This window comes from Lolium perenne, chromosome 6 (genome assembly GCF_019359855.2).
Source record: "Lolium perenne isolate Kyuss_39 chromosome 6, Kyuss_2.0, whole genome shotgun sequence".
Taxonomy (NCBI): Eukaryota; Viridiplantae; Streptophyta; class Magnoliopsida; order Poales; family Poaceae; genus Lolium; species Lolium perenne.
The window spans coordinates 246649793-246793971 of NC_067249.2; the positions used below are offsets into that span (position 1 = coordinate 246649793).

Below are 144179 nucleotides of genomic sequence, written 5' to 3' on the forward strand. Positions count from 1 at the left end.
TCCGCCATGTTATTTGTAGCTTCGAAGTGGATCTGCAGAACATACTGCAGTTCTTCTCCGGTAGGGGACTTCAGGGTGACTCCGGCTCCTGAGCCTTGATGCTGTTTGGATCCATCGAAGTGCATGACCCATGTTTCTGGTTCCGGCTCCAGACTTGCATCCGGAGCTTCTGTCCAATCTGCGACGAAATCTGCCAAGACTTGGGATTTAACCGCGGTCCTGGGCTTGTAAGCGATGTCGAAGGCGGATAATTCGATGCCCCATTTAGCCGTACGTCCTGTTGCGTCAGCGTTGTTGAGAATTGTTGACAGCGGAGCCTTGCTCACAACTGTTACTGGGTGCTCTTGGAAGTAATGTCTCAGCTTCCGGCTGCCTAGGAACACTCCATAAGCTAGCTTCTGAAAGTGAGGGTATCTTTGCTTTGACTCCGTCGATCTTCGCTAATGTAATAGACAGGCCTTTGGACGTCATATTCATGACCTTCTTCCTTTCGCTCCACCACGATGACGAGGCTGATGACTTTGTTGGTAGCCGCCAGATAAAGGAGCATTGGCTCTGACTCTGCTGGGGCTGCCAAGATAGGTGGGGAGGTGAGAATTTCCTTCAACCCCCGTAGAGATGCGTCGGCTGCGTCGTCCCAGACGAATTTGTCTGTTTTTTCAGCAGCTTGTACAAAGGTAGCGCCTTCTCGCCAAGACGGCTAACAAACCGACTGATTGCTGCGACGCAACCAGTTAGTCGTTGCACATCTTTGAGACAAGTTGGCCGTTTGATGCACAGGATTGCCTTGATTTTTTCCGGGTTAACCTCAATGCCTCTGTGAGAGACTATGAAGCCAAGGAGTTTTCCAGCTGGTACGCCAAAAACGCACTTCAGCGGATTCAACATCATCTTGTACCTGCGGAGGTTGTCGAAGGTTTCTGTGAGGTCGCTGATCAAGTCGGATCCTTTCCGGGTCATGACCGTGATGTCGTCGACGTAAGCGTGCACGTTCCGGCCAATTTGGTCCTTCAGGCACCGCTGCATCGTACGTTGGTAGGTGGCACCTGCATTTTTCAAACCAAAAGGCATGGTAACATAGCAGTAAGTGCCAAACGGGGTAATGAATGAGGTCGCCTTTTGGTCGGATTCCTTCATCCGGATCTGATGATACCCGGAATACGCATCAAGAAAACACAGAAGTTCCGCCCCCGCCGTCGAATCAATGACTTGGTCAATGCGCGGCAAGGGGAACGGATCCTTCGGGCAATGTTTGTTCAAGCCAGAGTAATCGATGCACATTCTTAGTATTTTAGTGTCCTTTTTGGGTACAAGGACGGGATTCGCGACCCAATCGGTGTGGATAACTTCTATTACAAAACCTGCCTCTAGTAACTTAGCTAGTTCCATTCCTATGGCGCGGTGCTTCTTGTCTCCAAAGCGTCGCATAGCTTGCTTCACTGGTTTAGCCCCCGGATTTATGTTGAGGTAGTGCTCGGCGAGTTCCCTAGGTACTCCGGACATGTCAGAAGGTTGCCATGCGAAGATATCCATGTTAGCGCGGAGGAACTCGACGAGCGCGCTTTCCTATTTGGGGTCCATGTTGGCTCCGACTGAAACCTGCTTGGAAGAGTCGCCTGGGATGAGGTCGTGCTTCTTGGTTTCTATCGCGGCCTTGAAGGAGGTTTTCTGCTCGGAGATCTGCTTCTTGGTGGTCTGCATCTCAGTCAGATCCACCGCGGCTCTGTAGCCTTTCAGCTCTTCTCCTGATATCACAGACTCCGCGAAGGCGGCTTCGCCTAACTCGCAGTCATGAGCCTTTTGTAGTCTCCGGTTACGGTAATCATACCTTTAGGACCCGGAATCTTGAGCTTGTTGTAGATGTAGCACGCTCTTGCGTGGAACTTGTGGTAGGTGGGCCTGCCAAAGATGACATGGTAGGAGCTCTTGAAGGGCACAACTTCAAACGTGATCTTCTCTTCGCGGAAATTGTGAACATCGCCAAAAGCCACGGGAAGTGTGATGCTGGCCAGGGAATTCGCCTTCTTACCCGGAACCACGCCATGAAACTCAGTGTTGCTGTGTTTGAGCTGTTCCTTGGTGAGGTTCATCCGCTCTAGAGTCTCCAGGTACATGATGTTCAAGCTGGCTCCACCATCCATGAGGCACTTGGAGAAATCATACCCGTCTATGCGGGGACTTACAACCAAGGCGTAGCATTCTTTTGGCACAATGGCAGGGTGATCCGCCCTATCAAACGTGCACGGGATTTCCGACCACCTGACGTACTGCGGCACAGCCGGAACTGTGGCGTTCAGGATCCGGGTAGCTGACTTGGTAGCGCGGACTGTTGGGGTTCCGAGGAAAGTGTGGTAAGCCCCCACGCTCTTTTTGTCGAATGAGTTGGATTTACCTGCGGATCCTGCCTTGGGATCCGGCGAGTTATCATCCTCATCCATCGCCTCGGAACTATCTTCCTCTTTGTCCTTGTTCTTGCCCTTGCCTCCCTTGCCACGTGGGCGGTGCTTCCGGGCTCGCTTGTATCCTGCCTCCGGGTCGTTCTTCAGATCATTGACCCACTTGCAGTTGCGGTTGGTGTGAGTTGACTTCCCTGTAACCGGGTCCAGGTGGGCCAGGCAGGGCATGTCTCTGTACTCCTCGTAGGTTTGCGGGGCGCGGGATCCGCCAGCTGTGACCTCAGTGGCATGCTACTGACCCCTGCCGGCTCTGCCTCCACGACCACGTCCTCTTCCACCTCCTGAACCTCCGCGTTGAAACGCCATGGCTACCATCTCGGATCCGCCACTCTTCTGGTCATCAGGGTTCTTGCGCTTATGGCTGCTGCTGTTGCCGTTATCACGGTTCTTCTTCTGTTGATGTAGGGGGATTGCTGTAGCTGCGAGATCACCGCCTGTGTCATCATCGGCGGCAGTATGATCACTGGCAATGGAGATCATCTCATCCAAAGTCAGCTTGCTTGAGTTAGCCAAACGAGTGAGCGTATGCCGCAGCAATCCTCCCCTCTGCAGTCCACCAATGAAAGCGTACATGGCGGTGGTGTGGTCGACGTTTTCGCACTCGTTTCTGCATGCCAACCATCGTGTGAGGTAGTTTTTTGAGGTTTCTCCCTTCTTTTGGATGCAGGCTTGCAGGTCGCTTGCCGTGGCAGGTCTTTTGTAGGTGCCTCTGAAGTGTTTCTCGAAAGCGTTCTTCAGGTTGAACCAGCAAAAGATGGAGTTCTTCTCGAGGTCACCGAGCCAAATCCGGGCTGGGCCTACAAGGTACAACTGGAGCATGCGGCAGGCGATGTTAGGGGTTCCTCCGGCAAAGGTTACTGCATTATAGTAATCCTCAATCCAGGTATCCGGCCTTTCGGTGCCATCATAATGCTTCAGGTTTCCGGGTAGCTTGAGGTTCATCCTTGGCTTTGGTTCCTCTCGAATCATCCTGTCAAAGCACTTCAGACCAATGTAGTCGGTTCTGTATTCGTTAAGGTGATCCCGCGCGTCGCGCGGGCCGTGGCGAGGAGATTGTGAGCGAGAGCGAGATCTCCGGCCGTCGCCTCCGCCTCCACCTCCGCCGCCACCGCTAGGTGGTGGTGAGGAAGACCTGCGAGGTGGTCGGACCGATTTCTTGCTTCCGCCTTCTGATTCTCCTCGGCCTTCCCGGTGCTGGCTCCGGCTCCTGTGGCTGCCTTCGCCATGGCGCTGGCTGCCCTGGTCATTCCGGCGAGGCTCCGGGTCGCGGCTCCGGCGAGGCTCTGGGTCGCGCTCCTCATTCCGACTCCTCCTGGGCTCGGTCTCACGAACATTGTTCTGGTTCCGGCGTGGTTCCGACGAGCGATCCCTGTTTCTGTTTCTTGGCAGCACGTTGTCGCGGATAACAATTCCACCATGCCCTGGGGGCCTGGTGTTTCCGGCTGGACTACGGCGGCGAGGGGGTCGCGGGTAACCATTAGGCGGAGGAGAGGGGTTGCGGTACTTGTCCCGTCCAGAGTACATTGCATCCTTTCCCTTTCTTGGATCTGACGGTGGCGTCTTTGATGGTACGGGGATCGGATTTGGGTGTTCCCTGGCTTTCCTTCTGCGCTCCGAGGATCCGGTGTGTGATTCATCATCGGGTCGCCGATCAGCGCGGGCGTCCTTCTGCGCGGTAGATACACAGTTATCCGGATTGGATTCCAACCTGCGCGAAGTATCCGCCTTGCTTTGCTGCTGCATTGCTGAAGCGACGAGTGTGCGAAGATAGTTGATATCAACCTCTTCGTCCTTCTTCTTCAATAGTTCCGCAGCTTTTAGCATGTTGTCCTTTGGGGTTTCGAGCGGCCGCTGCTCTGCGGGCGTGGCGAAGTTGATTCTGCGAGGCGGAATTGCTTCTCTAACAATTCGATCAGCCTCCGCCTGCGCATAGGTCATCTTTACTTCCCACTCTTTTGCCATGCTCTTGACCTGTTCGAGTGTGGCAGTAATTTCGCGGTCCTGTCTGTCGAAGTGGTCCGCCAAACCTGCAGCTTCTGCCCTTTCTTCCCTTAACGCGGCTTCGGTATCGGCGAGCTTCTTGGCTGTGGCCAGCATTTCCTTTCTAGTGGTCTCTAGAGCCTCCAGATCTGCGGCGTCGCCCGGGGTTATAGGTTTGTTAAGAACTGCCCGCGCGACCATCTCTTCTGCTGTCAGGAGCTCCTCCGGGGAAGAATCTCTGCGGGGTTGCTCCTGAGACATGGGAGATCCTTGGTGGGATGGCTGAGGGTCAGATTGGTTGGTTGCCTCTTCAGATCCAGTTTGTCCCTGCGCTGCTACCGTTGAGAGAACCTGCCTAGGCTGGGCGGAGTCGACTTCAGGCTGATCACCGAAACCGTACTCCCCTAGCTTGCGGTAAAACTCGCCAGTGTCCATGGAGGGGGTATCTCCGGAAATTGGGCTCAGATTGCCCAAAATCGACTCTTCAACCGGAGTTCCGCTTTCTCCGACAGGCTCAGTCTGATCCGGATCCGCGTCGTTTTCCGGTGCCTCTACCTGCTCAGGACCAGCTCCGTCTTCTTGAGGGGCGGTTCCGGCGGTGTGGGCCAAGAAGTGTACGAAGTGGCACCTCTGCTTTTCTAACACCTGGGAGACCCAAGTGGATCTGCATTGGTCTTCCACCGTTGTTTCCTGCTCAGGGGCGGATTGGGTGGGCTTTGAAATTTCCAGATCCGAGGCGGAATCTTCCTTGGGAAGCTCCTGCATCTCAGATCGGATCTTCGCGACAGCGTCCAGCTCTGCGGCGGTCGCGTCTGTGTTACTTACCAGTGGGTTTCCGTCGGAATCGACGGTTTCCCCGATGAAGATGTGTATGCCGCCAATTGGGACGATGGAGAGCTTGACGGGGTTTGCCCTAGCCGGAATCCAACACTCATCCGGAGGGACGATCGGCAGATTTCCGGCGTAGAGGACGCGCCCCACAGCGATGGTGTCGTCGTAGCTTCCCATGGCGGAACCCTCCCGGTTCCGGCCTCCAGACGCCACAGGCCCCACGGTGGGCGCCAACTGTCGTTGCTTAATCGACGGTACCCCGGAGGAGGGATCCTCACGAGGGGGAGAAGAAGTAGGGGCCATAGGGCGGAGTGCACACGGGACGGTGGTACGCGATTTACCCAGCTTCGGAACACCTGCACGATGACAGGGCCTACCGCTGCTTGTCTGGAATTATCTGGGCGCTTTCGCGTTGTTACAATGAGTTGTTGTTCTGAACGTGCCTCTAAGGCTCCCAGGATCCGGCTTATAAAGGCGCACGGATCTAGGGTTTACATGGAGAGTCCTACTCGGACACAGGTTCCCTAACTACGGTACAATGTCTTGTCGTGTACGTCAAGGATCCGCCCTTCCATCTATGTCGTACCGGATCCGGGTCCCTTAATGGGCCTCCGTGGATCCGGGTTCCTCCACGAGGTCGGTCGGATCTGGCTCCCTGCTCCTGGGCCGGACAGCTTCCGTCAGGATCAACAGCAACTGGGCCGCCCGATGGGCCACATGCCACATCAACATCTGTGGGCCACCCGGGCTTGCCGGGTCTAGGCACTGTCGATGGTACACCCATGAAGTATACCCACAACAGTTGGTCATATAAATATATGACATATGTGGAGGCTATGCCCCACGCAATCATAAATCAAAACTTGGTATGAGAGCCTTCCTACTCCCCGCCGTCTCCACCTCTCCAAACCCTAACCCATCACCGCACCGCCGCCAGGTCCTCCTCCTCGACCGCGGCAATTTCATGTGCCATGCCCTCACCCTTACCCTCGCCAACTTCTCCGACACCTCTCTCTCCATGGATATCTCAATGGAACTACAACGCCGCCGGCCAAAACCATCACCAAGGGACCGGTGAGGCCACATGTGTGATGGCCAATCCAGAATGTGTGTGGTGGTGCACGTTGTTAGGGTTCGTGCCTGGAAAAAAATCGCCCTACACCGCTACACGTACCGCCAAGATCTATCTATGGAGATGCAATCTACAAAGAGAGAATCTAGGAGACTCGCAAGAGAATGCGGAAGGCCCCATGAAGACTCTGAACGCAGCAATCCCACACCTAGGCCTATCCCTCATAAGCGCGAGGACCTAATATCCTCCTTGCTCCGAGAATCGAACGGATGATTCCTCCGGCAGTATCGGAATTGTATGTGCAACAAAGCAAACCACGACGTGCTCAAATTTCAAATTTAGTAGGCTTAGAGGTACATCCTCCATTTCGGGGGGGGGGGGGGGGGGGGAGGAAAAAACGTTACCCCTTTTGGAAGAAAAAATATAGAGATTTAGTACGGTTTCACCAAATCACTCGAATTCAATTACATCCCCGGTACCAGGCCTTTTCACCACAGGGCGTAGGATCATAGGAACCCTGGCTACAATACCAACTTACTTAAGAAAATCACTCAAAACAACCCTAAGCAAGAGGTTTATGAAGGCAAATGGAAATCTCCAACTACTTCCACCACATTACCGTGGTCACTTTTGGCAAGAAATTCCAGTGCAGCACTGTAACCATTGGCGATACGGTATTCCGACCTAACATGCGCTGGTATAGATCTAACCGTTCTCGTCCTTGGATGAATCCTCAATGCTTTGAGGACCATAGCATTATGGAGAATATGAAGTGCCAGCTCTAGTTGATCTTTCTCACCGATAAATCCAGTTATATTTACCAAACTGAGATGTGAGTGAGGGCATGAAGGAAGACTCCTCAATTCGCCATCTTCATGAGAATACCGCTTGTGTAAACAGTACATTACCATCTAGCATGAATACCACTGTGTTAGTTTCTCAACCAGGAAGGACCAAACAAACATGTAACACATCATATGCAAGATTTTAACAACAGTAGATATATACCTAAGCTACAAACATGACAAGTTATTTGTACTCTGCAGCATCCATACACCTACTGGTGCTCATGTATATTGTTTTGGGTTTTTGTCAAGTGGTGATTGATGTCTAGCTATTAACGAATGGATGTGTACATTTAGTTCTCTACAACTACTACATGCTGGCGATGTTCACTACTGATGCATGCAATGCCTTTTGTGAAATTGCGAAACATTGAGTGCTCATGTTCATTTTGATTTTTTGTTTGGTCTGCATCTTGCCTTTTGAATGAATCTGTGTGTTTTAGTTCCACAACAGATCTGTACAGACAGAATTTTAGTTCAGTTTTTTATTGTATCTGTAGAACATTGACGAAGTTTCTTTCGCACACTTGGCTTCTCAAATTTTTATTTTTCACCAAATGTAATATTCCCTCTGTAAAATTTACATTGCTTGCTTCTCTCTTAGAGAATGTACTACACTATACTAAAATTATCACATTACTAGTTAAACTGAATATGCTAAGTACATGCAAATACTGCCAATTAACTCACATCTACATATAAGCGAAGAAATGAAAAGGAAAAAACTTACATGCAACTCTAGCTTTTCCATGGACGGAGCAGCCTCTAGGAGATAACCAAGGTCGAGGATATCAATTGTGTGTCGTGGCAGGTCAAAAATAGTCAAGTATAATATCAAATGACGCAGAGAACAAAAACTGCGAAGCCTGCTCACCACATCAGCCCTCTGAATACAGCAAAAATGGAACCCAGCTGAAACAAATATGAACAGAACCAAGGACAATCGAAATAGCATGGGAAATGCAAACCTCAAATTGACTGCAATGTAACGTGAGTGACTCGAGATGAGGGATTGTTGTGGGAAGTTCACTGGAGATGAATTCTAAAGCAGAATGGCGAGTCGATAAATCAATCCAGAGATTTCTTAGCTTGAAAGGTGCAGCAAGTTCCAGTGGTACCAATGAGCCCATATAGTGCAGTGCTGGCACGCCACAATCTATTGTTATGTCTCGAAGTAACGGGCAACTCAGAATAAGCAAGAACTTAAGGCGGTTCAGATAATTCGGAATCCTTAAAGTAGATATCATCTTACAGCAGGCAATACGTAAGCACTCTAGATGATTGCCTTCAGACAGCAAACGCTGAAGATCTTCATTGGTAATATTAACATCTTGCAGGCAAAGCTTAGTGAGGTTCTGAAATCCCCGGAAATCAGCAGCAGGCGGGCTTAAGGAAAGAAATTTGTCCGCAACTACGGCATCATCGCTCGACCACTTTCAAACCTGCTCAAGAAAAAAGGATTCAATTGGGATGATAAAGCCACAGTGGCATTTGAGGAACTGAAGAAAGCTATGGCCTCGACCCTGTTCTCCAACTCCCAGATTTCACGAAGCAATTTGTCGTGGAGACAGATGCGTGCGAGTCTGGCATCGGCGCTGTCCTGATGCAGGAGCAACATCCACTGGCATTCCTAAGTAAGCCGTTAAGCGTGGCCCATCTACAGCTATCCATATATGAAAAGGAGTTCCTGGCGCTCATTATGGCTGTCGAGCGATGGCGCCCCTATCTGCAACGCGGCGAGTTTATTGTGAAGACAGATCACCAGAGTCTTACTTTCCTTGATGATCAAACTCTGCAGTCACCATTGCAGCGGAAGGCCATGGCGCGTCTTATGGGCCTACAATTCAAGATTGTTTATCGCCAAGGGGCAGAGAATCTTGCTGCGGACGCTCTCTCTCGAATTGGGCATTTGATGACTATTCAGGCGCGCTCGGAGGTACAGCCGACATGGATGCAAGAAGTGATCAACACCTATATTACTGATCCTGATGCTCAGGCAAGATTGACCCAGTTGGCAATCTCTAGTCAAGATACACATGGTTACGAACTAACGCAAGGACTCATCAGGTTCAATGGGCGCATCTGGCTGGGCAAGAATTCTGCATTACAAACAAAAATCATTTCTGCCCTACATTCCAGTGCAGTAGGGGGCCATTCAGGTGCGCAAGCTACCTATCAACGCATCAAGAGACTATTTGCGTGGCACGGTCTAAAGGCAGCTGTTACTGAATTTGTTCAGCAGTGTGATGTGTGTCAGCATGCCAAGCATCTCAACACACATCCTGGGGGGTTGCTGCAGCCTTTACCAGTTCCTGAAGGCGCGTGGTGCGATATTACGATGGATTTCATAGAAGGCCTTCCTCTGTCCGAAGGGTACAATGTCATTCTGGTAGTTGTTGATCGCTTTACCAAGTATGCACATTTTGTGCCTCTACGCCATCCTTACTCTGCACCAATGGTGGCCCGGGTCTTTGTTGATACAATTGTGAAGCTCCATGGTATGCCCCACTCCATTACTTCTGACCGAGATTGCATATTTACTAGCAAGTTCTGGAAGCTTTTGTTTGAGGCATTGGGTACAAAGTTGAACTATACCACCGCATACCATCCTCAAACCGATGGACAAAGTGAGAGAGTAAATCAATGTCTAGAAATGTTTCTGAGATGCATGGCTCAAGAGAATCCCAAGCAGTGGCGTCGCTGGCTGCCGCTGGCGGAGTTTTGGTACAACTCCACCTATCATACAGCCTTGGAATGCTCTCCATTTAAAGCTCTGTATGGACATGATCCCAATTTGGGCGCGTTACCTGCTTTGGAGGAGCAATCTCCGGTAGCGGGAGTCATTGCTGACCGTGCTTCTCAGCTGGAACTGCTTAAGCAACACCTGCTCACTGCTCAGAACAGGATGAAAATGTTTGCTGATCGGAAGCGAACTGAACGATCGTTCCAGGTGGGTGAGCAAGTTCTCTTGAAACTCCAACCCTATGCCCAGACTACTGTCGTAAACAGGCCGTATCCGAAGCTGGCATACAAGTATTTTGGCCCCTACAAGGTGTTGGAGAGAGTAGGACAGTTGGCATACAAACTAGAGCTGCCAGAAAACAGTAAGATACACGATGTTTTTCATGTTTCACAGGTCAAGGAGTATCGCGCGGATTACACACCGGTGTTCAAGGACCTACCGCACCCTCCTCCTCTTGATACAATGGCTACTGAACCAGAGAAGATTTTGGAGAGGCGCATGGTAAAGAAGGGCAACACAGCGATTCTTCAAGTCTTGGTGAAGTGGCGTAATATCCCTGAAGACTCTGCTACCTGGGAAGATTGGGAGCCGTTGAAGACGAAGTTCCCTAACATTGTGGCTTGGGGACAAGCCAATTCTCCTGGAGGGGGACCTGTCATGCCTGTAGGTACACCATAGATCCATTTGTGTCACCAACGCTGTGAAGAGGTGTGTTGGGTCAGGGAACGTGTGAGTCGTGGGGTGGGCCTTGTGCCAGTTGTATCGGTGCTGCATGTTATAAGCAGCTGAGTTGTATTGAGAGATTAAGACTGAAGAAAGAGAACGAAGCAAAACTCCCCCTTCTCTCTGCTTGGCTCTGTTTTCTTCTTTCTTCCTTCACACGTCTGTGTGTGGAGATCCAATCCTCACGCTGATCATCTTATCAGCAAAGGGGGCTATTACACATAGTGGGACGCTATGGTTCAACATCAGCAAGACAAAAACAAATAGTAATAGACACTGGGGAGTTGTTGCTTCAGTTTACCTTGGGTAGACTGCTGATCCGAAGCCCGGATTTCTTCGTTCTCTTGGCAGATGGTCTATGCGGGCTTCCGGGGGACGATTTCCTCTTCATATTCGATACCGGACTACCATCACCTATCTCCATTGTTAGAGCTTCCTAAGTAGTCAGCGAATTGTTCAAAAGAACCCTCTCGTTTTCCCCTTTGGGGTTAGTTCTGGGCCTGCACAGTGCACCTATGAGGTTGCCTGCAGAAAGGGGTTGGACTGAACGTAGATGAAAATCCGGGAGGTCAGGATAATGGCCCCTAATCCTCAAGTGAAGTTGGCAAGGAAAATAAGAGAGATTCGGTGGCAAAGAGTTGAAAAGATCCGATTTCGACCCAATCGGCGCAACCAGGACTACAAGTCTCACTTTCGGATCTGGGCACTGCTGGGAGGGAGCCTAGGGGGTGGGGATGCGCCGCGGTGCTCCGGAGACGGCGAGAGCTCAGCCGTGCAGGTGCAGCCGCCGGGGCGCGAAGGTGAAGGCCACAGTCGACAGCGCCCCGGCGTTTGGTTGGTGACTTGAGAGGGATGGGATGGATCATCCAGGTTTTTAGGGGATGGGATGGTCCATATTGGGTGATCCCATATTCTGTTTGGTTTGAACATCTGAGTGGGATGGGATGAACTGTGTTTATGTTACGATACTAATAACAATTGATTAACAGCCATCTAATTGCAATTAGCAAAAAAACAGGGAACATCATGTTCACGAGCCTCCATCCCAACGAGCCGCCGCCCAGCCGTGCCCAACCGTACTCGCCCAGGTCGCCCGCACGTCCAGGGTTGAGATCGCCGCGCGCGCCCAGGGTCGAGGCCGCCGCGCGTGCCTAGGGCCATGGCCCCTGTGCCCGCACACGCCACCGCGCGCCCCTACGGCCGAGGCCGCCGCGCGTGCCTAGGGCCGTGGCCCCTGCGCCCGCACAGGCCGCCGCACTCGAACACAACTGAGGTCGCCGGCTCGCCGCTAGTGCCCAGGGTCGGGGCTGTCGCACCCGCCAAGGCCGTCGCGCGCCCAGGGGCGAGGTCGACGCGAGCGCGCCCAACGCTGCTCTCGCCGCCGGCGACATCTCTAATGCTTTCTCTGTCCACCAGGCAAGACGGAGGTGGGCAAGATGCGATGCACAATTAGAGACGAGGGAGAGGGATTAGGCCACGATCCACGTTTTTAGGAAAGGGTGGATCGGGAGGTTGGGTCGATTTTGAGGGATTGGTTGATTCAGGATTTTCAACGAATATTCCTTTCTCGGGATGGTCCCATCCACCTCAATTTGTAACCAAACATATGAGGAAAGAGGACCATCCCATCCCATCCACGTTTTGGTCCAGAACCAAACACACGCAAAATCCAAAACGAAATCGAAACCTTTGCAAACCAATACGGAACGCAAAATCACGACGTGGTAGCATAGAACTATGACATTTATGCTTAAATTCCGAAAAACTAGCACTTTTCAGATCGTTTGCACAAATCTGTTACTCTGCAGCAGATTTTTTGCAATGTACACTAAAACTTGAATTAATCCAATTGACACTAAGGGCTCACGTGTAAAAGCCAATTTTGCTGATGTGGACTAGGTCCCACTTGCAAGTCCAATGAAAAAAAGATATTCTAAAAAAGTAAAAATATCCGCACACACACACAAAAATAACTTGAAGTTGCTACCCATCCTAGCATGGCTCTCCTCCCCATTGCCATGGCCGCCTCCATGCCGGTGGCCGACCAGCCCTCTTCCACGCCGAACAGCGTCGCCGTGGAGAATGCTGTTCAGCATGTTATCCCGTAAACCATTTTGTGCTCTCTTTGCTTCGGGATTTCGAAATGAACGCCTCTGTCACTACACTTTAGTAACTAGTCATCATCAGAGAAAAAAGAAAGAAGACATAACTCATCTTGAAAGGGAAAAGAAAGTATCATCCTGCATTTCATCACTAGAGAGAAAAAAGAGAGGGAAAAGAAAGGACATACTCATCTTGAAAGGGAAAAGTTATCATCCAGCATTTCAGGCTGGCTGCCTAAGGGCCTATTTATCCCTTCCGGATCTACACATCCTGGAAAGTGCGTAGGTCTTCATGGATTGGCCAAGTTATTCGGGAAACAGGTTAAGAAGTTACAAGAAAGCCAAATAATTCCAGTTGAGGTCGGTGGCCTCTTCACAGATGAAACAGCCTAAGAATATTGAATATGTCGAAGAGTGTTTGATAATCAGGTCAGATGCTGACACAAATAGAGAATACTTTAGTGATTATTAAAATTATAACCTGATTCAATTCAATCACATAACTAAAAAATAACTGCATACATCCCCATCATACAAAGAAAGCACCCCAAACTTGTTTGGAGCAAATGTATCAGACAAAATGTTTCCAGCAACAAAACCTGAGGTGTGTCAAGCTGGAACACTCAGGGAAAAAGGTGCACCGACCTGGCTTTCTTGCCTCAATCAAAGTAAAGGTCCCATGAAATTCAAGTCTAGAGGAAATATGTAGATGAATTCAGGGCCCTTGACCATTATCACCTCAGTTGATCAAACGCCTTAAGAATGCTAGTCTTGCAGTTCTCGATCTCGTCATATTCAGGGGAATTCGGAGTAGAAGTGACGATGGCATAGGCACCTGCCTTGTCCAAAAACTCCGCAGCTTTATCTGTATATCACAAGAAAGATTTTCAGACTTCAGGGCATCATGAGTCTATCAACGAAACCAAAAACTCAAAATGCGTAAATGCCCAAACACACCAAACAAGATTCGCAGCTTGGACCAGGGTTAAAAAGAGTTCTGCTGCAATCCGTAAACCGACGTACAAAATTTCTTGAACTACCGCTGCGGTTGACAACAGTTACAATGAGGGAACCTGAACTAGCGATCTATTTCCAGTTTAGTTCGTGTTGGACCCAACCTGTATGAACACCCTTAGGTTGGATACAAGCCATGATGTAGCTAGCAGGTAACACGCAAGAGTGTGAGATTAATTCACGGTCTACTGTTACCAATTATGGGTCTAATAAGAGAAACACCCCCCCCCCCCCCCCCCCTATTGCATGCCCTGACTGTCACATAATCAGTTAGCAGAAACCACAGTTGAAAAGTTAAACAGATGCATGTCAATGTTCTTGGAAGCTTGATACATACATGTTTACTCCCTTATTGGGCAATCTTAGTTTGTCACTACAGGAATCCCCTTAGTACCAAAAAACATAGAACGCAACATGATATCAATCGCGGTTTCGTGGGAATAGACAAGGTGAAAAATGCAGCTCACAATAATTGAGAACTACTACTTCACATACCAGAATGATAAAGGGAACTAAAATCAAGTAGACACAACAATAAATGGAAAACTTCAGTATTTTAACTCACCTGACTTCGAAAGTGCCACAAGAGCTTTCAGGGCTTCTTTGCGTGTTTTATCATCTTTAGCACCTTCTAACACTTCAAGAATACCTTGAGCTCCCCCCATCTCTACCACCTTCATTCTCCTTTCATCTGTGCCCACAGGGAATTAGTAAGAACATTCAATAGAAGTAGAAAATGAATATAGTTAACTGACAAAAGAAGATAAACATAAATGAACTGAAGTTAACTGTAATATAATCATGCTATAGGAGTAGAATAGAACTATAGCCAGTGCAACAGTTTTTTTAATGTTTATAGACAGGGTTGACATTCAGATTAATTCTGTAGCTATTGGCCATCAGCTTAAAACCTTTAAGGTTGTGGGATAGGACCTATATCCAAACACCTAAATCCTTCACCAGATGATACCAGTGAGCAATAGCACACGTCATAGGCAAGTAGCAGTCTTTAAGAATAAAGTATTTTAATTAAGTGACAACCATTACTGAAAGAGCAAGGGTAACGTGTGGATGATAACAACAAACAACAACAACAACAAGGCCTTTATTCCCAAACAAGTTGGGGTAGGCTAGAGGTGAAACCCATAAGATCTCGTAACCAACTCATGGTTCTGGCACATGGATAGCAAGCTTCCACACGGCTCTTTCCATGGCTAGTTTTTTGTGATACTCCAGTCCTTCGGATCTCTCTTTACAGACTCCTCCGATGTCAAGTTTGGTCTACCCCGTCCTCTCTTGACATTATCAGCACGCTTTAGCCGTGCACTATGCACTGGAAAATATGGCCAAACCATCTTAGACGATGTTGGACAAGCTTCTCTGCAATCGGTGCTACCCCAACTCTATCTCGTATATCATCATTCCGGACTCAGTCCTTCCTCGTGTGGCCACACATCCATCTCAGCATGCGCATCTCCGCCACGCCTAACTGTTGAACGTGCCGTCTTTTAATCGCCCAACACTCAGCGCCATACAACATTGCGGTCGAACCGCCGTCCTATAGAACTTGCCTTTTAGCTTTTGTGGCACTCTCTTATCACAAAGAATGCCAGACGCTTGGCGCCACTTCATCCATCCGGCTTTGATCCGATGGTTCACATCTTCATCAATATCCCCATCATTGTGCAGGATTGACCCCAAGTATCGAAAGGTGTCCTTCTGAGGCACCACCTACCCATCCAGGCTAACCTCCTCCTCCTCCTCGTGCCTAGTAGTACTAAAACCGCACATCATGTACTCGGTTTTAGTTCTACTAAGTCTAAAACCTTTCGATTTCAAGGTTTGTCTCCATAGTTCTAACTTCCTATTGACCCCCGTTCAACTATCATCGATTAGGACCACATCATCCGCAAAGAGCATACACCATGGGATATCTCCTTGTATATCCCTTGTGACCTCATCCATCACCAAATCAAATAGATAAGGGCTCAAAGCTGACCCTTGGTGTAGTCCTGTTTTAATCGGGAAGTCATCGGTATCGTCATCTCTTGTTCGAACACTTGTCACAGCATTATCGTACATGTCCTTGATGAGGGTAATGTACTTTGTTGGGACTTTGTGCTTCTCCAAGGCCCACGACATGACGTGTCGCGGTATCTTATCTAGGCCTTCTCCAAGTCAATGAACACCATATGCAGGTCCTTCTTTTGCTCCTTGTATCTCTCCATGAGTTGTCGTACCAAGAAGATGGCTTCCATGGTCGACCTCCCAGGCATGAAACCAAACTGATTTTTGGTCACGCTTGTCATTCGTCTTAAGCGGTGTTCAATGACTCTCTCCCATAGCTTCATTGTATGGCTCATAAGCTTAATTCCACGGTAGTTAGTGCAACTCTGAACATCCCCTTTGTTCTTGAAGATTGGTACTAATATACTGCGTCTCCATTCTTCTGGCATCTTGTTTGTCCGAAAAATGGAGTTGAAGAGCTTAGTTAGCCATACTATCGCTATGTCTCCGAGGCCTCTCCACACCTCAATGGGAATACAATCAGGGCCCATTGCCTTGCCTCCCTTCATCCTTCTCAACGCCTCCTTGACCTTGGACTCCTGGATTCGCCGCACAAAACGCCTACTGGTATCATCAAAGGAGTTATCCAGTTCAATGGTAGAGCTTTCAGTGTCCCCATTGAAGAGCATGTCGAAGTACTCCCGCCATCTATGCTTAATCTCCTTGTACTTCACCAAGAGTTGGTCTACTCCGTTCTTGATGCATTCGACTCGGTCAACATCCCTCGTCTTCCTCTCTCGGATCTTGGCCATCCTATAGATGTCCTTTTCGTCTTCCTTCGTGCCTAACCGCTGGTAGAGGTCCTCATACGCCTGACCCTTTGCTTCACTCACAGCTCGCTTTGCGGCCTTCTTTGCCAACTTGTACTTCTCCATGTTGTCTACACTCCTATCCAGGTACAGGCGTCTGAAACAATCCTTCTTCTCCTTAATAGCCTTCTGGATATCAGTGTTCCACCACCAGGTATCCCTAACTTCTCTTCTACTTCCCCTGGACACTCCAAACTCCTCTGAGGCCACCTTACGAATACAGGTCGCCATCTTCATCCACATATTGTCCACATCACCTCCTTCCTCCCAAGGGCCCTCCTTAATGACCCTCTCCTTGAACGTCTGAGCTACCTCCCCCTTGAGCTTCCACCACTTCGTTCTAGCGACTTTCGCACGCTTATCCCGCTGGACACGAAGTCGAAAGCGGAAGTCAGCCACCACAAGCTTATGCTGATGGACAAAACTCTCTCCAGGTATCACCTTACAATCTAGGAACGCACTCTTGTCTTCTCTCCTTGAGAGGATGAAGTCAATCTGGCTACTGTGGTGGCCACTACTAGAAGTCACTAGATGTGATTCTCTCTTTTTAAAGAGGGTGTTAGCTACGATCATGCCGTACACTAAAGCAAAGCTTAGGACATCTTCCCTTCTTGATTCCTGATGCCATATCCAAATTCAAAACCTATGTTAGATGTACCCACGTGGCCATTAAGGTCTCCTCCTATGAAGAGTTTTTCACCACTGGGTACACCCCTAACCAAGTCCTCTAGGCCTTCCCGGAACTCCCTCTTGGTGTTCTCATTGTGGCCTATTTGCGGGGCATAAGCGCTAATAACATTGAGAACTAAGTCCCCGACTACCAGCTTGACCAGGATAATCCGGTCCCCACATCTCTTGACGTCTACCACTCCAGATTTGAGGCTCTTGTTGATCAAGATGCCTACTCCATTTCTGTTTGGAGCCGTTCCCGTATACCACAGCTTGAAGTCGGTATCCTCTACTTCCTTCGCCTTCTGTCCCTTCCACTTGGTCTGCTGGACGCAAAGGATATCAACACCTCTCCTCACCGCTGTATCAACTAGCTTCTGAAGCTTACCTGGGACCCTACGTTCCAGCTACCTAAGCGAAACCTCCTAGGCTCGGCTAGCTTCCTTACCCTTCGCACTCGTCGAGTCAAATGCGAAGACCCTTGCTCATTTTCCACTACACCCGGGCGCCGATGTAGCGCACCACTAAGGATGCGACGATGTAACGTGTGGATGATAACTTGTTGCAAAATACTATTTCAGAACAGTTCATTATCAATAGTTGTGTTGGTGATGAATATGCCATACTGATAATAACCAGCAAATAAATAACTAAAGCAACTCCTGTAACTAAGCCAAGTAACACCTCAAAATACACAACTGCTGCAGAGTTTGCAAGCTATTGCACTTTCAGAATGCTTCACAATGCTAGGTACGAGAAGAACCAACTCTGTCTTGCAACGAACTAAGCTTCACTCTGCGAAAAACTTCAGAAACCCTACGGGACACCATCGCCTATCTTCTTGGTAGCCCTTCTATTCCCAATTGCAATCCCGCGGTGCCGATGCAGTATAAACCACCCGATCATACTATGGGTATCCAGTTATTACCTCCAAACTTTAACTACAATAATGCTCTATTTGCGAACATTTCGAGCCTTGTTCCTTAAACCTTGGTTCGCTTAGGACATCTTGTCCGGGTAGCCCCAACAATATCTGTCTAGACCATTTCCTCCTAAAATAGTTACTTCAATTAAAAAATATTGTTGCACCCAAAAAATATGTAAATGGAAGAAGCAATATAAGCAGATCTTCAAATTGAACCGAAAGGGGTAACTCAAAATGTTAACTCTTTGCTAATGCTAGTAACAACTTACAAGTACAGACCTAACTCAAAGCAAGCAACAGACCATAATAGCATATTCAGTTATGCTATGGTGCTACCAGCAAATGGTTTCTCTTCTTACTCTTGTATATCTTGGACATACCATAGGGAAATCTATTACAAGTCCAAAGGGAAAAGAGAAAAATGCACCTTCAAGGAGTTCTCAGTTGCGTTCTTTTGGCCGCCTGGGTCCCAAGGCAAGTTTGATGACAAGGCCTGAAGGAAGCTCGAAAAGTTTTTCTAGGGCAATTTGGCGATGCAATCCATCCAGAAAATCGATGCCCTCATGAAGAACATGAGAAGGTGAACAAGAGGTGTAGAAATGGGAAAGAAAAGAGGCATTTAGGTGGTAGATGATTGCTCGTCTTCAGTTCGTATGAGGCCTCATACAAGTGTCATGGTCATCGTCTAGTCTGACAACACTGAGTGATGTAGATGTTCGGTGGAGGGGACATGCTAATGAGATCCACTCGGTCGTCTATGTGCTCCCTTTGAGTGTTGTGGCTAGCGACGCACTTGCAGTAAGCCAATGTGGAATGGCAAGTAAACGTCTGCTCACCTGTTGCTTTATTTTAGGGTAGCAGTCTGTGGCCTTCATGGCTTTTGGTGGTTCCCCTTCAAAATAATACTCACTACTTTTGTAGGGTTTTTGGTCTGGTTTCCCTCATAAATGGGGCCAATTCATGCGTCTTGATAAAGTTTGTAAAAGAAAAGATTTCATGAGAAAAATGTCATGCACGATTGGTCCAGCTGAATTTCAGTGGGCAAACGACTTAACTATATAACAGTTTCCCTCTACATGATGCTTCAAACTAGCATAACAATCTACACCTATAGGCCAAAATGGATTTCCGATTTAAGGACTTGGTATTTTGGCTCATAGGTCTAGATGCACCCATTATTTAAAATGCATTTCAAACGCATTTCAGAATGTTAAAAAAATCGAAAAAAATTCTGTGTACATCTGGACATTCTATGTTTGCATGCAAAGTTTTACTGGAAAAAGATATTTTGTGTGGCATGTGTAAAAAGACTCTTGTGAATAGCTATTTTGGAGCACCGAAAATTGTCATTTTTATACAGTCCACAAAAAAAACTTTTTTCGTGGAACTTTGTGTGCGAACGGATATTTTTCCGAAAAATGTCTGGATTTACGCCCGGATATTTTTTCCAGAATTTTTAGACATATTGAAATATGTTTTTTAACAGTGGGTGCATCTACACCTATGGTCCAAAATGGATTTCCTATTTAAGAAATACTATCATGAATCTAAATCTAGCTCTGTAAGCAAGTAGCAAACAAATGTTGTAGAGCCCAAAAACTGTGTAAGATAAATTGCACAAGTAATCCAAAAAATATGCTTATGTAAAATTGATTACCATCAATTGCAAAACGAGCTAATCGGGACGCTCCCATCCGCTTGAACAAGGGATCTTTGACATGTAAAAGCGTAATGGATTGCTGTAGTAGATTATCCCCTGGAAACTTGTCAGACAAGACGACATTTTCATCAGCCGAACAGCATTGTAAGTTGATAATAAGCCAAGTATTTCGAAACATAGACAGTTGTTAGCAGATCATCAGGTCGCAATCATACCCATGTAAGGAAAGAATTGCCAACCAACAAGGCCAGCAGTTCCTATGAAGAATATCTTGAGCATCCATCCAAATTTCTTTTCAACTTCTTCCTCAAGTGCCCTGTCATCTAGCATAATTTCAATCAAGTCAGATAAGTCTATCAAAGTATCACTGAGGAAGAGTATCCATAGAATAGCAAAATAAAGAAGTTCAGAAGTTTTTGTTAACCAACTAGGAAACTACTTTCAAAGCGAGTTATCACATCATAGCTCCATCATAGTGAAAGCAGTAAGTGGGGACAAAGCATAATCCACGTTAACAGAACTCAATAATCAGGAAGCCATAGTGATCAATTCTACAGGCGCTGCGACTAGTCTGACATGGTGTGTTTTCGACCTACAAGAGTTCTCAAAGAAGCCTCTTGCAGTGTGGTCCATACAACAAGCCTATATTTAGACAAAGCGTTCACCACGAGACAGGGAGAAACAATTAGGGACGCCTCATCACCAAACTTCGATTATACTTTCGAGAAGAGCCGTACATTCTCACAAACATGAAATCCCTACACCAATCAGACAATCACCATCCACAGTGTACAACAGACCATAATTCCTTACGAATTTAGATACTCAAAGTAACTACTCCATTTCATCAACGCATCCCATGAACAACGAAACAACATATATTCGAGGCAGTGAAACGAAGCCGACGGGCAGTGGCCATACCTCTCTCGTTGTAGGTGCAGAACCTACGGCACAGGCGGATCCCTGATCCGCCACTCCAACCAGTCGCCGCAACCTACAGCCCAAAGCACACGAATCAGGAAGCTTAGACTTAGAGCATGGCGTGGAAGGAGCCCAAAACCCATGGGGAACCGGGAGCGTACCCCGGCGCTGCTGCGGAAGCGGAAGATGGGGATTCCTCCTCCGGACCCTGCCTCCGCGGTCACCCAGCGAGCAGCTGCCGCGGCGGACGGCGGCGAGAGGAGGCGGCGGAGTGCCACCTGCGAGAGCCTCTGCATAGTGAATTGGTGCTCTGCAGGCAGCTTGAGCCCAGTGGGCTTAGAATTCTTAGAAGAGTGTAATTTGGGCTTCGCCAGATGGTTCTTTCGAAAGAAAGGCCGCACCGCTGGCACGCGAAGACGAAAATGTGGACGCCGGCCCTTTGTCCTGCCGGCGGCGTTGCAGGAGGCCCAAGCGAGGTCTTGCATGCAATGGATCCATTTCTAACCAGTTCAGTACTCCAGGGATTACATCCAAGAAAAAACTACAAAAAAATATACACCGTATAGTATCAACAATGAAGTATGAGTACGCAAAAGGATGAGTATAACTCAGTGAATATGTGAGTACATTTACGTATAAAGCACTCATACAACTACACATACGAGCGAGTATAAATAAAGCTAGACACACGAGCGAGTACATGTACAGAATTACAACTGCACATACGAGAAAAAACAGGTGCATAAGTACATTTACACACACGAGCGAGTATAGGTACGAGAAAGTACAGTCGTGCACACGAGCAAGTAACAGGTACATAAGTACAGTCGCGCACACGAGCAAGTACAGTCGCATACACAAGCAAATAGAGGTACAGAAGTACAGTTGCGCACACGAGCAAGTACAGGTACAATCACGCACACGAGAAAGTGCAACTACCGAGTAAAGGGAAAAACTGCACTAACTACACTAAAAACAGAAGTACTATCAGTTCAGCGCATGAGTACATTTAGGTGTACGCGCACTACGGGTCTCTCAGTGCCCGCATAGAAGGGCAGTCGATGTCGCAGCGGCAACATTGATGGCCATGGTTGTTCCGCCGCTGGCCAGCCTTCTGTCCGAGTGGAAAGGGCCAGGTCCACACGCGCTCAAAGGGTCCAAATTTAAGCATGGAGCATGTGCGCCCGACCGGTCCTTCTATTAGAGTGGGTACTAGAGGAGGTAAGTGGCTAGTAGTGGCGCACAACTTTGGAAAAGACCACGTGGACATGGCCACTATAGTGGCAAACCATAGTTTGGTTCGCTACTAGTATACGGGTGTAACCGGGCCAACCCTAGCCACACTTAGAAGTGGCGCATCGTGGTATCGGGATGCACCCCGGGTAAGGGCATACTGGTGACCGGCCTTTTTTTGGTGCACCACGGGTAAATCATCCGCATATAGTCCTATTTCTAGTAGTGAGCGCCGACGAAGGGCGTGTTGAGTCATTTGTCGGGCGGATCCTAGATCATTTGGTTTTTGTTCACTTGTGGTTTCTGGTCAGTCTTTCACGTTCTACAATTATTATCATTAACGATGGTTACTGTAAATCGAGATACTACGATGAGGTATAGAACTACTCGGATGAGTTCCGAGTCTCGTATGTCATGTATATATAGCAGGTTACAATGATCAAGCGTATATGCATTGGTTTCTATAACCACGCCTAAGCAACACGTTTACAACTTGTTATCTCTAACATCCTCCCTTAATCACAATTTCGACAAGTTGAGATTATGATTGAAATCTTCAAAAGCTTGGTATGGAAGTGGCTTGGTAAACCCATCTGCAACTTAATCTTTAGAGGAAATAAATCAAACCTCTAGTTGCCTTTTCAACACTCGTTCTCTGACGAAGTGAAAATGAATCTCAATGTGCTTAGCTCTCGCATGGAAGACTGGATTAGCAGATAGGTATGTTGCTCCAAGATTATCACACCATAAGCATGGTCTTTGTGTTAACCGAATTCCCAATTCAGCAAGAAGTGACTACACCCAAATCATTTCAGCTGTTGCATTTGCTAAGGACTTGTACTCTGCTTCAGTGTTGGACCTGGATATTGTATTCTGCTTTTTAGCACTCCAAGAAATCAAGTTCGGTCTAACAAATACAGCAAATCCCCCCGTGGACCGGCGGTCATCAACACTCCCTTCCCAGTCAGCATCTGAAAAAAGCACTAACCAGGGTAGAGGTGGATTTGGAGAATGTAAGTCCAACAGTGAGAGTATGCTTGGCATAGCGTAAAATGCGTTTAGCAGCAGTCCAGTGCACTGTAGTGGGCGCATGAAGATACTGACACACCTTATTAACTGTATATGAGATGTTTGGTCTAGTGAGAGTAAGATACTGCAGTGCTCCAACAATACATATATACTTGGAACTATCATCTAGACCTAGAGGATCACCTTGATGAGCTGAAATTTTCTCAGAGGACGACAATGGAGTAGGCATACCTTGGCAATTGACCATGCCAACACGAGTAAGAAAATCCCGAGCATACTTGGCCTGATTGAGAACAAGGCCATTGGTAACCGGTGTCACTTCAATACCCAAGAAATAGCGAAGATCTCCAAGATCTTTCAATGCAAACTTCTCATGCAAGTATTTGAGCAAAGCATCTATAGGTGCCTGTGAAGAACTAGCAACAATAATGTCGTCCACATGGATAAGCATGAAAATGCTAACATTGAACTTGTGATAAATAAACAAGGACATATCAGACTTGGAAGCCATAAATCCAAGATAAATCAACTTGGCACTCAACCGTGAGTACCAAGCACGAGGAGCCTATTTCAGTCCATATAATGCCTTGCCAAGTTTGCAAATATATCCTGGCTGATGACGATCTTCATACCCATGTGGTTGTCGCATATAGACTTCCTCTTCTAGAACGCCATGAAGAAACACGTTCTTAACATCCAACTGTCGCAAGCTCCACCCACGAGAAACTGCAATAGCCAGAACAAGATGAACTGTGGCAATTTTGACAACTGGACTGAATGTGTCTTCATAATCAATTCCATAGCGATGTTTAAATCCTTTAGCAACCATACGTGTCTTATACCTGTCAATGGAGCCATCAGCATTGCGCTTGACCTTGTAGATCCATCTGCAATCAATCACATTTTTGCCATAGCCTGGAGGTACCAAATGTCATGTCTTATTTTTCATAAGTGCACCGAACTCATCATCCATGGCCCCTTTCCAATTGATGTCTACGGGTGCTTCTATTCTTGTAGACAGTGTTGGGCCTCCAAGAGCAGAGGTTTGTAGAACAGCAGCAAGTTTCCCTTAAGTGGATCACCCAAGGTTTATCGAACTCAGGGAGGAAGAGGTCAAAGATATCCCTCTCATGCAACCCTGCAACCACAAAGCAAGAAGTCTCTTGTGTCCCCAACACACCTAATAGGTGCACTAGTTCGGCGAAGAGATAGTGAAATACAGGTGGTATGAATAAGTATGAGCAGTAGTAACGGCGCTTTAAAAGTGCTTGTGGCGTGTGGTTGATGGTGGTAATATTGCGGACGATACAGATGCGATAGAGAACGGAAACAAGCAGCGATAGCAGTATTTAGGAACAAGGCCTAGGAATCATACTTTCACTAGTGGACACTCTCAACATTGATCACATAACAGAATAAATAGATAGATGCTATACTCTACACCCTCTTGTTGGATGATGAACACCACTAACTGTGTAGGATTACACGAACCCTCAATGCCGGAGTTAACAAGCTCCACAATATTCGATGTTCATGTTTAAATAACCTTAGAGTGCATGACAGATCAACACAACCAAACCAAGTACTAACATAGCATGCACACTGTCACCTTCACGCTACGAAAGGAGGCATAGATCACATCAATACCATCATAGCAATAGTTAACTTCATAATCTACAAGAGATCACAATCATAGCCTACGCCAAGTACTACACGATGCACACACTGTCACCATTACACCGTGCAGGAGGAATAAACTACTTTAATAACATCACTAGAGTAGCACATAGATGAATTGTGATACAAAACACATTGTAATCATAAAGGGATATAAATAAGCACTTCACTATGCTCTTCATAACAGTGAATAAGTATTCTGTGAAATATAGCCTAAGAGACCCACACGGTGCACACACTGTCACCTTTACACACGTGGGACAAGGAGTCTCCGGAGATCACATAAGTAAAATCCACTTGACTAGCATAATGACATCTAGATTACAAGCATCATCATATGAATCTCAATCATGTAAGGCAGCTCATGAGATTATTGTATTGAAGTACATAGGGAGAGAGATTAACCACATAGCTACCGGTACAGCCCTTAGCCTCGATGGAGAACTACTCCCTCCTCATGGGAGACAACAGTGTTGATGAAGATGGCGGTGGTGTCGATGGAGAAGCCTTCCGGGGGCACTTCCCCGTCCCGGCGGTGTGCCGGAACAGAGACTCCTGTCCCCCAGATCTTGGCTTCGCGATGGCGGCGGCTCTGGATGGTTTCTCGTACCGTGGCTTTTCCGTATCGATGTTTTAGGTCAGGGACCTTTATATAGGCGAAGAGGCGGAGTCGGAAGGTCGACGAGGCGGCGACACAATAGGGGGCGCCCCCCCTCTGGCCGCGCCAGGGTGGCGTGTGGGGCCCCCAGGGCTCCCCTCTGGTGACTCTCGGGTGTTCTGGAAGCTTCGTGCAATTCTAAGACTCTGGGCGTTGATTTCGTCCAATTCCGAGAATATTTCCTTACTAGGATTTCTGAAACCAAAAACAGCAGAAAACAGCAACTGGCCCTTCGGCATCTCGTCAATAGGTTAGTTCCGGAAAACGCATAAATATGACATAAAGTATGCATAAAACATGTAGATATCATCAATAATGTGGCATGGAACATAAGAAATTATCGATACGTCGGAGACGTATCAGCATCCCCAAGCTTAGTTTCTGCTCGTCCCGAGCAGGTAAACGATAACAAAGATAATTTCTGGAGTGACATGCCATCATAACCTTGATCATACTATTGTAAGCATATGTAATGAATGCAGCGATCAAAACAATGTAAATGACATGAGTAAACAACTGAATCATAAGGCAAAGACTTTTCATGAATAGTACTTCAAGACAAGCATCAATAAGTCTTGCATAAGAGTTAACTCATAAAGCGATAATTCAAAGTAAAGGCATTGAAGCAACACAAAGGAAGATTAAGTTTCAGCAGTTGCTTTCAACTTGTAACATGTATATCTCATGGATAGTTGTCAGTGCAAAGCAATATAACAAGAGCAATATGCAAGTATGTAGGAATCAATGCATAGTTCACACAAGTGTTTGCTTCTTGAGGTGGAGAGAGATAGGTGAACTGACTCAACATAAAAGTAAAAGAAAGGCCCTTCGCAGAGGGAAGCATTGATTGCTATATTTGTGCTAGAGCTTTGATTTTGAAAACAAGAAACAATTTTGTCAACGGTAGTAATAAAGCATATGTGTTATGTAAATTATATCTTACAAGTTGCAAGCCTCATGCATAGTATACTAATAGTGCCCGCACCTTGTCCTAATTAGCTCGGATTACCTGGATTATCATCGCAATGCATATGTTTTAACCAAGTGTCACAAAGGGGTACCTCTATGCACTTTGTACAAAGGTCTAAGGAGAAAGCTCGCATTGGATTTCTCGCTATTGATTATTCTCAACTTAGACATCCATACCGGGACAACATAGACAACAGATAATGGACTCCTCTTTTATGCATAAGCATTCAACAATTATTAATTTTCTCATATGAGATTGAGGATATTTGTCCAAAACTGAAACTTCCACCATGGATCATGGCTTTAGTTAGCGGCCCAATGTTCTTCTCTAACATTATGCATGCTCTAACCATTCTAGCGGTAAATCTCCCTTACTTCAGACAAGACGGACATGCATAGCAACTCACATGATATTCAACAAAGAGTAGTTGATGTTATCGCACAACAAGCAACTTAATAAGAGATAAAGTGCATAAGTACATATTCAATACCACAATAGTTTTTAGGCTATTTGTCCCATGAGCTATATATTGCAAAGGTAAAGGATAGAAATTTTAAAGGTAGCACTCAAGCAATTTACTTTGGAATGGCGGAGAAATACCATGTAGTAGGTAGGTATGGTGGACACAAATGGCATAGTGGTTGGCTCAAGGATTTTGGATGCATGAGAAGTATTCCCTCTCGATACAAGGCTTAGGCTAGCAAGGCTATTTGAAACAAACACAAGGATGAACCAGTGCAGCAAAACTCACATAAAAGACATATTGTAAACATTATAAGACTCTACATCATCTTCCTTGTTGTTCAAACTCTTTACTAGAAATTATCTAGACCTTAGAGAGACCAATTATGCAAACCAAATTTTATCAAGCTCTATGTATTTCTTCATTAATAGGTGCAAAGTATATGATGCAAGAGCTTAAACATGAGCACAACAATTGCCAAGTATCACATTATCCAAGACATTTTACAAATTACTACATGTAGCATTTCCCGATTCCAACCATATAACAATTAACGAAGCAGTTTCAACCTTCGCCATGAAAATTAAAGGCTAAGAACACATGTGTTCATATGAACCAGCGGAGCGTGTCTCTCTCCCACACAAGCATTTATTCAAACAAAAACAAAAACAAAAGCACACAGACGCTCCAAGTAAAATACATAAGATGTGACCGAATAAAAATATAGTTTCAAGAGAAGGAACCTGATAATTTGTCGATGAAGAAGGGGATGCCTTGGGCATCCCCAAGCTTAGACGCTTGAGTCTTCTTGAAATATGCAGGGGTGAACCACCGGGGCATCCCCAAGCTTAGAGCTTTCACTCTCCTTGATCATATTGTATATCATCCTCCTCTCTTGACCCTTGAAAACTTCATCCACATCAAACTCAAAACAACTCATTCGAGGGTTAGTGCATAATCAAAAATTCACATCTTCAGAGGTGACACAATCATTCTTAACACTTCTGGACATTGGCCAAAGCTTCTGAAAGTTAATGGAACAAAGAAATCCATCCCACATAGCAAAAGAGGCAATGCGAAATAAAAGGCAGAATCTGTCAAAACAGAACAGTCCGTAAAGACGAATTTTAAAGAGGCACCAGACTTGCTCAAATGAAAATGCTAAAATTGAATGAAAGTTGCATACATATCTGAGGATCACTCACGTAAATTGGCATAATTTTCTGAGTTACCTACAGAGAATTAGGCCCAGATTCGTGACAGCAAGAAATCTGTTTCTGCGCAGTAATCCAAATCTAGTATGAACCTTACTATCAAAGACTTTACTTGGCACAACAATGCAACAAAACTAAGATAAGGAGAGGTTGCTACAGTAGTAACAACTTCCAACACAAATATAAAACAAAATTACTGTAGCAAAATAAAAACCATGGGTTATCTCCCAAGAAGTTCTTTCTTTATAGCCATTAAGATGGGCTCAGCAGTTTTAATGATGCACTCGCAAGAAATAGTATTTGAAGCAAAAGAGAGCATCAAGAGACAAATTCAAAACACATTTAAGTCTAACATGCTTCCTATGCAAAGGAATCTTGTAAATAAACAAGTTCAAGAAGCATAATGCAACAAGCATAGAAAGATAAAACAAGTGCAACTTCAAGATTTTCAGCAAAAAGAGAGGTGTTTTAGTAACATGAAAATTTCTACAACCATATTTCCCTCTCTCATAATAATGTCCAGTAGCATCATGAGCAAACTCAACAATATAATTATCACATAAAGCATTCTTATCATGAGTCTCATGCATAAAGTTATTACTCTCCACATAAGCATAATCAATTTTATTAGTTGTAGTGGGAGCAAATTCAACAAAGTAGCTATCATTATTATTCTCATCATCAAATATAGGAGGCATATTGTAGTCATAATCAAATTTATCCTCCATAACAGGCGGCACCAAAAGACTACTATCATTATAATCATCATAAATAGGATGTAAAGTATCATCAAAGTAAATTTTCTCCTCAATGCTTGGGGGACTAAAAAGATCACGCTCATCAAAACCAGCTTCCCCAAGCTTAGAATTTTCCATAGCATTAGCAACAATAGTGTTCAAAGCATTCATACTAATATGTTCCATGGGTTTTTAATTTTCGGATCAAACCATCCATGTATTAACTCAAGAAATAGAAAAAGAAGCTCATTGTTGTCCATTATGCCTTACTAGTGTAAACAAAAACAAAAAGATGCAATTGCAGGATCTAAAGGAAATAGCTTCGAGCACACACACAATGGCGCCAGAAAAGTACTTAGTTACCTGGAACCGGAGTATGAGTGCCTTTTACCTTTCCTCCCCGGCAACGGCGCCAGAAAAGTGCTTGATGTCTACGGGTGCTTCTATTCTTGTAGACAGTGTTGGGCCTCCAAGAGCAGAGGTTTATGACCCAAGGTTTATCGAACTCAGGGAGGAAGAGGTCAAAGATATCCCTCTCATGCAACCCTGCAACCACAAAGCAAGAAGTCTCTTGTGTCCCCAACACACCTAATAGGTGCACTAGTTCGGCGAAGAGATAGTGAAATACATGTGGTATGAATAAGTATGAGCAGTAGTAACGGCACCAGAAAAGTGCTTGCTGGCGTGTGGTTGATGGTGGTAATATTGCGGACAGTACAGATGCAGTAGAACAGTAAACAAGCAGCGATAGCAGTATTTAGGAACAAGGCCTAGGAATCATACTTTCACTAGTGGACACTCTCAACATTGATCACATAACAGAATAAATAGATAGATGCTAGACTCTACACCCTCTTGTTGGATGATGAACACCACTACCTGTGTAGGATACACGAACCCTCAATGCCGGAGTTAACAAGCTCCACAATATTCGATGTTCATGTTTAAATAACCTTAGAGTGCATGACAGATCAACACAACCAAACCAAGTACTAACATAGCATGCACATTGTCACCTTCACGCTACGAAAGGAGGCATAGATCACATCAATACCATCATAGTAATAGTTAACTTCATAATCTACAAGAGATCACAATCATAGCCTACGTCAAGTACTACACGATGCACACACTGTCACCATTACACCGTGCAGGAGGAATAAACTATTTTAATAACATCACTAGGGTAGCACATAGATGAATTGTGATACAAAACACATTGTAATCATAAAGGGATATAAATAAGCACTTCACTATGCTCTTCATAACAGTGAATAAGTATTCTGTGAAATATAGCCTAAGAGACCCACACGGTGCACACACTGTCACCTTTACACACGTGGGACAAGGAGTCTCCGGAGATCACATAAGTAAAATCCACTTGACTAGCATAATGACATCTAGATTACAAGCATCATCATATGAATCTCAATCATGTAAGGCAGCTCATGAGATTATTGTATTGAAGTACATAGGGAGAGAGATTAACCACATAGCTACCGGTACAGCCCTTAGCCTCGATGGAGAACTACTCCCTCCTCATGGGAGACAGCAGCGTTGATGAAGATGGCGGTGGTGTCGATGGAGAAGCCTTTCGGGGGCACTTCCCTGTCCCGGCGGCGTGCCGGAACAGAGACTCCTGTCCCCCAGATCTTGGCTTCGCGATGGCGGCGGCTCTGGATGGTTTCTCGAACCGTGGCTTTTCCGTATCGATGTTTTAGGTCAGGGACCTTTATATAGGCGAAGAGGCGGAGTCGGAAGGTCGACGAGGCGGCGACACAATAGGGGGGCGCCCCCCCCCCTCTGGCCGCGCCAGGGTGGCGTGTGGGGCCCCCAGGGCTCCCCTCTGGTGACTCTCGGGTGTTCTGGAAGCTTCGTGCAATTCTAAGACTCTGGGCGTTGATTTCGTCCAATTCCGAGAATATTTCCTTACTAGGATTTCTGAAACCAAAAACAGCAGAAAACAGCAACTGGCCCTTCGGCATCTCGTCAATAGGTTAGTTCCGGAAAACGCATAAATATGACATAAAGTATGCATAAAACATGTAGATATCATCAATAATGTGGCATGGAACATAAGAAATTATCGATACGTCGGAGACGTATCACCAATCAGGATCAGCAAGGGCAGACTGAAGATTAGTGGGCTCTCCAGAGCTTCACGAGAGAATATAGCGGACCGTACCATCTTTATACTCACGAGGACGAACAATTCCCGTAGAGGCACGTGTAGTGGGTCGCGTTGTAGCAGCAGATGGTGGTACACGGTGGAGAGGCACAGAAGATCCAGCCGGAGATGCTGCGTCAGGGGACACAGAGGCGTGTGCAGGGGAGCTGACCACAGGATCTGCTGTGGCGGATGATGAAGTCGTCGTGGTTGCTTTAGCGGGTGTGGCAGGGGAGACGGGCGCAGAGGATCCGTTGGACGCGGGAGACGAGGCCGTGCGAGTGAAAGGACACGGATGTCGCCTAGAGGGGGGGGGGTGAATAGGCGATTTAAAACTTTTACGAGATGGGCTTAACAAATGCGGAATAAAACTAGCGTTTACTTTGTCAAGCCCAAAGCATATATACTATGGTTCACCTATGTGCACCAACAACTTATTCTAAGCAAGAGTTCACCTATGTGCACCAACAACTTATGCTAAGCAATACAAGCAAGTATGTGATAGCAAGATATATATAACTTCAAGCACGATGGCTATCACAAGGTAAGGTGCATAAGTAAAGAGCTCGGGTATAGAGATAACCGAGGCACGCGGGAGACGATGATTTATCCCGGAGTTCACACTCTTGCGAGTGCTAATCTCCGGTGGAGAGGTGCGGTTGCTTAGTGCTCCCGAACGCCACAAGAGGCTCACCTTGAGGTGTGGTTGCTCGATGCACACCAACGCCACAAAGGCCTCACCCCAAGATGCGGTACTCACACCACACACCGAACGCCACGAAGGCGCCTCACCTAAATCTCCGGTGACCCTCGCCACAAAGGCCTAGGTCACGGTTCCACTAAGGGATTTCCTTCGAGGCGGAAACCGGGCCTTACACAAAGATTGGGGCACACATCCACAACTTAATTGGAGGCTCCCAACAAATCGCCACAAAGGCCTAGAATCCGTCTAGGGTTCCAAGAACCCAAGAGTAACAACTTCCTTGCTTTCACCTCCACGAATCACCGTGGAGAACTCAAACCGATGCACCAAATGCAATGGCAAGAACACCACAAAGATGCTCAAGTCCTTCTCTCTCAAATTCCAACAAAGCTACAAAAGCTATTGGGGAATAAGAGAGGAAGAACAAAGGAATTCACAAAGAACACCAAGATCAAGATCTAGAGAGTTCCACTCACAAAGAGATGGATTTGATTGGTAGAAATGTAGATCTAGATCTCCTCTCTCTTTTCCCTCAAATGGGGGCAAGAATCATGGAGGGATTGAGAGATAGAGCAAGCTTCTCTAGTTCAACAATGGAGGAGAGAGAGAGTGAGAGAAGCACAGCCCAAGGAGGAAGAAGGGGGGTATTTATACCCCCCAAGAAAATCGAGCCGTTTGGGCAAAAACAGGGCCGGATATTCCGGCCCAAGTTGGGGCCGGATTATCCGGGGGCCGGATAATCCGGCCTCAGGGACAAAACCTGGACAAAATCCGGCCAAAAATCCGGCCCCTATCCAGAGCTGCTTTTCTTCCGGTCCTTAGACGATTTCGGGGGGGCCGGATATTTCCGAAATATCCGGCCCGGATAATCCGGCCCGGATATTTCCAAAATATCCGGCCTAAGAAAACTGCAGAAACACCAAAACTAAAACGGGCATAACTTTTGCATCCGGACTCCGATTTCGATGATCTTGGGCTCGTTGAAATCACAACAATGAGCTCTACAACAATATGCATAGAAACATCATAGTCCAGCAAAGGAGGATAGAAACAAATGAAGAAAGGTTTGACCTATCTCAAAAGACATACCGGTAAAACCTCCAATCTTGAAAATGCAACAAGTTGCCCATGCAAAAACCATTCTCAATGAACTAGAGCTTGTCATGAGAATAAGCACAAGCTCTAAAACATCACATGGATAAGATTCAAATAACAACCAAGAAAGATGATGAACCAAACTTGAAAACGCAACAAGTGATCTATGCGAAATCCGTTTTCGATGAACTAGAGCTTGTCATGAGAATAACCACAAGCTCTAAAACATCACATGGATAAGGTCCAAATAACAACCAAGAAAGATGATGCAAGGATGCAAAGGTTTGAGCTCTCTCCGAACGATACGATCGAGTTACTCACTCGAGAGCCCTCTTGATAGTACGGCAACTAAACTATAAACCGGTCTCCAACTACACTATGAGACCGGTGAGAAACAAACCCTATCAAGAGCAAACCTTATACTTGCGCATTCCACTTGAGCTCGATGACGACGATCTTGACCTCAACAAGATGGAACGCCTTTCTTGCTTGTGCTTGCTTGACGAAGTCTTGTGGATTGCTCCCCCATAATCCACCATGGGAGAGCTTCTTCTTCGCGCATCTTCACATAACCATGACCACCATGTGGATTGCTCCCCCATAATCCACCATGGGAGAACTTCTTCTTCGGCGCATCTTCACATATCCATGATCACCATATGGATGGCAAGACTCAAGCAAAGGATCTCTTCGAGATGGCTCATCTTGAACTTGCACTTCATTTCTTCATTCTTCATCATGTTGATGTCTTGAAGTAACTTGAGGGCTCACTTCATCTTCATCTTCAAGACATACTTGACACTTGATATCCTTCATCAATTTCTTCTTATTGCAACCTTGAAGCCAACATATGGTTCAAGCATTGCCTATGGACAACTCCTACAAATATAACTCAATGCAAACATTAGTCCATAGGGATTGTCATTAATTACCAAAACCACACATGGGGGCTCCAAGCACTTTCAATCTCCCCCATTTTGGTAATTGATGACAATCTCTTTGAGAGGGTTTATATAAGGAATTTAAGTAACAAATAAGTTGGATCTATAGAGCAAACTCCCCATAATATATGCATGTGTGAATGATCTTGACTTTCATTGCATATATTGGCATTCAAAGCCTAGTGGAGTTTCCTCTAAAGATTCAACTATGCAAAGCAACAAGATGCAATGCAATGAAGGCACATGCTTAAGCACAAAGCAAAGACATAACCAAATTCCCTTAAACCCTCCAAACTTCTCCCCCATTGGCACCAATTGCCGAAATGGGTGAAAAATTTAGAAGGCTAATATAGTGAGAGTTCCTCCATAGCGTGTGCATTTCTCATAATTTGAGTGGAATCAAATGCACATATCCAATTACGAATATTCGGAAGGAATCACACCATAGATAGGATCAACAATTGCAAAAAGATAACAAAGTCAAGACGCTTCAACAAATGAAGCAAGCAACCAAATGAACCACAAAGAAGATATCAAAAGAAAGATAGATATTATGATAAGATCAAGAAGATTGCTCTAAATAATATGAGGAAGCTCCCCAAGGTTTGTGCACAAAACTATACAATTTGTATTGGAGTATAAAGTGCACAAACATGGAATCATCACTCCCATAATATCATTCAAAAACAAAATATACCAAGTGAATCAAACTCTAATGATCACCACAAGATAGTGCTCTAAATCAAATGAGGAAGCTCCCCAAGGTACATGCATAAATTAAAATGTTGTCTTTGAATACAATATGCATAACATGGAATCCTCACTCCCTCATTACCATTTAAAACACAAACATTTGGAATAGATCATAGATAGAGAAATAAGCTTAACACTTGCAACAAACAAATAGTTGAGCAATAAGTAAGAGGCACCATAATAAAAGGCTCAACCAAGAGGATATGTGAAAGGCATGATAAAGCATATTATAAGACTATTATATGGATGAGCAAAAAGCATCATCATAGTCTTCAATGAATTATATTTCTTAGCATGACCAATCAACATGCAATCAAATAAATAAGATATCAAATGGAGATGTATCATCTCTTATGTGTATAAGTTTCTCTAAGTGGACAATATCACAAAGATATTTATCCACAAAGAAACATGCACACACCAAATAGATACACAAGAAAAATAGCATGATATCCAAGACGAAGTCATGCAATATACCAATAAGATTTTTGCTTAATAGCATGGCCAAAGGCTCAATATTATCTTATTGTACATTCATGAACTTCAACCACAAACAACTAAAATACATCACAAATATCAACAAGGGATAGAAGATAGTTGGGATGCATTTGAGAAAGGCAACAAGTATCACAAACGGGGATACCAAAAGAAGTAACTAAATTTGCACTTTCATCTATATTGCACATGTGAGAGCCTTGAGGAATTGATATGCAACAAAATTGCTAGATAGGCATAGTTGGGATGGATGAATCATGAGCATGATTTAAAATACTTCCCAACACATGCACTCATCTCAAATTACTCACATTCACAATAAAGAGGTTTCATTAAGACTTTTGCAAGAAGCACAACATTTGCAAATCAAGAGATTCATGCCAAGATGCAACCATAAGGTTGGATACAAGAAAAGTATGCATGAGAAGATACTTGTTACCAAGATAGCATTGGTGTGGATGTAGTAGATATGTGTTCGTTGATCATCCTAGCTTGCCTCACGTTACCATTGAGTCACCACTTCTTTCCAAGAGTGAGACAAGCATTCAATGCATATCCATTGTACCTAACACAAAGGTAAGTACAAAATGGTCCCCAAACTAATTGGGTCCGAAGTAGTTAGACACACTACAACATATAGGACAAACTCCACAATTCTATGTGCATATAGATATGAAATTGAATTTCATGCACATCTTAGCCAAATTAGGATTTGATGGAGTTTACCCTATATATTGGATCAAAGAAAGTGACACATGCCATAAGATATACATATATTAAATATGCATGCACAATACTTTCAAGAACCAAAGGAAGATACAATTTGGACAAAACACCAAATAAACCAAGAGACAATGGTTGTCCAAATTATATCAAAGAATCAAATCAACACAAGATTGACTCCAAAGACTTATCTCATTATAAGAAGCTAATTAAACCAAAGCACAAAGGAATGAGATAACCAACTCCCAAGAGAGCAAGGTTCCAACAAATAAACCAAACCCTCGACACTTTTTATGATGGCACAAAGTACCAAAAAGAAAATTTATGACTCCCAAAACCAAATTTTTGATAAAGATCAAGAGATGTTAAGCATTCTAACAAATATAGGAGAGCTCCCCCAAGATTAGTGCATTATCTAGGATTTTGCATATGAATACTAAATGCACAAAACTAGGATCATCACGCTACCTAAATCTACTAAAATGCTAAGAAAGTTTGAATAGACAAATTAGATCCATAAGATGCAAGGAAGACACATGGGAGTCAAAGCACAACACATTCATGGTAATAAATAAGACAATTTAAACACAAGAGCCAATGTAAATATGATCAATAAATTTCTACCCAATAATAGATTGCCAATTGTCCTAGGACAAGAGGTATTAGGAAATATTTCCCGGTGGTAGTTTATAAGTATACATAAGATCATATTTACAACGAACAAAGCATATGGTAAAAGATAAGAGTTAACCATCATGCAAAGATAGTTTCTTGATAGCTTCATTTAGTCATACCAACATGCAAGGCAATTAATAGTATTCATACCAACATGCGAAGCAATTAATAGTATTCATACCAACATGCAAAGCAATTAATAGTATGACTTGAAGCACATGGTTTTCCAAAAATGTATCGAGGGACACGTTGTGAAAAACCATGCCAAGAAAAACTTTCACAAATAAGATCCACAAAGATATTAGCAATGAAGCCATTTAAGCAAATTGGAGCTTGTTTGAGCAAACATGCCACATAGGAGAGAGATAATTTACGGTATCAATTCTATGTGACACAACCTCAAATGTTCACATTTTCTAGGCTTGTAATATGCACAAAGCTTATTACTCCCCCATAATGTGATAAGGAATTTATTTTCACAAGAGGCAAAAAGATCCAAGTAGAGATATTAATGGACATTAGAATTTGAATTTCTCATGAAGATGACATACCACATAGCGACTAGATAATCTTGCAATATCAATTCTAAGTGACATTCCTCATGTACACACATTGTTTAGGATCATGAAATTCCCAAAGGAATATCACTCCCCCAAAATGGGATTGTCCATTAATCGCTCATAAGAGCCATATAAGATACACCAAGATGCAAAGAGGCTCCAACACAAACACAAATACATGGTGTGCAACCCAACATTCATAGACTTGATTTCTCAAGCAAAACTATTAGGAAGCACAACATATACAAACACATGTTAGGAACAAAACTAACACATGCAAAGGGGCGAGTAACTTTCAATATAAATGAGTTGAGAACATGTTACCGCAAGGAGGAACATTGGATATATGATTGTAGCAAGATAATCAAAAGACTTGGCTTGATATAATATAAATGATGAAGATCCCTTAATTCTTCATGATGTAGCCAAGTCTCCAATGCCCTCCAAAAAGCACCTATTGATCAAGTTTTGGATTGTTGGTCCCCAACTAAGTTGGGTCCTAAGAGGTTAGTCACAATAGGCTTGGCAACCCAAATGGTTCTTTTCTTGACACCACTTTGAGCACCAACAAATTTGGCAAACACATTGCCACCCTCATCCTTACGAAGAGAATAAACATCATCAATGGTGATAGAGTTGGATGAGGTACCAATAGTGCAAAAAGAGGAGATGTGGCCCTTCTCACGGCATATGTAGCAAGTTCTTTTCTTCTCCTTCTTCTCACTAGATTTCTCCACAATGGGAGCATTGGCTTGATTCTTCTTGGGAAGTGGAATTTCTTCAACTTGAGGTTGAATATGAGTTTGAGCTTGAGGCCGCTTCCCTTTTTGCTTCTTCTTCAAAGGGCAAGATCTAACATGGTGCCCTTCAATTTTGCACTTGAAGCAAACAATCTTGGCCGGGTCTTTGACTTGTACTTGGCCCTTCTTGTTGTTGTTGTTCTTGGACTTGTTCTTGTTGTTGGATTTGAATCCAAGTCCACTCTTGTCATTGGGGGATTGTTGCACACTTAACATCGTGTCAAGTTTGCATTTCCCTTCATGACTCTTTACCAAGTCGGTCTTCAAAGAAGTGACTTGGGCCTTGAGCTCTTTGATTTCCTCTACATGGTTAGTAACAACACAAGTACTAGAGGAAGTAGAACCTTCATTGTTAGAGCAACAAGGCAAGGAAGATAATTCATCACAAGATTTAGCAATACTATGAGTGGATGAATTACTAGGACTAGCACATGGCAATATAGCATTTTGGGTAGTAGTGCTAGTATCCACATGAGGCTCACAAGGTGTTGCCTTTGATATGATAGTCTCATGAGCTAACTTTAGCCTATCATGGGAGGCTAGAAGATCCTCATGGGAGCTAGAAAGCTTTCCATGATTTTCTTCCAATTTCCCATAATTGCTAGTTAGCAATTCAAGTTGAGCCCTTAGCTCAACATTCTCCTTCAAGATAGATGCTTCACAAGAAGTAGAGTTAGTAGCACAAGCATCATCACAAGACATATTAAGAAGAGAAGGTAACATAGCATGCTCTTTTAAATATGAAGCTTGTAGTTGCTCATATGACTTGGTGAGGATAGAGTGTTCGCTCTCCAAGGCCTTGTGGGCCTTGTCTAGATCATCTAGATCCTTAACAAGTTTATCATGGCCAACACCAACTTTGAACTTTTCATTTTTAAGCAATTTTAATTTAGCTTTAGCATGGTCTCTTTCTTTAGTGAGTTTAGCAAATATTTCATTTTGAGACACCTCAAGGGTTTGAAGTTGCTCCTCAAGAGAGGCTACGGTCTCTTGTTCTTCTTCAAGATCATTCTTTAAAGATGCTACATCATCGGCATACTCTCGTTCAAGAGCACCCTTTTTATCAATGGTGTTCTCATGCATCCAAATAAGTTTTTGGCTCTCAATAGCGGTAGTCAAGATTTCAAAGAAGTGAGAGCTAGCAATTTTATCTTTGTAAAGAACCTTGAATACACTCTCACCTTTATCGCGTAGAGAGACAACCCAATCCTCTTCTTCATATTCATCCTCATTCTTATCACCACGAGACATATTAGGTTCCATGGTAGGAGGTACCGTGGAACCCTTGGCCATAAGGCATATATGAGGACCGTGAAATAAAGATGAGGAGTTACTTGAGGCTCCTTTCAAGATCTTGTCTTGACCAATAGAATCTTTGGTTTCCTCTACATTGTTAGACACACAACAACTAGAGGAAATAGAATCATTTTTATCATGGCCACAAGACAATGCAAGCATATCATCATTAGATTTTTTCAAGCAACTTACACATGATATGCAAGGACTATCAACACAAGCATGTAAATCATTTCTAGTGCTAGATGTGTTTAAGTCCAAAGATGAACCATTGCAATGAGATATAGATGAAGGATCATCAATAGTAAGCTCAATACCAACATTGCAATTTCCATCACCACTCACCATATCATTACCTTGTGTCTTGAAACACTTTGGTGAAGTGGATGAAGATGAGAACTCATCACGGCCGGAAGTGGAAGCAATACAATCATCCTCAATGATATTGGACACATCATATTTATCTCGAAGTTTTGTCCATAATTCATGAGCGCTCCCAAAAGGCATGATTGAAGAAGTAACTACATTGCTCACAACAATGGAAAACACATGAGAAGCAAGAGCATCGAGACAAGAGTTTTTCTTCTCCTCATAAGATAAATTTTGGGGATCCTTAGGAGAAGAAAAACCCATGTCAAGAAATCGCTCCATGTTCGGGGAAATACCCCGCAAAATATTAAGCACATAAATTTTCCATAGATCATAATTTGTGCCATCAAATATAAACAAGTTATTGTGATCTAATCCCCTAACCGACATCTTTACTCTCAAGGCGGTGAAGCCTAAGAATGAGAGACCTTGCTCTGATACCAATTGAAAGGACACGGATGTCGCCTAGAGGGGGGGGGTGAATAGGCGATTTAAAACTTTTACGAGATGGGCTTAACAAATGCGGAATAAAACTAGCGTTTACTTTGTCAAGCCCAAAGCATATATACTATGGTTCACCTATGTGCACCAACAACTTATTCTAAGCAAGAGTTCACCTATGTGCACCAACAACTTATGCTAAGCAATACAAGCAAGTATGTGATAGCAAGATATATATAACTTCAAGCACGATGGCTATCACAAGGTAAGGTGCATAAGTAAAGAGCTCGGGTATAGAGATAACCGAGGCACGCGGGAGACGATGATTTATCCCGGAGTTCACACTCTTGCGAGTGCTAATCTCCGGTGGAGAGGTGCGGTTGCTTAGTGCTCCCGAACGCCACAAGAGGCTCACCTTGAGGTGTGGTTGCTCGATGCACACCAACGCCACAAAGGCCTCACCCCAAGATGCGGTACTCACACCACACACCGAACGCCACGAAGGCGCCTCACCTAAATCTCCGGTGACCCTCGCCACAAAGGCCTAGGTCACGGTTCCACTAAGGGATTTCCTTCGAGGCGGAAACCGGGCCTTACACAAAGATTGGGGCACACATCCACAACTTAATTGGAGGCTCCCAACAAATCGCCACAAAGGCCTAGAATCCGTCTAGGGTTCCAAGAACCCAAGAGTAACAACTTCCTTGCTTTCACCTCCACGAATCACCGTGGAGAACTCAAACCGATGCACCAAATGCAATGGCAAGAACACCACAAAGATGCTCAAGTCCTTCTCTCTCAAATTCCAACAAAGCTACAAAAGCTATTGGGGGAATAAGAGAGGAAGAACAAAGGAATTCACAAAGAACACCAAGATCAAGATCTAGAGAGTTCCACTCACAAAGAGATGGATTTGATTGGTAGAAATGTAGATCTAGATCTCCTCTCTCTTTTCCCTCAAATGGGGGCAAGAATCATGGAGGGATTGAGAGATAGAGCAAGCTTCTCTAGTTCAACAATGGAGGAGAGAGAGAGTGAGAGAAGCACAGCCCAAGGAGGAAGAAGGGGGGTATTTATACCCCCCAAGAAAATCGAGCCGTTTGGGCAAAAACAGGGCCGGATATTCCGGCCCAAGTTGGGGCCGGATTATCCGGGGGCCGGATAATCCGGCCTCAGGGACAAAACCTGGACAAAATCCGGCCAAAAATCCGGCCCCTATCCAGAGCTGCTTTTCTTCCGGTCCTTAGACGATTTCGGGGGGGCCGGATATTTCCGAAATATCCGGCCCGGATAATCCGGCCCGGATATTTCCAAAATATCCGGCCTAAGAAAACTATGAAACACCAAAACTAAAACGGGCATAACTTTTGCATCCGGACTCCGATTTCGATGATCTTGGGCTCGTTGAAATCACAACAATGAGCTCTACAACAATATGCATAGAAACATCATAGTCCAGCAAAGGAGGATAGAAACAAATGAAGAAAGGTTTGACCTATCTCAAAAAGACATACCGGTAAAACCTCCAATCTTGAAAATGCAACAAGTTGCCCATGCAAAAACCATTCTCAATGAACTAGAGCTTGTCATGAGAATAAGCACAAGCTCTAAAACATCACATGGATAAGATTCAAATAACAACCAAGAAAGATGATGAACCAAACTTGAAAACGCAACAAGTGATCTATGCGAAATCCGTTTCGATGAACTAGAGCTTGTCATGAGAATAACCACAAGCTCTAAAACATCACATGGATAAGGTCCAAATAACAACCAAGAAAGATGATGCAAGGATGCAAAGGTTTGAGCTCTCTCCGAACGATACGATCGAGTTACTCACTCGAGAGCCCTCTTGATAGTACGGCAACTAAACTATAAACCGGTCTCCAACTACACTATGAGACCGGTGAGAAACAAACCCTATCAAGAGCAAACCTTATACTTGCGCATTCCACTTGAGCTCGATGACGACGATCTTGACCTCAACAAGATGGAACGCCTTTCTTGCTTGTGCTTGCTTGACGAAGTCTTGTGGATTGCTCCCCCATAATCCACCATGGGAGAGCTTCTTCTTCGGCGCATCTTCACATAACCATGACCACCATGTGGATTGCTCCCCCATAATCCACCATGGGAGAACTTCTTCTTCGGCGCATCTTCACATATCCATGATCACCATATGGATGGCAAGACTCAAGCAAAGGATCTCTTCGAGATGGCTCATCTTGAACTTGCACTTCATTTCTTCATTCTTCATCATGTTGATGTCTTGAAGTAACTTGAGGGCTCACTTCATCTTCATCTTCAAGACATACTTGACACTTGATATCCTTCATCAATTTCTTCTTATTGCAACCTTGAAGCCAACATATGGTTCAAGCATTGCCTATGGACAACTCCTACAAATATAACTCAATGCAAACATTAGTCCATAGGGATTGTCATTAATTACCAAAACCACACATGGGGGCTCCAAGCACTTTCAGCGAGGGCCCCACAGAACCTGGGCGGGCAGAATTGGTGTCGCGTGATCCGACACAACGGGGCGATCCCGAGGTGGATTGTGTCAGCGAATCTGCCTCGTGTCCAGAGCTGTTGGCATTTTCTCCAGAAAATTGAAAAGATCCATATGACCAGCTGGAAGCTCCATTTGAATTGAAATTTTCTCTAGGTGGATCGTTTCGTGGAGCTGCATCCTGCACAAGAGGCACAACAGGTCTAGCAATGGAATTAGTAGCATGAGTATTCTCAGCATGTGAATCATCAATAGTAGCATTTTCCTGCTCAAAATTTTTAAGAGAAGGATCAAGAAGTAGGATCTGTTTGCGGAGAAGAGCACCAGCGTTTGGATGAAGATTTTTGAAGGGAAATACTGTCTCATCAAAGACAACATCCGATAAATATATACTCGTCCACTAGACACCTCAAGACACTTAACCCCTTTGTGGCGAGGACTATAGCCGATAAAAACACATTGTGTGGATCGGAAGGCAAGCTTGCATTTATTATAGGGTCTCAAGTTGGGCCAGCAGGCACAACCAAAGACTCGCAATGAAGAATAATTAGGACGAGTGCCAAGGAGGCGATGAACAGGGGTATCTGATACGTCTCCAACGTATCTATAATTTCTTATGTTCCATGCTACTTTATGATGATACACACATATTTTATACACACTTTATGTCATATTTATGCATTTTCCGGCACTAACCTATTAACAAGATGCCGAAGAGCCAGTTGTTGTTTTCTGCTGTTTTTGGTTTCAGAAATCCTACAAAGGAAATATTCTCGGAATTGGACGAAATCAACGCCCAGGGTCTTATTTTTCCACGAAGCTTCCAGAAGTCCGAAAGGGAAACGAAGTGGGGCGACGAGGCGCCGACACAACAGGGCGGCGCGGCCAGGGCTTGGGCCGCGCGGCCCTGGCGTGTGGGGCCCTCGCGTCGCCCCCTGACCTACCCTTCTGCCTACATATAGCCTTCGTCGAGAAAACCCCAGTACTGAGAGCCGCGATATGGAAAAACTTCCAGAGACGCCGCCGCCGCCAATCCCATCTCGGGGGATTCAGGAGATCGCCTCCGGCACCCTGCCGGAGAGGGGAATCATCTCTCGGAGGACTCTTCATCGCCATGATCGCCTCCGGAGTGATGTGTGAGTAGTTCACCCCTGGACTATGGGTCCATAGCAGTAGCTAGATGGTCGTCTTCTCCTCATGTGCTATTATTGTCGGATCTTGTGAGCTGCCTAACATGATCAAGATCATCTATTTGTAATGCTACATGTTGCGTTTGTTGGGATCCGATGAATATGGAATACTATGTTATGTTGATTATCAATCTATCATCTATGTGTTGTTTATGATCTTGCATGCTCTCCGTTGCTAGTAGAGGCTCTGGCCAAGTCGTTACTTGTAACTCCAAAAGGGAGTATTTATGCTCGATAGTGGGTTCATGCCTCCATTAAATGCAGGACGATGTGTGAAAGTTCTAAGGTTGTGGATGTGCTGTTGCCACTAGGGATAAAACATCAATGCTTTGTCTAAGGATATTTGTGTTGATTACATTACGCACCATAGTTAATGCAATTGTCTGTTGTTTGCAACTTAATACTGGAAGGGGTGCGGATGCTAACTTGAAGGTGGACTTTTTAGGCATAGATGCATGCTGGATAGCGGTCTATGTACTTTGTCGTAATGCCCAATTGAATTTCACACTACTCATCATAATATGTATGTGCATTGTCATGCCATCTTTATTTGTCAATTGCCCAACTGTAATTTGTTCACCCAACATGTTATTTCTTATTGGAGAGACACCACTAGTGAACTGTGGACCCCGGTCCATTTTTTACATCGAATACAATCTACTGCAAACATTGTTCTTACTCTTCTCTGCAAACATCATCATCCACACTATACATCTAATCCTTTGTTACAGCAAGCCGGCGAGATTGACAACCTCACTGTCACCTTGGGGCAAAGTATTTTGGTTGTGTTGTGCAGGTTCCACGTTGGCGCCGGAATCCCTGGTGTTGCGCCGCACTACACTCCGCCACCATCAACCTTCAACGTGCTTCTTGGCTCCTACTGGTTCGATAAACCTTGGTTTCTTACTGAGGGAAAACTTGCTGCTGTACGCATCACACCTTCTTCTTGGGGTTCCCAACGGACGCGTGCTGTACGCGTATCAGTATCATTGTTGATGACTTTGCTAGGAAGCATATTAATGAGATATGTGGCTGTCAGAAAAGCTCATCCCAAAATTTTAAGGGCATACCAACTTGGGAAAGAAGAGCTAGACCAACTTCAACAATGTGACGATGCTTTCGTTCCGCGGCACCATTTTGTTGGTGAGCATGAGAACAAGATACAAGATGTGTAATTCCCTGTGTTTGAAATAAGGAGTTCAATTTTATGTATTCACCCCCCCATCTGATTGAACAGTGACAATTTTTAGGCATCAGACTTGTGTTTAAGAAGATAGATCCAAATAAATTTGCTATAATCATCAATAAAACTTATATGATAATTATGACGACCAACAGAAGTAGGTGCAGGACCCCATACATCAGAAAATACTAACTGTAGAGGGGCTGTAGATACACTGGTGGAAATAGGGTACGAAAGTTGATGACTCTTAGCTTGTTGACAAGGATCACAAATAGACTCACTACTCAAATCACTAACACAAGGAAGTTTATTTTTGCTGATAATTTGCCTAACAATCACTATAGAAGGATAACCTAAACGACTGTGCCACTGGTACTGAGAAGGCTTGGCGGCGATAAAGGCAAACTTGGATGGCGTGGAGGACGCCAAAGATGCAATGAGAGGGCATAAGCCGCCAGCACACCTCCCTCTATGGACGATTCTCCTGGTAGCCTGATCCTTGATCAAAAAGAAGAAGGGGTGAAATTCAATAAAGACATGATTATCGTATGTGAAACGATGGACAGATAGTAAGTTTTTGGAAGCATCGGGAACATGAAGAATATTGCGGAGTTGAAAATCTTGAGTAGGATTACGTACTACTGAATGACCAATGTGAGAGATATTCATAACTTGTCCATTGGCAGTATTGACCGTATCATGGCCTTTGTAGGCATAACGAAGCGTGAGGTTGTTCAATTCGCCCGTAATGTGATGAGTGGCGCCTGAATCCTGGTACCAGTTTGTGTCCACGTCATAGGCAGCATGAACCTCTTTCTCGCCATAATCATGATTTATAGAGTAGCGAGACCAACAATCTTTGGCGTAGTGCCCCTCCTTGTTGCATATCTGGCATGTGACATCAGCCCAAGGAGTGGTCCTGCGACGTCCACGACCACGGCCGCGCCCCCCTCCTGTGTTTCCACGACCCCCACCGCGGACCTGTTGGAAGGAGCGGTCGTCACGCCGATTATCACGGCGGTCATCACGGTGATCATCTCGCCGGTCACCACGGGACCGACTATTGTAATTGTTGTTGGAGTCGTGGCGAGGACGCCACTGTCGAGCTGCAACATTGGCCGAGGACTCGAACTCCGGGGGAGCAGGATCAGCAAGAAGCAGCTGCCTCTGATCATATGTCATCAGTGTGGAGTAGAGCCGGCTGATGGTGATCGGGGTGGTCGCCACGCCGAGTGCTGCAACAAGGGCGTTGCAGTCTTTGCCGAGACCGACCAGAATATAGGAGACAAGCTGTCGATCGGGGAGAGGGTGGCCGGTGGCGATGAGTTCATCTGCAAAACTTTGCATCTTGGCGAGGTAGTCGGCGGTGGACATCTGGAGTTTCTTCGTCGTGGCGAGAGCAACCAGAAGATTGTCAACCTTGGCTTCACTCTGTGCGGAGAACATCTCCTCTACGGCGCGCCAGACGCCATGGGAGCTCTCAATACGGTGAACATGTGGCAAAACCTCCAGGGACAGGGACTGCAGGAGGTAGGAGAGGACCAGTTGGTCGCGCGCGATCCAGTCCGCATAGAGAGGATTCACCTTCATTGTCGTCGGGGTGTTTGTTTCTTTGTTAGCCGGCACGTCCACCACTTCCGGTGGCGGGGCATGATCGGCGCCGGTGATCAAGCCGAGTTGCTGGGCGCCACGGATGGCAGGCAAGACCTGAGATCGCTAGATGGGGTAGTTTTCCCGCGTCAGCTGTGTGCGGGGTGGTTGGCCGAGGGAGATCGGCGGGATCGGAGCGGAAGACACCATGGCCGGCGAGGGCGGGCGGCGGCGGTAGAGCTTGCGATCGACTTCGATTGTTTGGATTATCGCCGGAAGAGGCGGCCTGATACCATGTAAATCGAGATACTACGATCAGGTAGAGAACTACTCGGATGAGTTCCGAGTCTCGCATGTCATGTATATATAGCAGGTTACAATGATCAAGCGTATATGTATCGGTTTCTATAACCACGCCTAAGCCTATACGTGTTCTACACGTTTACAACTTGTTATCTCTAACAGTTACGACAATTTTATATTTATCTACTACAATGAATTATACTATGATAAGTTTTGCCTAGTTTCGGTGATGGGGCCACGGAGGGGCGCGGATGGCGGCGTGCCTTCAGCTCGCATTGTTTGTATTGTTGATTATTATTACTAGATTGGAGGAATTTCGCAAAATATGGTGAGATCGACCTGATTTGGCGTTAATAGTATACCAAATCAGCTGATTGATCCCACGCAATTAATTCCTTGCGCGTCTACTATATACCCTTATTAATTCCATGCTATAAAATGGGAACTTCCAAAAATGAAATACAGATCTTGTTTGATCTTTTTCCATCAATGCACGATCCATTCCTTGAGCTGTCACTGACAGCCATTTTGGCTCTCGTATGGAAAGCTGCCGTCGCTTTGACAGCCATTCGTGCTCGCGTTCTCATACGGGCCGGAAGCCTTTAAAAACTGCCATGTCGATGAAAGAACCCCGATCGGACAGTCGTCACCGGCTTCTTGCTTCTCCAAAATTGGCCATAGATTTCAAGTTGAGGATCATGGCGATTTGGTTTCTCGGCCTGGTTGTTGTTTTATCGTTTGTTGAGGCGGCTCAAGGATCCAGTTCCGGTTCCCGCCGCCACAACAATCTCTCGGTGAGCTCTTTCAGCCCTAGCTACCAACTCTAATCCTATTCTTTGCAAAATTTTGTTTCAAGCTCCTTGTCTCCATAGATCCTCTGCTTGTGTACTCATGTAAGGAGACATGTTGTAGGCTTGTAGCTGTTCGATTATTTTGGCACGCATGACCTAACTGCAAACATTGCAATTTTGCAGGAAGGCAACGGACTGACTCACCGTAGCTACAATTTCTTTGTAAGTCTCTTTATGGATTTTATTTTTCATCAGCTGGAGACTCGAGAGATTTTATTTTCCTTGTTCAATTTTACTTAATGATGAATGAACTTGTCTGCAGATAAAGGAGAGTAACATCACGAGGCTCTGCCGTGAAAAGACCATTCTTACAGTTAACGGCCAGTTCCCTGGGCCGGCCATCTATGCGAGGAGAGGCGATGTCGTCGTTGTCAACGTCTACAACCAAGGCCATACAAACATCACCCTCCATTGGTACAACTTCTTCTAATCCCGAAATAGTCCTCGTTAAAAAAATGAACTTTAGCTTGATGCCGCACATGTCACACAACTAATTAACCATGGTGCAGGCATGGTGTGAACCAGCCACGAAGCCCGTGGTGGGATGGGCCAGAGTACATAACACAGTGTCCAATCCAGCCCGGCAACAATTTTACCTACCGAATCATCTTCTCCGAGGAGGAAGGCACCCTGTGGTGGCATGCGCACACCGCCATGGACCGTGCCACCGTGCACGGCGCCATCATCATCCGTCCCAGTCATGGTGCAGCCTACCCGTTCACGAAACCACACAGAGAAATACCCATCATACTCGGTACGCACCTCGTCTGGTTTTACAATTGGCTACGTATAGTTTTCTGTGATGCTTAGCTAGATTTTCTATCTCCATTAACTGCACGCAGGGGAATGGTGGAACGATGATGTTGGGAAAGTGATGGCCGACGCCCTCGCGACCGGCAGCGACTTCCAGCCTTCAGACGCCAACACCATCAATGGTCAGCCCGGTGACCTCCTCCCGTGCTCCAGTGACAGCACCTTTAGGCTGCCAGTCAAGCACGGCGAGACCTACATGTTGCGCATCATCAATGCAGCACTCACCAATGGGTTCTTCTTCGCCATTGCCGGGCATCGCCTCACCGTGGTGTCTTCCGACGGTTCCTACACCAAGCCGTTCACCACCGACTACATTTTCATCGAGTCCGGCCAAACAATGACCGTGTTGCTCAAGGCCCGTCGCCGTGGCCACTCCAACGCCCGGTACTACGTGGCGGTGAGGCCACTGGCCACCAACCCAGCCGCCGTGCTCGACAACAGCACTGCCACCGCCATCTTGGAGTACATAAACGCATCTTCGGCCAACCGTGCGGACTTTCCCACCCTTCCCTCCATCAACGATAGCTCCGCGGCGGCGGCCTACACAGCTCAACTCAGGTCCCTGGCTAGCAAGGAACACCCAGCCGACGTGCCCCGGAGAGTCGACGAGCACATGCTCGTCACCGTCGCTGTCAACGAGATCTCGTGCGCGCCCAACGAGGCTCCATGCAAGGGCCCCCATGGCAACCGCTTTGCGTCGAGCCTCAACAACATCAGCTTCGAGGCGCCGCACAGGGACATCCTCGGGGCCTACTACCGATCTGTCGTCGGCGACGTGGCCAAGACGGACTTCCCGGACAACCCGCCGTTGTCGTTCAACTTCACGGCCGATAACCTCCCACCAGAGATCGCGCTGACCGCACGCGGCACGAGGGTGAAGTTCCTGGCATACGGGACCGTAGTGGAGGTGGTGTTCCAGGGCACGACCATCCTCGGTGGCGACAGCCACCCGATGCACCTACACGGATTTAGTTTCTACGTCGTGGGAAGAGGGATTGGTAACTTCGACAGACACCATGACCCTGCCAAGTATAATTTGGTCGATCCACCGTACCAGAACACAGTCTCTGTAGCTAAGAATGGATGGGCGGCAATCCGGTTCCGTGCGGCAAACCCTGGTGAGTGTGCATAATCCTTCCCTTTGATGATTCTGCCCACAAGGCTTTTTACACATGTGATAGGATTTATTCATATATATATATATGCAGCTCATTCCCTTGTTCGCTTGTTGGCTTTGTGTTGTTGTTTAGGTGTATGGTTCATGCATTGCCATTTTGAGCGCCACATGGTATGGGGTATGGAGACTGTCTTCATTGTGAAGAATGGCAAGAGAAGGGACGCAAAGGTCATGCCACCGCCCCCAAATATGCCTAGGTGCTGACCGAGCAAGGAGGCAGTATAATACTAGCAACTAGATCATGATGCGAGCGTTGTCAGAGCCCATCAGTTTCTACAATAGAGTACTGGTAGGAATTTACAGAATTATATATAGAATCCTATAAGAATATGATTCTTAATTTGATTGATACTATATAGTTTCTCTTTGTCGGTGTGACCAAAATTGCCCACTTGAGGAAAATCTGAAATCTTTTTTTCTTTGAAAATCAACAACATTTGAGATTATAACCAAGGAATACCATGTTGCTTAAAAATATGAAGCACGTGCTGCAAACATACACAAAATCATGTTTAATAGGAACACTTCTTATCCATGACAACGCGGCAATAAGGGCGATATAAATAGCATAAGCGTAATTGCTGTTATCCTTTTGGAGCAACGCAGCAGGGTACATTGGATTCCATGAACTTCCAAGACGAAAACTTACTGTCAAAATCGGTGATAGCATGGGAGGGCTCCTAATCGAAACAAGAGAATAGTGGGTATTAGACCATATAAGTTTAGAAGAAGACACCATATCGCAGGAGTTGAGCATCACATTTTCAAAAGCCGGTACAGACTGTAGACACTAATATTAATATCTATGGCAAAAATTATCTTGTGGGCAACAACACATCATTGGGTAGAGCATCTCTAACCGATCACTTAATTTGAGGAGTAAACGTCTCCCTGTCCTTTAGAGGAGTACGGTTTCTAAGCGAACCCTAAACTTAACTCCCTAAAACTTGCATCTCGCCGCTCATACATTCCGTCGAACATGTTCGGTTTGGCTACAAAATCAACTACAACACTACGTCAAAGCACGAAAGAAATCTATCGTTGCGATTACAACCATGACTAAACTCACAATTGCGTCAAATGCGTAATGAAGGAAAACAAAAACACTATGGCATGTCTTCCTCATCTTCAATTTTTTTTCGCTCGCCTTGGTTTTGTAGCATCCAGGTCGTGCTATCGCTCCACCACATCAGCACAACCCGTTACCGACCTCGCAGAGCTCCTCCTCACCTCCACGCCTTGCAAGGGCCGAGGAGAGGAGATCAGGATTGCTTTTTTTCCTGGGGTTCGTTCCCCTCCGGAGCAAGGTGACACGGGAGGGGTTTGGAAGCCTTTTCCAAAAAAACAAAAAACAAAAATCTTAGGATGTACCCTTTGATTCTTTGAATCACTGGAACTGCAAAAATTACAAAATAGTACAAGGTCCAGGTGAGAATTTCATCCATACAAACGTCCGCCTCCCGCTTCGGCACCCCCAACCCCAACCCCAATTCCCTCCTCCTCCGCAACGCGCGACCCTTCGCACGTCCTCCCTCCCTCTCCCACCTCCACCACTGCCAAATCCCCTCCCAATTCCACCACCCACTTCTCACGGCGATCCTAGGGTTTCCTCAACCATCTCCCTTGCGCCCATTCCGCCAACCTCGGCTCGATCGACGCGCGCGCCGGATCCGCGGTGGAGGGCTGTCTTGTTCGTGACGGGCGGCCATGGTCGGGTCAGGGGAGAAGGCGGTGGGCGGGTGCGGCGGCGGCGGAGGGGAGCGGCGCAAGTACCCCATCCTCGCGGAGGACTACGAGCTGTACGAGGAGATCGGGCAGGGCGTCAGCGCCATCGTCTACCGCGCGCTATGCAGGCCGCTCGGCCAGATCGTCGCCGTCAAGGTGCTCGACTTCGAGCGCACCAACAGCGACCTGGTAAATAATGCATTATTAATGCCGCCCGTTTTCCTCGCCTGAATCCGTTAGTTCGTTTCGCCGCGCGCCCCGATTGGCAATTCCTGTTTCGTTCGTTGGGTGATGCATTGTAGCGCGGAAAGCCTGAAATTCAGATTTCGATCATATGCTTAGGGGAATGGTACGCTTGGATTCATACCAATTTTATAGCTGGAATTGGGTTTATGTTGACTCTATATGAATCTGAACCGCTTGGGATGACGCGCGCTGGTCAAGTTTGAAGGTGCAAAATATGTCATGTAGACGGGTTCCTACGTACAGGCTCGTTTGTTTCTATTTAGTTCTAGCATTTTCCACCGCAGTTTCACGAGACCCTAGTTTTTGCCCCTCTCCATCTCACGTTTTGTTTCTAAAATGTCCAACCCCGTTTTTTCCTATGCAGAACAATATCATGCGTGAGGTTCAGACGATGATCCTTGTAGACCATCCTAACGTCGTTAAGGCGCTTTGCTCGTTTGCAAATAACCAAACGTTGTGGGTAGTTATGCCGTACATAAGGATCCAGCAGGCTCGTTTGTTCCTATTTAGTTCTAGCATTTTCTGCCGCAGTTCCACGGACCCTATTCAACTTTTTGCCCCTCTTCATCTCACGTTTTGTTTCTAACAAAATGACTGATGCTGTTTTTCTTACGCAGAACAATATCATGCGTGAAGCTCAAACGATGATCCTTATAGACCATCCTAACGTCGTTAAGGCGCTCTGCTCATTCGCAAATAACCAAACGTTGTGGGTAGTCATGCCGTACATGGCCGGAGGATCTTGCCTGCACATAATGAAATCAGTCCAGCCGAATGGTTTCGAGGAAGCTGTCATTGCGACGGTGCTTCGTGAAGTTCTGAAAGGTTTGGAATATCTTCATCATCATGGGCATATACATCGCGATGTCAAGGTAATTAAATGCACATTTTAGACCTAACTGTGTTCATATGTATCAGAAGTATCTGATGTTCCCTTCTGCTGAGCGCTACATTGATATTGCTAGCGAATTCATAAATATTATTCTGATTTACCCTTTCCAAACAAGTTATGTTACTGTTCATTTTTTTTTTTCTTCCTTTTGACCACAGGCAGGAAATATCCTAGTCGATTCTCGTGGTGGAGTTAAGCTTGGAGATTTTGGGGTTTCTGCTTGCCTTTTTGAGTCTGGTGACAGGCAGCGGGCCAGAAATACTTTTGTGGGAACTCCTTGCTGGTAGTGTGATTCTAAAAAAATGATTTTGTTTCTGCTACAAAAGTTTTTCCTGACACAGCTCATATATGGACTATTTAATGATTATTAGGATGGCACCTGAGGTAATGGAGCAACTACATGGATACGATTTCAAGTAGGCTACTTTTTGTACTGGATCACTTTAACTAGCAGGGTATCTTTTCTTAACAGTTTCTTGTTAACTGGAACTGCTCTGAACAATATATGGAATATATTGCAGGGCAGACATATGGTCCTTTGGAATTACTGCACTTGAACTTGCTCATGGTCACGCTCCTTTCTCAAAGTACCCTCCCATGAAGGTATACTCAAGCAGACACCATACAATATCTTTGAAGAAACACCCTTTCTTAAGATATGTGGTAGTGAGTAACGTGAATGCTTCTAAGACTGTACTTCATTTACTAGGTCTTGCTTATGACACTTCAAAATGCTCCCCCCGGTCTTGATTATGAAAGAGATAAGAAATTCTCAAGGGTAAATATATTTGAGATGATCTGTTGCCTCAGTATTCTGTATACAAGGACTTATGCATGCATACTGGTTTCTTATAACAGCACTTTAAGCAAATGGTTGCTATGTGTTTAGTAAAAGAGCCTTCAAAAAGACCGACTGCAACAAAATTGCTAAAGCAATCCTTTTTCAAGCAAGCTCGTTCCAGTGATTACATTGCTCGAAAGCTTTTGGAAGGATTGCCTGGCCTTGGTGCCAGATACCAAGCTTTGAAGGTATACAGGTTTAAATGGTGCATGGCTACTTGGTCACCTCATCTTGTTCATGAGTTTAATTTGGGATTGTAACTACTCACAGGAAAAGGACGAGCATTTACTTGCTCAAAAGAAAATTCCTGATGGTAAAAAGGAAGAAATCTCGCAGGTGCCAATTCTAAATTTCGGATAGATCATTCCTGAAAATGGTCCAATTCTTGGAGTGAAATCAAACAAGTATTTAGTCTTTCATTGTCCCCTTTTTGCATGTCTTGTATAGGTGTAGCCACATTAATAATGTTGCTAACGTCATCGGTAAGCATGATTGCCTAACAAAATATGCATTCCATGTTGGCTTCTTTATCCAATGGTTAATTTCTTATGTTCCGCCATAACACGAGGAAATTAGGGATTCTCAAAACATAGTGTGCAAAGCATATAAATTAATAAATATGAACTAGTTTCAAAACTTTTGTTGCTTAGAAAGACAAATGTGAAGCTTATAAGTTTTTGCTTAATCCGGGCAGAACAAGTCATGGCCTCATGACAAAAGTGCACACAGGAGCCACTCATATATGGTCCTAGATGACAGAGTTCGATATCTAGATGTGGGAATATGCATAAACGCCGTGCAACAATTGGAACAGGTAGGGATGACCAGATTTGGGAAGTTGGAGAGGGGTAGCGGGCTAGCGGCACCATTTTTCTGGTGGCCCAGCATGAGGTACAGTGGCTGCATGCCTGCATTAAACCCTAGAGCTGCCCCATCTTGCTTCACGGGAGAAAAGTGGAGGTAAGAAATGGGTTCGTTGGGCAACAAGGCAATACTGTAATTTTGGCTAAATGGCATGTGTAGTTTGGGCAGGGGATTTGCTTAAGATGGAAGAGCATCTTGTTTTTCTCTCGAAAATGCACCCAAACACGTGTCATTTTGATTGGAAGAAGGCAACAGCTGAAAGCACCTCACAAGCTAATTTGCCTTCAACTGCAAATAAGCCATTGTGCTGTCAGAAAGTAAAAAAAGTAGCAGGGTGTTTGGTTGGGCTGCTGGCTTATCACTGTGGAAAGCTGTAGATAAGCCCAACCGGACACTTTCTACTATGCTCCTGATTCTAGTGTCACATGCATGTTTTTTGCAGAAGCTGATATGCGTTTAATCGTGAATTATATATTTATTATTTGTGAAAACTGGTTTGTTCCACGTCTAAAATTAATGTGTTTGTACTTTTCAGTAGACACAGAAGCATGCTTCTTACCCTATTATTGGCTTCACAAATTTAATTACCCTTTCCTTTTGGGAAAGAGGGCAATTCCATACTATCTCATCATTGGTTTGAACTTGAACTCTTTGGTAACGCAGTAAAACTCTAAAAAATGGCAACCTATCATATTCTTAGCAATGTTTTAAACTTTAGATTTTGTTTCATTTCTGTTTTACCCTTTTGTCAGCGAGATTCAAGATGATATAATATACTGCAAGTTTATATCATTATTCATCCATTCCATTTTATTTCTTATATTGCTAGGATGAATACAAAAGGGGTATCAGCAGTTGGAACTTTGACATCGATGACCTGAAATCTCAAGCCTCACTAGTAGGCATTTAGCATTTTAATTTATTTTTTAATCATTTTCTTCACATGAGTAACTAAGTATATTTATCTTGATAGGTTTCAGACTGCGAGGACGCAATATCATCTAAAGATACAGATATATCGTCTTTCTATGACTCAGACACTAACTTGCAGGAGCGAACACAAGACGGGCCTCTGTTTTCAGGAGGCTTCTCAATAAAGTATGATACTGACATCGTAAGTTTTAGCTCCTGTGCAAAGTTACGTGTTCTAATCTAGCATATTACTTGCTCTAACACCAAGCAAAGTTGGTAGGAAAATGATGTCATGGCCAATGATAAGTCAGCTGTTTCATCACCTGAGCAGTCCGTTTGTCTATCAAGGTAATAGATTTGATTTGTTTGAAACTTCTTCAAAATTATACTGTTGCTTGTAGATGAAAATATTTTATTTTATGTTAAACAAATTCCAATGACAACAATGCCAAACTATGTAGTATTATATCTCTCTGTTGCACTACATGCCTTAGAAAATTGGTTTCATTTCCTTCGACTGCCAGGAATGCATCTATGCGTGGAGTTCCAAACGGGGTGCTGGTGAATGGCCATGTCAGGAAACGCAACTCTATGGAAAACTGTGATTTGGACTTGCAAGAGAAAGATTCTGATGCTATTCCAACAAGTTCGTTTCATGAAAGAAAGTTTTCTTTCAGTTCTTGCTCATCTGATGGATTTCTTTCTTCCAAAGAGAGGTTTGTTCTTTTTAGTTGAAAGAATGAAATCTAAACTTGAAGAATCAACTTTACTTTCAAGGAGACAACAAGCATGTTTTTCTTGCCAGTGGTTTGAACAGTGTTCTTGAATTTGCTCCATTTGATCATGACTGTAGTTCATAGATTCAGTAGGCCGAAAATGCCAGTATCTTGCAGGCCCAAACTTGATGAGAAAAACCATTCTAGTCTCATTACGAAGATACAGGCCACGCAAGTGCGGATAAAAAGTTCTCTTATCACGTTGCATTTGCCTGGCACTGAAATAAACTTATTTTCCTGTATAGAATCACAAACTTTTGATAATATCGGTGTGCATTTTGGTTTCTGAAGATTTTGTTTACATGTGCCTGTCTTCCGAGATAGTATTGCAACTTGAAGTCAATGTATATAGAGGTTCAGTTAGATAACAGTGCCACTGATGGTGACATAGTTTTAAAAGGGTTATTTTGCTTGGCTTTCCAGTTTAATGTTTATTTTCCAGCACTAGTGTCTGGAGAATAACTTTCTTGATCATGTGATAGCTGTATAGCAGTACTTTTTTTATATCTGTATAAGCTTTACCAAAAAGGGCAAGCTAACAGTTTGACCATACCACCAGCATCTCTGTCCTATTCACTAATGCCATTCCACTTTTTTTACATCTACAGTTAGGCCTTGTTTGCAAAACATGTTCCAAACCAGGCCTAATGGTGCTCTTCTGGAAGCTGTCCATAGTATTACAATTGTACTATACCTGTATCTCTCTGTGTTATTTGTTTATACACTTATACAGTCTACAACTATATATGCATTTCTTTCAGCTCTAAGCCGCAAATCAACATTCATAATCGTGACAAGGGTAACGGAGGGGCCTTGCAAGTAGCAGATGAGCCATCTCCTGAAGCTATTCCGAAGGCACTTAAATCATCAGGTAATGTACATGTTTTATCCCTGCAGTTTGTATATTCTCCATGTTCTGTTAAACATAGGCTAACTTTGTGTGTGCTCATTAGAATGAGTTCTCATGAGTATGAAAACTTGGCCTCTGAAAACTTGGCCTCTGCTCCTTGCTTTAATGCAGTACCAAATGTTGATGAACATGATGATAGATCGAAGCCTCCACTTATACAGCAAAGAGGTCGTTTTAAAGTTACACCTGGGCACGTCGAGCTGGACAAGGTAATTGTCAGCCATTAATACTTGGTGCATATTTGGTTAACTCAAGGATGACATGATTTAGTAATTTCAGGCTCACCCACCTGGACTACAAAAGTCTCACAGCATGCAGGTTTTTAGTCTTCGTCCCATACCATATTTCATGGGCATTTTCTGATTTGCTTGAACAACTGATACAATGCATGTATTGTGGGCTGGAGTCTTGTATATTTTGCATGTTCATGCACTTGCTGAAAAATTATCGTTTCTTGATTCACAACCTTACTACCCCTCCGTCCCATGAAACATGTCTCAACTTTGTCTAAATAGTGTCTAGATACACCCAAATTTGGACAAAGTTAAGACATGTTTCATGGGACGGAGGGAGTAGAACATATTTGGTATATGGGGCAGGTTTCGTGTTGGGACCTAAGCCATGTCGAAGTATCAATATAACTTATTCCCTCCGTTCCAGATTAGTTGACACAGTTTTGGTCAGATTTGGTCTAGATATGCATGTTCAGTGTGTAAGTTCACTCATTTTGGAAAAAAGCTGCGTCAGCTAATTTCGAACGGAGAGAGTAATAAAAATAATAATATGTTGACTGAAGAATATTGGGTTCAAACGCATATAAGTGAGACTTGACATTAAAACCTGCCTCAAGGCTCAGTCAATGACTGTATTATATTAGCTCAATATGTGCAATGGTGGTAGGATTACTTGGTACTCATATTGATAGGTTTGAGCTGACCTGCCCATTTGGTAAACAAGCCCAGGTAATGGTTTGAAGTTTGAACTCAGTTGCCTTTGTTTGCATTTACATGAACTAGCCAAATGCAGTTGTGAAACACAACATTCTCCCTTTGCGGAGTGCTTTACAAATTCAAACAAATGGATATTAGCTAATGAATTAATATTCTAAAGCAAGATGGAAGGAGAATTTACCATGTACTGCTTCTCTTATTGGTTGATCATTTATCGTGCATAAGGGGTACACTGAAGAAATAAATGTTAATTGTGAAATACCCACCCACATAGACACACCGCTTTTTTTCCCTTTCGCGCCTCCATATTTCTTACTGGACATGCCATTGCATGGGTATACAGGCAATTTCTCACCTTCCTGCATTAAGCATACCATCTTCAGCTGACGCTGCCTCAAGCATTGTTGGTGGCTCATTCTACATCCAATTATACAACGTTCTGCAGACAAATATGCTTCAGAGGGTAAATCCCGCACCCACAGGCACTCACAAAAGAAAGAAGGGTATCACTAACTCCATGAACGAAAAGCCTGCTCTTTTGATGCTAGTCTCACTCTCCCTTGCAGGAACAGATACTTCATGCGATGAAGCAGATATATGGTTCCGATTTCGCTTCACCTGTTTGCACGTTAAGTCGCTCAGCATCTCCATCATCTACATTATCGGTAGACAGATCCATGGTAAGCTCACGTTCTAGTTAAAATGACAGGAACTCAAGTATGAATCTTGAAGTAATATCTGCGAAGGGACGAGCTATATGTGAAAACACTGATGAATTCTTGACACCATTTAGCTTCTGCCAATTAGAAAATTAAATCGTGTTATATGTTTCAACGTGTCTCCTTTGTAATGCTGAGATATGAATCAACCAGTGATATTTTAGGAAACCCAACCTATCACAGTTAAAAGTCAGTGTCATGGAATTATTTTGGGAAGTCAAAATTAATAGTTTCTTCTTAAAACTTCACAGATTCCACCAAGTTATTTAAATTATGAACCACCAATATGGTGAACGTGAAAACAAAGCACTCGCATATTTTATTCAGCCACTGACATTTTGTTTTTGAACTGGAACACACGATTCCATTACTCAATAAACTCAGCAGAATCACTGGTCACTGGGACACAAACCAAGTTTGGGAGCGACTCCAGCCAGAGAGACCGGGCCTCCACACTACTAGCACCTTTTGCTGCAACAGCATGTGCTACCTTATTACAACCTCTGGGGCAAAATGAAAAAACAACTGAGACGAAATTAAGACGACTGAACACACGAATGTCCTGATAGTAAATCCCTTCAGGTGCCAAATCATACTGATTACCTTCTAGTGCCATGACCATATTCCGTGCATCAGATTCCACTTGCACTCTTCCCATACCCCATGACACTGCTGCATGTAAAGCTTCAGTGCAAGCGATCGCTTCCGCTTGGGCTGCGCTAGTGACATGCGCAAGGTGCCCTGCACCTGATCCCCTGACTGAACCCTCACTGTCCCGAATATCGAACCCCCAGCCTCCTGTCGCTGATTCTTTTGTGAACGAGCCATCACAGTTGATCTTCAGAATATCATTCTCCGGCGGGCTCCAGGAAATCCGGGCTGATAGTGCCTTATCCTTCTCCTTCTGGCAGTGCAACACTGACTCTGAAGCCCAGTATCTGGCCTGACCAAAAGCATCCCTGACATCAATCAGTTTCCCCTCTGCATTCAGTTTATCCCTCCTTGTCCACCACTGCCAGAGCATGCAACAAACTAAAATCTTCTTCTCTTCGCTCAAGGCAAGAATCTCCTGAATTAATGCATCTACGCTCCCAATATGAGCTCATATGCTCACGCAACTCATCGAGTCCAGCCAGCTGCCATAGCTTCTTCACTTCCTTCCACTTCAGGAACATATGTGCCCTGTCTTCGTCCATCCATTTGCAACAGACACACGGTATCACAGTCTATAATACCCCTGCGTTTTATGTTTACCCTCAAAGGGAGGCTATTATGAGCCACCCTCCATATAAACTGTTTTACCTTTGGTTGACACGGGACTTTACATACCTTCTTCCATTGCACAGCATTCCCCGCATTTCTGTTTGAGGTATTCTGCTCTTTCTCACCCAGGTTCACATACACTCTATATGCTGACTTCACTGAGAATTGTCCCTTTTCATCAAAATGCCAAGCTGGCCAATCTTCAAAATCCCCACGAAGTGGAAGCGAGAGAATTACAGAAGCATCTGCCTCCCAAATTTTTTCCCTCGCTAGCATCTCATCCCAGTCGGCTGTATGTGGATTGATTAACTCACTAACCTTTACGAGGATAGATTGATGTCTTGGTGTTATCGGCACCCTGGACCCCTCCCTAGCCAACCATGCATCAGCCCACATGTTTACACTCTGGCCATCTCCAATGCGCCAAGCTAGCCCTTCCTCCAACAACGAAACTCCACGCAAAATACTTCTCCAGGTATATGATATTCCCGGGCCAGCCTCAGCCTCTAAGATAGAGGAGTGGGAAGTGTCGTGCCTTGAGAACCCATGCACACAATGATCCCGGGTTGATCAACATCCTCCATGCTTGCCTCGCGAGCATCGGCAGGTTAAAACCATAGAGATCACGGAACTCCAGTCCACCTTCCTCTTTTGGTTTTGACAATGTCTCCCAACTCAACCAATGCATCTTATTTTCGTTTTCTTGTTGTGCCCACCAATACCTACAAATCATGGTGTTTATCTGATCACACGGCCTCTTTGTCAAGTGGAAACAAGACATTGCAAATGTCAGAATTGCTTCCGCACAAGCTTTAATAAGAATATCCTTCCCAGCCTTTGACAGCATTTTCTCCTTCCATCCTTGAATCTTTGTCCAAATTCTGTCCTTGAGGTACTCAAAGGTTTGCAGTCACCGACATTCTTTAACATGATGGTAAATGTCAAGAAGTGTATAACTCAGTCACTACCTTTTCAGCTGGAAGCAGCACAAGAAAAGGAGAAGGAACTGCTCAATGAGGTCCTGGAGCTACAGTGGCGGTAAGTATCTCTTATCTGATTTTTCTAAACCAAAAACAGGGACAAAATAACTCAGTCCTGAAAGTTCGGAGTGCTGCAGGTTATTGTGTTCACAGGACGAGGTGCAGAGGCTCAAAGCAAAGGCAGCCCAGGTACCAACATTTTCCTTCATTTGATCTTGTATGGGTGCAAAGTCAGTGTGTTAACACCCAGATGCTTCTGCTTGACAGATCTGATCAGTGATTATTGTTGGGGATGTTGCTGATTGAACTCGAGCTGCGCATGGAGGGTCACCACATTAACAGAAGGAACAGGTTTGTTGTGGACTTCAGTGTAGGAGAGAGGAAAACAAGATGCAGATGATAGAGTTGGTTGCAAGCATGCAACAAGGCAGTAGTGCTGCAGTTATTACTTGTATCTAAAAGAGGAAGCTAACTACTCGTATCTGTTAGTGTTAGATACCAAATGTGTACATCCTCACTGATGAATGGTATGGTGCTTCAGGTGAGATTTGTGCTTCCTGTAGTCCCCTAAAAATAAAATGGTATGGACGTATGGTGCTGATTTTTGTTGGAGGGACATTATGGCAGGTTCAAATTTTCTTGGGTGATTTCTCGAATTTTCGCAAGGACAACAAATACAGGGAAACATGTCAAATCCACTGAATTGTAGAGTAAAACATAAGGTTGTTTTTGATGTGGGAGTTATGGGAATTGAATAGATTTTCTGCAAATTCATGTGAAATCTTTGTGTTCCAAACAGGAACTTAAACCCCTGTTGCACCAACTGATGCATGGAATTTGGTGTGATGTTGGGACCTCACTGTTCTCATGAATCTGATCCAAGCCAATCAAACAAAATCAAGATGGAAGACAAACCCTCACGTGTTAATAATTTCATGACACAATAATTGCTAGCAGCAATTTACATCCACAACATGAAGCTATCAAGCGACTCCCTCTGTCCCTCACACCCGGTGGCCAGTGGGTACCTAAGCTATACTGCGTCAAGTTGGATGCTAAACTCTCTATGGACACACTCATCTTGTGCATCATATGTACATCAGTCAGTGGAAGGAGCGGGTTGGCAGAACCTACAAAGTTAGTCCTTGTGGTGTTCCTTCTGTTTCAAAGTGCTATCTGGTAGGCTGAATTCACGCTCCAGAACCCACGAAGATTCGTTTGACTTGGTGGTGCTGATTGTGTACTCCCGGAAGTATCCATCGTGAGTTACCATATAAACTACAGTCCTGCAAAACTTCCAAGTGCTTATGAATACAATCAGAATGGCTAGTGGCAAGATGCAACTTGGCTGAAATATATGTGATTTCTGTTCTTACCTCACAGCAGGAAATTTGGAAGAATTTTGAGAATATTCTACACTGTGTACTGCCAGACAGCTGCAGTTCCGAGGATTATGTTAGTAGCACAAATAAGGAAGGGTTAGAGAAAGTGAGATCTTAAATGTACCTCCTAGTTTCTGCGGGGGAAACACTGTGAATAACATGATGATTAGCTGGATCCAAAGCATCGGTTATTGCTTTCGATCCAGGAATTATTGAGCCGAGTAATTTGTTGGTTTGGTTCCTGAAAAGTAAAACACATAAAAAATATGTCCACACAAATGGTTCACGAATTACCAACAGCTGAGCAGGAAATATAACCTTCCATTTCTGGCAGCATCAAGAAAAAACATATGCAAAGAGCCTGATGAACTTGTGGCAAGAAGGACATCAGGCAGATCGATAGATGGTCCAAATGAAAGTGAGTAAATGGCTGATGGGTATGCTCCCCGCCGAAAACTATGCGACTGTTGAAGTAAGAATGTAAAAAGGAGATTAGGCAGATGACATGGGACTTATCATGGATTTAGAGGGAAACCCCCTAATGTTCACCTTGGTTGCTTGTGCCACGATATGTACTCTGACCATAGTACCCTTCTCAGAAGCCGTTGCCAGGTACATGCCATTAGAAGAAAATGCCATTGTAGCTAGTGGAGACTGATGAGCATCTATCTGTTGATCAATTACAAAAAGGATCAGTGAAAAGGCATAACAGAAACAAAAACAAGATCTAGTTATCTTCAGATTACCAGGGTTGAGATTAAGCCTACAAAGTTGACTGAGAACTGTAGGAAAAGAAGTCTGGTCTTGAAAGTTATTCCTATTATGATATATGTTCCAGAAAATATAATTGAGAATAATGAATTTTATCCTCTTGTCCATGCCGCTATAGTTGCATGAACATTGCTTATCTTTTTTGTGACCCGAAAAGGCAGAAAGGATCCTAAATAATCATCAAATGAGTAGGCTGCTTCTACAGTGCTACATGTCAAGAAAGATAGATGACTTGCAGAACTGTAAATCTGTAGAAACGATGCAGAAGGATCTAAACCGTCTGAGAATTACCTGACATATTAATTCAGGTTTTGATGCTTTATATACTAAAGCAGATCCTTTGGATGTGCTTGCTGGAATGGCCAAATAACACCATTCTGAATTAGGAGCAAATGCACAAATACCTGTTATTTGAAGTGAACATATTAGCAGCAAATATGTCAAGCACAAAATTTGTTTTTTTTTAAATGTGACAAGAAAAGTAGTTAAAACATGCTTAAATATTTGCCTCCCAGCTTCAGCTATATAATTTTGGAATACTACTATCAGTTGCAATTCAAAAATATTTAGGTAGGATGCTTACCTTTAGGATTATGTACTGTGTCAATTTCCTCCAAGATTTGACTGCTGCTTAGATCATAAATAAAGGTCTTGTCCTGCAAAACAACAATAAGCCTGTACATAATGTGACAACCTTTTAAAAAAAATCGCTGAGAAAAATATGCGCAATATCCCTTGTCCAAAACATGGCACAACATAACAATTGAGCAAGTGAAAAACAATGCCATCACAGAAACTAATAGATAGAATCGTCTGTCTTTGGTGTCATGATCTCTAAGAGCACTGTTAATTAGAAGGGACCCCTAAGACTGCTTTCTAAGATTGCAGGATGTATAAAGGTCATAGTCATCACTAGTGTACTACAGTCCTAAATGCGGCCAGTCAAACTAAGATATAGATTTAATAAGTAATACTACCTCATTCAACCACGAGCCTCTTTTAGACAGAAAGGATTTTGGTGCTGTACCTGGTCATGCTAAATCGAACAGCTAAAATTGTACTCCTGAAGTTCAGATCCTTCTTTGCGGCATCTTTTACGGTATTGAACAGACAAAGGCGACGAGGAGACAGTGACGGCTGCAAAAGAAATTTAGAACCGACAATTAACCAGCTAATTCATCCATTTAAATTCGATACGTCAAAGGTCAACCACACAAGCACAACAAATTAAACTAAAAGCAATGAAAATAGCGTGTTAGCTACCTTTTCCCCAGTTCCGACTATAGCGATAATGCTTGTACCATAACGCATCTCCACGACGTTTAATCCCCCAATATCTGCAAACACAGAAGAGGCAATACAGCTTAGTGCCTTCGCTTGGTATGATAACATCACGGAGCAACTCCCTCCATGATGGAATCACTGGAAAGTGAGCTTATGGCAAGAACTTGCATTGCTAATCTAGTTCTACCATATGCCAATTATGATAACCTGACTTGCTTTAGGCAGCTAACACAGAGAGAACTTTTTTTTTGTGTTGCGAATCTAGCACATAGAAAACTTAATTCTTCAGCTTAACTCCTACTGGTTTAGTTCGCCGCTCTTACATTCTACGAGCAACACGAGCACGATGTGCAAATTACTAGTTCCACTTACACCATCGGATAATTGCAGTGAACAACCAACGGCGCTAGAGAAGGGGAAAGAAGGTAAGTCTTCGAGCAAGGCTCACCGCTCTCGTAGCGCAGCCTCCCGGTCCGGGCATCGAAAATCTGGAACCCGTCCTTCGTCCCGACAGAGAACATGCTGAAATTTCATGGGGCACCCCGAGTCAGAGCTCCAGCTCGGCGAATCCGACCGGGGAAACCGCCCGCAAATCGAGCAGGAAAGCAGATTCTACCTGTTGTCCTGGTTGAAGGAGGCGCAGAGAATCTGGGGCGGGGACGAGCCGCTCGCCATCGCCGGCGGAGAGGATTCTTCGACGCCTGCTCGTTCCACTCGCCGGAATCCGTCGATTCTTTGATTGGAGGCGAAAGTTGCGAGGAAAAAATTAGTTCTTGTTCCGGGCGGTTGAAGGGAAGTTCGGTTGCGCTGCGTGCGTGTCCCGGAACAGAAATATTCCGTGTGGTGTGGATGGATGCTTTACGTGTACCCTCTTTCCCGTCTCGGAGTCCACTTGGCGTGCATCCAACGGATTTGGAGTTCGCTTAAGAGTGAAACGAATTGAAATTGAATTCTGTAGTGCTATTGACTACTGCTCGCACAGAGAACAGCTCATACAAATGAGTCTTGATTTCTCCTGTTTCCGAAGGAATTTTTTGGAAATTTTCCACAATTCATTTTTCAATGGTCATTTTTGCATTTAAAGGCTAACAAGGATTTTTTTTAGATCATGTCAAAAAGATTTTTTTTAGAGAATGGCAAACAACCAAACAAGGCCTCTTTAAGATTACTCATAATAGGAGTAACATAGATAGATAGTAACATCACAACCCAAGACGTTTTGTTGACATACAATAACAATAAAAAAATTAAAAAAAAAGTGAGGTGATAACTAGCTATGTTACCATAATATCATACACATCAATACAAGATGAGTATACTATATAATAAATAACACAATGCATAAAATCACATATAACTTACTACCCTCTATAAAGGTAACATAAGGTAGTAACATATGCATGTTAACGGTGTAAATTATTTCCCACTATGAAGTATGAACAGCCTACACATTGTGAAGCGGACACCTTATTCTTGACACGTGGAGAGTATAATAGTATCATAGTTCGAGATAGTTTGAGGGTTAGAGTACTTTTGATTTTTTTCCCCTACCAATATGATAGTAACCAAATTATTGGGAATATATTCTTATGATTAGATTAAATCTCAACATAGTCTCAAGCCTTTTTCTATCAATAAGGAGTCTATGCACTAACATTCTAGCTCTCTCTACTCCCTCTTTCCAGTTTTCTAAAGACCATGCGTTTTATTTCTTACTATTGCACCATCCAAAGATTCCTCTTGATAATTTCATATGTCGTTAGTTCGTTCAAGAAATTTAGTGTGCTGCATTTTAAACATGCTTATTATTCTCATTAATACATTAGTAGGGGGAGCAGACTTTTGGCTCTCGGGTGCAACGCACCCCCATGGACAAACAAAATTTATAGTAATTTCAAAAGGTTAAAAAATTGAATCTTCCTGGAAACCAAGGATGATCAAGTTTGTACTCGTAAAAAAATGATTGGAAACGAAATGATTCCCATGGTCTCCAGGGCAAAAAAAAGATAAAATTATGATGAATATAAAGTGAATAGTACCTGGTCATGGGGTGTTTCGAGTTTTTTTGTTTACCCAGGATACAATAAGGGCTCGTTTGGTTAGAGGGAACCCGGCGGGATTCCGGCCTTTTCCCGGGGAGATTTTGCCCCTAGTCCGGAGACCGGGAAAATAATCCCAGGAGTTTGCTCTTGTTTCTGCCTATTCCCGGCTGGGAATATTTACCCGGGGAAGTTTGACCTGAATAGCCAAACGAGCCCTAAAAGTGATTTCCTTGGAAAATATTTTGTTTCAAGTATAATACCTGATCATCTTTGATTCCTAAAAAAGCTTGAATTTTTTTGAACTTTTCTGAATATATTATTTTATTTTTCCTAGAATAGGGGTGTGGCACTCGAGAGCCAATCTGTATTTCCCCGTTAGTAGGTCCCTGCAAACCAAAGAGAACCCAGAAAGGAATAAAATACATGAGTTTTATAATACACTTGGACCCCTCATTAGAATTCCAACAAATGAAGTACTCCCTCTATATTGGTTTATTTAGTCCTACACGTAATTTGACTAACAAAATATGAGGTATATATTACAAAAGGTATATCACTAGAAATTTTAGATTTTATTTTTTATGGTATAATTTTTGTGTTACATAATTATATTATATTAGAAATGCACTTTCGAACTTGTGAGCATATGCTCCTGCTATCCAAAAAAATATTTTAAAATGTAGCGCGAAAAAATGACATTTTGTACCCTGTGTGAAAAAGATAAAGAAATGTGTTGGTGTGTAAAATTTATGTAGTTTCAATAGCACAAATTTGTACTAGTAATATATATTGCATTGCTACCCGTAAAAAAAAAATAGATTGCATTGCATGCGTCGGTTTCTCCTTTTGTTAAATTACGCGCGGATTGGAAACCACTCCGCAAATGCTGCCGCTTGCATCCCTAATTTCGCACATAGGGGTGACGCTTATTTTAAGCTTGCGCTTGCCGACCTACAAATTTCGTTATATTCATAGACAGAGGAAGTACTGATACTGAGTAGTATTTCGCCGAAAGAGTATCTTAGACTGTAATGCTGAGTGGTTGATGATTCAGTGATTAATGGATTCGTAACTGAAGCTGGTCAATTGATGTTTCCATCGTGGACTCGGTGTGGGTCCATCCATCCAATTCAGTACACGAGCTCGTCGAGGAGAAAGTTGGCAGCGAAACTCAAAGAGCCTCGAGATTCGTGCTGACCCATACTCCTCCTACATGCATGCGGCCGGCCGGCCTCGAAATAAGCGCACAAAGAAAAACTGCAGCTGCAATGGCAGGGACGCCTCTGCAACCGCGCGAAAAATTAGACCGCAGCGGCAGCTTCTGCCAGCGCGCGCGTGCCTTTGCTCTGCTCTGCTCGAGCCCAGAGCTCGGCAGCTTCTTGATTATAACATTATTACTTTACTCTGATGATCTCATCATCCCCACACTACGGGCTAAACATGATGTCTCTGTCAAACTATCACGGTCTTGGACCAGTGTAAAAGAACAGTTCAGTCACTTAATTAATTAACTACGTAGCGTAATCATTTCGTTCTCCGGAAAGGTTAGTCAGAGTGCACCAGCGTCTCTCCAAACAAACACACGGTTGCATCTGCAGTTTTGGGCCGATTTTTAGCTCGCATGAGGCAAGCTCTACGGCCTAGCGTGTCTAAAACGAGCTCTGAGCCAAGTTTTTCATTTCTTTTGGTGACCTGTGAAGTTATTTTTTTTTTATCTGGTGGGCAACTCTCCTCTCTTCGTGATAGATTGTACACATCTTTCCTTTTTGGCTGTACTGATAGATGTAATTGTTGTTTGGTTGCACATATGAGATTACATATTGTTATCATGGTTTATATGGTGAGTTTATTATGACATTGCATATGAGATCCGAACATAGAGTAATCAGAAGAACAAGATCGTGACGATCACCATGAGTAGGACCTACTCTTTCGCCTCCTCCAAACCATCATATTGTAAACTAGTTTCCTGATCTTAGCAGATTCTCCATAAATTGTAGATTTAAGAATGCCTCCCTTTAAATACCACATGCAACTAACATGACACAAGAAGACCAAGTAATATAGATCATAGCAAGCATCAATGAAATCGTAAGAAAGCATCACAACTTCGCACCAGATCATGAATTACTAAAAGTGGATCACAAGTTTATTATACCACTGCAACAATGGTGTCAACCTACCACCTCAACAAAAATGGATGCCATCCTAGTACCGTAAAGTCACCATTACATGAGAGGTTAGTATATACGACCTCATCAAAATATACAGGCCGTCGGAAGCTAGGTACAAAAAAAATGTACATCATCACCATCATGTCATCACCCCCCAGTCCATGATCCTTACAACAAGCGCACTTGCTCCCGCCCACGACTATGTATTTTTGTCCCCAAAGACCATTTGCCACCCCAGGATATCGGGCCTAGCTCCGCCACTGATCTCCATCACCACTATGCATGCATCCACACACCATGGCCCCAAGGCCACCACTACAGAATGTAGTAGTATTTTCCTAGATAGGTCTTGTGCCAGACGATCCTATGTGGTGGTACCATGCTGACAAAGTTTGTAAGCTGGGCGTATGTGTCGATTAACACTTGCCGGTGGAAGGCTTCGATTGCATGATCTTTTGTCATTGCAGCGTCAGCCTTCAATCTACTGGCGGGAGTGCAACCACCAACACCGAGAGGAGAGGAGAGGGACGGTGCGAAAGGGCTTGTGAGAGGGGAGAACGGGCGAGAGGATTTATGGCGCACGTTCTTGATGCTTCGCACCGTCTCCCACTATTCCCCACCCGTGCAACCTCGTGACAGCTTTTGGCTCACTAGCGTGAGGTCCGAATGAAGCGTGTCTACCGTGCCTAACTTTTACTCCCTCCATCCTCAAATAAGTGGACATCTAGCCTAAATTTTATCCACAAAAGAGTGTACTCCTATCTTCCCAATGCACTTTAATTGCATCACTCGCATTGCACGGAAATCAAACCCAATAATATTAACCAAATATTTTTCTTGTTTTCTACATGCACTTAGCTTATTGGAGGTCAAAGAATTAAAGAGGAGAGATGCATGTTTTCAACGTATTTTTTACTCCACTTCATAATTTATCTTAAAAAACCCGCGTGTACACTTAATTGTGGACGGAGAGAGTACACCGCTCTAAAAGCATGCAATTGTAAGTATACCATTTTATCTTGGCCTACCAAAAGCATGAAATTCAGCCCACTGGACATGAGAAATGACTTGACGAGCAACTAATTAAGTAGGCCTGAAGTGAAATTGGTTGTTACTGTGCATGCATCCGAACGGTAACTAGATATAATTTTTATCCTTAAACCAAACTGTTAAGCATGTCTCAAAAATACGAAACTTGCCCTGGAGTACTTAGGCTGTGTTTGTTTAAACTTCCATTTCTGGTTTTGAGGTCTATAAGAGCATCTCCAGTCGCATCCCCCAAACAACGTCCGGCAAAAGCGTCGGATTGGTCGTTTGGGGGACGTCCGGACCAATTTTTCGTTTGGAGGAGGTTCCTTTTCTAGCCACGTCCCCTAAACGCGACCTCCAAACAAAAAGCAAGTGTACAAGTCGTGTCCGGCGTCACCAGAAACAGCAGAAAACAGCAACTGGCACTTCGGCATCTTGTTAATAGGTTAGTTCCAGAAAATGCACGAATATGACATAAAGTGTGCATAAAACATGTAGATAACATCAATAATGTGGCATGGAACATAAGAAATTATCGATACGTCGGAGGCGTATCAGGGACAACGAATCGTGGCACTGGCGGCGGGGAAGGGCGGGGGCGGGGAACCCTAGCCCTAGCTAGCCATGGGAAAGGGACACGCGGGGGCGAGAGGTCCGGAACTCGGGGTGGGGCGTCTGGTCTCGGGGGCATGGGTGTGTTCACGCGGTGGCAGTTATTCTGTTATTCGTCCGAAGCACGGGGGCATTTTCGTAAAGTGCATTTCAGGAAGCTCGGGAAGCAAGTGTACACAGGGGATGGGCTAGGGATGCCGGACAATATTTGGGGCGCGTCCGGAGCGAAGTGGCCTTTGGGGCATGCGACTGGGACGTTTTTTTGGCCGGCGTCCCCCAAATTCCTTTGGGGGACGCTTTGGGGGACGCGACTGGAGATGCTCTAAGATGCAGCTGAAACAAACAGCAGAGAATTGAAAAGCGCTGGCGAGAAGCAGCGTCGCTAAATGAACTGCGCGAGCGCCTCCAAGAGAAAGCAGGGCCGGGGTGCTTTTCCCTGCTTCCCGAGCTTCCTGAAATGCACTTTACGAAAATGCCCCCGTGCTTCGGACGAATAACAGAATAACTGCCACCGCGTGAACACACCCATGCCCCCGAGACCAGACGCCCCACCCCGAGTTCCGGACCTCTCGCCCCCGCGTGTCCCTTTCCCATGGCTAGCTAGGGCTAGGGTTCCCCGCCCCCGCCCTTCCCCGCCGCCAGTGCCACGATTCGTTGTCCCTGATACGCCTCCGACGTATCGATAATTTCTTATGTTCCATGCCACATTATTGATGTTATCTACATGTTTTATGCACACTTTATGTCATATTCGTGCATTTTCTGGAACTAACCTATTAACAAGATGCCGAAGTGCCGCTTCTGTTTCATTGCTGTTTTTGGTTTCAGAAATCCTAGTAACGAAATATTCTCGGAATTGGACGAAATCAACGCCCAGGGTCCTATTTTGCCACGAAGCTTCCAGAAGACCGAAGAGGAGACGAAGTGGGGCCACGAGGTGGCCAAACCCTAGGGCGGCGCGGCCCCTGCCCTGGCCGCGCGGCCCTATGGTGTGGGCCCCTCGTGCCGCCTCCTGACCTGCCCTTCCGCCTACTTAAAGCCTCCGTCGCGAAACCCCCAGTACTGAGAGCCACGATACGGAAAACCTTACTGAGACGCCGCTGCCGCCAATCCCATCTCGGAGGATTCAGGAGATCGCCTCCGGCACCCTGCCGGAGAGGGGATTCATCTCCCGGAGGACTCTACGCCGCCATGGTGGCCTCCGGAGTGATGTGTGAGTAGTCTACCCCTGGACTATGGGTCCATAGCAGTAGCTAGATGGTTGTCTTCTCCTCATTGTGCTTCATTGTCGGATCTTGTGAGCTGCATAACATGATCAAGATCATCTATCTGTAATTCTATATGTTGCGTTTGTTGGGAGATGAATAGAGAATACTTGTTATGTTGATTATCAAAGTTATGTCTATGTGTTGTTTATGATCTTGCATGCTCTCTGTTACTAGTAGATGCTCTGGCCAAGTAGATGCTTGTAACTCCAAGAGGGAGTATTTATGCTCGATAGTGGGTTCATGTCTCCGTGAATCTGGGGAAGTGACAGAAATCTCTAAGATTATGGATGTGCTGTTGCCACTAGGGATAAAACATTGGTGCTATGTTCAAGGATGTAGTCACTGATTACATTACGCGCAATACTTAATGCAATTGTCTGTTGTTAGCAACTTAATACTGGAGGGGGTTCGGATGATAACCTGAAGGTGGACTTTTTAGGCATAGATGCATGCTGGATAGCGGTCTATGTACTTTATCGTAATGCCCAATTAAATCTCACTATACTCATCATAATATGTATGTGCATGGTCATGCCCTCTTTATTTGTCAATTGCCCAACTGTAATTTGTTCACCCAACATGCTATTTATCTTATGGGAGAGACACCTCTAGTGAACTGTGGACCCCGGTCCAATTCTCTATACTGAAATACAATCTACTGCAATACTTGTTCTACTGTTTTCTGCAAACAATCATCATCCACACTATACATCTAATCCTTTGTTACAGCAAGCCGGTGAGATTGACAACCTCACTGTTTCGTTGGGGCAAAGTACTTTGGTTGTGTTGTGCAGGTTCCACGTTGGCGCCGGAATCTCTGGTGTTGCGCCGCACTACATCCCGCCGCCATCAACCTTCAACGTGCTTCTTGGCTCCCTCTTTGGTTCGATAAACCTTGGTTTCATACTGAGGGAAAACTTGCCGCTGTACGCATCACACCTTCCTCTTGGGGTTCCCAACGGACGCGTGTTGTACGCGTATCAAGCTCTTTTTCTGGCGCCGTTGCCAGGGATCGAAGAAAAGCTACACCACAAAGATTTCTAACTCCCACGTCAACTACGCGCCAGCAGCTCTTTTTCTGGCGCCGTTGCCGGGGAGATCAAGACACGCTGCAAGGGGAGTCTCCACTTCCCAATCTCTTTACTTTGTTTTTGTCTTGCTTAGTTTTATTTACTACTTTGTTTGCTGCACTAAATCAAAATACAAAAAAATTAGTTGCTAGTTTTACTTGCTATCTTGTTTGCTATATCAAAAACACACAAAAAAAATAGTTACTTGCATTTACTTTATCTAGTTTGCTTTATTTACTGTTGCTAAAATGGGTACTCCTGAAAATACTAAGTTGTGTGACTTCACAACCACAAATAATAATGATTTCTTATGCACACCTATTGCTCCACCTGCTACTACAGCAGAATTCTTTGAAATTAAACCTGCTTTTTATCGAATCTTGTTATGCGAGAGCAATTTTCTGGTGTTAGTTCTGATGATGCTGCTGCCCATCTTAATAATTTTGTTGAACTATGTGAAATGCAAAAATATAAAGATGTAGATGGTGACATTATAAAATTAAAATTGTTCCCTTTCTCATTAAGAGGAAGAGCTAAAGATTGGTTGCTATCTCTGCCTAAGAATAGTATTGATTCATGGACTAAATGCAAGGATGCTTTTATTGGTAGATATTATCCCCCTGTTAAAATTATATCTTTGAGGAGTAGCATAATGAATTTTAAACAATTAGATACTGAACATGTTGCTCAAGCATGGGAAAGAATGAAATCTCTGGTTAAAAATTGCCCAACACATGGACTGACTACTTGGATGATCATCCAAACCTTCTATGCAGGACTAAATTTTTCTTCGCGGAATTTATTGGATTCAGCTGCTGGAGGTACCTTTATGTCCATCACTCTTGGTGAAGCAACAAAGCTTCTTGATAATATGATGATCAATTACTCTGAATGGCACACGGAAAGAGCTCCACAAGGTAAGAAGGTAAATTCTGTCGAAGAAACCTCTTCCTTGAGTGATAAGATTGATGCTATTATGTCTATGCTTGTGAATGATAGGACTAATATTGATCCTAATAATGTTCCATTAGCTTCATTGGTTGCACAAGAAGAACATGTTGATGTAAACTTCATTAAAAATAATAATAATTTCAACAACAATGCTTATCGGAACAATTCTAGTAACAACTATAGGCCATATCCTTATAATAATGGTGACGGTTATGCTAATTCTTATGGGAATTCTTACAACAATAATAGGAATTCCCCCCTGGACTTGAAGCCATGCTTAAAGAATTTATTAGTACACAAACTGCTTTTAACAAATCTGTTGAAGAAAAGCTTGGGAAAATTGATATACTTGCTTCTAAAGTCGATAGTCTTGCTGCTGATGTTGATCTTTTGAAATCAAAAGTTTTGCCTAATGAGAATCATCATAATAAAATTACTACTACAGCAAATGCCATCCAAGTTAGAATTAAAGAGAATATAAGATTGATGGCCGAACTGCGTGCTAGGTGGGATAGAGAAGAAAATGAAAAACTAGCTAAAGAGAAGAATGTAGCTAAAGTTTGGACTATTACCACAACTAGTAATGCTAATGCTACACATGTTGCTGCACCTCCTACTATTAATAATAAAAGAATTGGTGTTAGCAATGTTTCCACTTCTAGTGCAAAGCGCGAGAAATTGCCTAAAACTGCTAAAACTGCTGAAACTGCCTGTGATAAAACTGCTGAAATTTTTTCCAACATTGGGGATGATGATCCCATTGCTTTAGATTATAATGGTTTGAATTTTGATGATTGCCACATCTCTGAAGTTATAAAGTTCTTGCAAAAACTTGCTAAAAGTCCTAATGCTAGTGCTATAAATTTGGCTTTCACGCAACATATTACAAATGCTCTCATAAAAGCTAGAGAAGAGAAACTAGAGCGCGAAGCCTCTATTCCTAGAAAGCTAGAGGATGGTTGGGAGCCCATCATTAAGATGAAGGTTAAAGATTTTGATTGTAATGCTTTATGTGATCTTGGTGCAAGTATTTCCGTTATGCCTAAGAAAATTTATAATATGCTTGACTTGCCACCGCTGGAAAATTGTTATTTGGATGTTAATCTTGCTGATCATTCTACAAAGAAACCTTTGGGGAAAGTTGATAATGTTCGCATTACCGTTAACAATAACCTTGTCCCCGTTGATTTTGTTGTCTTGGATATTGAATGCAATGCATCTTGTCCTATTATATTGGGAAGACCTTTTCTTCGAACTGTTGGTGCTATCATTGATATGAAGGAAGGTAATATAAAATATCAATTTCCTCTCAAGAAAGGTATGGAACACTTCCCTAGAAAGAGAATGAAGTTACCTTTTGATTCTATTATTAGAACAAATTATGATGTTGACACTTCGTCTCTTGATAATACTTGATACACACTTTCTGCGCCTAGCTGAAAGGCGTTAAAGAAAAGCGCTTATGGGAGACAACCCATGGTTTTTACTACAGTACTTTGTTTTTATTTTGTGTCTTGGAAGTTGTTTACTACTGTAGCAACCTCTCCTTATCTTAGTTTAGTGTTTTGTTGTGCCAAGTAAAGTCTTTGATAGAAAAGTTCATACTAGATTTGGATTACTGCGCAGAAACAGATTTCTTTGCTGTCACGAATCTGGGCAAAATTCTCTGTAGGTAACTCAGAAAATTATGCAAATTTACGTGAGTGATCCTCAGATATGTACGCAACTTTCATTCAATTTGAGCATTTTCATTTGAGCAAGTCTGGTGCCTCGATAAAATTCGTCAATACGAACTGTTCTGTTTTGACAGATTCTGCCTTTTATTTCGCATTGCCTCTTTTGCTATGTTGGATGAATTTCTTTGATCCATGAATGTCCAGTAGCTTTATGCAATGTCCAGAAGTGTTAAGAATGATTATGTCACCTCTGAACATGTTAATTTTTATTGTCCACTAACCCTCTAATGAGTTGTTCTAAGTTTGGTGTGGAGGAAGTTTTCAAGGATCAAGAGAGGAGTATGATGCAACATGATCAAGGAGAGTGAAAGCTCTAAGCTTGGGGATGCCCCGGTGGTTCACCCCTGCATATTCTAAGAAGACTCAAGCGTCTAAGCTTGGGGATGCCCAAGGCATCCCCTTCTTCATCGACAACATTATCAGGTTCCTCCCCTGAAACTATATTTTTATTCCATCACATCTTATGTGCTTTTCTTGGAGCGTCGGTTTGTTTTTGTTTTTGTTTTGTTTGAATAAAATGGATCCTAGCATTCACTTTATGGGAGAGAGACACGCTCCGCTGTAGCATATGGACAAGTATGTCCTTAGGCTCTACTCATAGTATTCATGGCGAAGTTTCTTCTTCGTTAAATTGTTATATGGTTGGAATTGGAAAATGATACATGTAGTAATTGCTATAAATGTCTTGGGTAATGTGATACTTGGAAATTGTTGTGCTCATGTTTAAGCTCTTGCATCATATGCTTTGCACCCATTAATGAAGAAATACATAGAGCATGCTAAAATTTGGTTTGCATATTTGGTCTCTCTAAGGTCTAGATAATTTCTAGTATTGAGTTTGAACAACAAGGAAGACGGTGTAGATTCTTATAATGTTTACAATATGTCTTTTATGTGAGTTTTGCTGCACCGGTTCATCCTTGTGTTTGTTTCAAATAACCTTGCTAGCCTAAACCTTGTATCGAGAGGGAATACTTCTCATGCATCCAAAATCCTTGAGCCAACCACTATGCCATTTGTGTCCACCATACCTACCTACTACATGGTATTTCTCCGCCATTCCAAAGTAAATTGCTTGAGTGCTACCTTTAAAATTCCATCATTCACCTTTGCAATATATAGCTCATGGGACAAATAGCTTAAAAACTATTGTGGTATTGAATATGTACTTATGCACTTTATCTCTTATTAAGTTGCTTGTTGTGCGATAACCATGTTCACTGGGGACGCCATCAACTATTCTTTGTTGAATTTCATGTGAGTTGCTATGCATGTTCGTCTTGTCTGAAGTAAGAGAGATCTACCACCTTATGGTTAAGCATGCATATTGTTAGAGAAGAACATTGGGCCGCTAACTAAAGCCATGATCCATGGTGGAAGTTTCAGTTTTGGACAATATCCTCAATCTCATATGAGAAAATTATTAATTGTTGTTACATGCTTATGCATAAAAGAGGAGTCCATTATCTGTTGTCTATGTTGTCCCGGTATGGATGTCTAAGTTGAGAATAATCAATAGCGAGAAATCCAATGCGAGCTTTCTCCTTAGACCTTTGTACAGGCGGCATAGAGGTACCCCTTTGTGACACTTGGTTAAAACATGTGCATTGCGATGATCCGGTAGTCCAAGCTAATTAGGACAAGGTGCGGGCACTATTAGTATACTATGCTTGAGGCTTGCAACTTGTAAGATATAATTTACATGATACATATGCTTTATTACTACCGTTGACAAAATTGTTTCATGTTTTCAAAATCAAAGCTCTAGCACAAATATAGCAATCGATGCTTTTCCTCTATGGAGGACCATTCTTTTACTTTCATTGTTGAGTCAGTTCACCTATTTCTCTCCACCTCAAGAAGCAAACACTTGTGTGAACTGTGCATTGATTCCTACATACTTGCATATTGCACTTATTATATTACTCTATGTTGACAATATCCATGAGATATACATGTTACAAGTTGAAAGCAACCGCTGAAACTTAATCTTCCTTTGTGTTGCTTCAATGCCTTTACTTTGAATTATTGCTTTATGAGTTAACTCTTATGCAAGACTTATTGATGCTTGTCTTGAAGTGCTACTCATGAAAAGCCTTTGCTTTATGATTCACTTGTTTACTCATGTCATATACATTGTTTTGATCGCTGCATTCACTACATATGCTTTACAAATAGTATGATCGAGGTTATGATGGCATGTCACTCCAGAAATTATCTGTGTTATCGTTTTACCTGCTCGGGACGAGCAGAACTAAGCTTGGGGATGCTGATACGCCTCCGACGTATCGATAATTTCTTATGTTCCATGCCACATTATTGATGTTATCTACATGTTTTATGCACACTTTATGTCATATTCGTGCATTTTCTGGAACTAACCTATTAACAAGATGCCGAAGTGCCAGTTGCTGTTTTCTGCTGTTTTTGGTTTCAGAAATCCTAGTAACGAAATATTCTCGGAATTGGACGAAATCAACGCCCAGGGTCCTATTTTGCCACGAAGCTTCTAGAAGACCGAAGAGGAGACGAAGTGGGGCCACGAGGTGGCCAAACCCTAGGGCGGCGCGGCCCCTGCCCTGGCCGCGCAGCCCTATGGTGTGGGCCCCTCGTGCCGCCTCCTGACCTGCCCTTCCGCCTACTTAAAGCCTCCGTCGCGAAACCCCCAGTACCGAGAGCCATGATACGGAAAACCTTACTGAGACGCCGCCGCCGCCAATCCCATCTCGGGGGATTCAGGAGATCGCCTCCGGCACCCTGCCGGAGAGGGGATTCATCTCCCGGAGGACTCTACGCCGCCATGGTCGCCTCCGGAGTGATGTGTGAGTAGTCTACCCCTGGACTATGGGTCCATAGCAGTAGCTAGATGGTTGTCTTCTCCTCATTGTGCTTCATTGTCGGATCTTGTGAGCTGCATAACATGATCAAGATCATCTATCTGTAATTCTATATGTTGCGTTTGTTGGGATCCGATGAATAGAGAATACTTGTTATGTTGATTATCAAAGTTATGTCTATGTGTTGTTTATGATCTTGCATGCTCTCCGTTACTAGTAGATGCTCTGGCCAAGTAGATGCTTGTAACTCCAAGAGGGAGTATTTATGCTCGATAGTGGGTTCATGCCTCCATTGATATCTGGGACAGTGACAGAAAGTTCTAAGGTTGTAGATGTGCTGTTGCCACTAGGGATAAAACATTGGTGCTATGTTCAAGGATGTAGTTACTGATTACATTACGCGCAATACTTAATGCAATTGTCTGTTGTTAGCAACTTAATACTGGAGGGGGTTCGGATGATAACCTGAAGGTGGACTTTTTAGGCATAGATGCATGCTGGATAGCGGTCTATGTACTTTGTCGTAATGCCCAATTAAATCTCACTATACTCATCATAATATGTATGTGCATGGTCATGCCCTCTTTATTTGTCAATTGCCCAACTGTAATTTGTTCACCCAACATGCTGTTTATCTTATGGGAGAGACACCTCTAGTGAACTGTGGACCCCGGTCCAATTCTCTATACTGAAATACAATCTACTGCAATACTTGTTCTACTGTTTTCTGCAAACAATCATCATCCACACTATACATCTAATCCTTTGTTACAGCAAGCCGGTGAGATTGGCAACCTCACTGTTTCGTTGGGGCAAAGTACTTTGGTTGTGTTGTGCAGGTTCCACGTTGGCGCCGGAATCTCTGGTGTTGCGCCGCACTACATCCCGCCGCCATCAACCTTCAACGTGCTTCTTGGCTCCTACTGGTTCGATAAACCTTGGTTTCATACTGAGGGAAAACTTGCCGCTGTACGCATCACACCTTCCTCTTGGGGTTCCCAACGGACGCGTGCTGTACGCGTATCAGTCCCCGACGCCCTATCTCCCCTCCCGTCACCCTTCCCCACCGCTAGCGCCGCCGTTGAAAGGATCGTATGCCGCACCTAGAGGGGGGGTGAATAGGTGCAAACCAATTTTTAGTTCTTTTTCAATTTAGGCTTGACACAAAAGGTAAATTCTCTAGATATGCAACTAGGTGAATTTACCTATATGACAAGGCTAACAACTAAGCAAGATATATCTAAGCAATATAGAGATAGAATAGGATAGAGGTAACCGAGAGTGGAGCACGCGATGACACGGAGATGATTCCCGTAGTTCCCTTCCTTTGCAAGAAGGTACGTCTACGTTTGGAGGAGTGTGGTTGCTACGAAAGCCAAACCAACAGCCACGAAGGCTTCACTCAGATCTCCTGTGAGCAACGCCACGAAGGCCTAGCCCACTTCCACTAAGGGATTTCCTCGAGGCGGAAACCGGGCCTTTACAAGGTTCTTGGGGCACACATCCACAACCAAATTGGAGGCTCCCAAATCTGTTACAACACAACAATCAACAACAATACATCAACACAAATCAACTAGGGAACCAAATAGGAACACTAGCATGAGATCCCTCAAACAAGAGAGGGGGAAATGAAGAACGCTTCGGTGAGGATGTAGATCGGTGTCTTCTCCTTCGAATCCCCAAAGATCAAGAGCTTTGGTTGGGGGAGGAAGGAGATCTTGCAAATCTTGTATTCTTGAGGTGGCTCTAATGGTGGTGAAGCTTGGCAGATTTTTCTTCCAATGATTGAGCAACTTGTCCCTTTGGAGAAGAAAGCTATTTATATGGATGGAGCTTTCAGATCTGACCGTTGGGGACGAATTCCACTTACACCGGAAGTTCCGGCCAGTTTTGCCGGAAGTTCCGGCTTCCACCGGAAGTACCGGCCATTGGGGCCGGAACTTCCGCCCTTGATAAAATACCTGCAAAGCAAAAGACGGGGCGGAACTTGGGCGGAACTTCCGGTGGCCGGAAGTTCCGGCCAAGTTCCGGAAACTTGCGAAAACCTTACAGAACTATACTGAGCCACAAATTCGGAATTCCGGAACTTGCCCGGAAGTTGGGCGGAAGTTCCGCTGACCGGAACTTCCGGTCAACTCCACCGGAACTTCCGGTCCTGAAGAGAAAACCTGAGCAAGATGGCGCTGAGAAGCTTCTGCTGAAAAAGTCAGGCCGGAACTTCCGCCAGGTTAGGCCGGAACTTTCGCCAGGTTCAGAAAACCTGCAGAACTTCAGAACAGCAAAACCAATACACCGATCCACCATAATATTTGATGGCTTGTACCTGTCTACATCAACACACATAAAAATATACATAGTGTTGACGTCAAACACACAAAACCCAAAAGGGCGGGAAATGTTCTTTCAATCTCCCCCTTTTTGGTGTTTGATGACAACACAAGTATTTGCAAGGAATAGATAATGTAAACAACAATGTGAGAGATATAGAGGAGCTCCCCCTAGATATGAGCAATGGTACATAAGAAGCTCCACCTATATCTTGCATCCGTCTTCCAAGGGTTAGCAATACAACATAGTGATAAGCATATGGATAATAAGGTCATGCACACATAGATAACCAAGGAAGACTCACATACGGAGTTTAGCATACACAAATAAGGTTCCAAGCACACATAGATAGAGTTTACAAACCAAATAGCTAAGACATAGTTCGACACCATAAAGATAAATAGAATCACAAGCAATAAAAATCAAAGCCAACACGAGCTTGTGACTCCCCCATGCAAATACCCACCGAAGAGCAACCTAATAAGGTCTCACTCTCCCCCTTTGGCACCAAAGCACCAAAAAGGAAAAAGGAGAATCTACGCGCCCCAAGGGTCGGCGTTAGCCCAGCCGGGAGGGAGGTTCGATGTAGCGCCGGGGTAGGGAGGAGTGTGCGGAGGAGACTCGATCTCAAGACCATCTGGAGGGAGAGGCATGCCATGCTGAGAGACCCACTCTGCCTCCGGAGTGATGTTCTCCTCGGATCCGGGAGGAGACACGTCCACCGCAAGTGCCCTCATGATGCTCTTCTGACGAACCCGAGACTTCTTGGCTTCTGCATGCTGCTGATACTGACGGTGGTTGACTGCAGAGGTGAGGCAAAAGATCTGTCTCATGCGGCGTGCTAGCTTGGAGGCCCAGCTAGGTGGCTTCTCATCCATGGGGTTAACATCTTCAAGAGGAGAGTTGTGGCGCTTGGCCCTCAAAGTCTTCACTTCATGGGATGTGAGAGTGAGTGGAATGGATTGAACGAGTCTAGCATTGCAAGTATCCATCCAAGTGTCCTCAATGAGCTTCATAATGTACGGGGCAAAGGCGGGAAGCTTCTTCTCCATCACACATGACCACATCTCATGATAGATGTAGTCCATCACATCAAGCTTCTCACCGGTGCCCTTCTTAGCAAAAGAGTTCGCCATAAGATCCACTTCATAAAGATGTATCTCATCAAGGTTGCCACCCTTTGGTCCAATGGTTTCCCGGTAGACTCTAAGCATAATATCCCAAGTGGGGAGAAGTTCCGCACTCTTGCCCGGAACACCCCAACCGGGGATGTAGAGGTGCTCCAAGACTTCCCTTGTTTGAGCCCATGAGCTATCATGGCACCTCCAACCATTTGCATTAACACCCGGGTAGCGAGGGTATCCAAGGGCGGCTCCAAACTTTGCCAAGTTAGACTCAAGGAGCCTCTCATGAGTCATCCACCGAAATGTTCTTGCTTCATCTTGCTCAAAGTGGACGGTGGCATAGAACTGTTGAATCAACCCAACATCATAGTCCTTGTTGAGCTCCATAATGGGATAGAGCCCAAACTCTCCACACATAGCATAAGCTTCTTCAAAGTATTTGTTAGCGGCCATCTTCCCGGTGTCAATAGCATGTTGAGGGGCTACCCCCTTCTTGAATGGAATGTAGATCTCATAGAAAATCTCCTCTTGGGACTTGTTGTGGAACCGCTTATCCCCAACCCTATTGTTCCGAGGGGTGAGGTAAGGGTTCATGTCACGGAGCTCCTTGTACTCATTATATTGCATGCCCTTCACGGATATATGTATGTTCTTCCCATGAACAATGGCAGTGACTTGTGCCTCTGAGCAGCTGCAGCTTGCTGGCGAGCGGTGAGCTTGGATGGTCGGGTTTGCTCAAGCTCTTCCTCAACCTCATCCACATGATCCTTGCCTCTCTTCTTGGAACCACCTGATAACGGAATCAAAAAGATAGGAATGATGAATGAAAGCACATAAGCAAGGAGACCAAACACCAGAGCATGCACAGGATATCGGGTAACAGCAGAAAAATCGCCGGGCCGGAAGTTCCGGTGAGAACCGGCGGAAGTTCCGCCCCGGCGGAAGTTCCGCGTGAAGGGCCGGAACTTCCGTTGTTCGAAACAATGACGATTTCTCACCAGATCTGAGGCAATGGCTAAGAGAACCGCATTACCACGACATCCTAAGCACGATCTAGTAGAGGAAAGGCATCTAGAGGATTTCTACCATAGCTTTGCCTAGAGTATGCCCTATATTTCATCTAGTGAGGTCTACCCACACATAGAGAGGGAGAGGGCACAAACCGGGGGGAGCCATGGAGGAGAAGAGGGAGAGGATGCCGATCCACGGAGACGATCCGGCGGGGAGCGCCGGAGGAGGGAGATCCGGCCGGAGGAGCAGCAGCCGTCACAGGGGAGGAGCACCACCAAATAGATCTTGGAAAGGGGAAAAGTGAGGGAGATGGAACTGCTCACCCGTTCGGCCCAGTTATATAGTGGCCACTTAAGGCCGGAAGTTCCGCTCGTTGGAGCCGGAACTTCCGGTCTCACAGGAACCACCCAGGCTGGACACGAACAGGGCTGATCAGGCGAAAAGGATACCGGCCGGAAGTACCGGTCGAAACGACCGGAACTTCCGGTGGAACAGGAAACTGTGCCCAAAAACAGGATTTTGACACGAACAAGGTGCACTTGGAGAAGGTGAGGGATATGTCTTAGATGAGATAGGCTTAGGACAGATACGCCAAACTGTGAGATGGTACATGATCACTCATTTTTGCAAATAATGCAAATGAAGGCCAAAAATGAGTGATTTCCCATAAACAAGGAGATGTCAATAAAATCCAATGAAGATCTAAACAACTCCAACTCTTCACGAAGAAGAGTGCGGTGGCCTAGGCCACCATATATGAGTGTTATGATATGGCACCGCGAAGATATATCTTGGGTCCAAACCAATACTCATCATTTAACCTCACATATCAACATATGATATAACGAGAATGAAATCTTTAATGTTGGCATTATGGGGGGAGGGATAGCTCAATAATTTAAACCGCACTCCCCCTATCTCCATGCCCACATCTAAACCAAATAAAGTTTTGAGACGAAGGTGTGTTTGCAAGATGGTCAAGCTATACTCCTTGAATCAATGATATTTAGCTCATTCCTCAAATAAGAGAACCTTGCTTCATCAAGAGGCTTCGTGAATATATCGGCAAGTTGATCTTTGGTAGGAACATAGATAAGCTCAATATCACCACGGGCAACATGATCCCTAATGAAATGATTCCGGATCTCAATATGCTTCGTTCTTGAATGTTGCACCGGATTATAGGCAATCTTGATGGCACTTTCATTGTCACATATGTAACACCCCAACTTTTGCAAATTTGTTTAATTGTCCTTAATGCAAAAATTAGGGGGAACAAAAACTTTTTCTATAGACTAATTAGATGAATTGCCTTGATCTGTCTGTCAATATGAATTGCTTTGATCTGTTGGCAGATGAATTGTCTTGATTTCTTGATGAGTTTTGTCTTGAGTTACCTCAAAGAACAACACCCTAGTGGTTGAACAAGCAACTCACCAAATAAAACACATGTGTGGCTTAGGAAAAATTGTTTTCCTTCTTACTACATCAAACCTCCCTCCTGATGACAACCTGAGTGTGCCATCTTGATTTTCTCTTTATAGTACAAGATAGCTCAATCATCCTTAATTCAAAACTTGGGATCATCTTCCCCTAGCTACATTCCTCTCTTATACCCACTCATCCTTGTTGGTTTTGAGGCCATGTCGACCATCTGTGTTGACATGCTTAAAATGTCCAGACTTTGGCAGTTAATTTCTAAGCAACCACAACTGTTATTGGTAGCCTCAATACATGGATCTCATCTATGCAACACCCTCTTCAAACTCCACGTCCTGCATGTCTCAGACAATCCTTGCAACTCATATATTCAACTTGATCTGGTATCCTATCCCATGTTCCAGCACCAGATCACTTCTTCCTCTTTACCTCTTGTTTTTGTTTTCATCCAAGTTTATCTTCACCAAACCAAGAGTGGGAATGATGGATACATTTTGTAGCCACCATCTACCCTTGAGAACACTTCTCCCTAAATTAGTTTTCTCTCTCAAAATCCTATTGTTTTTCCTTCTCTAGTTTTGATCACAAAACTACTTCTAGTTTTATAAATCTTTTCAAAATATTTCTGCAAAGAAAACAAGGAAATGAAATGGGTTTTGTTTTCCATCCCATTTCTACCAAGTACAGGTTTCTAAAACTTTTCTTTCTATTTTGCTTCCTTTTTAACAAAAGGCTTGCTTATGGTACCTATACCATTTCTTGTTTACTTTAAATTTGAGAAAACTCTACTTCACTTGAGAAAGTAAGTAGAACATTTTGAACTCCTATGTTCCAACTAGTTCTCTCAACACTTTCAAATTCTATCCCACTTGAGAACATTCCCAATTGTCCCTAAACAATTGAGGTGTTCCATATACCTTTCAAATAAATCCTTCTCAAATGACAACTCTTGCACATCTTGTGTATCTCTCTGATCTACCCCATAATGTTCCTTCATACTCCAATTCTTGATCAAGTAGATGATCTCTTGATACTTTCTATTGGACTCCCTTCAACTAAACCCTAGACTCGGAGAGTATTTCAAACCACTCCCAATTAACCTCTTATTTGAAGAGCAACTTATATTTCATCCTACCCATCTCAATCATCTATTCTTTTCCATCATCACCTTGACCTCATGAATTGGTGATTTATGCCACCATATTCATCCTTGTGAGTACATGGTTACTTCACTCACCTTGTGTCTTAGTCTTTCTCTATAATTGTCTACATCACTATCTCCACCATCATCCCTTGGCCAAATTGATAATTTGATTAAGTTGCTTTATTCTTGAACATTGGCACCTATTTTTATCATCTCTCTTCCTAATTTAAGCACATCATCTAAACCACCATCTTGGCAAAGAATCTTGTGGCACCATCTTGATCAACATGCATGGTGAAAGCTTCCTTTGTTGACTCATTTTTGCATGACACAAAGGTGGGCGCCGGCCATGCTATGCCATGGCACACATGTGCATCATACCTCTCCATCTCTCTCCCTCACACAATTACTCCACCTTGGGAAGCCTCTATCTCTTTGCCTCTTCCCAATGCCACTAATAATTTCAGCTTGGGTCAATTTTCCCTTCCCCAAGCCAGCCACCCACCTCCACCAATCAAAGAAGGAGGCAGCCACCCCTCTCCCTCTATAAAGGGGGCTTGGCCGGCCACCACCTCCCTCTTTGCTTATTTTCTTCACTCTCCACTCCTTCCTCCACTCCAGCCACTCCCTCCCCTCCTTCTCCCACGAGCTGCTGCTCCTCCTTGCTTGCATGGCCGGCCATGGCCATGAGAGCACACCAAACCGCAGCTCCCTTCCTCCCTCAAGCTTCCCCTCACCATGAGAGCATCCCTCTCACTCTCTTCTCCCCTAATCTTTGATGAATTCAACTCTCTTTCTCCTTTCTCCTCTCACTAGATTGGATCTTGATGCAGGTGCATGTTGGTCCAATCATGGAGGAGGTTGAGCTATCCTCAGATCTGAAGTTCTTGAGCAAAGTTCGTCCAAAACTTTGCAGTAATTTCTGTATCTTGCTGTTTCAGATTCTGGTACGAACTTGTAAAATCCGCAAAATCTTGTGTGCAGATCCAAATCGAGTGATTCAAAGTTCTACAGATAGGTATTGAAAAGATCTACAACGTGGCGTTGGTCTCATCCTCAAATTCGTTACGGATTTTGCATGGTAAATAAAGTTCTGCAAACATGCAGAATCACTGTTTGTTAGATTTCTTCCGTTTTACAAAACCTTCTTGAGCAAACTCAACTGTGGGTGAAAGCCCTCTCCAGTACCTTCATTTTGGCGGTGGTTTCACTTCGATTGACCTCCTGAAACTGAAATGGTTCACAGATCAAAATCTGGTCAGATCTGACTTTGTCGAATTAAACCAGGAGCTTGGAGACGAATTTTTGAATGAAACCAACTGGATAAGAACCACATATTCAATACCTTTCAGATGCAGCAGACCTCATATTTTTATGAGTTGTGCATGATTTTTGATGAATTAAACTTTTTATGTATGTTCTGCAGACATGGCTGTTAGCTTTTAATTCATCAAAAATCCATTTTTGAACCTAATTGAGTGATTCCACTTCTGTAGGATTACTTAATGTTTTCTTAATCACCTCAAACAAGTTTCAAAATTTTATCTGTTCTGTAACTCCAGAGAGGAAGAAAATGGTACAGACATGCAGTAAATTTGTAAATCCATTTGTGAGAGTTTCAGAAATAATTTGAACCCAAATCCAATTGTGTATGCATCTCTGTTTAATTACCTTTCAAATGCAAGTGGCCTCATATTTTTAGGATTTTTCTACGATTTATGGCTTACAGATCTTGTTTTCTGGACAGTCAGATTCAAAGAAATTCCTAAAATTGTAGGTTTAATATTTTTGGGTGATTCTAATTGGGTTAGTCTTGTATTAGTACTGGCTATACAGGAAAAATATTATTAGTCTCTGTTCATACATATTTGTTACTGTTAGTAATGTTTATATGTGACATGCATTGTTGAAGCAAAACTTTTCGGTTTATTTAAAACCCTTGACCAACTCTTTTTAGTAGAGATGGGCAACCCTTGTTTTATGCTTGCAAAATAAAACCTCTGCAATCTAACATTAGCTCTTTTGTTTTGCTTAAGTTCTTAAATGATGTGGAATATGGTTTGCTTCCTATTTTGGATGTTGTGTTATGTGAGCAAACTAAGTTAGGAAAACTGTTTTCTACTTTTACAAAAATGTTAGAAAATGTTTTGTGAACGTATTTGATGTCAAACTAATGCTCTTGTCCTCTTTATGATGTTATCTACCAGGGGATGTTTGGTTTATACCATGGTGATAACCGAGAGAGGCAATTGCTAAGTCATGGCACTCTCATACCTTCACTAGGTAAATAGATTGGGTTCTCTTTTAGTTGCTTTGTAGTACCTATAAGTCTTTTGTATGTTAGCCCTTAGTAAAGTGGTTAGCTATTGATTGTTGAATGTTGCATGCTTGTTATGTTTGGAGCAATGTGATTGATTGTGTTCCTTTTATATTTTCCGGCGATAGATGCGAACAATTCCGGAGAAGAAGTGGAATCGGACGAGGATTTTATTTATATATGTTGTTGGGATTCTTATATTGATGAAGTTGAAGAAGTACAGGGACAAATAAGCCAAGGCAAGCCATCTTTTGATCTCTGACTTGGTGTCTAGTTGGATGTCATTTGTTGATGTCCAAAGCACCTTAACTCTATGTGTGTTATTCTCTCTATTTATGTCATCTATGTGTGATTGCAAATGGGGTACTCCCTAGTGGTGATACTCCACTATTGTCTTTGTGATTATGGGATGCATGGTATCATGGCCGTGCTATTCCTCTTGATTATCTTATATGCTCAACTTGAGCATGTTCCATCTCAAGATAGTAACTTACACCACATCCACCCCCCCTTGTAGTATAGAGGTATCAATGTCATGATCGTGGTATACTCTCAACTTGAGAAGAGTATGCCGTGTACCCTATTGGAGAGTTGGTTGGATAGTGATTCTCCACTATCTAAGTTGTATATTTAGCACCACAAATCTGAAAGTATAATTCTCCTTGTGTTGTCATAATACATGCTTACCTTAAGCAAGTATGATCCACCCATTACTCCTTTTATACCCTCTATGGAAAGATGACTCTCATCTCGGCCGTGGTGCAATAGTAGTTCAACTCATGAAACTTTAGGTTGGGAACCCCTCAAGGCTTACCTTGTTGTAAATGTTTTATGAAAACCTTGGGTGAGTTAACCCAAGCGTATGGTTTAAGAAAGCAAAGGATCTTGGTAAAGATGTTCGGAAAAGTGGTGTATGGCTGTTTGTTGAACAACCAAGGTGTTGTGGGAAAAATGGTTTTAAAAAGGAGCACTGCGTATAAGTGTACACCAGCCCAACTTTTATCGCGCAACCACTCTACCCTGGTGTGGGACGGGGCTTAGCCCGTAGTTTGTTGAAGCTGGCAGGAGCACCCTTCACAACTTTCTAGGGAGGGTCATGACGACCTCCGACGCCGGGTTGCGCTCTGGAGGAGGCAATACACTGTCTTAACTGATAGCCGGACGATTACTGAGGGTCTTCTGTCATGGCGCCGGAGATACGCTCAAAAGGAGGTATGCTGCCGGGGTGCCGGGAAGGGGTAAGCCCGCAGGGAAGGACTCGTGCCAGTGGAGATGGGCGAAAGGTTATGTCCGGGTATCCGTCGTGGCATATGTTGTTATGCAGGGATGATGCCCACACGATAGGTATCCGGATAGTTGTGGGGAAAGTGTGCAAACTCTGCAGAGTCAAATCTATTCGAATAGCCGCGTCCGCGGTCATGGACGGGTTGCAAAGGTCTACCTTTACCGGGGCTTGAGTTTTGTTTTGATAAATGCTTTGCAAAGAAAGTGTTGTGTTGGATGTACCGGAAGGGTACGGAAAGTGGGCGTGTGTTGACCATATGGAGATGGTCGTGGGAAAAATTGAGACCAAGTGGGGAACTCTTTCCTAGTGTTTCATGTAGAGGAACTCTTCTTTAACAAAGATATAGAGATGTCATAGGACTTCCCTAGTATCCCCATCACCTGAGATGGCGGTATGCTAACTCTTCTTCAATAAAGATATAGATATGCCATAGCTATCTTTTGAAGTATCTTCTTCAATAAAGATATAGAGGTGTCATAGTATCACTTTAGTGTCTCCATCAATTGCGATGTCGGGATGCTATATCCACAAGAGAAACTGATTCTCTTTCACATGCTATATCCACAAGAGAAACTGATTCTCTTTCACATGCTATATCCACAAGAGAAACTGATTCTCTTTCACATGCTATATCCACAAGAGAAACTATTCTTCCTCTCTTGTCTCTTTTAGTTAGCTCTGTTAGCATCTTTCTTGATGGTTTGCGAGTACAATTCCAAATGTACTCACGGCTTTGTCCCTGGCTATTTACTTGGCCAGACTTGGAGGAACACGACGGATGAAGAAGGAGTTGGCGACGTCTATGCGAGCTAGGAACGTCTTCCCAGTCAGTTGCCTGTAGGGTTATGGCAGATGACTTGGGTACTGCGCTGCTGAAGTGATGATGCTACTCTGATGTTTAGTTAGGCCCTCCGAGGCTGTTATGTAAGTATTGGTCATGCGACCATGTTGTAATTTTCTTATTCCGCTTTGTAATGGATGGTGTAATTTGATATTAGTTCGGTTATGTGTTCACGACACACTGATCATGGGATCGTGAACTGTATACATAACAGGGTATTTCGGACCGTTAGTCCGGGGTCCCCACAGAGCTGGTATCAGAGCTATCCTGACTGTAGGAGACCTTAGTTAGCATGGACGTTAGTTAGGAAACAATTACTTGGGAAAAACTATTTATGAAACAAATTATTTCTTTAGTCGGAAGTATAGCTTCTACTCCTCTTATTTATTCAAAGCTTCTAAATTCTTATCTCTCCGCTTTATAAAATGTTTGAAGATTTTTACTCTATTGTTTCATCCTCTTCCAAACCAACATATTGGACGATGTCCCCAACTCAGCCCCGGAGACTCGAACTCAAAGATGGATCAATCCATCAGGAAGTCTCATGTATATCCAACATTAGCTATTGAAGATCGGACGCCGACTTAGTCCTGCACATAAAGGGATAATAAGATCATGCCTTTGGTTGTCACCAAAGTCTGTCAAGGAGCTGACCTTCTTCCTCCATGGACTCGCACTTTTTGCAGTCGTCAGGGATCAAGTCCTCAGTTTCTTGACTAGTAATTTTTAGGCCAGCCACGAGAAGATATCGACTTCGGGAGCACCTCAACAGCTACCTCTATGAAGACCTCATGTTTCCGGGATGTCGAGACAAGAAGTTCTACACAGTTTTCTCCTCCGCCTCAACATCAATGACTCAACACCCGGCCCCTTCACTACCAATTGCTACAAGGATCCAACTTGAAGCTAATGCCGACAATGTGAAGACATCAACATATGTGACCAGCCCCCAAACCTATAGGATGGATAGGACAAACTCAATCGCTTTGATTGAGATAAACCCGCGCATTAGGAATTTCTGGGTACTTAGAGTACCATGTCTGGTTTGATGATTGCTTGTAGTTCCCTAGTGTGCTGCCTTGAGTGTTTGTATCTATTTGCTGTGTGCATGTATGTCTTGCTATTTAGACGTTCCCGCCCTTTTTAATTGTTTGGAATTTGTAAAACAGAAATTAAAAATGGAAATCTGCCAGTGTACTGTTTTGCTAATAAAAATAGTTTGGTAGCTCCGATTGATGTGATTCCAATTGCACTAGAACGAGTATGAAATTATCTTTCCGATGACACTGACCTTGTATTTTTAGGATTTTTGTGCGATTTTTAATAAATAAAACTTGATCACTGTTTCTGGTTAGTATTTTGAGTCTCAAAAATTGAAAAATAAATATTTTTGAATGATTCCAATTGTGTTGATCTTGTTTTGTTACTGTGCATCTAGGAAAAATACCAGTAGCCTCTGTTAGTGGTATTGTGTCTCTGGTTATGGTTGTATGGGTGTCACATGCAATGATATGATTAAAGTTTGCCTCGCCGATGTATTGCTAACTGCTAGTTAGTTGGGTAGATTAACGAAAGACTCTAACTCTAAACCCGTTAGCGGTTGTTTTCCAACCGTCAGGGAAACTAACTCAGACCACTATCTACGCCGACTACTTTCAAGGTCATCTGAAACATCTCTACTATGCCAACAAGGCAAAAGCCAATACCTTCAAGATCCGCTGAAGCATCTCCACTTCATCAAGAAAGCAGAAGCCCCTACCTTCAAGAGTGATTGCACCTCTACCAGGAGACTTACTAACTTGGTCTAACCTTGGTATATAATCACGCTAACCTCGAGGATATCTTTTTGAAAACCACCCCCCTCTAACACACCATCTAACAAGCTGAGAGAACAATAGCGTCAAAGCCAAGCTACATCCCATGGTTCATCTGGTCCTCCTCAAGTGAAGCTCCTGAAGATACCTCAAGAACTCAAGACTAGGTGCAACTTACCCGCTCACCAACAGGTATAAGTCAGCACCGACCCGCCAGCTGAAGATTGTCTTCGACGCCCTCTGTTGCGGCTACACATGGATACCAATCAGGCCTTTCTTCAACTTACTAACTCACCGCACGACCTCTATGGTTTAATTAACTCCGTGAGTGCCTCTTGAAGTTGTGGTCTGCACGTCGCCCCCGAAGATTCTTCAACTGAACAAGGAAGATCGATGATTTCTTCAGAAGCCCCCGACAGGACCGCAAGGCAGAAGCTGTAAGTTTTTCCGAGAGCCCGATGAAAAGTCTTAAGGGTGGAAGACTTCGTCTTCCACTAAAAGTTGGAGCTAACCCTCAAATTTTAAATCTCTCTAAAACAACGATGGAAACGTGGGATTGCACTAGCTCCCCTCGAAGCCATGGACTACACAACGTCCTCAGAAGATGTTCGACTCAAGACGAGGGATCAATGACTTCTCCCCAAAAGCGCCTGACAAGACCCATGGCTGAAGCTCTAATTTTCAGGAATCCCGCTGAACAATCCTAAGGGTGGAAGACTTCGTCTTCCACTAAATTCAAGCTAACTCTAAAAAGTTTTCAACCCTGCTAAGGCACCAATGGAGTGCACTAACTTTTCTGAAGTCGTGGTTTCCGCTAGGATTGTTAAGAGGCTACAGATCCAACATCTGCACGGAGTAGTCAACCTCTTCATGAAGCTCGCCATCGGCAGGAATCCATCATGTCTCCCAGAAGCTGAAGTTGCGACCCCCTCAACAACGGCACGCCGACAGAAGAATGGAGTCTAACTTTCGTTAAGCTTTACAACCCCTCTCGTTCTGCGCTCACTAATCTCGGGACGAGATTATTTTAAGGGTGGAAGATCTGTAACACCCCAACTTTTGCAAATTTGTTTAATTGTCCTTAATGCAAAAATTAGGGGGAACAAAAACTTTTTCTATAGACTAATTAGATGAATTGCCTTGATCTGTCTGTCAATATGAATTGCTTTGATCTGTTGGCAGATGAATTGTCTTGATTTCTTGATGAGTTTTGTCTTGAGTTACCTCAAAGAACAACACCCTAGTGGTTGAACAAGCAACTCACCAAATAAAACACATGTGTGGCTTAGGAAAAATTGTTTTCCTTCTTACTACATCAAACCTCCCTCCTGATGACAACCTGAGTGTGCCATCTTGATTTTCTCTTTATAGTACAAGATAGCTCAATCATCCTTAATTCAAAACTTGGGATCATCTTCCCCTAGCTACATTCCTCTCTTATACCCACTCATCCTTGTTGGTTTTGAGGCCATGTCGACCATCTGTGTTGACATGCTTAAAATGTCCAGACTTTGGCAGTTAATTTCTAAGCAACCACAACTGTTATTGGTAGCCTCAATACATGGATCTCATCTATGCAACACCCTCTTCAAACTCCACGTCCTGCATGTCTCAGACAATCCTTGCAACTCATATATTCAACTTGATCTGGTATCCTATCACATGTTCCAGCACCAGATCACTTCTTCCTCTTTTACCTTTTGTTTTTGTTTTCATCCAAGTTTATCTTCACAAAACCAAGAGTGGGAATGATGGATACATTTTGTAGCCATAATCTACCCTTGAGAACACTTCTCCCTAAATTAGTTTTCTCTCTCAAAATCCTATTGTTTTTCCTTCTCTAGTTTTGATCACAAAACTACTTCTAGTTTTATAAATCTTTTCAAAATATTTCTGCAAAGAAAACAAGGAAATGAAATGGGTTTTGTTTTCCATCCCATTTCTACCAAGTACAGGTTTCTAAAACTTTTCTTTCTATTTTGCTTCCTTTTTAACAAAAGGCTTGCTTATGGTACCTATACCATTTCTTGTTTACTTTAAATTTGAGAAAACTCTACTTCACTTGAGAAAGTAAGTAGAACATTTTGAACTCCTATGTTCCAACTAGTTCTCTCAACACTTTCAAATTCTATTCCACTTGATAACATTCCCAATTGTCCCTAAACAATTGAGGTGTTCCATATACCTTTCAAATAAATCCTTCTCAAATGACAACTCTTGCACATCTTGTGTATCTCTCTGATCTACCCCATAATGTTCCTTCATACTCCAATTCTTGATCAAGTAGATGATCTCTTGATACTTTCTATTGGACTCCCTTCAACTAAACCCTAGACTCGGAGAGTATTTCAAACCACTCCCAATTAACCTCTTATTTGAAGAGCAACTTATATTTCATCCTACCCATCTCAATCATCTATTCTTTTCCATCATCACCTTGACCTCATGAATTGGTGATTTATGCCACCATATTCATCCTTGTGAGTACATGGTTACTTAACTCACCTTGTGTCTTAGTCTTTCTCCATAATTGTCTACATCACTCTCTCCACCATCATCCCTTGGCCAAATTGATAATTTGATTAAGTTGCTTTATTCTTGAACATTGGCACCTATTTTTATCATCTCTCTTCCTAATTTAAGCACATCATCTAAACCACCATCTTGGCAAAGAATCATGTGGCACCATCTTGATCAACATGCATGGTGAAAGCTTCCTTTGTTGACTCATTTTTGCATGACACAAAGGTGGGCGCCAGCCATGCTATGCCATGGCACACATGTGCATCATACCTCTCCATCTCTCTCCCTCACACAATTACTCCACCTTGGGAAGCCTCTATCTCTTTGCCTCTTCCCAATGCCACTAATAATTTCAGCTTGGGTCAATTTTCCCTTCCCCAAGCCAGCCACCCACCTCCACCAATCAAAGAAGGAGGCAGCCACCCCTCTCCCTCTATAAAAGGGGCTTGGCCGGCCACCACCTCCCTCTTTGCTTATTTTCTTCACTCTCCACTCCTTCCTCCACTCCAGCCACTCCCTCCCCTCCTTCTCCCACGAGCTGCTGCTCCTCCTTGCTTGCATGGCCGGCCATGGCCATGAGAGCACACCAAACCGCAGCTCCCTTCCTCCCTCAAGCTTCCCCTCACCATGAGAGCATCCCTCTCACTCTCTTCTCCCCTAATCTTTGATGAATCCAACTCTCTTTCTCCTTTCTCCTCTCACTAGATTGGATCTTGATGCAGGTGCATGTTGGTCCAATCATGGAGGAGGTTGAGCTATCCTCAGATCTGAAGTTCTTGAGCAAAGTTCGTCCAAAACCTTGCAGCAATTCCTGTATCTTGCTGTTTCAGATTCTGGTACGAACTTGTAAAATCCGCAAAATCTTGTGTGCAGATCCAAATCGAGTGATTCAAAGTTCCACAGATAGGTATTGAAAATATCTACAACGTGGCGTTGGTCTCATCCTCAAATTCGTTACAGATTTTGCATGGTAAATAAAGTTCTGCAAACATGCAGAATCACTGTTTGTTAGATTTCTTCCGTTTTACAAAACCTTCTTGAGCAAACTCAACTGTGGGTGAAAGCCCTCTCAAGTACCTTCATTTTGGCGGTGGTTTCACTTCGATTGACCTCCTGAAACTGAAATGGTTCACAGATTAAAATCTGGTCAGATCTGACTTTATCGAATTAAACCAGGAGCTTGGAGACGAATTTTTGAATGAAACCAACTGGATAAGAACCACCTATTCAATACCTTTCAGATGCAGCAGACCTCATATTTTTATGAGTTGTGTATGATTTTTGATGAATTAAACTTTTTCTGTATGTTCTGCAGACATGGCTGTTAGCTTTTAATTCATCAAAAATCCATTTTTGAACCTAATTGAGTGATTCCACTTCTGTAGGATTACTTAATGTTTTCTTAATCACCTCAAACAAGTTTCAAAATTTTATCTGTTCTGTAACTCCAGAGAGGAAGAAAATGGTACAGACATGCAGTAAATTTGTAAATCCATTTGTGAGAGTTTCAGAAATAATTTGAACCCAAATCCAATTGTGTATGCATCTCTGTTTAATTACCTTTCAAATGCAAGTGGCCTCATAGTTTTAGGATTTTTCTACGATTTATGGCTTACAGATCTTGTTTTCTGGACAGTCAGATTCAAAGAAATTCCTAAAATTGTAGGTTTAATATTTTTGGGTGATTCTAATTGGGTTAGTCTTGTATTAGTACTGGCTATACAGGAAAAATATTATTAGTCTCTGTTCATACATATTTGTTACTGTTAGTAATGTTTATATGTGACATGCATTGTTGAAGCAAAACTTTTCGGTTTATTTAAAACCCTTGACCAACTCTTTTTAGTAGAGATGGGCAACCCTTGTTTTATGCTTACAAAATAAAACCTCTGCAATCTAACATTAGCTCTTTTGTTTTGCTTAAGTTCTTAAATGATGTGGAATATGGTTTGCTTCCTATTTTGGATGTTGTGTTATGTGAGCAAACTAAGTTAGGAAAACTGTTTTCTACTTTTACAAAAATGTTAGAAAATGTTTTGTGAGCGTATTTGATGTCAAACTAATGCTCTTGTCCTCTTTATGATGTTATCTACCAGGGGATGTTTGGTTTATACCATGGTGATAACCGAGAGAGGCAATTGCTAAGTCATGGCACTCTCATACCTTCACTAGGTAAATAGATTGGGTTCTCTTTTAGTTGCTTTGTAGTACCTATAAGTCTTTTGTATGTTAGCCCTTAGTAAAGTGGTTAGCTATTGATTGTTGAATGTTGCATGCTTGTTATGTTTGGAGCAATGTGATTGATTGTGTTCCTTTTATATTTTCCGGCGATAGATGCGAACAATTCCGGAGAAGAAGTGGAATCGGACGAGGATTTTATTTATATATGTTGTTGGGATTCTTATATTGATGAAGTTGAAGAAGTACAGGGACAAATAAGCCAAGGCAAGCCATCTTTTGATCTCTGACTTGGTGTCTAGTTGGATGTCATTTGTTGATGTCCAAAGCACCTTAACTCTATGTGTGTTATTCTCTCTATTTATGTCATCTATGTGTGATTGCAAATGGGGTACTCCCTAGTGGTGATACTCCACTATTGTCTTTGTGATTATGGGATGCATGGTATCATGGCCGTGCTATTCCTCTTGATTATCTTATATGCTCAACTTGAGCATGTTCCATCTCAAGATAGTAACTTACACCACATCCACCCCCCCTTGTAGTATAGAGGTATCAATGTCATGATCGTGGTATACTCTCAACTTGAGAAGAGTATGCCGTGTACCCTATTGGAGAGTTGGTTGGATAGTGATTCTCCACTATCTAAGTTGTATATTTAGCACCACAAATCTGAAAGTATAATTCTCCTTGTGTTGTCATAATACATGCTTACCTTAAGCAAGTATGATCCACCCATTACTCCTTTTATACCCTCTATGGCAAGATGACTCTCATCTCGGCCGTGGTGCAATAGTAGTTCAACTCATGAAACTTTAGGTTGGGAACCCCTCAAGGCTTACCTTGTTGTAAATGTTTTATGAAAACCTTGGGTGAGTTAACCCAAGCGTATGGTTTAAGAAAGCAAAGGATCTTGGTAAAGATGTTCGGAAAAGTGGTGTATGGCTGTTTGTTGAACAACCAAGGTGTTGTGGGAAAAATGGTTTTAAAAAGGAGCACTGCGTATAAGTGTACACCAGCCCAACTTTTATCGCGCAACCACTCTACCCTGGTGTAGGACGGGGCTTAGCCCGTAGTTTGTTGAAGCTGGCAGGAGCACCCTTCACAACTTTCTAGGGAGGGTCATGACGACCTCCGATGCCGGGTTGCGCTCTGGAGGAGGCAATACACTGTCTTAACTGATAGCCGGACGATTACTGAGGGTCTTCTGTCATGGCGCCGGAGATACGCTCAAAAGGAGGTATGCTGCCGGGGTGCCGGGAAGGGGTAAGCCCGCGAGGAAGGACTCGTGCCAGTGGAGATGGGCGAAAGGTTATGTCCGGGTATCCGTCGTGGCATATGTTGTTATGCAGGGATGATGCCCACACGATAGGTATCCGGATAGTTGTGGGGAAAGTGTGCAAACTCTGCAGAGTCAAATCTATTCGAATAGCCGCGTCCGCGGTCATGGACGGGTTGCAAAGGTCTACCTTTACCGGGGCTTGAGTTTTGTTTTGATAAATGCTTTGCAAAGAAAGTGTTGTGTTGGATGTACCGGAAGGGTACGGAAAGTGGGCGTGTGTTGACCATATGGAGATGGTCGTGGGAAAAATTGAGACCAAGTGGGGAACTCTTTCCTAGTGTTTCATGTAGAGGAACTCTTCTTTAACAAAGATATAGAGATGTCATAGGACTTCCCTAGTATCCCCATCACCTGAGATGGCAGTATGCTAACTCTTCTTCAATAAAGATATAGATATGCCATAGCTATCTTTTGAAGTATCTTCTTCAATAAAGATATAGAGGTGTCATAGTATCACTTTAGTGTCTCCATCAATTGCGATGTCGGGATGCTATATCCACAAGAGAAACTGATTCTCTTTCACATGCTATATCCACAAGAGAAACTGATTCTCTTTCACATGCTATATCCACAAGAGAAACTGATTCTCTTTCACATGCTATATCCACAAGAGAAACTATTCTTCCTCTCTTGTCTCTTTTAGTTAGCTCTGTTAGCATCTTTCTTGATGGTTTGCGAGTACAATTCCAAATGTACTCACGGCTTTGTCCCTGGCTATTTACTTGGCCAGACTTGGAGGAACACGACGGATGAAGAAGGAGTTGGCGACGTCTATGCGAGCTAGGAACGTCTTCCCAGTCAGTTGCCTGTAGGGTTATGGCAGATGACTTGGGTATCGCTTTGAAGTGATGATGCTACTCTGATGTTTAGTTAGGCCCTCCGAGGCTGTTATGTAAGTATTGGTCATGCGACCATGTTGTAATTTTCTTATTCCGCTTTGTAATGGATGGTGTAATTTGATATTAGTTCGGTTATGTGTTCACGACACACTGATCATGGGATCGTGAACTGTATACATAACAGGGTATTTCGGACCGTTAGTCCGGGGTCCCCACAACATAATAGAGGCACTTTGTCACAAATGACACCGTATTCCTTTAAAGTTTGCCTCATCCATAACAATTGAGTGCATCCACTTGCGGCGGCAACATATTCGGCTTCGGCGGTGGAGAGAGATATGCAATTTTGCTTCTTAGAAGACCAACACACCAAGGACCTACCAAGGAATTGGCAAGCCCCAGAAGTTGATTTCCTATCATCCTTGTCACCCGCCCAATCCGCATCGGTGTATCCATTGAGAATAAAACTTGAGCCTTTGGGGTACCAAATACCATATCTTGGGGTATCAACCAAATATCGAAAGATTCTTTTGAGAGCCATCATGTGGCTCTCCTTAGGAGAAGCTTGATACCTTGCACACACACCAACACTCAACACTATGTCCGGTCTAGATGCACAAAGGTAAAGCAAGGATCCAATCATGGAGCGATATACCTTTTGATCCACCTCTTTACCATTGGGATCTAGTGCAAGATGACATTTGGTAACCATAGGAGTGGCCACACCCTTCAACTCGGTCATCTTGAACCTCTTGAGCATGTCTTGGAGATATTTTGCTTGATTGATGAAGGTTCCTTCTCTCAATTGCTTGATCTCAAAACCAAGGAAAAACTTCATCTCTCCCATCATAGACATCTCAAACCTATCGGTCATAAGCTTTGAGAATTCATCATTGAAAGCTTTGTTAGTAGAGCCAAATATAATATCATCAACATATAATTGGCAAACGAAAAGCTCCCCATTGACCCTCTTAGTAAAAAGAGTGGGGTCGATTAGCCCAACATCAAACCCACGGTCTACCAACAATTCCTTAAGGTGCTCGTACCAAGCTCTAGGAGCTTGTTTGAGACCATAAAGTGCTTTATCAAGCTTGTAGACATGGTTAGGAAAGTTGAGATCCTCGAACCCCGGGGGTTGCTTTACATACACCTCTTCATGCAAAGGACCATTAAGAAAAGCACTTTTCACATCCATTTGTTGTAACTTAAAGTTATGATGCGATGCATAAGCAAGAAGGATACGGATGGACTCAAGACGAGCCACGAGAGCATAGGTCTCTCCAAAGTCAATCCCTTCAACTTGAGAGAAACCTTGAGCCACCAATCTTGCCTTGTTCCTCACAATATTTCCAAACTCATCTTGCTTGTTCTTGAATATCCATTTAGTGCCTATAACATTGCGGCACTCCTTTGGCTTCTTTACTAAGGTCCACACTTTGTTGCGCTTGAAGTTGTTGAGTTCCTCATGCATAGCTTCCACCCAATCAAAATCTTCAAGGGCTTCAAACACTTTCTTGGGTTCCACTACGGAGATATAAGCATGATGATTGCTAAAGTTAGCCAATTGCCTTCTTGTGGAGACTTTTGCTCGAACATCACCAAGGACCTTGTCATGAGTGTGTCCACGAATTTCAAGGGTCCTATCTCTTCTTGCTAAACGACGGGCCTCGATCTCCTCCTTGGTTCTTCTTGGCCTTGGAGGTGTCACTTGATCAACTTGATCATTTGGGTCCCCTTCTTGACCTTCAACTTGAGCAACTACAATCTCTTGTGAGTGCTCAACATCATGTGCTTGATCTTGGACATCATTTGGTGCGGAGCAAATATCAAATGGATACTCGTCGGAACCATCATGAATTCTTGGTTGATCATGACCTTGACCTTGTCCTTGATCTTGTCCTTGATCTTGCACACTAGAGGGAGGGTTTTGTTCTTGTTCTTGGGTTGGTGCATCATTTGCTTCACTTGATGGGGTTTGTTGATGTTGAGAAGATGAGGGCTCCACCGTGGTAGAGCATAGTCCTTCCCGAGACGCCACACCGTGTCCCTCAATGGGGCGGAAAAATCCCACACCCATTCTTACTATGGCATCTTGAGGTATTTCATCACCTGCACAAACATCAACTTGCCCCACTTGGGAGCCATCATTTTCTTCGAACTTCACACTACAAGATTCAATGATAATCCCGGAGGATACATCAAAGATTCTATAAGTGTGAGATTCGGCACCGTAACCAACAAATATACCCTCCAAAGCTTTAGGAGCAAATTTAGACAAACGAACCCCTTTGATTTTGTAGAAACACTTACACCCGAACACCTTGAAGTATGAGATATTAGGCTTGTTCCCGGTGAGTATTTCATATGGAGTCTTGTTCAAGCCCTTGCGGAGATAGAGCCGGTTAGAGGAGTGGCAAGCGGTGGAGATGGCTTCCGCCCAAAAGTTATAGCGGGATTTATACTCCGCCATCATAGATCTTGCCATATCCATAAGAGTCCGGTTCTTCCTCTCCGCAACACCATTTTGTTGAGGGGTGTAAGCAGCGGAATATTGATGTCGAATCCCCTCATCACTAAGAAAATCATTGAGTGTACAGTTCTTGAACTCGGAGCCGTTGTCACTTCTTATTGCCATAATGAGGAGGTTGTGTTGGCGTTGCACCTCGGTAGCAAAGTCAATGAATATTTGTTGAGTCTCATCTTTCGTCTTGAGAAAGTAGACCCAAGTGTATCTTGAGTAATCATCAACTATCACCAAGCAATGTTTCTTCGCACCAAGACTTGCATGAGTAACGGGATCAAAGAGATCCACATGAAGGAGCTCCAAGATCCTCTTGGAAGAGATGATAGTCTTGCTTGGATGCGGAGAGTCATGCATTTTGCCTTCAACACAAGCCCTACAAACACGATCTTTGGCAAAAGACACATTTTCCATTAGTCCCACAATATGGTTCCCCTTGTGAAGACTTTGCAAAGTTCTCATGTTGACATGGGCTAGGCGGCGATGCCACAACCAACCCACGTCCGCCTTTCCGAATAGGCACATCGCACTTGTCATGGTGGTCCCCGAAAAGTCCACCACATACAAGTTGTGTTTGCGATACCCAACGAATGCGACTTTTAGAGTCTTGCTCCACAAGAGGACCACAATATCTTTATCAATAAAGACGGCGAAACCCATCTTGCCAAGGGCGGAAACGGAAAGCAAATTGTAACCAAGGGTTTTGACAAGCATGACATCCACAAGAGTAATGTTGTGTGCAACCACAACCTTGCCAAAACCCAATACCTCGGATGTAGAATTATCGCCAAAGGAGACGGTGATATCATTTATGTTAGGCCTCAACTCCTTGACGAGGTTCTTGCCGCCGGTCATATGACTTGTACATCCACTATCAAGTATCCATTTTGAACCTCCGGCGGCATAGTCCTACATGAGATCAATTCTTGGATTTAGGTACCCATTTCGCAATGGGTCCTCTTTTGTTAGCAACAAGGGTCTTTGGAACCCAAATAGACCAAGCAACATAACCATCATATGGACCAACATATTTAGCATAGACATCACCATAATAATCTTTAAAGAGAACATAGTGAGGGTTATCTATTCCCGCACCATCATCATTAATGGTGTTGCCCTTTCGGGTTTCACCATTAGCTTTCTCATGTGCGGGCTTGTCTTTTTCTTGTTTGCCTTTTTAGCCTTGGTATTAAAACCAAGTCCCTCCTTCCCATTGTTTGACCTTTGCTTACTCAAAAGATCATCCAAGGAAAGTTTACTTTGGGGAGAGGAGGTCCTAGCAAGTTCATCTTTCAACTTAGCATTTTCCTCAATTATATTTGCATGATCACATGAAGGAGTAGAGGTACTAGGTATGTCATATGAAGCAAGCCTAATTTTAAGTTGCTCATAAGACTCGGAGAGGAGAGAGTATTCACTCTTCAAGGCTTTGTGAGCCTTGTCTAGTTCATCTAGATCCTTCACAAGTTTCTCATGATCAACACCAAATTTGGCCTTTTCCTTTATAAGCACTTTAGTCTTAGCTCTAGCAAGATCTCTAGCTTTAGTGAGCTTGTTAATTTTATCTTGAGGCTCTTCAAGAGTTTCTAGCCTCTCCTCAAGAGAAGCTATAGTTTCTTGACTTTCCTCAAGAGCATTTTTAAGGGCATGGATTTCAAGAGAGTCTTCTCTCTCTATTTGACCCTTTTTCTCAAGCATATCACTTTGTTGAGCTATACGAACCATGAGGCTTGAAACATGCTTCTTAGTGTTACCTTGTAGGTTACTAATGAACTCATCAAACTCTAGCATCTCTTGTTTCACTTTTAGACTAGCGGGGTCAACCCCTAGATCATTAGCAATGTTAGGCATAGAGGGGTTAGGAGATGATACCTCGGAAGATTTAGCCATAAGGCAACTTTCTTCCTCCACATGAATGACCTCATTGGGGGATTCACTTGGTGATGAAGAGTTAGTGGAGAGGGAGGCAAGAGCGACCAATTGATGACCCACAAGTATAGGGGATCGCAACAGTCTTCGAGGGAAGTAAAACCCAATTTATTGATTCGACACAAGGGGAGACAAAGAACACTTGGAAGCCTTAACAGCGGAGTTGTCAATTCAGCTGCACCTGGAAACAGACTTGCTCGCAAGAGTTTATCAGTAGTAACAGTTTTATAGCAGTAGCAGTAGTGAAATAACAGCAGCAGAGTAACAAAGACAGCAGTAGTGATTTTAGTAAACAGCAGGATTAAAATACTGTAGGCACGGGGACGGATGAACGGGCGTTGCATGGATGAGAGAAACTCATGTAACAATCATAGCAGGGCATTTGCAGATAATAATAAAACGGTGTCCAAGTACAAAGCAATCAATAGGCATGTGTTCCATATATAGTCGTACGTGCTCGCAATGAGAAACTTGCACAACATCTTTTGTCCTACCAGCCGGTGGCAGCCGGGCCTCAAGGGAAACTACTGGATATTAAGGTACTCATTTTAATAGAGTACCGGAGCAAAGCATTAACACTCCGTGAACACATGTGATCCTCACATCACTACCATCCCCTCCGGTTGTCCCGATTTCTGTCACTTCGGGGCCATCGGTTCCGGACAGTGACATGTGTATACAACTTATAGGTAAGACCATAAACAATGAATATCTTGATGAAACAATAACATGTTCAGATCTGAGATCATGGCACTCGGGCCCTAGTGACAAGCATTAAGCATAACAAGTTGCAACAATATCATCAAAGTACCAATTACGGACACTAGGCACTATGCCCTAACAATCTTATGCTATTACATGACCAATCTCATCCAATCCCTACCATCCCCTTCAGCCTACAGCGGGGGAATTACTCACACATGGATGGGGGAAACATGGCTGGTTGATGTAGAGGCGTTGGCGGTGATGATGGCGATGATCTCCTCCAATTCCCCGTCCCGGCGGAGTGCCAGAACGGAGACTTCTGGCTCCCGCGACGGAGTTTCGCGATGTGGCGGCGTTCTGGAGGGTTTCTGGCGACTTCGACTTCTCCCCGTGCGTTTTTAGGTCGAGGCCGATAAATAGTCCGAAGGAGGGCGTCGGAGGCCGGCCGAGGGGGCCACACCACATGGCCGCGCGGGCCCCCCCTGGGCCGCGCCGCCCTATGGTGTGGGGCCCTCGGGCCTCCACCTGACTTGTCCTTCTCCTCGTTCGCTTTTCTGGGAAAATAGGGCCTTCTGCATAAATTCCGAGGATTTTCCCGAAAGTTGGATTTCTGCACAAAAACGAGACACCAGAACAGTTCTGCTGAAAACAGCGTTAGTCCGTGTTAGTTGCATCCAAAATACACAAATTAGAGGCAAAACAATAGCAAAAGTGTTCGGGAAAGTAGATACGTTTTGGATGTATCAACTCCCCCCAAGCTTAGCTTATTGCTTGTCCTCAAGCAATTCAGTTAACAACTGAGCGATAAAAGAACTTTCATGAACACATTTGCTCATATGATGTATATATTCTCATGATATGTGAAAGTATAGAGATGGTAAACCTAGAGGGGGGGGTGAATAGGTTTCTACAAATTTTAATTCTTTCTTTGCAATATTAGGCTTTGCGGAATATAAAGATGAACCTAATGCAAACTAGGTGAAGCAACCTATATGAGGATACAACTAACTCGAGCACGAAGGCTCTCACAGGCAGTTAAATCACAAGTAAGGAGTTTGGTTAGAGATAACCGATAGCACGCGGAGACGAGGATGTATTCCCGTGTTCCCTTGCTTTGCAACAAGGTACGTCACGTTTGGAGGAGTGGAGGTCCCACGAAGGATTCCCCGCGCCACGAAGGCTCACCCTATTCTCCGGAGCCTATCCCACGAAGGAATAGCTCACTCACTTGTGGTAGACTTTGAGGTAGCCTCCAAACCTTCACAATCTTGCCCGGAGCAAATCCACAGCCCGGATGCTTCCGGACTCCTCTTGCCCACCTAGGGTTTCCAAGGAACCCTAGGAAGCAAGCTTCTCAATGAATACAAGGGGGAATGAGATTTGGCTTGGTAGAACGGTAGATCGGGTCCTCCTCTAATGATTCCCCGGAGGGATTTGAGTTTGGGTGGAGGAGGAGGGAGATCTGAGGCTTTTGGTGTTTCTAGCAATGGAGTAAGAGAGAGAGAGCTCAAGAACAGCTTGTAGTGTAGTGCCTAACTGTTCAGAGGTAGGAGAAGGCCTATTTATAGTGTTCTTCGAAAAATGGCCGTTGGTCAACTTGCCACATCAGATTTTCTTCGAGGAATCCGGTTGACCGGGTTTGGCGCCGGGCCGGCCGGCGCACAGGCCGGTCAGACCGGGCTCTCGACCGGGCCGGCCGGTTTCAACCGGAGCAGGGACCGGAGCTTGACCGGAGGGGCTTCTGGGCATACTGGAATGCGCCCGGATGGCACAAGCGCCAAATCCGGTTGGCGCCGGGGCAGCCGGTCGGTAGCCCGGTCCAACCGGGCTGGTGACCGGACGGGCCGGTCCTAACCGGGCTGGTGACCGGGCGGCGACCGGAGGGCTTGCCCCCTTTACTGGATCCTGCCCGGATGGCACAAGCGCCGGAGCCGGTCCTGACCGGGCTGGCCGGTGCCAGGGCCGGTCCGACCGGGCCAGTGACCGGCCAGACACAGGAAAATCCTGTTGATTCTTTCGTCGAATTGGGGGGGTCTCCATTGCCTTCTTCTTCCATTGATACACCTTTATACCTCTTTGGCTAATACCTGAGAATCATCTTGTAGCCATGTATTAGTCCAAATACACTAGCACGGTGTCATTGTTACCCAAATAATGGATAAGGGTAAAATACCCTTACAATCTCCCCCTTTTTGGTATACGATGACAAACCGAGCTAGAGTCACAAATAGATATTATGATATGCTCTAAACCTTGATTCCATATAAGATATTACGAAAGCTCCCCCATAATGTGTGCACTTGGAGAATTTGCGTTTGAATGCAAAGTGCACCATTTGTGAAATATGAGAAGCTCCCCCAATATCTTTAGGAAACAAGCATGGTATGGAGATGTGCATATCAAGATATATAAGCATAGCACACATAATCATCGTAACATAGAGTAGCACACATAATAGTCGTCCATACACATCCATACACGAATTATTGGAAATAGCAAATGGTTCTTGAAATACTCAAAGTAAACAAGCACAAGCCATATAAAATCCAAATAAAGCAACTCCCATGGCTTGTGGCAATCAAATAAACACCCCGTGAATCCTAGACTCTACTCTCTTCTCCCCCTTTGGCATCGGAACACCAAAAAGGCGAAGAAAACGAGGAGAGATGCTAGCGCACCCATCAGAAGATCTCATGCCCAGCGGAGTATGAGCTCTCGCCATCATCACGCGTATCAGTAGCACCTTCATCTTCTTCATCATTATCATCAGTAGGGACACGAGCAGGCTGAGGAGGAGGAGGACCGCCAAAGCCGTACCATGTAGGATCAAAGTTCTGGAACATCTGATCAGTGAGAGGAGGCATCTCCCAGTTAGGTGCATGAACAAGCTCCAACTCAGGGCCAGGAGGAGGAAAAGTGATATTCCGAGTGGCCATGTACTCATTCTGGCGCCTTCTCGTCTCTTGGGTCATAGCAAGGCTTTGATGTGCAACATCATTAGAATTCTTGCACATCTGCCACATGGAGGAGAAGAACCTAGAGATACCATGCTGCGGGCGCTGAGTGAAGCTGGAGCTAGTAGGGTCATGGCGTTCCTTGGACCGGCGCTCAGGAGGTGTCATGTCGGGGACATCCGGTCTATCACCTTGGACAGGAACCTTGAATGCTTCCATCTTGACCCGTTCACCATGCGTATTGAGAGGAGCAGGCACAACCTTGTTGATGAGGAGCTGGATGTATTGAGCATAGTTCGGGGTCATCCTGTCGCGAACACATCTCCTCAGCTCAGAGTAGATGAGATCACATCCATCAATGCGTCGCCGGTGCTCAGGGTTGCAGTAGTACATCAAGTTCAAGTGATATCCTCGGCATTCACTTGTATCGCCTGACTTGCTGATGAGAGACTCTCTGAATAACTTGGCAAGCAGGAGATAGGAGTAGAACATGCCAGATATGGTGGGAGGACGAGCGGTGGGCTCCCGAGGATAGCAGAAAGCAATGTCTCCTTTGTTGAACTTCTGCTGAGAGTAAAGCTTGAAACCGTGAGCACGACCTCCACCAAACCCAAGGGCTTCACACAAGTCAAGATAGTTGCAGGAGTACTTCTCTTTGCCTGTCATCCATGTCATGGTACGGGCTGGATCATCATGGAAGTACACAGTGCAGTGGAATTGCCTTACCAAGAGTGGGCAATAGCATCCATCAGAAGGCGTCAGACAGACAAGCTCATACAGCCCCATGTTCTTCAAAGTCTCAACCACAAACCGATGTGTGGTGGCTGCTGATACGTCTCCAACGTATCGATAATTTCTTATGTTCCATGCCACATTGTTGATGTTATCTACATGTTTTATGCACACTTTATGTCATATTCGTGCATTTTCTGGAACTAACCTATTAACAAGATGCCGAAGTGCCAGTTCCTGTTTTCTGCTGTTTTTGGTTTCAGAAATCCTAGTAACGAAATATTCTCGGAATCGGACGAAATCAACGCCAAAGATCTTAGAATCCCCGGAAGCATCCAGAACACACCAGAGAGGTCAGAGGGGGGCCACAGGCCCACCAAACTACAGGCTGGCGCGGCCAGAGGGGGGGCCGCGCCGCCCTATAGTTTGGCCCCCCTGTCAGCCCTCCTGCGCCGCCTCTTCGCCTATATAAAGCCCCTGGATCAGAAACCCTGATGCGTTCGACGAAACCCACAGAAACCTTCCAGAGCCGCCGCCATCGCGACGCCAAGATCTGGGGGACAGGATCTCTGTTCCGGCACGCTGCCGGAGCGGGGAAGTGCCCCCGGAAGGCTTCTCCATCGACACCGCTGCCATCTCCACCGCCATCTTCATCACCGCTGCTGCTCCCATGAGGAGGGAGTAGTTCTCCATCGAGGCTCGGGGCTGTACCGGTAGCTATGTGGTTAATCTCTCTCCATGTACTTCAATACAATGATCTCATGAGCTGCTTTACATGATTGAGATTCATATGAGTTTTGTATCACAATTCATCTATGTGCTACTCTAGTGATGTTATTAAAGTAGTCCTATTCCTCCTGCACGTGTGTAAAGGTGACTAGTGTGTGCACCGTGTGGTTCTTGTCGTAGGCTATGATCATGATCTCTTGTAGATTGTGGAGTTAATTATCACTATGATGGTATTGATGTGATCTATTTGGTTATATTGATCTATCTTACACTATAAGGTTACTTAAATATGAACAAATTGTGGAGCTTGTTAACTCCGGCATTGAGGGTTCGTGTAATCCTACGCAATGCGTTCATCATCCAACAAGAGTGTAGAGTATGCATTTATCTATTCTGTTATGTGATCAATGTTGAGAGAGTCCACTAGTGAAAGTGTAATCCCTAGGCCTTGTTCCTAAATACTGCTGCGTTACTACTGCTTGTTTACCGTTTTACTGCGTTACTACTGCTGCAATACTACCACCATCAACTACACGCCAGCAAGCTATTTTCTGGCACCGTTGCTACTGCTCATATATATTCATACCACCTGTATTTCACTATCTCTTCGCCGAACTAGTGCACCTATTTGGTGTGTTGGGGACACAAGAGACTTCTTGCTTTGTGGTTGCAGGGTTGCATGAGAGGGATATCTTTGACCTCTTCCTCCCTGAGTTCGATAAACCTTGGGTGATCCACTTAAGGGAAAACTTGCTGCTGTTCTACAAACCTCTGCTCTTGGAGGCCCAACACTGTCTACAGGAAAGGAGGGGGAAAGTAGACATCAAGCACTTTTCTGGCGCCGTTGCCGGGGAGGAAAGGTAAAAAGGCACTCATACTTCGGTTCCAGGTAAAGTACTTTTCTGGCGCCATTGTGTTTGTGCTCGAAGCTATTTCCTTTAGATCCTGCAATTGCAACTTTTTGTTTCTTGTTTACACTAGTTTGGCATAATGGAAAACATCTGTGAGCTCTTTGTACTATTTCCTGAGTCAAGACATGAATGGTTTAATGCGAAAATTAAAAAACCCATGGAACATATTAATATGAACACTTTGAATGCCATTGTTGCTAATGATATGGAAAATTCTAAGCTTGGGGAAGCTGGTTTTGATGAGCATGATCTTTTTAGTCCACCAAGCATTGAGGAGAAAATTTTCTTTGATGATACTTTGCCTCCTATTTATGATGATTATAATGATATTGGTCTTTTAGTGCCGCCTACTATGGAGAGTAATTTTTATGATGATAATACTATGCCTCCTACACTTGATGAGAATAATAATGATAGCTACTTTGTTGAATTTGCTCCTACTACAATTAATAAGAATAACTATGCTTATGTGGAGAGTAATAATTTTATGCATGAGACTCATGATAAGAATGCTTTATGTGATAGTTATATTGTTAAGTTTGCTAATGTTGCTACTGAAAGTTATTATGAGAGAGGAAAATATGGTTGTAGAAATTTTCATGTTACTAAAATGCCTCTCTATGTGCTGAAATTTTTGAAGCTATGCTTGTTTTATCTTCCTATGCTTGTTACTTTGCTCTTCATGAACTTGTTTATTTACAAGATTCCTATGCATAGGAAGCATGTTAGACTTAAATGTGTTTTGAATTTGCCTCTTGATGCTCTCTTTTGCTTCAAATACAATTTCTTGCGAGTGCATCATTAAAACTGCTGAGCCCATCTTAATGGCTATAAAGAAAGAACTTCTTGGGAGATAACCCATGTGTTATTTTGCTACAGTACTTTGTTTTATATTTGTGTCTTAGAAGTTGTTTACTACTGTAGCAACCTCTCCTTATCTTAGTTTAGTGTTTTGTTGTGCCAAGTAAAGTCTTTGATAGTAAAGTAAGTACTAGATTTGGATTACTGCGCAGTTCCAGATTTCTTTGCTGTCACGAATCTGAGTCCACCTCCCTGTAGGTAGCTCAGAAAATTAAGCCAATTTACGTGCATGATCCTCAGATATGTACGCAACTTTCATTCAATTTGAGCATTTTCATTTGAGCAAGTCTGGTGCCATTTTAAAATTCGTCAATACGAACTGTTCTGTTTTGACAGATTCTGCCTTTTATTTCGCATTGCCTCTTTTGCTATGTTAGATGAATTTCTTTGATCCACTAATGTCCAGTAGCATTATGCAATGTCCAGAAGTGTTAAGAATGATTGTGTCACCTCTGAATATGTTAATTTTTATTGTGCACTAACCCTCTAATGAGTTGTTTCGAGTTTGGTGTGGAGGAAGTTTTCAAGGGTCAAGAGAGGAGGATGATATACTATGATCAAGAAGAGTGAAAGCTCTAAGCTTGGGGATGCCCCGGTGGTTCACCCCTGCATATATCAAGAAGACTCAAGCGTCTAAGCTTGGGGATGCCCAAGGCATCCCCTTCTTCATCGACAACATTATCAGGTTCCTCCCCTGAAACTATATTTTTATTCCATCACATCTTATGTGCTTTTTCTTGGAGCGTCGGTTTGTTTTTGTTTTTTGTTTTGTTTGAATAAAATGGATCCTAGCATTCACTTTATGGGAGAGAGACACGCTCCGCTGTAGCATATGGACAAGTATGTCCTTGGTTTCTACTCATAGTATTCATGGCGAAGTTTCTTCTTCGTTGAATTGTTATATGGTTGGAATTGGAAAATGATACATGTAGTAATTGCTATTAATGTCTTGGGTAATGTGATACTTGGCAATTGTTGTGCTCATGATTAAGCTCTTGCATCATATGCTTTGCACCCATTAATGAAGAAATACATAGAGCATGCTAAAATTTGGTTTGCATATTTGGTTTCTCTAGGGTCTAGATAATTTCTAGTATTGAGTTTGAACAACAAGGAAGACGGTGTAGAGTATTATAATGTTTTCAATATGTCATTTATGTGAGTTTTGCTGCACCGGTTCATCCTTGTGTTTGCTTCAAACAACCTTGCTAGCCTAAACCTTGTATCGAGAGGGAATACTTCTCATGCATCCAAAATCCTTGAGTCAACCACTATGCCATTTGTGTCCACCATACCTACCTACTACATGGTATTTCTCCGCCATTCCAAAGTAAATTGCTTGAGTGCTACCTTTAAAATTCCATCATTCACCTTTGCAATATATAGCTCATGGGACAAATAGCTTAAAAACTATTGTGGTATTGAATATGTAATTATGCACTTTATCTCTTATTAAGTTGCTTGTTGTGCGATAACCATGTTCACTGGGGACGCCATCAACTATTCACTGTTGAATTTCATGTGAGTTGCTATGCATGTCCGTCTTGTCTGAAGTAAGAGAGATTTACCACCCTATGGTTAAGCATGCATATTGTTAGAGAAGAACATTGGGCCGCTAACTAAAGCCATGATCCATGGTGGAAGTTTCAGTTTTGGACATATATCCTCAATCTCATATGAGAAAATTATTAATTGTTGTTACATGCTTATGCATAAAAGAGGAGTCCATTATTTGTTGTCTATGTTGTCCCGGTATGGATGTCTAAGTTGAGAATAATCAATAGCGAGAAATCCAATGCGAGCTTTCTCCTTAGACCTTTGTACAGGCGGCATAGAGGTACCCCTTTGTGACACTTGGTTAAAACATGTGCATTGTGATGATCCGGTAGTCCAAGCTAATTAGGACAAGGTGCGGGCACTATTAGTATACTATGCATGAGGCTTGCAACTTGTAAGATATAATTTACATGATACATATGCTTTATTACTACCGTTGACAAAATTGTTTCATGTTTTCAAAATAAAAGCTCTAGCACAAATATAGCAATCGATGCTTTCCTCTTTGAAGGACCATTCTTTTACTTTTATTGTTGAGTCAGTTCACCTATCTTTCTCCACCTCAAGAAGCAAACATTTGTGTGAACTGTGCATTGATTCTTATATACTTGCTTATTGCATTTGTTATATTGCTTTGCATTGACAACTATCCATGAGATATACATGTTACAAGTTGAAAGCAACCGCTGAAACTTAATCTTCCATTGTGTTGCTTCAATGTCTCTACTATGAATTTATTGCTTTATGAGTAACTCTTATGCAAGACTTATTGATGCTTGTCTTGAAGTGCTATTCATGAAAAGTCTTTGCTTTATGATTCAGTTGTTTACTCATGTCATTACCATTGTTTTGATCGCTGCATTCACTACATATGCTTTACAAATAGTATGATCAAGATTATGATGGCATGTCACTCCAGAAATTATCTTTGTTATCGTTTTACCTGCTCGGGACGAGCAGAACTAAGCTTGGGGATGCTGATACGTCTCCAACGTATCGATAATTTCTTATGTTCCATGCCACATTGTTGATGTTATCTACATGTTTTATGCACACTTTATGTCATATTCGTGCATTTTCTGGAACTAACCTATTAACAAGATGCCGAAGTGCCAGTTCCTGTTTTCTGCTGTTTTTGGTTTCAGAAATCCTAGTAACGAAATATTCTCGGAATCGGACGAAATCAACGCCAAAGATCTTAGAATCCCCGGAAGCATCCAGAACACACCAGAGAGGTCAGAGGGGGGCCACAGGCCCACCAAACTACAGGCTGGCGCGGCCAGAGGGGGGGCCGTGCCGCCCTATAGTTTGGCCCCCCTGTCAGCCCTCCTGCGCCGCCTCTTCGCCTATATAAAGCCCCTGGATCAGAAACCCTGATGCGTTCGACGAAACCCACAGAAACCTTCCAGAGCCGCCGCCATCGCGACGCCAAGATCTGGGGGACAGGATCTCTGTTCCGGCACGCTGCCGGAGCGGGGAAGTGCCCCCGGAAGGCTTCTCCATCGACACCGCTGCCATCTCCACCGCCATCTTCATCACCGCTGCTGCTCCCATGAGGAGGGAGTAGTTCTCCATCGAGGCTCGGGGCTGTACCGGTAGCTATGTGGTTAATCTCTCTCCATGTACTTCAATACAATGATCTCATGAGCTGCTTTACATGATTGAGATTCATATGAGTTTTGTATCACAATTCATCTATGTGCTACTCTAGTGATGTTATTAAAGTAGTCCTATTCCTCCTGCACGTGTGTAAAGGTGACTAGTGTGTGCACCGTGTGGTTCTTGTCGTAGGCTATGATCATGATCTCTTGTAGATTGTGGAGTTAATTATCACTATGATGGTATTGATGTGATCTATTTGGTTATATTGATCTATCTTACACTATAAGGTTACTTAAATATGAACAAATTGTGGAGCTTGTTAACTCCGGCATTGAGGGTTCGTGTAATCCTACGCAATGCGTTCATCATCCAACAAGAGTGTAGAGTATGCATTTATCTATTCTGTTATGTGATCAATGTTGAGAGAGTCCACTAGTGAAAGTGTAATCCCTAGGCCTTGTTCCTAAATACTGCTGCGTTACTACTGCTTGTTTACTGTTTTACTGCGTTACTACTGCTGCAATACTACCACCATCAACTACACGCCAGCAAGCTATTTTCTGGCACCGTTGCTACTGCTCATATATATTCATACCACCTGTATTTCACTATCTCTTCGCCGAACTAGTGCACCTATTTGGTGTGTTGGGGACACAAGAGACTTCTTGCTTTGTGGTTGCAGGGTTGCATGAGAGGGATATCTTTGACCTCTTCCTCCCTGAGTTCGATAAACCTTGGGTGATCCACTTAAGGGAAAACTTGCTGCTGTTCTACAAACCTCTGCTCTTGGAGGCCCAACACTGTCTACAGGAAAGGAGGGGGAAAGTAGACATCAGCTGCATGCATCTCAATAACATCCTTGACAGCCTTGGGCATAACAATGCAGCCATTCTTCATGTGCTCTCGGGAGTCATAGTACTCATGCCACATCCTCTCCTGACTCTGGGTCCAGAAGAACTTGTCGCCCCCGGTGTAAGTGGGAGTCTCAAAGCGATAGTGATTGGTTTCTCGAAGCCTTTTCCATGCACCAATATGGACATCGCCAACATTGAAGTCTGGCAATTCCTCATCATCTCCTTGTACAGCGTGCTTATCTTTCCTCTTCTGGGCAGTGCTCTTGGTGCGGCCTCCAGATGAGCTGCCACCAGTAGTCTGAGGAGCACGACCAGTAGAGCGCCGTGGTGGAACCCCTGAGTGCCTCCCTCGCTTGGCAACAGTGCCACGGTCCTCATCAGTCCAATCAGCATCTGTGAATCAGCAAAATAGAGCGAGGATAGCAAAGAGGTAAGTGTACATGTCATCAATGAGGGAGAAACCAGAAAGCATAGCATATATCCAAGTGTATTGATGAGATTGTGCGAAAAACTGGGCAGGCCGGCGCACAGGCCGGTCCGACCGGACTACAGACCGGGCGAGCCGGTCGACAATCCAGTTGACCGGGCCGCGCGCCGGACCGGCCGGTTGAATGGCCGGTTGACCGGGCTGTGAACCGGGTGGTGATGATTTGTGATGTTTGCCCAGATTTTCTACCACAAATTCATGCAAAAACTCGAAAAACTTGAGTACATGCTATAGCAATAGAGTGGAGTATGTGCTTTGTGTTGAGAGACACTCTAAAGGCATGAGGACTTGCAAACCCTAACCCTAACCCTAAGATTTCCTCAAATTTTGGCAAGAACTTGCAATGTGTGAGGAGGACTAGAGATTAGGGAGGAAAGGAGAGTACATTACCCGAAGACATTGTCCTCCTTGATCAAGGGAGCAAGAAGAACACGAGGTAGGGCTTGAAAACCAAGAACTCCAAAAAAATCCCAAACTAGTTGGAGAGGGACCAAATCCTTCGGTGGAGATGTTCCAAGGGGCCCGATCTATGGTGTGGTGGAGTTTGGGGAAGTTCTTGTGGTGGGAAGTGCCTAGATCATGGTGGAGGTGCTGAGGGCGCCGGCCATGGAGGTGTGGGAGTTGGGGAAGAATGAGGAAGATGACCCCAAGGGGTAACCCCCTCAAACACATATCAGGCCGCGCGGCCGGTCGGGCGCCCAGTCGACCGGGCCTGGAGCCGGCTGGCCCGGCGCAAAGGCCGGTCCAACCGGGCCAGAGACCGGCCAGGGCATTTGTTGCCCAGTTTTGTCTAGTTTTGCCTCTTTTTGCCCCTATTCTTTGTGTAAATGTGTATGAATGCTCAGATGATGACATGTACATATAGATAGATAGACGATGATGAGATGAGCATAGACATGGGGTTGGAAAACACAAAGTTCTCTAGGCATACCCATTGGAGTGAAAATGCAAACAAGATACAAATAGCTACAATGGGCATGATTCGAAGTATATCAAGAATCATAAAAGCATTTTGAAATAGTTTTTGCAATAAGATCATTTGGCCTTATATAGTCAAATCAAGTTGTAATGAAGGCTCAATGAGGGGCGGGGGATTACTCCCCCTATGTGAAAGCGCAAATGTCATGTGACCGCGAAGAGACATGCTTGGGTCCATATAATGACATTGGGTCTATTTATGTTGCACACATAGGTATGCATCATACCAAGACATGGTAAGATGACTATCCCCATATGTGCTATGCCTCTAAGCTAGATAGCAAGATAAATGCAAGAATATAGTGCACGAAGTTAATCAATCCAAGTTTTTAGGATCAACAATACCAAGTTCTCCTCTCAAGTTAACAAAGCGGGCTTCATCCAAAGGCTTAGTGAAAATATCCGCCAATTGGTAGGTTGTTCCCACATGAGTGAGATCAATATCCTTATTGGCAACATGATCACGTAGGAAGTGATGGCGAATGTCAATATGTTTGGTGCGACAATGTTGAACCGGGTTGTTGGCGATCTTTATTGCACTTTCATTGTCACAAAGAAGAGGCACCGTACCAAGAGACACACCATAGTCTTTCAAGGTTTGCTTCATCCATAACAATTGAGTGCAACAAGATGCCACGGATATGTATTCGGCTTCGGCGGTGGATAGGGCGGTGGAGTTTTGTTTCTTGGATGACCAACTCACCAATGACCGGCCAATAAATTGGCAAGCCCCGGAGGTAGACTTCCGATCAACCTTATCACCGGCCCAATCGGAATCCGAATAGCCAATGAGTTCAAAGGTTGACCCCTTTGGATACCATAGCCCGAGAGTAGGAGTGAGAACAAGGTATCTTAGTATCCGTTTGACCGCCACTAAATGGCTCTCCTTGGGAGCGGATTGAAAACGAGCACACATCCCTACACTTAGCATGATATCAGGCCTAGAGGCACAAAGGTAGAGCAAGGATCCTATCATGGAGCGGTATACCTTTATGTCCACATCCTTCTCACCGTCACATGAACCAAGTTGCCCCTTTACGGGCATGGGTGTCTTCATTGGACTCGCATTGGTCATGTTGAATTTCTTGAGCATGTCCTTCACATACTTTTCTTGAGAGATGAAGGTGCCTTTTGCAAGTTGCCTCACTTGGAAGCCTAGAAAGAACTTCAACTCTCCCATCATGGACATCTCAAATTTCCTAGTCATCAATAGCTCAAAAGCTTTGTTATGATTGGGGTTAGTTCCACCAAAGATAATATCATCAACATATATTTGACATATAAAGAGGCCACCCCCTTTAACCCGCTTGGTGAAAAGGGTGGAATCGACCGTACCCATGCAAAACCCATCATGTAGTAAGAAATCCCTAAGGAACTCATACCAAGCACGTGGAGCTTGCTTGAGACCGTAGAGTGCCTTATGGAGTAAATACACGTGGTTGGGTCGGCATGGGTCTTCGAAACCAGGCGGTTCAGCCACATATGCAGTATCTTTTAGAGGACCATTCAAAAATGCACTTTTCACATCCATTTGATATAATTTGAAATTGTGGAAAGATGCAAATGCAAGCAAAAGACGAATAGCTTCAAGACGGGCTACCGGCGCAAAGGTATCCTCAAAATCCATACCTTCTATTTGGGCAAACCCTTGCGCCACTAACCTTGCTTTGTTTCGTATAACAATGCCATTCTCATCTTTCTTGTTCTTGAATACCCATTTGGTCCCAATGACATTGATGCGATGATCCTTGGGTCTCTCAACTAGAGACCATACTTCATTACGAGTGAAACATTCCAATTCTTCTTGCATGGCAATTACCCAATCCGGATCGACCAAGGCTTCATGTACCTTAAGTGGTTCAAAACTAGACACAAAAGCATGATGTTGACAATAAGTGATAAGTAATGCATGGTGTCTACGAGTTACCACTCCTCTTGAGATGCTACCAAGGACTTGATCCACTTTCATGTCACTTGCCCTTGTAGCGGCCTTGATCTTCCGAACGGTTCCTTCATGATCAATGAATTCATCTCTTGCTAGTACTTGATCATGAGGGACCACTTGAGCTTGATCATGAGTTGAGGATGTTTCTTGATCGTCATCATGATCTTGCTCCATGGAATGAGGATCTTCTTCTTGTTCTTCGGATTGAGACTCATCTTGAGTATAGGATGGTTCTTGAGTTGCACTTGATGGTTTGGCTTGAGTTGAGCTAGGCTCCACTTGTGGCGTGCTTGAGACATCTACTCCATCATCTTGACCATCATTATGAACCTCCATGGGCCGGATGTGTCCAATGCCCATATGCTTGATGGCACTAGATGGATCATCATCATTACCTGCAACACATGGAACAACTTGCTCCACTTGGGAGCCATTATCCTCCAAGAACACCACGTCACAAGATACTTCAATAGTCCCGGAGGACCGGTTGTAGTATCTATAGGCGTGAGAGTTCTCCGCATATCCAACAAATATACCCTCTATGGTTCTAGTTTCAAATTTACCGAGCTTTCCTTTGTTGTTCTTAACAAGGCATTTGCATCCAAAGACACGAATATACATGACATTAGGCTTGTTACCGGTAAGGAGCTCGTATGGGGTTTTGTTGTGGAGGGGGCGGAGGAAGAGCCGGTTGGAGTAGTGGACGGCCGTAGAGATGGCTTCTCCCCAAAAGTTGTGGGGTGAGTTGAATTCACTCAACATGGTTCTTGCCATCTCAATGATAGTCCGGTTCTTCCTTTCAACAACACCGTTTTGTTGAGGAGTGTATGGCGCCGAAAACTCATGCTTGATGCCCTCATCATCAACAAACTCTTGCATAGTGTAGTTCTTGAACTCGGTGCCATTGTCGGTCCTAATTGCCTTGATCTCGGATTCATACATACGTTGAGCTTTCTTGGCGAAGGTGATGAACTCTCTATGGGTCTCGTCCTTAGACTTAAGGAGAAAGACCCAAGAGTATCTTGAGTAATCATCAACAATGACAAGTCCATACTTGCTCCCACCAAGAGTATCATAATGTGATGGCCCAAAGAGGTCCAAATGAAGGAGCTCCAAAGGCCTAGATGTGGTAACAATACTCTTGATGGGATGCTTCTTCTTGAGTTGCTTTCCGGCTACACATGCACCACAAACACGATCTTTCTCAAAAGAAACGCCGGTTAGTCCCACAATATGCTCACCCTTTAGGAGTTGTTTAAGATTCCTCATGTTAACATGACCAAGGCGGCGATGCCACAACCATCCTTCGTCATGCTTGGCCGCCATTAGACATGTGGAGAAGGAGGGGCTCTCTTTCGAGAGGTCAACCACGTAAAGGTTGTTCTCCACATATCCAACAAGGACCAATTTGAGATTGTCACTCCTAAAGACTTGCACATAATATTTAGTGAAATATGAATTGTAACCGGCATCGGCAAGATGATATATAGAAAGTAAGTTATAGCCAAGGTGTTCAACAAGCATAACCGTCTCAAGGCACAAGTCCTTAGAGATTGCTACCTTGCCATACCCAAGTACCTTTCCCTTTGAGTTGTCACCAAAGGTAATGCTTGACTTCTTGTTGATATCTTCAATGAATTGATCAAGCACACCTTTTCCTCCGGTCATATGATTGGTGCATCCACTATCAAACACCCATTTTGGACCACCGGAGGAATACCCCTACAAAATCAAGTAGAGGATTTAGGAACCCATCGATTAATGGGTTCCTTTGCAATGGCAACAATATCTTTTGGTACCCAAATTGAGTACTCTCTATAAGCATAGCCATTAGGAGGGCCAACATAGTTAGCATAGACATCACCATAATAATCAACAAATAATGCATAGTGATCGTTTGGCCCCGTGCGGTCACCACTAGTGGCTTTGCCCTTTGAGGCTTTGCCATTGTTAGTGACCTTCTTGTTCTTATCTTGAGCGGGTTTCTCCTTCTTGTAGTTGTTCTTCTTGTGGGACTTGGGAGTATATCCAAGTCCATACTTTTGATTGTTTGACCTTTGCTTACTCAAGAGGTCATCCAATCCCATCTTGTTCTTGGCGGTGGTGAACTTTGCAAGTTCCTTTGTTAGCCTAACATTTTCCTCAAGAATAGATGCTTGCTCACAAGAAGATTCATTAGGATGATAGTCAAGACCATATTTGGTCACCAAGGACTCAAGATATGCATTGGTCTCAACATGCAAAGAAAGTTCCTCTTGTAAACGAACATGTTCCTCAACAAGTTTAGCATGCTCACTAGTAAAGGAAATGGAGGAACAAGCAAGCTTTTCAACATCAATGGGATCCTTCATTGATCCAAGAGCCCTTTTGTAGGATTCTTGAAGTAGATCATGGTTCTCTCCAAGTTTCTTGAGCTCATCCTTGACAAGCTTGTTAGCTCTTTCAAGGTGGTCAAGATCCCTAGTGAGAGAAGCATGAGCAACTTCAAGTTCCTCCTTTGAGGCATTGAGCTCTTGAGTCAATAATTGAGCCCTATCAATAGTTTCTAGGTCCTTAACTTTATCAAGTTCATAAGTTTCAATTTGTTGCTTAAGGCCTTGAGATATGCACCTTTCGGTTTTTAGCTCTTGTCTTAGGAGATTGAATCTCCGTTCCTTCTCATTCAATTGATATTCTAATTCCTCAATGGACTCATCCTTTTCTTTGAGTGAGTCCATCAAGAAATCAAACTTGACAAGAGCTTCACCACGAAGGGTGCATCTAACATCATAGAGTTCCTTAAGCATAATTAATTCTTCTTGATCTTCGTTTTCATCATCAAGAACACTAGATAGGGAAGGTGGAGGTTCCATTACCTTGGTTTTGTTGACTGCCAAAACCCACCGGCGGGCAGCGACGGTCAACACAGGTAGAGCCGGGAAGAGCCTAGAGCTGCGGCTGGCTGAGACCCCTCCGAGCGACGGCCCGCAATGCTCTTCTGGTCACACGTCCGATGCGAAGTGCAAGGGCGTGCCACCTGACCTATACCTGGTCAGGAAGGTGATGGGGATGCCTCGCTTAATTTCCTGCATGGCATACACGTAAACATTAAATACGAGCCTCGATCGGCTCTCAGGTTATCCTGTGAATCGGCTCAAAGAGCTGATCCACCCATGATTCGTACGGGGTGCACGAATATATGGTGATCCTGCTTGATCAAGATAAAGCTAATGAGATCTACGACGATTTAGGGTTTTCACCGCATAATCGGATCATCCTACTCCAGGTTGGGCCTCGCGGCCACGCACGGTGATCGTAAGCCGATCCTAAACAAGGCCTAAAAACCAACATGAAGTTGATCCTCGGAACATCCTGTTTAGGACTTGCGAACGACACCCTACGCGCCGCTGGATCCTCCCCCCCTTTGTAAGGCCTAACTATTGCAGATATTAAACTAATCCTTGTAGAACAAGGAGCAATCGTAACAGATCAGATCTACTAAATAATGATCAAGCGGGGTGCCGCCCCCACACCTAAGATAGGTGTGAGGGCGGCTAGATATGCAAGGGTTGCACTACGTAAGCATGTTATACGAAGAACTATGCTAACCCTAACACATCTATGATAACTACGTTGCTCGCCATCAAAGACGCTTCAGTACGAGCAATGCATGAACAACGTGGAGCTTGTGCTGCCTAGATCGCAAGATGCGATCTAGGCAGCATGTCGCTTACCTGATAGAAACCCTCGAGACGAAGGAGTTGGCGATGCGCCGAGATTGGTTTGTTTGGGTTGAACGTGAGTTGTTGTTTATTCCATAAACCCTAGATACATATTTATAGTCCAGGGGACTTTCTAACGTGGGAATATCCCCACCGTGTACGAGACAAACTCTAACTTTTAATCTACGATACAATCTACTATAATTAAAGATACACGGGCAAACTAGCCCAAATTCTCCGTGCAAGGCCGCTTCGTAGATCTTCCACGTGTAATCTTCCAAGCCCATCTCTCTAACGGCCCACCTCCTGATTTGACCAAAATCTGGTGATAACACATGCCCCCCTGGTTTTGGAAATAACTTTTCCAAAATCATTATGCTTTCCTTCGTCGGGTCATGTCGTGGCAGAGCAGAGCTGTTGCAGTATCCGTTATCATTATGCCCCGTCTTCTCAGCTTCTCTGCAAAATTCGATAGCTCTGGCGTCATCTCCTTGGAAACTATAATGACATTAAATTTCCACCAGGCTCCTCATTATTTAACTGTGCCGATCGATTAGCTTTCTTCATCCCCTTCCTCTGTTCCAGCCATCGGCACCCAAAAACCCACTTCTCCTTCAGCCATGTCTTCCTCTTCCTCCTCCTTCTCAAACCTCTTCCCCCAATCCTCGCCGAAGAAGAAGAACGAGGACAACCTTCACTCCAAGGTGAACCCCCTCTCCCCCGACAATGAGAAGAAAGAAGGAGAAGTAGCGAAGACCAAGGCCTTCCCCTCCGCCAAGCTCCCGCCGAAGAAGCGCTCCCGCATGTGGGCGGATAGCGAGGATGAAGACGACGATGAAGAAGGAGAAGAGGAGGAGCAAGATGAATCTTCCTCTTCCGCCGGGTACCCGCCAACCAAGCGCTTCCGCTCCTGGGCGGACAGCGAGGATGATGATGATGACGAGGAGGAAGAGGCTCCGGCCACGGGCTGGGGTAGCAGCGACGAGGAGCTCCCTGGGAGCAGCGCCGACGACATCGACGGCGGTGACGACGAGGACAGCGACGACTAGTAGAATAAGACTAGTAGTAGCAGTGCACTAGGCACTAGATCCCTCTTTTGAGAGCCATCGGCTCTTTCTTGTAAAGCCGCTCCTCTGAATTAATGAAATTATTCTTTTGATTCATCCTTCAATTACTCCAATTTCATTCCTTCCGCCTGTCATGCCAAGACCGATAGCAACGCATCGGATTTCTTTTCTTTTGGACGCCCATGAAGCCGGATTCTCATGTCGATTAGCTCGTAGGCCAGGAACTTCTCAATTTCAGGCTGCGATTTGGTATCTGACCACAATTTTTCGCAATCCCTTAGCCGATGACTACTCATCAGCTATTTTGAGAATCTAGTCCCTTTCCTCCTCTTGCAGCGACAGGACGGTCCAAACTTGTAAAAAACAAAAAAAAAACCGACGGCCTCCTATCCCGATTCGAGAGGAGGTCACAATGCAGGCCGATCGATGCGACTCCACTCGGCTTTCCAAAACAGAGCAGCCACCAGGCCAGCTGCCCCCCGAGTCTCAGTCGAGGCGAGAATCGGTAATGGATCAGCCGAATGTGCCGCCTATGCAGAGTTAGCCGATTTCAACAAAATCGGCTCCCCAAAGCAGAGAACCTTCAGGGTGAGCTGCCCCCCGAGCTTCTTCAGTCTACTTTTCGCGCCTTGCAGGTCAGATCGGCTCCTTTCCTGCACTGACCGTCGATGCCGATGTGAACTTTGAGCATATAACCAGCCGGTCTTGGTCTTGTGTGACTGTACTAGAGTCGATGGCTGAGCATCGGCTAAAATTTTTTTATTTGGCCGATTTTTCTTAATCGGCCCCCAATGTTCCACTGCACGCATGTCCGCACGTGTTTATCTGCACATGTTTATCTGACTATATGCTTCCGAGCCGAATCTGCCGATGATCGCAGATATCGGCTTTTATGGTTAGCCAGGGCACTCGTACTTGCACGTCGGCTCCGCAAGGATTCGTGCTGACTTTCATTCGCCGACGTGGCCGTTGCCCGCAGATCGATGCTGAACACAAGCGTAACATGTGGTGAAGATAATTTTGGCCGATTGCTGGAATCGGCCTCCATATCCATTGGAGCGCTGACTGAAGGTTCTGTAATGCTCCTTCATAATTTTTGGGGCCGATCACAAGGACCAGCCTCGCCCCGTTTGCTCATCGGTTTGTTCTTGCTACTCGGCCAGGCTGGTGGATAAAACCAGCCCAACCTCTGACTTGATGCGCCTGCTGTCGTCCACCTTGAGTGCATCGTAGAATCGTGGAGCACTAAGCTCCGTCGGAAGGACGAGCACCATGTTTGTACCAGCCGATGTTTCATCATCGGCTTTCTTTTGCTTGGGACGCCACTCCATTCTCCGTGGACGACCCTCTTCATCCAGGGTTCGCTGAACCTTTGCAGCCAGATCAGGCCGTGCCTTCCTTAGCGTATGCAGGTATAACCTTTCGGCTTCCTCCAGGCCGCGCAACCGCTGAACCCTGCGTTTTTGTGAACGGCTGAGTCCGTCAGGGCACCACCTTGGACGGTGGTACCTGTCTTCTTCTTCTTCGAGTCCCTCGTCTTCGAATCCTCAAGATCTGCCCACCGAGGGGACTCAAGACGTTTGCTCGTGACGGGAGAGGCCCTAAGCGCTCGAACACGTACACGTTGGCTGCCTCCTTCTTCTTCTTGTTGCATTCTGCAATTGCCGATTGTGGGCAATCGGCTCATTCCTGAATCCCAGCAGTGTCTGAAGAAAGGGCAGTCCCAGTGTCTGGCGTTGTCATCTTGCTCCCTTGACCTGCCCGTGGCACGGCGCTCGTGCTCCTCCTCATCGCGATCATGCCGACGATGTCTTCTGGCTTATCTAGCCAGACGATCTCCTTCATCATCATAGTTGGACCGTCGGCGTTGGTCATACTGACTCACATATTTTTTGAGGAGGTGATCAGAGAGAGGTCGTTGATATCTTATGTTCTTCACTTCTCCCTCTGTGACGTAGCGCTTGCCATCATGATGGAGCCGATCGCGTGGAGCGGCCTCCTCTGTGTCCTTGCTATGAGAGCAGCTGCCCTCATCTCCATCTTTGCCAGAGTGGTTCCCAGGTCCTACCATGTTGATGCTGAACGTGGGACCTGGCTGGCAACCCTCAGGGTAGGTGACTTCTACCATGTTAACGGCGGGGAAGGGCTGGGTGTCGACCTTCATGGCGTACTGGTTGAAAATTAGACGCCCCTTCTCTATCGCCGCTTGGATGTGCTGACGCCACACCCTGCAGTCGTTGGTGGCATGGGAGAGCGAGTTGTGCCATTTGCAGTACGGCTTTCCGTTCAGCTCTTGCGCCGTGGGGAACTTGAGACCTTCAGGAATCGTCAACTGTTTCTCCTTGAGCAGGAGGTCGAAGATTTGTTCAGTCTTGGTCACGTCAAAATCAAATCCCCTGGGCGGCCCTGGTGGCTTTACCCATTTGCAGGACACGGGGGTTCCTCCCCGAGTCCACTCAGCCACCGCCACTTCTTGGTCTCCCGCAGAACTTCGTCTTCCTCTCGCATCGACCAGGACTACCGCACGCTTGAACTTGTCTTGGCACAGTCCGGTGGCGCTGTTCATATGCCGATAGTTTCAACCATGTGCGCCGCCGAGGGATAATCTGCTTGGGAGGCCATGTCCTTGAGCTGTGTTGCAAGGCCAGCTTCGCCAACTCGATCGCTTCCTTTTCAGCTTATACGAACCGAATAACATCGGTTCCTAAGATTCCTGAAGCGCTGGATATACTCTGTCACCGTTTCTCCGCGCTTCTGACGTAGTTGTGCTAGATCGGCAATGCTAGACTCGGAAGCTTCTGAATGGTATTGCATATGGAACTGTTCTTCCAATTGCTTCCAAGACCGGATGGAGTTTGCTGGCAAAGAGGTGTACCATCCGAAAGCCGATCCCGTGAGGGACTGTGAAAAGAGCCTCACGCGTAGCTGATCCGACACTGAAGCCGGTCCTAGTTGCGCCAAATATCGGCCGACGTGCTTGATGGAGCTGGAGCCATCTGATCCACTGAATTTGGAGAAGTCAGGGAGCCGATATTTAGGTGGCAGCGGGATCATCTCGTACTCGTCGGGGTACGGCTTGGAATAGCCGATTGCCCTTCTTTTCGGCACCATGCCGAACTGGTCTCTCGCATGGTACCGATCTGATCCGTGTCTTTGGCTGCAGGAGTTGCACTCGAAGACTCGCCGGGTGGCGTACTTAGCCAGCCATGTTTGCTTTTCCAGCTCTCGAGCCAACTGCAGGAGCTGGGCTCTGGAGTTTCGTCGGGGTGGCGTACTTAGTTAACCACGTCTCGCTTCTCAAGCTCGTCGCCGACGTTCCTCCCGTTTTCATCGGAGTCCCCGATGTTGTGGCCTGGTTTGAGAGTGCCCGCCGCCACAATCCGCACATACGTGCACGCGTATCCTTGAGGGATCTCCTTAGGCGCCTCAGCCAAGAACTGGTAATCACTAGGGTCACCACCGATCTTGTAGACGACGAATGCCGGTGTAGCCGGCACTTCAGCTGGTGCTGCCAACGCATATGGCAGCGGTGGACGGGACTGGAGTGGCAACTCCCCTTGATGCGTCCCGAGAGCTGGTCCTGATGGCGAGTACTGGTGGCTCATGATCTCCTGGATCACGCGCAGAGCGACACGCTCCAGAGTGGCGGTGTAGCGAGTGAGCCACCAAGTAGTTGATCTCCTGCCGCAGGCCCCTGGTGCGTTCCTCCGACGGGGCAGAGAGGTCTATCCCATCGAGTGCACCTTGCGGTGAGAATCCCTTCCATCTGATGCCATGGGAACGGGTTCTCTGAAAAGAGCCGATGAGGTCGGCTTCGAGGGTGACCTTGATCTCGTCATATCTCTTCTTGAGCTCGTCGAGCAGCTCCTCGTAGGTGATCGGCGTGCCGTCCGCCATCTCGTATGTAGATGGCGATGTGGTTGATGTAGACGATTGTCCCACCGGGTGTGCAATGTGTTGACTGCCAAAACCCACCGGCGGGCAGCGACGGTCAACACAGGTAGAGCCGGAAGAGCCTAGAGCTGCGGCTGGCCGAGACCCCTCCGAGCGACGGCCCGCAATGCTCTTCTGGTCACACGTCCGATGCGAAGTGCAGGCGTGCCACCTGACCTATACCTGGTCAGGAAGGTGATGGGGATGCCTCGCTTAATTTCCTGCATGGCATACACGTAAACATTAAATACGAGCCTCGATCGGCTCTCAGGTTATCCTGTGAATCGGCTCAAAAAGCCGATCCACCCATGATTCGTACGGGGTGCACGAATATATGGTGATCCTGCTTGATCAAGATAAAGCTAATGAGATCTACGACGATTTAGGGTTTTCACCGCATAATCGGATCATCCTACTCCAGGTTGGGCCTCGCGGCCACGCACGGTGATCGTAAGCCGATCCTAAACAAGGCCTAAAAACCAACATGAAGTTGATCCTCGGAACATCCTGTTTAGGACTTGCGAACGACACCCTACGCGCCGCTGGATCCTCCCCCCCTTTGTAAGGCCTAACTATTGCAGATATTAAACTAATCCTTGTAGAACAAGGAGCAATCGTAACGGATCAGATCTACTAAATAATGATCAAGCGGGGTGCCGCCCCCACACCTAACATAGGTGTGAGGGCGGCTAGATATGCAAGGGTTGCACTACGTAAGCATGTTATACGAAGAACTATGCTAACCCTAACACATCTATGATAACTACGTTGCTCGCCATCAAAGACGCTTCAGTACGAGCAACGCATGAACAACGTGGAGCTTGTGCTGCCTAGATCGCAAGATGCGATCTAGGCAGCATGTCGCTTACCTGATAGAAACCCTCGAGACGAAGGAGTTGGCGATGCGCCGAGATTGGTTTGTTTGGGTTGAACGTGAGTTGTTGTTTATTCCATAAACCCTAGATACATATTTATAGTCCAGGGGACTTTCTAACGTGGGAATATCCCCACCGTGTACGAGACAAACTCTAACTTTTAATCTACGATACAATCTACTATAATTAAAGATACACGGGCAAACTAGCCCAAATTCTCCGTGCAAGGCCGCTTCAGAGATCTTCCACGTGTAATCTTCCAAGCCCATCTCTCTAACGGCCCACCTCCTGATTTGACCAAAATCTGGTGATAACAGGTTTCCCTTGCCATAAGACAAGAGCCAATGATTGGAGAGGAGGGAGAGTCATCGGAGTCATCATCTTGAGTTGTTCTTGCCATGAAGGAAGAGCCAACATCATTCTCCGTGGAGTAATCTTTGGAGTAGTCATATGTGAAGAGTGACCCGGGCTTAGAGTAAGCTAAACCGGCCACTCCGGCCTCCTTCTCCTCATCTTCCTCTTCTTCATCGGACAAGTACTCGGCCCCAACAAAAGCTCTTCCCTTGTTCTTCTTGTACCGATCGTTGATTGGGTTCAGCTTCAATCTTGGCTTGACCCCTTTGATGAACTTTGGCTTGTCTACCCTTTTCTCATAAGGGCACTCATTTGCAAAGTGGTTATCTTCATCACAATTGTAGCAAGTTCTCTTCTTCTTCTTGTCATTGAGGAGCATTGGGAACTTTGCCTTGTACTTCTTGGCAAAGAAAGCAAAGTCGGTAGCAATGTCACTAGTTGAAGTCATATCTTCATCTTCTTCAATTTCATAGTCTTCTTTGCTTTCATGGTCGGCTCTAGCTTTGAGAGCAAGGTTGTGTGACGCTTCATCAACACGGTTCATTGCCTTGAGCCTCTTTCCGGCTTTGGCCATGCTTTCATTGGCGGCCACATAGGAGACTAGATCATCGGAGTTGAGATCGGCACTCTTGGTCATGATTTGCAAGTTGAGTGCAAGGTTGGTGTCTTCTTGTTTGACGGCAATCATAGCAATGACCTTGGATTTTATGAAGGCTTTGTTCATCTCGAAGCCGTCATTGTACTTCTCAGCACCAAGTCCCTTGACCCTTACTTTCAGAGCACCAAGCCTAGCATAGGCATCGGATACGGATTCTCCATCTCGAATCATGAACTGGTGGGCCTCTTGCTTTGCGGTCTCATAGAGAGCTGATTGGATCAAATCGGTTCCCTCTTGGAGTACTACGATCCGATCCCACAACTCTTTAGCGGAGACAATGTCATCGACTTGATCAAGAAGCTTGCGGTTGATGCCACTTCTAATCTTGTCACGTGCGGATGCATTGAGTTGACGGTTGTAGAACTCGGTGTAGGTCAACCGAGTAGGATCTTGTGGCTCCCGATGTCCATGAACAATGAGCTCCCATAGCTCCACACTGCAGCTGCGAATATGAGATTCCATAGCAGATTTCCAATGTGGAAAGTGAGTTCCATCGTAATGGGGAACGGTCCCACTATGGTTTATATGAGGCATGGGTGAAGTGTTTCTGGGATAGTCATGGTTAACATCATGGTAGGTTTCCTTAGAGGCCGAAGCCCCACTAGAAGTTCCACCCGCAGTTAGGTTCTTAAGCATGGCGCTATTTCTGTCATTTGGTTTTGTAGCTCATCCTCCTTTTTCTTCTTCTCGGCATCATATGCCAAGAATCTAGATTTCATCTCTTTAACCGAAAGGTTAGAGTCGTCATCTAGACCCTCGAAGAGTTTATCCATCTCACTCTTAAGGCGGTGAAGCCCTTAATAAGAGTCCAGGCTCTGATACCAATTGAAAGTATAGAGATGGTAAACCTAGAGGGGGGGGTGAATAGGTTTCTACAAATTTTAATTCTTTCTTTGCAATATTAGGCTTTGCGGAATATAAAGATGAGCCTAATGCAAACTAGGTGAAGCAACCTATATGAGGATACAACTAACTCGAGCACGAAGGCTCTCACAGGCAGTTAAATCACAAGTAAGGAGTTCGGTTAGAGATAACCGATAGCACGCGGAGACGAGGATGTATTCCCGTGTTCCCTTGCTTTGCAACAAGGTACGTCACGTTTGGAGGAGTGGAGGTCCCACGAAGGATTCCCCGCGCCACGAAGGCTCACCCTATTCTCCGGAGCCTATCCCACGAAGGAATAGCTCACTCACTTGTGGTAGACTTTGAGGTAGCCTCCAAACCTTCACAATCTTGCCCGGAGCAAATCCACAGCCCGGATGCTTCCGGACTCCTCTTGCCCACCTAGGGTTTCCAAGGAACCCTAGGAAGCAAGCTTCTCAATGAATACAAGGGGGAATGAGATTTGGCTTGGTAGAACGGTAGATCGGGTCCTCCTCTAATGATTCCCCGGAGGGATTTGAGTTTGGGTGGAGGAGGAGGGAGATCTGAGGCTTTTGGTGTTTCTAGCAATGGAGTAAGAGAGAGAGAGAGCTCAAGAACAGCTTGTAGTGGAGTGCCTAACTGTTCAGAGGTAGGAGAAGGTCTATTTATAGTGTTCTTCGAAAAATGGCCGTTGGTCAACTTGCCACATCAGATTTTCTTCGAGGAATCCGGTTGACCGGGTTTGGCGCCGGGCCGGCCGGCGCACAGGCCGGTCAGACCGGGCTCTCGACCGGGCCGGCCGGTTTCAACCGGAGCAGGGACCGGAGCTTGACCGGAGGGGCTTCTGGGCATACTGGAATGCGCCCGGATGGCACAAGCGCCAAATCCGGTTGGCGCCGGGGCAGCCGGTCGGTAGCCCGGTCCAACCGGGCTGGTGATCGGACGGGCCGGTCCTAACCGGGCTGGTGACCAGGCGGCGACCGGAGGGCTTGCCCCCTTTACTGGATCCTGCCCGGATGGCACAAGCGCCGGAGCCGGTCCTGACCGGGCTGGCCGGTGCCAGGGCCGGTCCGACCGGGCCAGTGACCGGCCAGACACAGGAAAATCCTGTTGATTCTTTCGTCGAATTGGGGGGGTCTCCATTGCCTTCTTCTTCCATTGATACACCTTTATACCTCTTTGGCTAATACCTGAGAATCATCTTGTAGCCATGTATTAGTCCAAATACACTAGCACGGTGTCATTGTTACCAAAATAATGGATAAGGGTAAAATACCCTTACAATATGGCTAATACTTAAGCAGTTCATAATAAGACACATGTAAATAAGATCATCTAACAGCTATGTCAATCATGAAGAGGTACCAACAATTAATAATAAGCATCATGAATCATGTATATAAGAAGGATTGCAATGTTCATAAGAAAGTATGATAAAGTGGTATCTCGCTTGCCTGTATTTGATTGGCAAAACATAAATGCCCGGGCACCTCTGGAGTTCATAGAAAGACTAGAAGTAGTGATTGTCAAAGATAAAAGCATCAAAGTTGTACCACAGTCAATCATATTTTGAGACAAGCATATTATACTAAGAATGACAGTCGTGCTCTCAAGATAGTGCTCAAAGAAATAATGGAGACACAACATAAAAGTAAAAGATTGACCCTTCGCAGAGGGAAGCAGGGATTAACATGCGCTAGAGCTTTTCATTTTTATAAAGACAGGAGTAAAATTATTTTGAGAGGTGTTTGTTGTTGTCAACGAATGGTAATGGGTACACTAACTACCTCGCCAATCGGACTCTCAAGAGCGGCTCCCATGAATTATTTGCATGTTTATGTGGCACTCCTTCCAACCTTTCTTACACAAACCATGGCTAACCGAATCCTCGGGTGCCTGCCAACAATCTCATACCATGAAGGAGTGCCTTTTTATTTTAGTTTTATTATGATGATGACACTCCCCCCAACCTTTGCTTACACAAGCCATGGCTAACCGAATCCTTCGGGTGCCGTCCATCAATCACAAACCATGGAGGAGTGTCTATTTAAGTTAATTAATTTGGGACTGGGAATCCCATTGCCAGCTCTTTTTGCAAAATTATCGGATAAGCGGATGTGCCACTAGTCCATATGAGAGTCCGTCAAAAGTAAATGACAAGGTTGAAAGCTAAACACCACATACTTCCTCATGAGCTATGAAACATAAACACAAATTGAGAAGCATTTCGAAGGTTTTTAAAGGTAGCGCATGAGAATTTACTTGGAATGGTTTGAAATGCCATGCATAGGTATTTATGGTGGACACTTTGGAACAACTTGGTTTTCAGGTGTTTGGAAGCACGAGCAGCGTTCCCGCTCAGTACAAGTGAAGGCTAGCAATAGACTAGGGAGCGACAAATCAAGAGAGCAGTAACTGTCATAATCATGCTTGCGGCAAAATAAATTAACGGAGGCATAAAAGTGATACAAGAACTCTGAAGCAATATAAATCATCGAGGCTTAATTGACTTTGGTTCAGTCATATGCATGCGTGAGCATGTGCCAAGTCGATATAAATGAATTATTCAGAGGAGGACACCACAATGCCATACTTACTTATGAATAAAACAATGCAAGCAAACATCCATGACATGCTACTCAAATTAATAAATTGGAGCTAAACATGAGAGATCATAAACTACTAGACTTTCTCAAATAACATATACCTCACATGAACCAACTAAGCATGCTCACATGGATGAGTATATGTACAAAAATGAAAACAAATAGAGTTCATACCAGCCTCTCACCACAATCAGATTGTCGTAGATCGTCATTATTGCCTTTTCACTTGTATAGCTTGGATAATATGAAATGAAAACCACGCTCCAGCCACCGAAGACCATTGAACTCATAATGAACTTTACAAACCAAAGAAGAACAGCAAATATTTTTGGTATTTTCGAATTGCAAATAAGAACAAAAGGAAACAAGCAAACAAAGCAAAATCTTTTTGGGTTTTCTTATAGCAAACTGGCAATAGCAAATAAAGCGAAACAAATGCAAGAAACCAAAGCAAACAAATGGTGAAGAGAAACAACAGAAATATTTTTGGTCTTTTTGTGTTTTAAGAAAGAAACAAAGCAAGAACAAGAAAATGAAAACTAAAAGAAACACATAACAGCAGGATGACAGAAATCTGCCAAAACCTGACAGCAGTACAGAAATCGATTTTTACAAAAATCTTACGTTGCTCAGCTCGAAAAGTGTTCAACTAATGAAAGTTAGATAACAACCTGGGGAACCTGCAAAAAAATTGGAAGCTCAAAATAACGTTCTGGCTGTGCGCACGAGTTTTTCTAGTAACAGCCCAGAATCTGTTTTCAGGCAGCACTTCCCCAAATATCATCTCCCTCTCATTAGAAAACCACTCAAAGAGACTAAACAAGTATGTACAAGTATACAGCAATCATAATATGCAAAGAATGAGTGATGCTGGTATACCTCCCCCCAAGCTTAGGCTTTTGTCCTAAGTGGAGTTCATTCCCAACGAGGGTCGCTGTTCCTCGCCGGTGGATAATTCATGGCGTAGTCATAGTAAAGTTCCTGTGCAGAAGAAAAGCGTGGAGGCTCCACATGCCCAACATGTTGATGCGAGGAACTTGCTGCATCGGATGATGAGTCGAGGTGCTCCTCGACCTCCGTGTCGTCTCTTGCATGATGGCCTCCTCCCTCTATGTGTGCATCCAGTGCACCTTCTGTGACCGACCAATCTCCCCTGGAATCAAGGTTAGACAGAACAGGCGCAGGCAATCTTACTAGTTTCTCAGTTTTCTTAGTTATTCTCCAGACTTTCTTATAAAATGTCATCTTGTAAAACAGGTTACCCAAGTTGGAGAAATCAGAAACAAATTCATGTTTAATCATAGAGGCTATGTCAAGTTTTTCTATGGAGAATGGAATATCAAAATGATGAGGTTCTACATTATGAAAAGCTAGTAAACGAGAGGCGATGAGACCTCCACAAATTCCACCTTTCTCACGGTTAGTAGCGAGTCTATAAGCTATCAATGCCCCCAAATTATAAGTCCTACTACTTTGCAGTGCCGCAGCTAGAAAAGCTAAATCCGGGATAGAAAGTTTACCACCAATCTTTCTAGCAAGAACGCATTTAGTAATGAAATAGGCAAAGTAGCGGATAGCCGGGAGTTGAATGCTAGTGATTTTACCACTATCCTCTGAGAAACTCCTTCCATAGCAAATCATCTTGAAGAGGCTTAAGAGTTCTTGCGGCGATCCCCTTATCTTCTCGCATGATCCCCATTGCGGTACTCTAATTGCTGCACAAAAATCACTGAATGGCAAGTTGACAGCTTTATTGTAAATTTTATACTGAACCGTGGGGTTAGATCGCGACCAATTGAACTTAAAGTCCTGCACAAAAGACATAGTTAATTTTGCATATTGTCTTGGCTCTCCTTCAACAAAATCACTCAGCCCTGCTCGAGAAATTAGACTACGAACATCTTCCAATATTCCCGCGCTTCTCATGAAATTCGCGCACGAGTAGTAAGAGGGGTATACTCCCTCTTCACGATTCACTCTCATAACTTGTTGGACCTCCAATTCTTGTTGGTTAAGTTGATATCTACTCCACTCCATTTTCTGAAATTTTCAACAAACAATATAAGATTTGATTTGGCGACATATAATCAAGGGGAACTACTATAGGAACTTGCTAGAGTACTAATCATGCATCAAAACTAGTTTATACAACTTAGAACAAGCATGCAAGCTCACTAAACATGTTACCTACAGCAGCAAAATATTCAAGATATACTCAACCAAACAAAATTCTACTTGGATGGGTGGAGGAGTCACATACCGGAGAGCAAATGTGCCAAATTTCAGACAGAAATCTGGGCTGAGCAAAGAGATCGAAAAATCCTGAGCTCTTGAGCAAAAACGCGAGTGAGAGGAAGCTGGTTCGAGTTTTTTCGGGAGAGAGAAGATGCTGGGAGAAAGAGATGAAGTAGTGGGGCAAGGAGGGGCCCACACCACAGGGTGGCGCGCCCCCTCCTTGGCCGCGCCGGCCTGTGGTGTGGCACCCTGTGGTGCCCCACAGGTCATCCTCTGGTGCTCCCAGGTGCCTCGTCGAAAAATAGGACCAACGGTATAATTTTTGTGAATTTTTGAAAACTTTGAAAAATGCACATTTCTGGGTATTTAGTTTATTATTACTGGCCAGGAAAATTTTGAAATCTCCAATTAACTAAGGAACTTTGCAAATTAAAAATGCTACAGCAACTAAAGCAAATGGAGGAAGAAAGAGATGTTGTTTACCTCCTCTATGCATATAAAAAGTATTCGTTAACAAGGTTGATCAAGTCTTGCCACCAAATAAATTTTACATAGCATAAGAAGAAATAAACCTCAAATCAATCATGTTACCTTGAATTGTATTGATATGGATCCAATCACGAGAGTTTGATATTCTTCCTTAGGCTCATATATAGGACAATCAATAGTTCCCACTTTGATAGTTCTCACATTAAAAATAGTATTGACTCCACATACTTTATCAATCGTCTTGGGGAAATAGACGGTATGCTCCTTATCATCAATATTAAAAGTAACCTTCCCTTTATTGCAATCAATAACAGCCCCTGCGGTGTTAAGAAAAGGTCTCCCAAGAATAATAGACATATTATCATCTTCAGGCATTTCCAACACAACAAAATTAGTTAATATCAAGCAGTTAGTAGTAACTTGAACAGGAACATCCTCACATATACCAACAGGAATAGCAGTAGATTTATCAGCCATTTGCAAAGATATATCAGTAGGTATCAACTTATCTAAGTAAAGTCTCTTATAAAGAGAAAAAGGCATAACACTAACACCGGCTCCCAAGTCACATAGAGCAGTTTTAACATAATTATTCTTAATAGAACAAGGAATAGTAGGTATACCTGGGTCACCCAACTTCTTTGGAACTTTGCCATTGAAAGAGTAATTAGCAAGCATAGTGGAAATTTCCTCATTGGGGATTTTCCTTTTGTTAGTAACAATATCTTTCATATACTTTGAATAAGGAGGCAATTTAATAGCATCAGTCAAAGGGATTTGCAAGAATAAAGGTTTCATCCAATCACAAAATTTATTATAGTGTTCTTCTTCCTTTGATTTCAGTTTCTTAGCAGGAAAAGGCATTTGCTTTTGAACCCAAGGTTCTCTTTCATTACCATGTTTCTCAGCAATAAAATCTTTTTTAGTGTACTTTTTATTTTTACCATGCTTTTCAGGTTCTTCTTCAACCTCTTCTTTATCAGGAGCATCATTCTTATCATTATCTTTATCATGTTCATTACCACTTTCAGTTTCAGCATCAGAAATAGAAATACTATTAGGATCATTAACAGGTTCAGAGGATTCTACAACATTCTTATGTTTCTTTTTCTTTTTCTTAGATGGAGCACTAGTTTTAATTCGTTGAGAATCTTGTTCAACTCTTTTGGGATGTCCCTCAGGATATAAAGGATCCTGAGTAGAAACACCACCTCTAGTTGTTACTGCATAAGCATGTTTTTCTTTAGAATTATTCCCCAACAAGTCATTTTGCACTTTAGTGAGTTGATCAATTTGAGTTTGAACCATATGAAAATGTTTAACAAGAATCTTAACATCATTGGAGGTTCTTTCTACAATATCATGCAATTCACTAATAGCTCGAGAATTTTCCATTAAATGATTTTCTACTCTCATATTAAAATTTTCTTGCTTAACAATATAATTATCAAACTCATCTAAGCATTGTGCAGGAGGTTTCAAATACGGAATATCTTCCCTAGTAAAGCGTTGAAGGGAGTTTACCTCAATCATGGATGAAGGGGGAATTATCTCACATATATCTTCTATGGGAGGAAGATTCTTCACATCTTCAGATTTAATACCTTTCTCCTTGAGAGACTTCTTGGCTTCCCTCATATCTTCATCATTTAATTTAATCATACCCCTCTTCTTCAATATTGGCGTTGAAGTTGGTTCAGGCGTAGTCCAATCATCATGATTCCGGCCTATTTTAGCCAATAATTCTTCAGCGTCGTCTGGAGTTCTTTTCCTGAAAACACAACCAGCACAACTATCCAGGTATGCCCTAGACTCAATGGTTAGTCCACTATAAAATATATCAAGTAAATCATGCTTTTCCAAATCATGATCAGGCCGAGCTCTAATATGAGAGCAAAATCTCGCCCAAGCCTCAGGCAATTTCTCTCCATCTCCCTGGTCAAAATTATAGATTCTCTGCAAAGCAATATGTTGAGCACTAGCAGGAAAGTATTTACGGAAGAAAACATCAAGCAATTCTTTTGGACTTTTAATAGAATTAGGTGGCAAACTATTATACCAAGTTTTAGCGTCATCCTTTAATGAGAATGGAAAGATTTTAGCAACAAAGTAAGTACGCTTCTTAACATCATCAGAAAACAAGCCACTCAGAGTAGATAACTCAATCATGTGTTCAACAGCACTTTCTTTTTCAGTACCACAAAAGGGTGTTTTCTCAACAATAGCTATATGAGATAGATCAAGAGAAAAATCATAATCTGTATCCTTAATGTTTATAGGAGATGTGGCAAATTTAGGATCAGGAGACAGTTTATATCTAACAGCATGTTCTGCAAGCAACTTTTTAATTTTTCTTGCATCAGTAGTAGCATTGCATTTTTCAATAAAATCATCATTAAGCTCCACATAATCTTCATCAGGATCATCACTAGAATAATCAAGTTCAGGTGAATTAACAGGTGTAGTAGCATTAGGAGTTTCAGTATTTTCAATTTGTCTAGACCTAGCAATTGTAGCATCTAGAAAAGATCCCAATGAACCACTATCATCAAGCACAACAGAAATATTATCAATATTATGAGAGTTTTCAGATTCAGCAGAAGTACCCGCATGTGAAGCATGTGGCGGTGAAACAAGTTTATCAATCACAGATGGTGAATCAAGTGTAGCGGAGGTATTCAGAATTATACCTTTTCTTGTAGTGGATGGTAATATGGCGACCTTAGTATCGCGAGGTTTACCCATGATGGAGAATTTGCAGCGAACAATATTAATCCAAGTGAACTTCCAAATAAAGCTATGCTCCCCGGCAACGACGCCAGAAAATAGTCTTGATGACCCACAAGTATAGGGGATCGCAACAGTCTTCTAGGGAAGTAAAACCCAATTTATTGATTCGACACAAGGGGAGACAAAGAACACTTGGAAGCCTTAACAGCGGAGTTGTCAATTCAGCTGCACCTGGAAACAGACTTGCTCGCAAGAGTTTATCAGTAGTAACAGTTTTATAGCAGTAGCAGTAGTGAAATAACAGCAGCAGAGTAACAAAGACAGCAGTAGTGATTTTAGTAAACAGCAGGATTAAAATACTGTAGGCACGGGGACAGATGAACGGGCGTTGCATGGATGAGAGAAACTCATGTAACAATCATAGCAGGGCATTTGCAGATAATAATAAAACGGTGTCCAAGTACAAAGCAATCAATAGGCATGTGTTCCATATATAGTCGTACGTGCTCGCAATGAGAAACTTGCACAACATCTTTTGTCCTACCAGCCGATGGCAGCCGGGCCTCAAGGGAAACTACTGGATATTAAGGTACTCCTTTTAATAGAGTACCGGAGCAAAGCATTAACACTCCATGAACACATGTGATCCTCACATCACTACCATCCCCTCCGGTTGTCCCGATTTCTGTCACTTCGGGGCCATCGGTTCCGGGCAGTGACATGTGTATACAACTTATAGGTAAGACCATAAACAATGAATATCTTGATGAAACAATAACATGTTCAGATCTGAGATCATGGCACTCGGGCCCTAGTGACAAGCATTAAGCATAACAAGTTGCAACAATATCATCAAAGTACCAATTACGGACACTAGGCACTATGCCCTAACAATCTTATGCTATTACATGACCAATCTCATCCAATCCCTACCATCCCCTTCAGCCTACAGCGGGGGAATTACTCACACATGGATGGGGGAAACATGGCTGGTTGATGTAGAGGCGTTGGCGGTGATGATGGCGATGATCTCCTCCAATTTCCCGTCCCGGCGGAGTGCCAGAACGGAGACTTCTGGCTCCCGCGACGGAGTTTCGCGATGTGGCGGCGTTCTGGAGGGTTTCTGGCGACTTCGACTTCTCCTCGTGCGTTTTTAGGTCGAGGCCGATAAATAGTCCGAAGGAGGGCGTCGGAGGCCGGCCGAGGGGGCCACACCACATGGCCGCGCGGGCCCCCCCTGGGCCGCGCCGCCCTATGGTGTGGGGCCCTCAGGCCTCCACCTGACTTGTCCTTCTGGCTCCGTCAGTTTTCTGGGAAAATAGGGCCTTCTGCATAAATTCCGAGGATTTTCCCGAAAGTTGGATTTCTGCACAAAAACGAGACACCAGAACAGTTCTGCTGAAAACAGCGTTAGTCCGTGTTAGTTGCATCCAAAATACACAAATTAGAGGCAAAACAATAGCAAAAGTGTTCGGGAAAGTAGATACGTTTTGGACGTTTCACCAATCCATTAGAGGTTGCATCTTCTTCATCATCAACATCATCATCTCCGGAGGTATACTCTTCTTGAGTTGATAGCACAATAGTTGTGTCCAAGGAGGACCTTGCCATGAAGCAATGTGCATTCTTGATATGAGGGTTCTCATTGGGAGATTCAAAGAGAGATGAAGAGGGTATGTTGGTGGTGACGATGGCGGCCAATTCCTTTGAGCTTTCTTCATCTTCATCACCACTAGAACTTTCAACTTCATCGGATGAATATTCTTCCCTTGTTACTAGCACAACTCTTGAGGGCCTCTTGCCCTTCTTGGTCTTGTTGTTGTAGAACTTCTTGTTGAGGGGCTTTGAATATTTGCCCTTTGAGTCTTTGCTCTTGTCCTTGGGAATGAGCCTCCCATTATGAAGCTCTCTATTCTCATAGGGGCATTCGGCAATGAAGTGGCGCTTGTCATCACAATTGTAGCAAGATCTTGTCTTTAGACCAAAGCTAGTGAACCCACTTTTGTTGTTCCTCTTGATGTTGTCTTCCTTGGCTTTGGAGGGATCAACCCAAAAGGATTTTGCATGGAAGGCCATGTGATCATGGTAGTGGCATTGCAAATCTTCCGGATAGGACATACTCCAAGATGCCCTATAAGATTCTTGAGGAATCACTTCTTCAACGGAGTTGACCACCAAGGCAAGGTTGGAACCTTTTACCATCCCAAGAGCACGATTGCGAGAATCATGAGAGGTTTCCTCAAGCACCTTGAGAGCTTGCATCTCGTGCACGACTTGTTGAGAGGTGAGAGAGGAATAGCATTCCCTTCCCACAAGAGTCTTGACATCAATGGGTACAAATGGCATCATGCATTCAATGTACTTCTCCTTGATCCAAGAGTCATTGATGTGGGTGGCACCAATAAGCCGGAAGGCATCGGCAACGGTGAGAAGTCTTCCATACATGTCTTCATGATCTTCATCCGGTAGCCTCATGAACCCTTCAGCTTTATTCTTAAGAGCATTATACTTGTTCCTCCTTGTGCTCTCACTTCCAATGCAACTAGCGGTCAAACCATCCCAAGCTTCCTTGGCGGTGGTGTAGTTCCGGACACGATGCAATTCCTTTGTCCCCACACTAGTTTGAATCATGTGCAAGGCGGTGTTGTTGAGTTGACTATCAACCGCTTCTCTTCTAGTCAACTTGTCGGGGTTGTATGGCCTGAAGCCCTCCAAGATGATTCTCCATAATTCATTGGAGGCACTACAAACATGAGAGCGGAACTCAAATTGCCAAGTATCGAAATTATCAATAGAAAACTTAGGTGGGTCGCCCCGAATGTTCAAATGGGGATGGGGAACCGGTATATCGGGTGATTGGAAAGGTGGAGGTACTCGATTGTAGCTCTCACTCCCACTAGTTCCCTTAGGAGATGCAATGGGAGATTTGATAGTGTTTAAGTTATCACCTTCCACGGGTTTGGTAGATGAGGGTAAGTCCGAAGCCTCTCCCTCATCTAACGCACCCGTGTCTTTTACCTCTACACTAGGAGCCTTGGGAAGGGCCGGAGCCAAAAGCTCGTTAATCATCTTTTTCATGCTTTCCATTTGGGCTTCCATGGAGGACTTCAACGAATTGAAGTCTTCCACGGAGACCGTCTTGGCGGCCCCTTCCGAGGACTCCTCGTCCGGCATACTCTTAGGCGGTTAAGCCCGAAATAAGAGCCGAGGCTCTGATACCAATTGAAAGGATCGTATGCCGCACCTAGAGGGGGGGGTGAATAGGTGCAAACCAATTTTTAGTTCTTTTTCAATTTAGGCTTGACACAAAAGGTAAATTCTCTAGATATGCAACTAGGTGAATTTACCTATATGACAAGGCTAACAACTAAGCAAGATATATCTAAGCAATATAGAGATAGAATAGGATAGAGGTAACCGAGAGTGGAGCACGCGATGACACGGAGATGATTCCCGTAGTTCCCTTCCTTTGCAAGAAGGTACGTCTACGTTTGGAGGAGTGTGGTTGCTACGAAAGCCAAACCAACAGCCACGAAGGCTTCACTCAGATCTCCGGTGAGCAACGCCACGAAGGCCTAGCCCACTTCCACTAAGGGATTTCCTCGAGGCGGAAACCGGGCCTTTACAAGGTTCTTGGGGCACACATCCACAACCAAATTGGAGGCTCCCAAATCTGTTACAACACAACAATCAACAACAATACATCAACACAAATCAACAAGGGAACCAAATAGGAACACTAGCATGAGATCCCTCAAACAAGAGAGGGGGAAATGAAGAACGCTTCGGTGAGGATGTAGATCGGTGTCTTCTCCTTCGAATCCCCAAAGATCAAGAGCTTTGGTTGGGGGAGGAAGGAGATCTTGCAAATCTTGTGTTCTTGAGGTGGCTCTAATGGTGGTGAAGCTTGGCAGATTTTTCTTGCAATGATTGAGCAACTTTTCCCTTTGGAGAAGAAAGCTATTTATATGGATGGAGCTTTCAGATCTGACCGTTGGGGACGAATTCCACTTACATCGGAAGTTCCGGCCAGTTTTGCCGGAAGTTCCGGCTTCCACCGGAAGTACCGGCCATTGGGGCCGGAACTTCCGCCCTTGATAAAATACCTGCAAAGCAAAAGACGGGGCGGAACTTCCGGTGGCCGGAAGTTCCGGCCAAGTTCCGGCCAAGTTCCGGAAACTTGCGAAAACCTTACAGAACTATACTGAGCCACAAATTCGGAATTCCGGAACTTGCCCGGAAGTTGGGCGGAAGTTCCGCTGACCGGAACTTCCGGCCAACTCCACCGGAACTTCCGGTCCTGAAGAGAAAACCTGAGCAAGATGGCGCTGAGAAGCTTCTGCTGAAAAAGTCAGGCCGGAACTTCCGCCAGGTTAGGCCGGAACTTCCGCCAGGTTCAGAAAACCTGCAGAACTTCAGAACAGCAAAACCAATACACCGATCCACCATAATATTTGATGGCTTGTACCTGTCTACATCAACACACATAAAAATATACATAGTGTTGACGTCAAACACACAAAACCCAAAAGGGCGGGAAATGTTCTTTCAATCTCCCCCTTTTTGGTGTTTGATACAACACAAGTATTTGCAAGGAATAGATAATGTAAACAACAATGTGAGAGATATAGAGGAGCTCCCCCTAGATATGAGCAATGGTACATAAGAAGCTCCCCCTATATCTTGCATCCGTCTTCCAAGGGTTAGCAATACAACATAGTGATAAGCATATGGATAATAAGGTCATGCACACATAGATAACCAAGGAAGACTCACATACAGAGTTTACCATACACAAATAAGGTTCCAAGCACACATAGATAGAGTTTACAAACCAAATAGCTAAGACATAGTTCGACACCATAAAGATAAATAGAATCACAAGCAATAAAAATCAAAGCCAACACGAGCTTGTGACTCCCCCATGCAAATACCCACCGAAGAGCAACCTAATAAGGTCTCACTCTCCCCCTTTGGCACCAAAGCACCAAAAAGGAAAAAGGAGAATCTACGCGCCCCAAGGGTCGGTGTTAGCCCAGCCGGGAGGGAGGTTCGATGTAGCGCCGGGGTAGGGAGGAGTGTGCGGAGGAGACTCGATCTCAAGACCATCTGGAGGGAGAGGCATGCCATGCTGAGAGACCCACTCTGCCTCCGGAGTGATGTTCTCCTCGGATCCGGGAGGAGACACGTCCACCGCAAGTGCCCTCATGATGCTCTTCTGACGAACCCGAGACTTCTTGGCTTCTGCATGCTGCTGATACTGACAGTGGTTGACTGCAGAGGTGAGGCAAAAGATCTGTCTCATGCGGCGTGCTAGCTTGGAGGCCCAGCTAGGTGGCTTCTCATCCATGGGGTTAACATCTTCAAGAGGAGAGTTGTGGCGCTTGGCCCTCAAAGTCTTCACTTCATGGGATGTGAGAGTGAGTGGAATGGATTGAACGAGTCTAGCATTGCAAATATCCATCCAAGTGTCCTCAGTGAGCTTCATAATGTACGGGGCAAAGGCGGGAAGCTTCTTCTCCATCACACATGACCACATCTCATGATAGATGTAGTCCATCACATCAAGCTTCTCACCGGTGCCCTTCTTAGCAAAAGAGTTCGCCATAAGATCCACTTCATAAAGATGTATCTCATCAAGGTTGCCACCCTTTGGTCCAATGGTTTCCCGGTAGACTCTAAGCATAATATCCCAAGTGGGGAGAAGTTCCGCACTCTTGCCCGGAACACCCCAACCGGGGATGTAGAGGTGCTCCAAGACTTCCCTTGTTTGAGCCCATGAGCTATCATGGCACCTCCAACCATTTGCATTAACACCCGGGTAGCGAGGGTATCCAAGGGCGGCTCCAAACTTTGCCAAGTTAGACTCAAGGAGCCTCTCATGAGTCATCCACCGAAATGTTCTTGCTTCATCTTGCTCAAAGTGGATGGTGGCATAGAACTGTTGAATCAACCCAACATCATAGTCCTTATTGAGCTCCATAATGGGATAGAGCCCAAACTCTCCACACATAGCATAAGCTTCTTCAAAGTATTTGTTAGCGGCCATCTTCCCGGTGTCAATAGCATGTTGAGGGGCTACCCCCTTCTTGAATGGAATGTAGATCTCATAGAAAATCTCCTCTTGGGACTTGTTGTGGAACCGCTTATCCCCAACCCTATTGTTCCGAGGGGTGAGGTAAGGGTTCATGTCACGGAGCTCCTTGTACTCATTATATTGCATGCCCTTCACGGATATATGTATGTTCTTCCCACGAACAGCCGGTGACTTGTGCCTCTGAGCAGCTGCAGCTTGCTGGCGAGCGGTGAGCTTGGATGGTCGGGTTTGCTCAAGCTCTTCCTCAACCTCATCCACATGATCCTTGCCTCTCTTCTTGGAACCACCTGATAACGAAATCAAAAAGATAGGAATGATGAATGAAAGCACATAAGCAAGGAGACCAAACACCAGAGCATGCACAGGATATCGGGTAACAGCAGAAAAAATCGCCAGGCCGGAAGTTCGGTGAGAACCAGCGGAAGTTCCGCCCCCGGGCGGAAGTTCCGGCGTGAAGGGCCGGAACTTCCGGTTGTTCGAAAACAGCGGCAGTTTCTCACCAGATCTGAGGCAATGGCTAAGAGAACCGCATTACCACGACATCCTAAGCACGATCTAGTAGAGGAAAGGCATCTAGAGGATTTCTACCATAGCTTTGCCTAGAGTATGCCCTATATTTCATCTAGTGAGGTCTACCCACACATAGAGAGGGAGAGGGCACAAACCGGGGGGAGCCATGGAGGAGAAGAGGGAGAGGATGCCGATCCACGGAGACGATCCGGCGGGGAGCGCCGGAGGAGGGAGATCCGGCCGGAGGAGCAGCAGCCGTCACAGGGGAGGAGCACCACCAAATAGATCTTGGAAAGGGGAAAAGTGAGGGAGATGGAACTGCTCACCCGTTCGGCCCAGTTATATAGTGGCCACTTAAGGCCGGAAGTTCCGCTCGTTGGAGCCGGAACTTCCGGTCTCACAGGAACCACCCAGGCTGGACACGAACAGGGCTGATCAGGCGAAAAGGATACCGGCCGGAAGTACCGGTCGAAACGACCGGAACTTCCGGTGGAACAGGAAACTGTGCCCAAAAACAGGATTTTGACACGAACAAGGTGCACTTGGAGAAGGTGAGGGATATGTCTTAGATGAGATAGGCTTAGGACAGATACGCCAAACTGTGAGATGGTACATGATCACTCATTTTTGCAAATAATGCAAATGAAGGCCAAAAATGAGTGATTTCCCATAAACAAGGAGATGTCAATAAAATCCAATGAAGATCTAAACAACTCCAACTCTTCACGAAGAAGAGTGCGGTGGCCTAGGCCACCATATATGAGTGTTATGATATGGCACCGCGAAGATATATCTTGGGTCCAAACCAATACTCATCATTTAAGCTCACATATCAACATATGATATAACGAGAATGAAATCTTTAATGTTGGCATTATGGGGGGAGGGATAGCTCAATAATTTAAACCGCACTCCCCCTATCTCCATGCCCACATCTAAACCAAATAAAGTTTTGAGACGAAGGTGTGTTTGCAAGATGGTCAAGCTATACTCCTTGAATCAATGATATTTAGCTCATTCCTCAAATAAGAGAACCTTGCTTCATCAAGAGGCTTCGTGAATATATCGGCAAGTTGATCTTTGGTAGGAACATAGATAAGCTCAATATCACCACGGGCAACATGATCCCTAATGAAATGATTCCGGATCTCAATATGCTTTGTTCTTGAATGTTGCACCGGATTATAGGCAATCTTGATGGCACTTTCATTGTTACATAATAGAGGCACTTTGTCACAAATGACACCGTATTCCTTTAAAGTTTGCCTCATCCATAACAATTGAGTGCATCCACTTGCGGCGGCAACATATTCGGCTTCGGCGGTGGAGAGAGATATGCAATTTTGCTTCTTAGAAGACCAACACACCAAGGACCTACCAAGGAATTGGCAAGCCCCGGAAGTTGATTTCCTATCATCCTTGTCACCCGCCCAA

At 44.4% G+C, this 144179-nt stretch overlaps 6 protein-coding genes and 1 long non-coding RNA gene across 9 annotated transcripts; 3 read left to right on the plus strand and 4 right to left on the minus strand.

The window, feature by feature from the left end:
• Positions 1–6763: 6763 nt before the first annotated feature.
• Positions 6764–8774, minus strand: LOC127305600 (uncharacterized). The gene is made up of 4 exons (XM_051336098.2): positions 8733–8774; positions 8153–8617; positions 7915–8070; positions 6764–7250 (listed from the first exon to the last, which is right to left on the minus strand). The coding sequence occupies exons 1-4, from the start codon at positions 8772–8774 to the stop codon at positions 6915–6917; spliced, it is 999 nt and encodes a 332-aa protein (XP_051192058.2). The 3' UTR covers positions 6764–6914.
• Positions 8775–13199: 4425 nt separating this feature from the next.
• On the minus strand, positions 13200–21164 carry LOC127305599 (uncharacterized). The gene is made up of 6 exons (XM_051336096.2): positions 20979–21164; positions 20818–20890; positions 20112–20219; positions 19894–19992; positions 14332–14457; positions 13200–13617 (listed from the first exon to the last, which is right to left on the minus strand). The coding sequence occupies exons 1-6, from the start codon at positions 21111–21113 to the stop codon at positions 13487–13489; spliced, it is 672 nt and encodes a 223-aa protein (XP_051192056.1). The 5' UTR covers positions 21114–21164; the 3' UTR covers positions 13200–13486.
• A 1681-nt stretch (positions 21165–22845) lies between these two features.
• LOC139832686 (uncharacterized) lies at positions 22846–46294 on the minus strand. The gene is made up of 5 exons (XM_071822499.1): positions 45398–46294; positions 42320–42596; positions 23666–23994; positions 23311–23548; positions 22846–23021 (listed from the first exon to the last, which is right to left on the minus strand). The coding sequence occupies exons 1-5, from the start codon at positions 46292–46294 to the stop codon at positions 22846–22848; spliced, it is 1917 nt and encodes a 638-aa protein (XP_071678600.1).
• A 917-nt stretch (positions 46295–47211) lies between these two features.
• On the plus strand, positions 47212–49648 carry LOC127309898 (putative laccase-9). Its single transcript, XM_051340608.2, has 6 exons — positions 47212–47391; positions 47572–47610; positions 47711–47862; positions 47958–48202; positions 48291–49379; positions 49512–49648. The coding sequence occupies exons 1-6, from the start codon at positions 47212–47214 to the stop codon at positions 49640–49642; spliced, it is 1836 nt and encodes a 611-aa protein (XP_051196568.1). The 3' UTR covers positions 49643–49648.
• Positions 49649–50846: 1198 nt separating this feature from the next.
• Positions 50847–61128, plus strand: LOC127305596 (serine/threonine-protein kinase BLUS1). 2 transcript variants are annotated; one of them, XM_051336092.2, is made up of 20 exons: positions 50848–51352; positions 52027–52281; positions 52460–52584; positions 52673–52717; positions 52823–52904; positions 53011–53079; positions 53160–53330; positions 53413–53478; positions 54836–54904; positions 54980–55120; positions 55199–55266; positions 55443–55634; positions 56456–56565; positions 56716–56813; positions 56884–56922; positions 57898–58017; positions 58121–58234; positions 60513–60574; positions 60654–60705; positions 60784–61128. In XM_051336092.2, the coding sequence occupies exons 1-20, from the start codon at positions 51146–51148 to the stop codon at positions 60787–60789; spliced, it is 2091 nt and encodes a 696-aa protein (XP_051192052.1). In that variant the 5' UTR covers positions 50848–51145; the 3' UTR covers positions 60790–61128. The 2 variants fall into 2 exon arrangements, with proteins under 2 accessions (XP_051192053.1, XP_051192052.1); XM_051336093.2 differs by lacking the exon at positions 56884–56922 and having other exon boundaries at positions 50847–51352.
• A 293-nt stretch (positions 61129–61421) lies between these two features.
• On the minus strand, positions 61422–64795 carry LOC127305598 (autophagy-related protein 18b). Of its 2 annotated transcripts, none has more exons than XM_051336094.2 (11): positions 64570–64793; positions 64402–64475; positions 63933–64006; positions 63697–63806; positions 63253–63344; positions 62961–63073; positions 62448–62567; positions 62217–62362; positions 62023–62139; positions 61893–61952; positions 61422–61802 (listed from the first exon to the last, which is right to left on the minus strand). In XM_051336094.2, exons 1-11 carry the CDS (start codon positions 64626–64628, stop codon positions 61655–61657), a joined length of 1113 nt encoding a protein of 370 aa, XP_051192054.1. In that variant the 5' UTR covers positions 64629–64793; the 3' UTR covers positions 61422–61654. The 2 variants fall into 2 exon arrangements, with proteins under 2 accessions (XP_051192054.1, XP_051192055.1); XM_051336095.2 differs by having other exon boundaries at positions 61659–61810; positions 64570–64795.
• A 20721-nt stretch (positions 64796–85516) lies between these two features.
• Positions 85517–86056, plus strand: LOC127305595 (uncharacterized). The gene is made up of 3 exons (XR_007854032.2): positions 85517–85618; positions 85707–85803; positions 85969–86056. It is a non-coding gene; the product is annotated as an uncharacterized lncRNA (long non-coding RNA).
• The last annotated feature ends 58123 nt before the right edge of the window (positions 86057–144179 follow it).

Coding starts and splice junctions, on each gene's coding strand:
- LOC127309898 (XM_051340608.2), top strand. CDS start 47,212: ATGTCGATGAAAGAACCCCGATCGGACAGTCGTCACCGGCTTCTTGCT. Junction 47,611..47,710: donor ACCGTAGCTACAATTTCTTT/GTAAGTCTCTTT, acceptor ACTTGTCTGCAG/ATAAAGGAGAGTAACATCAC. Junction 47,863..47,957: donor ACAAACATCACCCTCCATTG/GTACAACTTCTT, acceptor ACCATGGTGCAG/GCATGGTGTGAACCAGCCAC.
- LOC139832686 (XM_071822499.1), bottom strand. CDS start 46,294: ATGAAGGTGAATCCTCTCTATGCGGACTGGATCGCGCGCGACCAACTG. Junction 42,597..45,397: donor CCTACAAAGGCCATGATACG/GTCAATACTGCC, acceptor AATTTTGAGCAG/GAAAATGCTACTATTGATGA. Junction 23,995..42,319: donor CACCAATTCTGCCCGCCCAG/GTTCTGTGGGGC, acceptor TGGTACCTCCAG/GCTATGGCAAAAATGTGATT.
- LOC127305599 (XM_051336096.2), bottom strand. CDS start 21,113: ATGCAGAGGCTCTCGCAGGTGGCACTCCGCCGCCTCCTCTCGCCGCCG. Junction 14,458..19,893: donor AGCTCGTTTTGCAATTGATG/GTAATCAATTTT, acceptor CTGTGGGCACAG/ATGAAAGGAGAATGAAGGTG. Junction 13,618..14,331: donor TGTGGCACTTTCGAAGTCAG/GTGAGTTAAAAT, acceptor TGTGATATACAG/ATAAAGCTGCGGAGTTTTTG.
- LOC127305598 (XM_051336094.2), bottom strand. CDS start 64,628: ATGGCGAGCGGCTCGTCCCCGCCCCAGATTCTCTGCGCCTCCTTCAAC. Junction 62,568..62,960: donor AACCTGAATTAATATGTCAG/GTAATTCTCAGA, acceptor ATTGATCAACAG/ATAGATGCTCATCAGTCTCC. Junction 61,953..62,022: donor TCCCCCGCAGAAACTAGGAG/GTACATTTAAGA, acceptor TCGGAACTGCAG/CTGTCTGGCAGTACACAGTG.
- LOC127305600 (XM_051336098.2), bottom strand. CDS start 8,774: ATGCCAGACTCGCACGCATCTGTCTCCACGACAAATTGCTTC. Junction 8,071..8,152: donor TACATTGCAGTCAATTTGAG/GTTTGCATTTCC, acceptor TGCTGTATTCAG/AGGGCTGATGTGGTGAGCAG. Junction 7,251..7,914: donor TGGAAAAGCTAGAGTTGCAT/GTAAGTTTTTTC, acceptor TATTCATGCTAG/ATGGTAATGTACTGTTTACA.
- LOC127305596 (XM_051336092.2), top strand. CDS start 51,146: ATGGTCGGGTCAGGGGAGAAGGCGGTGGGCGGGTGCGGCGGCGGCGGA. Junction 54,905..54,979: donor TGAAATCTCAAGCCTCACTA/GTAGGCATTTAG, acceptor TTATCTTGATAG/GTTTCAGACTGCGAGGACGC. Junction 55,635..56,455: donor TTTCTTTCTTCCAAAGAGAG/GTTTGTTCTTTT, acceptor CATTTCTTTCAG/CTCTAAGCCGCAAATCAACA.